Below are 121,896 nucleotides of genomic sequence, written 5' to 3'. Positions count from 1 at the left end.
CGTACTACAGTGAAACGCTTTATACTGCGCGTTGCATTCATAACGGCGAATATCGTCAGAGGAATTCTTATTTTCGTGTGCGTACAATCCTAACCGTTTGATCGGGTACACGGTGAGCATGTAAATAGGTTCGACTAATGTATCGCATCTTTGCGGAGAAACAAACGAGTCGACTCTCTTGTCGGATTTATTTAATTTAATTGTATCCTTAATTTTATTTACTTGTACTGTTATAGGAAGATCAATATCTAAACCTTCAATCATCATTTGAATGGTTAAAAAATAATCCACTTGTGGATCGCTCTTGTAACGAATTACATGAATTTTCATCAATAAAATTTGACCGTCTGCTAGTTAGAGCAAACCAGACAAAAACAAGATCTCCCTTATCCTCTTGGACAGGAGGTGGAGAAGGATCCTCCATTTTTAATTCTTCACATATGGTTATCACTGAAAACCCAAGTATGCAAATGCTTTCTGCCCTGCAAATTGCAAGAGTTGTCATCGTCGCACGTTGATACACAAAGTTTCTCCTTTTTTTCCATTCCCGCTCGCAAACTTTCACGTTTCCACGTTACGTAGGCACGGACACGAATCTTGGAGTTATCGAGCCGCCATTCAAAACTCGATCCTCCTTCGTGCTCGACGAGCGATAAGTTGGTAACAGTTACGCGATATTCATCGATAAATGGGCTCTGTGCATCCAGTATCGGAGGACGTGTACGCGCGATCCCTCGAGCGGTATCGATGAAACATAAAATAGTAATGAAGTTAACCATATAATCGTCGAGATTAAGTTGATGGGCGGCATGACGAGCACCCGAACAGAACAGGGGTTAGGGGGGATAACCGAAGGAAAGATGATCGAACGAATTCGCTCATCTCGCGAGGCAGCTACCAAGCTATAGCGCTCGTAGATGAACGTGTCCGAGGAATTCTTCTCGCAATTCAACGTCGTACAACAGAGTAATCACTCTCGATGTTTTTCTCGTCGACTTGAGTTACCGCAACTTTTTGCTCCTCGCGAGGTTTTCAATCAACCGCGAATTTGCAAAACGAGTCCTGCGCAATCTCCCTCCCACTTTGGCTCGTCCTTCTCCTGGCTCGCTCTGGCACTTAGGCGGGGTGTGTTCTCTCTCTATTCGACCGTAAGACCCGTAATAACGACGTTCGGTAATCAAGCTTTGATAGACCAGAGAGAGGAGAAACAAAAGGAGGATCCGAGATTCGTAAAGGCTAACGTGGGCGTTCTTCACGTTCGGAGCAGATCTCGAATTATGTAAATGGCCAGCGCGGAAATTATAGTAAACTGTACGGCCGATTATGTGCCAAGCTTCGTTCTGTGATCTCGGTTACGCGGGTTTCGATCATTTTCTTGGAGTTTCCATCGGCTCGTGATGATGACTGTTGTTCATAACTCCAAAACAAATTGAACTTGACAGTTTTCACCTGTAAAAGAAATGATGAAAAAAGTCAAGACAAAAGCAAAAAAAGTATCCGAAAGAAGGCCTTTCTAAAAAAATTCAATAACATTTCGCGCGCAATCGTGGAAAATGCAACAAGTAACATCCGATGGAACAAAACAAAAGTGCGCGCGGCGCGCCGCGCGTTCCACTACCCCCATTTTCGCCGACGTCCACCGAACGTAACTTTAAATTTAAACCGTAAACCGCTTTACCAGGCGACACGGGGTATCTTCCCAAAAAAGAAACGCGGCTCGATCGTTCCCCGGGCGTCGTAAATCTCGCTGTGGTGTTTGCGAATCGCGATTTTAATTCTCCTCTTTGCCCCCGACGCTTCGAAACAACCGAGGCCATCCGATCCGCGCGACTCCTGGACCGAGCATCTTTCGTGGGTGGACTTCGGCTCGGTTCGGTGGTTCTCGGTTCGGTTCGGGTACGCGACGAGCCTGCGTCGACCTCGGTCGACCCATGGCGGTCGGAGCACACAACTGGTTGTGGCTTTCGCGAGGCAGGTATGTCGTGCGCTCCTTCGTGCGTGCATTCTTGCCACTTCGCGTCATCTGTTTTCCGTGCGAAATTTTCGTTCTACGTTTAACGAGCGTTGCCACAACCACGCGTAACGCGTTATCAATCGTCTTATCAGTCACCCGCGAGTGCCCTTAGTCGATTAAACGCGATTTTCATGCGACGGGAACTGTCAAAAGTTCCGATCGGTTGGAAGAGGCTGAAACGGAGAGCAGTACCAACGCAGTTTATTTTCAACCGTGCGTAAATTCCGTACCGGAATAACGCGCTGTCACGTGTGCCTACGCCCGTGAAATCCGTCGGAAATTTACCATAACGCGCGGATCATGAATCGAGTTAGAAGACTTTAATGTTGCTCCAAAGCGTGTAACGTAACGCGGTGTTTACGTGTGCGACGTAACGTACGAGACCGGTTAAGCACGTGGTGGACACGATGCTCCTAAAATTGGCAGTGCTGCTGTCCGTCCTCGTGAGGCCAGGTGCAAGTTATTTCAACCTCTTCCTCAGCCAGGCAGAAGTGCGGAAACTAATGGGTAAGCGAAAGTCCACGATTCTTTCACGGACCGCTATTACGCTCGCGCTTTGGAGCGCCTGTTGGATGTCATGCATGGAATCATGAATTGAATAATATACGACACGAATTAGGTTTTTATTGTCTCTGTGCATTGTAAGTAATACAAGTATGTATATACACTGTCGAGAGATTATACATACTAATAAGGAACGCATATTTGAAGGCAATTCATTCATTTTAATAAATACTAGTATGAAATTATAGGATCTGAAAGAAAAAATTTAGGGACTTTGTCGAGGGGTGATTAAAGAGGGTAGTCACGTAGAGTCCTGATATTTCACAAGTAAAATTTCCAATCATACTGAAATTTTTCCACTAGCGACTACAAAGTCCGAGATGCTGCTCTCTTTACTCTTCAATTTCGCCTCTAATGATCCAACCATAAAGAACCGTATCAAAAGTATCTCCTTTTACAAAATACCTGGAACAAGTTGCGATCCAGGAACATAACGAATACTCCGCGCCGTCGTCGCCCAATCAAAACACGACCGAACAGCGTCGGTCTAGAGCGCGGTTCAGCGACCCATTAAAACCCACGAAGGGTTTCTATCGCCGTTGATTTCAGACAACCCGACGGATACGCCTGGATCGAGTGTTCCATTCTCACGTTCCCGATTTCCTTTTTCACCCCCGTCGTGCGCCTATACACGAGTGGGGTGCCCGGGGATTTGATTCGTAGCCGCACGCTAGCCCAGAAAACGTCGTCGAAGCTGCCGCGGGGGACTCGGTGTACCGGAAACGGGTAAAAGCCACTCGACGCCGCGAACTTTCCAATATTTCCGCCATAACTTCCACGGCGATGGATAATTCGCTCTCGGCTCGTTGATCCGCGAAAAGCGTTCGGCTCGTTGCCTTGCATCCCCGTGTGATGCAAAGGGGATGGGAGAGGGTGAGAGCAAGAGGTAGAGGGACGCGTCCCAACGACACCTGAACACCACGACCGATCGTCGATTCCGCCCTTGCCGAGGAACGCGCTCGCCCGTGGGATTGCGCGTTTTCAGGCGCACACTTTGCGCCTTGTTCCACGCTCGACGACGCGTACGTGTGTATTTCGTATGCATCCGTGCAAAACGCCTACGACTAACACCCCATTGGCTAACTTGAGCGTGGCCGCGTCAAGAGGTTCGCGCGAGATCGAATTGTGTTTAGCGTTGAGCAGACCGAATGAATGGAATCGGATTGCACGCTTCGCTATTTAGAGAACCGGCGTCATTAATTGCGATGAAAGTCGGGGGAATTCGTTGAATTAACGGTCGATAAACGGAAACGCTGGCGCGCCGAAAGTATCGGGAGGCTTTTTCGTATCGATCCGAGATACAGAATATTGAATTAAATCAACCCTTTGTAGCTTGAATTTTCTACAATTTTTTTGTACGTTTTTTTTGTTGAAGAGTTATTAATCAAGCGTTTCGTAATATTAATCTATATGAAATATTACAAATATCGCTACCCATTCTGCGTACCCCTGCAAATTGAGTTGCCCTTATCAAACCTCGAATATTTGACACACCTAACGAATGTTCACCCAACCCAAAGAGAAGAATCCAGACACCGACAAAATTCACTCAACCAGATACACCCAATTCGCAGCACATATTTGTATAAATCGTAAACGTTGACTCTGGAAAAAGGTATAAAAGTCCTCGCGGCGAAACGATACGAGAGGGTTCGTCGCATAAACGACACGAAAGTGTTCTCCATGCAAATGTATCGCCGCGAGTGAGAAGTGTCTCTTAGTTGGCGCCACACGCTGATTGTTTTCTGACCTGTCCTTATCCATACGACTGTGTTTCGTCGCCGTTTCGCGATAAAGCCAACCCTCGACGACCGTGGAGGCGAGGAACGTTATTCGTGGGATAACACGACGGGTAGTAACATACGCCAGGATACGATAAAATATTATAACGAGGTCCTTGTTAGGCGGACGCCATGGTAGGCGGTGATTGGGGGCTCCCTGGACCAGGTTCTAGTTTGTTTAGACAACGAATAATCGATAGTCTTGGTTTTATTTTCCTCGCATGGGATGGGCCCGTCTTCGTTGCTCTTTTTCGTCACTTTCTCATTTTAGTCCGATGGCCCCACGCTACCGCTACAGGCCTCCTTAGATAGAGCCCACGATACCGATTTCGGAGGGTACGGGTCCCTCGGGTCGCTCTCCATATGGACCCCACGGCTTTTTCGAGCCGCGATCACGCTTCCTCGAACAACGTGGTCTCCAATTTCGTTATTTACTATAGGGTTTCCCGTCTTCCCTTACCAACCATTCCGTATTAAATCGCCCAAGATCCGATACCGCGCTTGTTCATCTTCTTCGAACACGAAATATGAATTTAATAACTTCTCGATGAAACCAGGATACCTTGTTCGTTACCAAAAATATCGTTATATTTTTAACAAGGTACTACGATTTTCGAGCTTCCATATATCGTCAGAATTTTACTCGCACCGCATTCGAGTAATTGTAACACGCTTCGATTGAGTAGATGTTCAAATATCTATTACTCGAGCGTAACTGTGATCGATGATACGAGTATCGTAGAGAAACTACCGCTTAGAAAGTGGAAAGCCTTCGACGAAGTTTTCTTCTTCGCACAAATAAAGCCTTAAAGCCGCGACACGAATCGAATTTTGGGCTTATCTCGAGGTACACGCCACGATACCCTACGAGTTTGCTACTACATCGACATTGTGTAGCGTTCGCTTCGGATAAGATAACTCGGAATTCCATCGATTCCATGGCGCATTCCTATTTCTCGCTTTGCGAATGGGCAAGTGATTTATAGGGGTCGATATTTATCACGTTCGACGAATAACGAATTCGTTACGAGATTTAGAGTTCAAGGGAAGTTTACTAATTAAATGTTTCAAAGAACCAACAGTTACAAATACGCGTTCACCCGCGTGTAAACGCGATAAGCGCTACGCCGTGTTTCGTGTCAATTAAAAATAATTTTATCCGTAGCGTGATTAATAATTTATTGCGCGCTGGCCGTTGAAACGCTATCTTTACGCCGGGGTAACATACCCTTTATTGAGCGTCGTTAATATTTACGTCGAATAACAGTTTTTAACAACGTTAAGACGACGATAAGCGCCGCAGCGATGCAAACCGCATCGTATCTCAGCAGTTTCACGATTATTTTATTATCCCTCGTAATTAATTACTGTAATCCAACAGCTGCGTGTCTAGTTACTCCCGGCATTCGTTGTTTCTTCCGCCATATTATATTTTTATAGTCATTTCTGTTATACATAGGGGCGTAAAAAAATAGAAATCTATAAAAACAAATATTATTAAATATCATTTCATTTTAAAGAATGAAATTCTTCATTCTTCTTCTTACGTAATATTACATAAACATCCTCAATAACACTATAACCGACTAACCACTAAAACGTCGGCCACTTAGACACCTGATGCATTGATTTAATTACGGCTGGTACAACCTCGCAACATCTGCTTTATACCAACGGTATTGAAATTCCTCGTTTCAATAATTTGCTCGCTGAACAAATTCGTAAACGAGACGCGAACAGGCTCGTTGCAGAATTAATACGTCCAATCAGGAAAACGTCAAGCCGCGCCGATCCACGCTCGCCAACATCCGTCAGAAGTCCGCGTCAAAACACGAAAGTAATGCGCGCTCGGACAATCTTCGGCCGGAGGCGATGGGTTGCTCGTGTGAGTCCGTGGCTCTGGTCCGACCTTAGCTAGTTAGGGCCTGACAGGCCCATCTTGATGTTACCAGAGGAGTGGGGCGGCCTCAAAGGTCCCGCCGGGACTCCGTGAAAACGTTTATGCACGCACAGTGGCGTAGCGAACGGCGGCTCCCTTCGTACGACCAAACATTAGCCCTTCGCGCTCTTCCATTTATCGCGAAACCTACGAATCCGCGAACGTCGTAGCGAATAAACCCAGAAGACGGCAAATCGCTCTGTAATTTACCTTAGCCGTACGTTAAATTCCCCGGAAATTCGACGATAACCACCGAGTTCCTGGTCGCAGGATACTGGGGAAAATTGCACGGGATACTTCATTTTAAGCCCGGTATAGAAATCTCTTCCGAGTATAGAGTGTTGGTAAAAGAATTTGAATTAAAGTATTGGAATATCTAATATCTTTTGTGTCGATATATACAAAAATTGAGACTTCTATGATTTCTTTTCTAGTTGGTATTCAGATATTTGATAGCTATTCGAACATTCCAAATAAAGAGTATCTGAGTACTCGAATATCGTCGTTTGAATATTCGAGTAGTTACGTGTTCGAGAAGAGTCGAAAGTCTAACATATTTTGCGCAATAAATATCATGTGTTATATCCAGAATGTGCTCTAAATTGATCGATCCAATCAAAAAATGGCGAGATGGTGTCGTGTCGACGGAGGGAGTGACAGAGAGGGATGCGTTACGAGGAAAAGGCCACGAAGAGATTCTCGTGTACGATTTCAGGATGGACCGGACCGGCGGATGCTGCACCGTTGTCCGCATCAATCTTCGACTCCTCGTTAAGATCCGCGCCTTAAGTTCTCGGTGGTGTGCGTTGGCTCGTTTCGTTCGGCTTACGTGCCAGGGACACTCGATGGTGTGCGTTGGTCAGACATTTACATAAAGAGCCGTCGGAAGAGACGCCAGGACCCCCGTGGATTTTCTTCCAGCCGTGAGCGAGTAGACGAGGTCCTTTCCTCGCGTCTTTTATTTATACCGAGGCGAAGGATGAAAATCCTTTAACGAAACTCCGCGAACTTTCGATCCACGACGCGAATTTATCATACTTTTCTCTTTTCTCTTTTGAGAAGCGTTCGAACGACCCCTTGAGCTGTCTTGCTTCGATATACTTCGTAGAATGGAAATGAAGTTGAGTCATCCTTTCTAGTCGGATGCTCGCTGCTTTTCAATTCTCCGGTTGCCACGAAATAATCGTTACGCCTTTTCGAGCATTTTTATCGTTTATGTTTATTGTTTTCTGCAATTTAATTAAATGCTTGTTTGAAGTATGCTGGAACTCGAGAGTCGAACACTAGAGTAGCAGAATTTCGAAGTATTCGAAATACAACATTGACTCTTACTCGAGCCACGTATTCCCTCTGAGACTCGAAGATGTGTATACCACGAGGGGTGGATACGTTGTATCCTACTTTTCTCTAAAATCATTAGGGATGTGCGTGTTCTTCCTCCTTTAAGAGCCATCATGAATAAAGAAATACTTCTCGAGAATTTCGAAAAAATTCCTTGTAGGCGTACCTTCGCCTTGAAACTATTGCGAACTACATATATTCAAGAAGATAGACGTAATCTAACAAGAGATTTTAATTTGGAAAATTGGCATGCTCCTGTCATGATTTTCACTGAAACCAATCAAACAGTTCCCCTCCTTCTGTTTTGCTCTTTTCAAACGATTTTTCCTCGGTCGTTAACGAGAGTATTCATCAATTTCTCGGTGTTATCCGCCCAAACAATCTTTTAATCCTCGTTCCTGCGTCTGTTTTGGCTTCCACGTAGTGAGTCCTGAGTGACAGGATCTTAACGAGCATCTGCTTCTCGAAGATGAGTCGTCGTTCCTTCTAGATCCTCTGTGAAAAACATCGCGCGCACTTGGAGTACTTATGGGCCCATCCCTTGATTCAATATGAGATCGTGATCGGACCCTCCGAGAGAATACGCCTTCTTTCATTTTTCATCTATACAGGGTGGACTAAAGGAAGCGTCACGGAACAGGAGAAAAAGAAATGTCATAAAAAATAAACACCTTGTTCTCTATGCACCCTTAGCAAGAGTTCTAGAAATATTTGTCGGACATTCTCCTCTGTCCGACTTGATTTAAAATGAATTTTATCTTTAGAGATAATTGGAGTAATGTTCCATTTGGCCCACCCTGTATACGTAAGCATATATTCGTAAACACCGTTAGCTCCAATACCAACTATGCTCTCTCGATGGAAGAAAAGATTTTTCTGACGGTGCGCTCTTGGAAGCGTCGGCCCTTACACAGGGTGACTCGACAGAACTAGAACTCGAACTCTTTCGAGGGACCGTAAACATTTTTCTGACAAATGGGCCCCCGAAGCGGGTAACCGTCCCCGCGTTTTACGCTGCTACCTAGAACGAACTACCGTGGAAAAGGGAACTCGAAAATACCGGCAGCCCGTGAAAAGCTTCGGATAATTTCCGTGACCGGGATTCGGGAAAACTGGTCAAGCCCAGATAAGGACGATTATCTTGGACAATGTTTGTTTTGGTTCCCTGGAAATTGAGTACTCCGTACTTTGGAAGCAGATTGCGCCGTGTCCAAATTTTTGAAGCTTCCCTGGAACTTCTTCGTAAAATTCCTGAATTATTATTTACTATTTCAGTCATTTTATTGAATATACTTTTGGGTTATTTTTTAAATGCAAATTCTTGGCAATTAAATACTGATGAACAGTGGATCATGCTAAACACTAGAAAAATTTTAATCCGAGTTTTATATTCAATAATGACACAGACTGGCCAGTCGGTCGAGTGTGCTCCTACGATACTAAATAAAGAACTCGGCTAAATCAATTTCAAACCTTCTCCTCGGCTCTCACAAAATCTCAGTCGATGTCTAAACAACTAAACGTTCATGTTTTCACAACGAATTCATGCCAATTCGACTCACCCTGAAAGTCCATAGTCTGCCACGAGATGGTCCTAACGCAACCCCGAACGAGACAAGTGGTAAGCCCCAGCCACGAATGGGTTTGTGCGTTTCGAGTGGCCTGTCGTGTCCTTTGTCATCTTCCTGACAGCAGACGGAATTTCGAACTCGCCTCGGGAATTATCGTTGCATCGGCGCCGTGTAGGGGAACACGTGGTGAGAGACTCGTTTAAAAATATTCGAAGCCTTCGGGATCGTAGATACGCCATCTCATCCGGGGTTCTCGGGAGCCCCTCAGCAGGGGATGCTCAGCCTTTTCGTGTCGGATGTCCTTCGTTCCTCGCGACGCGGCTCGTCCTTGACGAGGGACTCTGCCACATCCTTTGCCGGTCTACGGTGATAAATCGCACGTGACAAACCCGGTGGGACTCCTGGCGGGAGATTGATCTCTCCAGGGACACGTTGAGAGCAGCTCGGGCCGCCTCGGAACACGGGTACTCGTAGGTCAGGTCTTTTCCTGGAATTCAGGACGCGTACGCGCGACAGTGACTGGGAACAGACGATGGTTTTATTAGTTTGTCGACGGGGATTGGTAGTTGCAGTTTCACGGACCATCTTCGTCGTGGATTGGTTCCGTTTCGCGGTTTCGCGATGGTTTGATAGGTTTAGCAGCGGACTGGCACGTGCTGATGACTGACAGAATGACTCGGAACGTGGTAAAATAATCGAAACATCAGGGAAATTCTTTTTCCTTGTGTTTATAGTTTATACGTGTACCGAGGTAGAAGTGCGCTGCACTTTCTAGAGTATTTTTAGATGGTATTTCGTTTGAAATGAAAGCATCTACGCGTATCTAATTAAAACATGCAGTTACTTATTCCTTCTCGAATCTAGACTTTCTTCCATCCGATAAGAGACTTGAATTTTTAAATTAGTCCAGCACGTGTTCCAGCAACACTTTGAATCTATTCCTAGAAAACACCTTCCTGTAACAGGCAAGTAGTAGAACGAACGTTGCAACGTCTGCGGTCTGGTAATCATTTCAAAAGCTGGCGAACTCGTTCGGTCACCCGATATTCCAGAGAATATCGCTCGACTCCGCGGTAACGTTAAACGCGTCGGATCAGTCGGCCTTAGTTTCCCCAAAGAAGATGCTCGTGGACTCCTGGCGCAGCGCCTCAAAGGAATTTTTCCCTTACATAATTCGGAGATAAAGGAACTGGTCGCGCGACGTGGCGAGGCTGACAGTTTGAAGGATTAAATCCCAGAGGAAGACTGTTCGCGACGGATCCGAGAGGATCAGGATCGCGGATGGTCGAATAGGGGCGAGAGGGGTTCTTTGGAGTCGACTTCCTAGCGAATCCTTCTTAACGAGGCCTGTCGATCGTGAAGCACGGACTCGCCGCAAAACGAAAGGATCTCGATCCCGACGTCACGATAAATTCAGTCGTCGCGTAATCCTCCTCGCGTTCGAATCCTGATTGCTACCCTGGTGCCATATGTCCCCTTCGTAGTGGCGACAACGTCTCAATCAGCCAACCCATCTGTCAGCCTTTCCTATGGGCAGGCTTACGCTATCGCTATAGAACGATATACGTCGGGCCTGGCCCTGGCACGCAATCGCATTTCGAAGGGTGCACGCCAAGAACAATATTATTTTAGCTCCCGATGCCAGAATCACGTCCCGAACTCTACGCGTGGCAGGTTTGCTTTGCTTCCCGTTTCGACCCTCGGATAAACAAACGGGACGGTTACCTAGAAGGAGAAACCACTGTCGCTACTTTTCCTCGAAGGACGATGAACTTTCTTCGGGGTGGATGCAGTTGTTGTAATCAATGTTCAAGAATTAGTGGATGCTAAATGAATCGAAAAGTTTGGATTGTGTAATCCAATTGTGGTTGAATTACTACGTAGATAAAGTACAATATAATCGAATTACATAATCGAGGAAGATCTGTGAACTATTACGCTCGAAGCTCAGCGACTCTACCCAATTTGAAGAAAATCATGCCCAATCGCTCTCCAAATATTTCACGGTGTCTCCCTCGTCGAGCCAAGGAGTAATGGACGGAGGAAATTGCCGAAAAATTGCCCAGAGGGTAGACCGAAAATTCAAGAATGAGAGTTCGGCAAGCAGAAGCGAGGGACGTCGGGAATTCCACGATACCCAAATGCGTTCCCGACAGGAAAGTTTCCCTTAATCCTTAAACTTTCGTCTGGTCCGTGGGCTTCGGAGCAGACGGTTTCGTGAAGACGTGAAAAAGTATCCCCGAAAAGACGAAATGTTCTTTTTTCTTTCCGCCCGGTTTCTCTCTCGCTTCCTTCTCGCGTACGATCCTCCAGAGTGAATTATAACTGGTGTCGCGTGAAGTTACGCCTTCCTGGATGTGACCTATGGCCCGCGAGGAGGAACAGAGACGGAGAATCACGGGTCTTGCGACCGACGAGGATAAACCGTGAAGGAAAGGAGGAGAAGAGAGAAAGAGAGAGAGAGACAGAGTACAAACGACGTCCAGAACTTGACCAGGACTTATGGGTTATTCAAGAGAGACCCCCGTTGGCGGAGGAAGAGCCCACGTATTCGTTCGATATATGCTAAGCAGTTAGCCTTCTGTATTATACAGGGTGGAGTAGCGGAAAGTATTCGCTTGAATGTCACCCGTTGAGTTCGAGCTCGCAAATAAACCGCGAGAAGGTTGCTTTAGAGGGAGACCTATGCCAAGGCACACTTTTCTCGGGGATAGTTACTCGCGATGGAGTCTTCAAGGTCGTTGGTTTGTATTTTTTAACGGGCCATCGCGGCTTCTCGTTACCTGGGGAATTATGGGCTATTAACTCGTACACGTTAAGAAATTTCTGAGAAACGATCCCGCGCGATCTTGCGGGAAACGAGGATGTTATAATGTCGTTCGGCCTTTAAATCCTTCTCGACTTGAGCGTTGAGATACGTGCCTCTTTATCTTTCCATTTTTTACGAGTAGAATTTAGAAAATCAATAGGAAACACTTGAATAATTTTATTATTGGCGTGTCTAACTAATCAGTTAGGTGACTAATCGCTATTATAACGAATCTATATTAGTGAAAATTATTAGGTGGTAGGTAGAATTTCTCTACCTCATTTCTCTAAAAGATGTGTCAGAATCAATCCCCGTCGTTCCATAACAGTACCGATCCCCATACAAACGATTACTCGAATTTTTAACGTAAGCCCGCCGACAGCCTATCGCCATCCTAAGCAGGAGTCGATAATCGAAGAGAACAGGATCGTAAATCAGCCAGAAGTGCGTGGGTCAACGGAGACCCCCAGAAACGGGTGTCAGGATTAAAAGAAACCGCAACGAACGAGACACACCCCGTAGGTGTATACAGCCCTGAGCTCACACGTGGGTGAGACTGTGGCAATATATAGCTGGTTGTATACGTGGACCGGGTATATACGCACGCCCACGTCGTTTGTACGCGCCGGGGCGAGTAAGTGAAAAATATCCCATGCAGAGGCAGCACGCGCTTACATGCACACATTCCGTATACACGTGCCCACATATAAATGCGAACTCGTTAGTACCGGCGTACGTGGATACGTTATTAGATCTCCCGAGGCTGCGTGTCGAGGTATCGGCGAGAACCAGCTGCCTGATCTGGTCGTTAACCTCATCTCGGATCATTTTTGGATCGGTCTGGCCAGTTCGAGTTTACGTGGAAAACGCTCCTCGTAGATCCGCGAGAGACGAACTTCGCTCGCGTCCGGTTACGTTGACGCTGAGAAACTGGTACTCGAGAGTTTCGCGCGTACATCTTCGAAGTTTGTCTGCAAGCCTGAACGTCTGCTGACATCGTAGACTTAGCAAACAAGGGAACGTGGAATGGAGACCCAATTGGTAATCACAAGGCCAAGATTGCACCCGATACGGTGCACCTACGCCCTGCGTGATGTTTCAGAGTCGTCAGACGGAATCGAAGGAAAATCGGAGCGGGCGCGTATTGTGCGCAGGCGTCGCGACGTTTAAATCTAATATTTCCTGTTCCTCCGACCTGCACTTCACCCTTCTGCCTTTTCCTTTTTCTGTACGGGTCACCTCTCCCCTCCGCCACCCGCTGTCATTTCTTTCTAAAACCCCTCGCCACGGGAAGATCTCGTTATAAGCGTACCGTGGGTTCTGCGTTGGAAAGGTGTTGGGTTTCTGACCCAAAGCCTTCGGGGTACCCCGGAGGACAGGGGGACACAAGACCCCAACGGGGACCCCGTAGCTAGCTCCGCTGCAATTCAACGGGCCCCTTTTTTTTCCAGGCTGGCCTCTTTATACAGCGACTCTTGGAGCTTCGCTCGTCAACTCGCTTCTATACCGTATTTTGACAGCGGGGGACACGGTGGCCTGCGAAATTTTGCCGGCTGTTTCGCGCCTCGCGCAATCAAAGATACTTGCACGCTTTCCGTTTTTGTCCGAGCCCATTGTGCGACCACTTTTTTCCCAGCCTTTTGTCAGGCACACAGTCGAACACCTTACGACGAGTTCACGAGTCTCGGTGTCGTTCGGAAACATAACTTGTTCTTGGACGATTGCTCGTTGATCACCCGCACAAAATGCTGACAAGTGCAATTCGGGTCAAGGATTCGGTTCGGAAATCTTTCGTAGTGGTAGGTTTTGTGCATTTTGATTTGGAAAATGCAGTATTATGAGCGTAGGAACTACAATTTTTTAATTTGTTTTTCGAAAAATAATTACCGAAGCTAGATTTTACGTTTGGAAACGTATATCGAATTTTCGATCGATTTTAAACGAAATGTCATTACTTAATAAAACTCTACTCCCCTCCCTTTGTTCCATACAGTGAACATCTTGCGAGTTCCATAAGAATCCTATTTAACACTCCAATAAAACAACTACGTAGATAGTTTACTATCAGACTTAGGAAGGCTTGGGGAGTGGAAGATTTTATAGACAGAGCAAACCGCATCGAAATAATTCTATCATATTCCAGGGACCCAGACATATCTCTTCTCCCCTCGGAGACTATCCTTTTATTCGTTGGTCCATGGTCGTGAAGCTAGGACGGCACTATATTTTGACAGCGAAAGATGCGCCGCCTCGTGCGTCGAGTGTCCCCGTTCATTTCCCTTGTATGGATGCGTTCGTTTCCTCCGAGCGACGCCAGAAGGACTTTCCCTCGGAAATAATGTGTCTCCGAGCAGTCATAGAGGGAACAGAAGATTGTACCCGCATATTGTGCCATGATATACCGCACCACTTTCAAACGCATGAAATATTCAGTCGGTCGTCTTCGAGCAAATCTCGTCCAACCTCTATTGCATCCAGGAATCTTGCTTCGCACTTTTTCTGCAGAATCATTGTTTTTTGCAGGATTTCTTTGCAGGATCATTGTTCCAGAATCGTTGAAGACTCGTAAATTTTACAGAATACACGCGTACCAACGTGTCCTGAGATTCGAGCGCATGTGTTAGTGGTACGAAGTCGTCAACGATCGAATTATTAGTTAACAAGTTTTCTTTTGCACCGCAGTTTTCAATAATCATCCCACTATTTCCAGGAACTTCGAGTCGAAGAAGTAGACGCGTTTATCATAAACACAAACGTTGTGGTAGTCGGGCCTCCCTCGCGAGGCGACCTGGCTGCGACCTCGTTACCAGCTTACGTGCCCTTAACGCCCTTATCTGGTCTAGTTGGATCATCTTCCACGCATTTATGCGGGAACTCTGCGTGTAGGCGAGCGAGGGGTGGCGTGCACCAAAGATCCTTTGATGTCTGGTGCGCCCGTAGCGGGCCAAAGTGCAAGCAAGAGCAGCAAAGGGAAGAAGAAAAAGATGAAGGAGCTGCAGAAAGAGAGAGAGAGAGCCCTTTCAACGAAGGCGTCGACACTCGACAACGAGTGCCAGACACAATTGTCACGAGGGGGTTTTACGGCACTTCGAACCTTTCCTCTTGGAACATGTACGATCTCTAACTACGGAGACCGACGCGCTTATAGTCGGGTCAAAATCATCCGGACACTCACGATCGCTCGCCCAACCCTCAGCCAGACCAAGAACACCTCGTGCCTTCTGCATGAAATCTTCTAGACTCCTCCAGATCTCCTACCGCGACATTTTACGAAAATTTAGCCGAACCCTGTGCCAGGGATGGAGTCTGGATAACTCCTGACGTGCAGTGGATTTTGTCCCCCCTGTAGTAGAAGAACTCTCGCTGTTACGGAACCCCTACCGCCTGCTGACACCCGGAAAACGTGCGAGATCAAAGATAAGGTACTAAGGAAACTCAGACAGCCAGTCGGCTCGGTGAACCTCGCACAGGGGTATCGATCAACGTCTAAGAGATGACACAAAGGTATGAAAGCCCTCTGGTGAGAATTCTGACGCGCACTTTCCTCTATTCTTCTCGGCTCTTTGATGCGCTACCAAACACGATGCAAAGGGTTGGCTACTTGGCTAGAACAAAACAGGGGGCACGTTCTATTGCTTTGCGTGGTAAGGGCAACGATTCAGAATTCTGGGAAGGTTCAAAGACTCTGTCGAGGACGTACTTGCAGGGACTTGCTGAAGGAGACGGGGTGATAATACGAGTCTGCGGAGCAAAGAAATTTTTGTTTATAATTAATAAGGCACGCGGAGGTGGCTGGATTTTCCATCAAAGTCTTCGATTCTTTGCAGCTTCCTATCACCGACGTTTGCAAGTTTGATTGTTTCGCGAGTTTAATATTTACTATTCAAACGAACGTGTCGATGGCTCATACTAACTAATCCGATGTTCTTTTCAACGCTCGTTCCAAAAATTTGTCAAACATATGGTCCTTGATTAAGAGTAACCCGATAGGTTTCGCTATTGCTGACTACATCGTAAACCCGAACCGATATCGTTCGGAAGAATCATGTTCCTCGAACTCCCGAAACGAAGAATCCCTCCCCTCCCGATGACTTCGAACAAGAGTCAGGATCATCAATACTGGGAACGTCTATAAAAGTGTCCTATTCACGGGGTACGAGGGTCCCGATTTTTACTGGCGATAATGCCAGCGTGGTTCCAACGATCGGGGCGTAATTATTTTCCAAGAGGTTCCTGCGGGGTATTCGGCGTCTTTTTTACGACAGACGCTGTGGTCCCCAGGTGGGAAGGATGAAAAGAGAGAGGGAAAGAGAGAGCTCGGTGGCTGTTGGAGCAGGCAAGCGCTGAGGTCGTGGGTATACGATATCTGATGCAGAAAACCGGTAAAGGCCGAAGGCCGATGGAACCAGAGGGCTGGCGGGATGGCGAAAGAAGGAGGAGGACCAAAAGCAAAGACACGATTGTGGGGCCACGGCACATTGTCTTCGGGTGACTTAAAAATCCAACTCGTGCCTCGTTAACCGTCCTATCTGATACAACGAGCATAGGCCCTCGAAGGGAGTACACGACGCGGGCCTTGCGTCCTTCTCCCTACGGCGCGATCTTTCCCCCTTCGTTCCTCCTTTTTTTTCCGTTTCGTCCTCCACCTTCGTTCAGCTTCGCCCACGTGACCTTGCGGCTTCTGAAAGTGAACTCTGCCACGAAGGGGGATTGCTTGGTAGCGTATCCTCGAATTGCCACGGTCAGCTTGGCGAACCTCGAGCTGTTCAGCGAACGTTTGCTACCCTACGCGGGTCGAACGTTCAACATGCCTCGAAGAGGGGATATTCTTTTTTTTTTTCTGAAACAAAAATAGATTTCTTGTTGATTGAAAAAGATTTCAAAATTGTCAAAGTTATACCTGTTTATATCACGGATTGTCTCGTCGTCTTCGAATCGAAGACGGTACGATCGATGTTCCTCGTTAGCAGAGCTTGCGAAAATTTTCTTGTTAACGAAGAACCGTTTGCTTTTTGTTCCAGGCCTCCAGGCGGAATTGTATTACGTGAGGGAGGGCGTTATAAACGAGTATGCAATTAAATTCGTCGTACCAGTGCCGGCGCAAGTTCACAAGCTGCATTTCACTTGGGAAAATCTCGCTGGCAGGCCGGTAAGTTGTACAAAGAAGCGCGGGTTCTTTTCGATGCAAATCGTCGGAGGGAAAATAGGGGATGGGGGTGGGTGGAGGGTTGAAAAACGCGAGCGACTGTGGAACGGAAGGAAACAGGAAAACGGTAATGGTAAAGAGGCACCGTGGCTCCTCGAAGCGTCGCGTGTAGCAGCCGCGTCTTCCGCGTGCTTTATTCCTCATTTACGTTTCTTTGATTCCTCGCTGTGGACGGATCAAAGTCGCCTGGATTCAAAGAAAGGTGAATTCGCTCGTTAACGAAGAAATCCGCGTCGTCTTCGCGCTATCTCGCAGACCGGGAATCCTTTTGCCGGATGAATCATCGCAGAGCCTTGTTCCCTGGTTCTTTGCGTCCCTTTCGAGACGTATTTACTCGGATTATCGAGGCATGTCCGTCTGCCCGGTCCTTGATCTTTGAAACCTCGTTGGAAAATTTCATTAAAACTAACTTGGGTTTGTGATAAGCCACGCCGATGAAATCAGTGTTCCAGCAGTAGTACTTCGATATGGATATTCTCGAAAAGCACCTTACAAACAATATTTATTTTTGCATATAGAATCACCCCCTCGTCGGTTTCCGTTACGACGCAGACCTGTACATTTGACGGCTTCATCGTCCCTTCGGTTCTCGGCACGAAGCCAACACCGCATTTCCCTCGATATTCGTCACTTCGCCAATATGAATTTAAATTTCCCTACGACGAACTATCCTCGAGAGAATTTTCAATAACGAGTCGCGACTATCTTGCGATTTATTAACCGAGCCGCGGCGCTCGAGATAATACCGTGCTGACAGCGAGTGGGACGGTTGAAATGAACGAGGAGAGCACTTTATGAGAGATGTGATTTAATATGCAATATTGTAGAAACGTCTGCGCGGTGAAATTGCTGCAACCGTTGTGTGTAAAATTAATTTCCCTCGGTACGGACGGAACCGTTTCGTTCGAGTAATTTTTACGGAACACTCGTCATAACAAACGTTGAATAAACTTTCTTTTTTCTACTGTGCTTTCGTGAAAATTCACATCGAATCGTTTCGGTTGAATATTCTACCTCATCGACCCAGTACTCCAACGTACCAATCGACCACTGTATTTTATCGACGCGTTGATGTACATTTTATTCAGTCTCTCAAGTATTTTCAAAATTGCTAGATGTTGAATTAGGGTCGATGTAATTTTTCCTAGTATCAGGCTCGGAACATCAAGTTTTCTCAAAATACGCTAACTAGATGCGACCAAACGGTAACTGAGAAGCAAAGAGGGAACAATTTGCAGCAGTATCCGTTGACGATGACGGTACAGTGACAAAGTGGCGGCGAAATGTGGGCAGAATGCGGCACGGTGTCGGATTGACTCGTCGACGATGTGCAGAAAAAAGGACAGAGCCGAGAGTAGGACAAAGTGGTCCAGCCACTTCTCCGCGGCTGTCTCGTTGGCAGGAGGAGGAAAAGGAGAGACAGAAGGCTGGAGACTGATGGCCAGCGTCGAGACATCCGTCACCTCCGCGACAAAACCGGGTGTCCCGAACGCTACTTAGGCGCACCAGTCTACCTGCCAATCAAACGGGCCACTTTTGAACTGCACGCATTGTTTCCCTCGACAAATTCGTTGCATGCTCTCGAGTTGATGTGCTGGCACAGGGATGGAGCGACAAATCTTTGGAGTTACTGTGCTATTTTAAATCACGCGATACAGTGAATCATTGGACATTTAATTCCCATTACCTTCACTTCTCTAACAGATACTTAATTAGAAATCATTTTTCACGTTATTCCTATTATATTGATTCCTATTCCTACACTCAAACATCCCCTAGCCTCTTCAGTGACAATGCTAGCTGAACCACCTTCCAAAAACTCCGAAAATCAGAATCCATCGCACGCGATACGTCCTGAAATATTCACGGTAGGCATTCTCCTTTCAAAGCGCAAAATCCTAGACCGCCCGGGAGGCAAGAACCATAAAAATTCCTGACAGTTTAAATCGAACGGTTAGCCGGTTTACAGAGGCACTCATTGTCAGCGCGTAGTTGGCCGCTCGCGGTCATAAAAGACCGCAACGGTGAAGAGCGGTGCAGCGTAGAGTAGCGTTGTAGCGACAAGCCCAGGCAGGTTGACGAGGTGCCTTCTCCTCGGCTAGTTGGGGAACCGATCATCATCGCTGGTAATCAGCTGCGAGCTCCTCTTTCTTTGGTCTAGTCTCTCCTCTTCCCAATCCTCTTCGTCTCGTTCTTCCGCGCGCTTTTCTCACTGTCCCTTTCTCTCTTCGTCGATTTGCCATCTCCAAGCTTCCTCCGCGCCATCTTCCTTCCCAGCATCTCTCGCCCGCGGTCCTCTAGATTCACTTTGCCCACCGTTGGGCGCAAATTGTCTTCCGAGAATGGTACGTTTCAGATTATAGAAAGGTTCAACGCTCGCGTGATTGCGAGCGAGCAGTAGCTGCCGCGTCCCTTTACGTCCTTCGATTTTGTTCCATTTGTTTTTCGTCGTTCCCGCCCCGCGTCGGTTTCGTGCTCCGAAAAAAATACCCCCGCACCACGCCACCGTTCACTTGTGTCTCCACCTTTGTTCTCGACACGTTCGTGCGGCCTGTTGTTCCTATGCAGATCGCCAGTTTTCAAGGATCCGAGTATTTGGGCGCGCGTTTCTCGACGGAAGCCTGCTGTCGAAGCACTCCGGGCGGTTTCTGAACTTTCAGGGTGGACGAGATCTGAGGATATGGAAGGTCCAAACGAGGTCCTTCTTGGAGGAAGGCCTCGCCTGTAAAATTCACCCTCATAGCCCTAAGTCCGCGAGTCCTGTAACAACGAAAGACGAAATTGTAAGTCCAACGAGGAATTCTCTGTTTTCAGTTACCCTACGCGATGACGGTGGACATCAGCAATCCGTCAGCGTTGAGCAGTTCCTTGAACATATCTCAGGCCGGGGAGATCCCCGTGGGTGGTCTCCAAACTTGGGCCTTGGCGTTGCATTGCGGACCGTACGACGCGGAAGTCGACCTGAGCCTTCGCATAAACGTCTCCTTGTCGAGACGGAACACGACGAGCCTGGACTTCAGACGGAAGAAAATATGCCTGAAGGATAAGAGCAACGTGGGCACGGAAGAGGTTCTCGTGGCTGCTTCCGGATCCACTTCCGGCGGACAAGTGTTCTACGCTGCCATCGGCTGCGCCTGCGCCTTCATCGCTGCCATTTTCGTTCTGGTTATCGCTTACTACGTTCGCGATAAAAAGGCCAGGAGGCATCGCGACCCTCTTCAGTGAGTGACCTCTTTCTAATTCACTCGATACACGTCGTAAGGGTTTCGAGTGGGTTATTTCGGGTACAAAGACCGGGGTTCTTCATTTGAATTTTATCTCAGATAAATAATTTAACACCAAAACTACCAAGTGGGTCGATTTAATTCGTTGCACTTTAAGCTTCTTTTTTTAAAGTCACTTCGTTATTAACAGTGTTTCTATTTTTTATTTGTATAAAGTATATATTCAGTTTCGACGGAAATGGTGTCATTTTTATTTCTGCAGGGAATCAAGAGGACTCAGTTCCGCGTGCAGCGTGGAAAGAAGCACAGGAGTCGGTCCTGCGCAGACATTTTTGTCTTCCGAAACTCCTCCGCCAGCGTCTGCAACTTCTACCTCCACTTACAGAAGATTGGACGATCGACCTAGCCGAGAACTGCACGAGAGAATCCAGGAAATCACCGTTCAGAGGTGATTAGAATGCTCGATCCTTATTTCTTGTTTTCACTTTTCCCATTTTATGCTGCCACGTTGAATTCGCCATTTTGAATTTCCAAATTTCGAGTTCAGAAGTGGAATCACTAACATAATCGCTAAAACTGAAATCACTAAAATTACTAAGATAATGAATTCAAAAAATAATATTACATGTAAACGATAAAATAATTATAATAGTCTACGATGCAACAGTACGTATACACTAACATAATAAATAATAAGAAATAATATTCGAGTACCATAAAAAGTCTGACAACACTTTAGAAGTGGAGCAAAATTGTGTAGCTGGAAGACGAGTAGAATCTAAAAATACCGTTACAAAAGTGTAGCTCAATTAGCGCGTCGAGGACGCAACGAATGCAGATGTGAAATTGGTTTTAACAAGCACCCTCTGGTATAATAGATGTATATAACTGGCTAGTGAATTCAGCAGCATTAAGTAACTCGAGTGTCACGATTCCGACGATTTTGCATCGCGAAGCTCTGGCACGCTTCAAAGATAGCCTCAGCCTCGTGTTTTCAGGTTAAGTAGATCGCTCTAGAAGCAGAATAAAAGAATCTTGACATCCTACGTGTTTGAGAGCGCCCGAACGGGCTAAAGAAACCGTTCAACGATCGATCGAGCAAAGAATTATCAAACGAACCCCTGGTGCTCTTAAAAGCGTTTGTGGAACGCCTTTCTTGTCCATTTTCATGCAGTTGGATTCAAAAGAAAAATCTGTTCGTTTCCCTTCGATACTTAAATCAATTTACAGACTCTGTATAAACAATTAATCAAATTTATGGAAGGCAAAAATGTTTAGGGAATAAAGAAGAAATAACTTTAGAGGGAAACATAGTGCAAACTAATAAATAATAGTAATGTTACAAGTGCCACATGAATTTTTTCGCTTTCATTTATAATAATAAAACAAATTGCTCATCGACGATCGCACATCTGCGCTCGTTGCGGCCAGGCCCGATCGCGTTTCGTCCGAAATGTTAAGTGCGCGAACTGGTTCCGATGCTCGGGTATGCATCGACGGTTTCCATTCCAGTAATTAGGCTTCCCAGTTTGGGCTTCTCAGCAATTTCGTAAAACAGACTCCCCAAAGTTTGTACAGAATAATTGTCGGTTCGATCGATGCTGGGAGTCACGAATCTCGAGGCGATCTTGTTCCTTCACTTGTTACAGATGCAGGGTACGCCTTCTCAGCATCGAAATGGAAGGCACATTCGGTCGCGTGTACAGAGGCAGTTATCACGAGGAGGGCGCGTCTTCCCCCAGGGATGTCCTAGTGAAAACTGCTGCCGAGCATGCATCCCAGTCGCAAGTAAGTAATTTTTACTCCCCCCTCCCCCCAATTAACCGAGCTTCCGTGATGCTTGTTAATTGCGTTACTCCAAGTACCTCATGAATTGGCTTGCAATTAGCTCCAACATCGTATGATCAAAGATTGGATATAAAGAAGACCCGTTGTAAATGTAAATTTGTTTAAGTGGCTCTTAACAAGACACTTTTCTCTCTCTTTTAATAATCTTTTTAATGACACTGTCATCGACATTCTTTTCATTTCTGAATACTGTAGAGCAGAATAAAAGTATTATTTTCATGTCTCGAAGGGATGTCACGAAAGTCAACATGTAACATTCGTAACAGTTGTTATCATATTGCACGCAACTGTTTCAATTTCCCCCGGAGTACACACTTCCACGTCTCTAAACGTGCTCTTCAATTTATCTGCGGAAGGTCGCCCTGCTCCTGCGCGAGGGTTTAGCGCTGTACGGTTTAAGTCATCCCGCGCTGCTCCCCGTTTTGGGTGTTTCCATCGAGGACAGAAGCGCGCCGTTCCTTTTGTACCCACACACCGGCTACAAGAACATGAAGAGGTTCTTGCTGAGGTGCAAGCTGAGCAGCGAGGGGCCACCGAGGGCTCTCACCACGCAAGAAGTCGTGGAAATGGCCCTTCAGGCTGCCAAAGGGGTCCAGTATCTTCACAGAAAGAGACTGGTGCACAGAGACCTGGCCGCCAGGAATTGCGTGTAAGTAGACGGAAGAATTAATTAACGCGAGCGCACCCGAAAATATTTTTCTTCTCGACTGGGAGAGAGGGTTTGAGAGCTTTTAACGGCGATCGGAGCAAATAGTTTCCACGATCATAATCGTTCGTTCGTTACTAGCTTCTTGTTACTAGCTTATTTTCATTCTTCTTATCATCGTCTTACATGACTCTTGTATCGTTTTAATATTGTTTGGAGTATCTCTTACTCCTCGTGTATTGGGCCCCGCTGGCTCCACGTCTAGCTCGGGTACCTCGGGGTTGCTAAGCTCGTACTGTAGCTACAAACACCGCTACAGCCCCTGAGGGTCCATAGTCATAATCTAGCAATAACAGGGCTACCGAGTCAATCGATTCTTGAACCTTGAACACCCACTGTCCATGACACGTATGCGCGTGACCGTGTCAAGTAACCTATGAGTACCCTCGTCTCCCCACAATGTCCAATTATGACAAGTTTTAGGGTTTCCACGTGGCTTCCTGTATAATCCAATCTTTTAACGAGGTCTTTAAATCTTCGATCCGAGTCTTAATTGCCCTCTTTTAATTCGAGCTCATATTCGATCACAGAAGGCACCTTTCGCAGGATGCTGAATATTTTAGCGAAGCATTAGTCGAAGCGCCCGTGAACCCGAGGTCGTTACGTTTCGTTAAGGAATTAATTGGCCGTGTGGCATTAATTAGCAATAAATAGTCGTGGCTCGAGACTGTTTAATTGCCAGCTCGCTACTGTTTCGGTCTCGCCAGAGTGATTTTAATGCTCCTCGTCCCGGCAGCTTCTTCCTTTTGTCGGATTTTTTTTGCATCGCCACAACCAGTCGACAAATTTAGACCCAGAGCATCGTGGTTATTGCGCGTAGGCTCCCCCCTAACCGTCTGTTTAACGTTTATACGCCAGCCTCGGATCCGTCGAGTGATCTGTTTTCACGAACGATGTTACCGTTTTTTATTAGCGTGGACGATGATCTGAGGGTTCAAATCACGGACAACGCCCTGGCCAGGGACCTATTCCCCCAAGACTATCATTGTCTCGGCGACAACGAGAATCGTCCCATCAAGTGGCTGGCGATAGAGAGCCTGCTTAACAAGACATTCAGCACTGCCTCCGACGTGGTAAGTTGATCGTCTTAATTAAAATCGAAGCCCTTCCACCAGTGGCGTCCTTAGGGATGCTGCCACCTCCATCAACCCCTCGCAATTAGAGGTCGAAGATGAAGTTAAGAGGAAATGAATTTAACATTGTCTACGTTTAAATCTTAACTCTTCATAAGTTAGGTGGGTTAAAAACTACCCCACCTTTTGCTTAGCTTTAAAATTTTACTGTACAGCTTGAATTTTCTTTTCCTTTTATAATCGCGTGCTTGAAATAATTGAACTGCCTCACTGGTTCATCGTCAACGTAGAAAGAGGTTCGATAAAATATCTTTTGGAAATTTTTCAGTGGGCATTCGGTGTGTTATTATGGGAATTGACGACGCTGGCGCAGCAGCCGTACGTGGAGGTGGATGCCTTCGAAATGGCTTCGTATCTCCGAGATGGATACAGATTGGCGCAACCGATCAATTGTCCGGACGAGTTATTCGCGGTGATGGCTTATTGCTGGGCGATGTCCGCCGACGAGAGGCCAACGTTCAGCCAATTGATCGTCTGCCTCCAGGATTTCCACACTCAGTTGACTAGATACGTTTAATTCAGAAACCGCGAAATCCTCCGCAGCCAGGCCCCCCTCCCAAAAACAAAACGAACCCCCTCTCCTTTCCCATCGACTGATAGAATCCTGGCTGCAACTTGTACGAAAAATGCGTGGCTCATTTCAGAGACGTGGGAAAAAGAAAATGGACGCAACGCGCCGGAAGCACGTGTATATAATAGTAGTACTTAAAAGTTAATGGTAAAAGTCGGCGAAGGAAAGTCGAGTAAATATCTGCGGCTGTAGAAACGTAGCTGTATATGTATTCCAATGAGAAATCGTTCTTGTCGGGGAGATTGCATGCAATTCGCGGATACTAGCTTGTCCGACAAGACGTCGAGTAGAAGCGGACGATATGTAACGCGTGTTGTATTTGTAATAGAGGGCAGCAAAGTGTAACGGTAGAAATCGACGTGTATATCGTACGATCTGTTCCCAATTTAAACGTTAAGACTGAATCCAATGTTCACCGAGCGATACCGTGTTCACAGTTTATCTATAAGGTAGCTGAATATTTCCCTTCCCAAAAGAAACTGCCAAATTACGTCAGGAACGAGGGTCGCGACAGTTTCAGCGCACAACGAGCTCGCGAAATAGTGGCTCCACCGGCGCTGGAACTGTCGTGGCCCTCGATCCTGCTCTACGTCATCGTAAACTGCCAATCTCATATTCAGGAAGCCGTGTAATCGGACGAGAATGTCCCCTGATAAAATTCGAACGACGTGATACGCGCGTCGCTTGCCACGTGAGTGTTTCGAGTGTGCCAATATCCCTTTTTGTATTTTTGTACATATTCACCGTGCGTATGTACTGCACGGAGCTGTAAAGAATGCCTCTGAGTGATGCGCGCCAGAAATGTTATCGAAGGGCCCCTTTGTTGCTACGAATCATTGAAATTGTGACTCGTTACACTTGCTTGGTGTCTTCCCTATACACTGTTCAGAGATATGGCATATAGAGCTTTTTTTTTTAGTTATTAGTTCGTTAAGAGTGTCTAAATTATTTAAAAGGCGCCCAAGGTTTAGAGAAGAAACATTTTATTTTTCCACTACAAATATTTATAGTCGAATCGACTATTAATGCTTACTAGCGACTAGTCCCGGACCCGCTAGAGCTTACTTAGTAATTAAATATTCATAAAGAATTTAACGGCCCTTCGTTGCTCCTCTGTTAATTATTTCTAAGCACTGAAGTACACGGTTTTCGTCCAATTTCACACTATCCTTGCCATTAATTTAGCATTACTAGTATCTAAGTCGTGATATCCGAAAATGGTACCAGAATAATTGGACCTACACCATCAATTATCTATTAAGACGATGGACTTGCCAAAACGAAAATTAATCCTGCACGATAACATCTAATTACTCGGAGAGAACAAGACAGAGTTCCCACGGGAATTTCGGAAAGCTTCCAAAGCCTAAATCTAAATTTCATCCAGGGGCGTTCTCTTCAGCTTTCCCGGTACATGCGCGCTAGCTATAAATATAGAGTGCCGCGCCTGGCTCGCCGAGATCTGTGTACATAAGCGAATGAGATGCGACGTGGTCGACGGACTACATAAATGTACAAATCGCGGGCGTTACGAGCACAATAAACTGATTGATACACGATGTTATTGTTCCTTACTCTCATCTGTGTTTATCGATAACACGCGTAAAGCTCTTTTCGTCCCTTTTCATCCGCCAAGGCTAACCGACCCCTACGACCCGCTATTTCTGGAGATTCCTTCGTCATCGAGCCAACCGAAACCCAAGGGGAAGAAGGAAAGGGACGCGAACGACGAAAGAGTTTTTGTTTTCTCGGAAATCGTTCATCAAAGCGTAAGATATCGTCTCGCAAACGACTCCTGTAATTCGTGAGCCGTAGGGGGAACGTCGGGTGACAAAATTAATGGGGCCCGCTGCTGTCTTGTTTAAAATGACGGATGAACCCCCGTGTCTAATTCTCCGTCATCTCCAGTCGGCTCTGTTTCGCGTGTAATAGGATACAAGGGAAGAACTGGTTCTCACGGAATTTTCGAATTATCCCTTTCCACCTTCTTTTACTAATTTTTTTCAAGGGACGCTATGCTTTAATAGTGAAAGCCTGACTTTGGGTATTACAATATCATAAATCTAAAAAAATGTCTACATTAAAATTTCTAGCTGCTAAATAACCAATTACTTTTACTCCAAACAATACTTGAACACCAAAAATAAATCCAAGTAAGTACGGCATACGCATATATTCAATGTTTATGTAAATGTCCATAAAGTGCTTGAATACTCCTAGCTTCAATTTAAAATATCTTACTCTGTGCGACGAAGCACTGAAAACTTTCTTCAGAAAACTCATTATATACAGGATACTTTGTTCATTAACGGATCACTACTACCAGCCACGGCTCTATGATGTTATCCTTGCTAATTTCAATCTAATCTCACTTTACACTTTATACTTTACAAGTTCGCAGCCATTAGCTCGCTATTACTCGAGACGGAAGATTTTTTGAACAATCTTTCGTTGCGAGTAATACCGACTACCAGGTCTCACCACGTGGAGGTTGCTGCGACTGGAGACCCGGAGACAGAAGGAATCAAAGTTCCTTTGATCTCCCTCTATATAGAGTATACATACATAGATGCATACTCTACATAGAGTCAACGAGCTTAATACTAAGTACGAAACCATGGAAATCAAAGAAAACAAAGTCCCTTTGATTTCCAAAGTCTATGTCTGACTCTGCCAAATAATTAATTGAAGTAAATGGAAGCTACATGAAAATCGCGACACGACGCGACCGTGTAACGGACTTACTGAGTCAGTCCCGTTTCTTCTCGATGGATCTGACTCGAGAGGAAGACGACCGACAAATCGCTAACACTTTTATTAATAGACAATTCTTTCTTTTTAGCTATAAGTCGGTACTCGTGTTCATCGAGTGAAGCGACCAACGAATGAAGTGTTTTCGAACACATATTACAAAGTCTTCAAGTGTTTCTTCGTTATTCGCGGTTTTCTTACCAAACCTATTATTTGCTTGTTAAAACACAATATTGTAACGACCTTCTAACGCAATGTTGGGTGATTTACGTAACACGATTTCCTCCAGATGACGGATAATTCATCGCATCACGCAGGTCCTCTTGTAATTACATGGTTACACTTCCAACGATGACTCGAAAGTATAGTCTTCGCGTTACGAGCAGACAGTTAACACCTTGCGTTGACAGATTATCTTTAGGCATAACCGAAGAATTTTAATCAAATCGATTTCTTTATGACTGTTCCCTCATTATCGTACTCTTAATCCTCGAGACGCTTGTGACCCTTGTGTCACCACTGATTCTACACCGCGTGATTAAAAAGAAAGCTTCCATTGTCGAGTCGTGTGTTATTAAATTTGGATTAAATCGGAGCAATGATTAAGCAATCGATTATTGCATAAGGGTGGATGCAACGAGGGTTTTAATGAATTTCAATGAGCTTCCACGACCCTCCGTTTGCATAGAGGCTTAGCGAAACGTTAAGCGTAAACGGGGGGCCATTGAAAATTGCTTCAACCCCTGTCTACTAACTGAGATCGCGTTCGTAACAGGGTGCATTTCATAGTAGTCATTCTTTGTTTCACGCCTCGAAAGAGCAACGTGACATCAACCGCTGGTCTTATGAGATTTTCTCTCAATTCGTTCGCGGGATTCCCTTTTCAGCTGGAGCAATTTCGCGCGTCTTCTTGCTTTCATTTTGTACTGCAAAGAGCCCTCAGTAATTGACACTTAACCCTACTCGACAACGAGGATCACATAGTCCAGTGGCGTTCATTATTTCAATTTTTAGTCGTAATTCTTTTGTCGCGAAGTGTCCTTGAAATTAATTATTAGACGTAGAAAATAATTCTCACAGAAATTCTAACTTTTCTAACCAAAACGAATTCTAATATCCAAATGTTCAATATTTGAAATCGTGTCCTCGTGACTCGAGACACCAAGAGACTTCAGGAAGCAATTAAGACCAGCGATTGGTATCGGTGCCTCCAATCTGGTATTTTCCCATCGAATCCCCTCTTTTTTACATTTTCGTGTCTTTTATCGCAAAGGCCACTGTTATTTAGTTACGCGTGCGCCAGCAATCATTACCATCGCGATACTATAGACATCCTGTTAGGATACTTATCCCTTCCTCGATGGCGTCTTCCGTCCACTCGAGGTTCTTTGGCGAAAAAAGACAATACCAGTTGAACAATGGAGAAACGTGCTGGAAGAATCGTTCTCGTTCTTTGTGTGACACTTGCAACGGGAAATTATGCATCGAGCGCGGAAGTTTCCTCGATGATCGATTTTCGCTCGCAAGAGGATGACCGTGGATCGAACGACTCCGATCCTAAGCCCGTCGTCGGTCTAAACGAAGTCAACGAAGAGGATAATGATTTTCGTAAACCTGACGAGTCGAGGAAACCGAAGTACGATTTTATACGAGTGAGTAATTTTCTTCCGACTGAAAAATATCCTCGTGGATATAGTAAATAAATTGGAATGAATTATCTGTGATTTTATGCAAAAAAGCAAATCGTTTGGTGTATGTTATTATGTAATATTTGTAACTTCATTTATAACTTCATTACGTTATATTATTCTCATTTTAATATACTTATTACGCTTTACTGCATTTAATATTGTAACGAATACAATTTTTTTTAGGACGACTCAACGAAACGACCAGACGTTCTCGATAACATTCAAATCGTCGTCAATGGAAAAGCAGTGGGATCGAACGTCGATGAGTGCCGAAGTGGCGTTTGCAAGGTGTCCGTGTCGTCCAACCGAGATAAAGATGGGAACATCGTAACGGACGTGCATCTCAGGATAATAACGAAAGTCGAGCCCGATCCTAAGATCAACGACATTCCAGTAATCGATGGGATCCATGGCGTGCATTCTCCACATTTTCATTCTGGTTTTCGCCCTTCGAACTCTTTTCATTCGCCAACCCATGGATACGACAATGTTCCACAGGTAAACATTACTATTTCTAATTAAATATCTTTTAATTATTATCCATCTGATATTAAACTCTATTCTTTATTAAATCATTTGCAAAATTTAAACTGTATTTAAGTCACTTGAAAGCGGTGTCGCCTGCAATTCGTGTCGACGCTCGTAACCAAGAAAGTGGACTTGATGAGTCACTCTACTTGACGATTCACTCTAGCGCCGGTATTAGTAATTTACTTGAAACATCGTTTAAATTGACCAAAACGCATTGCAGATTCAAACTCGTTATCATGGCGGTGAACCTTGGTATCAGGGTCCAAGGAATTTCCAAAGGCCTCAAATTGTCTGGCGCTCTCATCATCCGGGGGAATCCGCGAGCAGACGATTCCCAAGCTATGGCGGACGGTCGTTCGGTAAACCGGTCGTGGACGATAAAATCGAACCGCCGCTTAGCAAGACCCAAGGCAGCGACGAATGAAAGGCATCGATTCGCGTTTTATCCATTTTGTTTCAATTATTTGTTATAGAGTTCAATAAATATACAAGCATTATCGAACAATCGTATATTTCATTTTCGTTTCACAAGAAGGATATTTCAAAGGAAAACGCGAAGAATTGCATGATCCCGATATTAAATTAGCCAGATAAATCGATAGAATTTACGATTCAAATTTGAGATAATCTAACGGTCACTTAACCGATGGCGATTAGTTCTTTCAGTTATCGAGGTACGCAACGATTCTTCTTACGTAGATGGCGAGCTGAATCGTTCTTATTAAATACATCGAGTATTTCTATGGCATTTGGGTAAGTATATTTCATAAGTAAAGGATTAAGAATATTGTCTGTAAACCTGAGTTACAGATGATCTTGGTGTAAAAAGGAAAAAGAAAATAAGGAGAAGAAACGCGACGCTTGGTCGCAGCCGTTGTTGTAGGTATAGCTCCCATCGATGGTGAAACCTTTTAGCTCGTGATGGTGCGGAACTTGACTTTTCCGTTGTCGTCGACACCGGTCGTCGATGTCCTGTGGGAAATTGTTTTGCCGTCAGGGCCAGTCATGCTATTGGAACTGGAGCTGGAGAACACTGCGACTCTGCCTCCAGACGGGGCTGGAATCTCCTCGGCGAATCTCGACTCTAGACCGGGAGCTGCCTGCAAAGTTATGAATAAAACATGGCAAAAATATAATCGTTAGAGGATAAGTGGTATAAAAATGTAATACATTCACGGTGTTTGATGTTAAACAATCAAGGGGACAAGATACCTTAAGAATCAAAATAATTTTTATTTAGATTTTCTAAACAACTTAGCGAGTGTCTCTTATCTCAAAGTTTGACATAACATTCTTGAAATATGTATCCTTCGATAAATGCAAAATATAACTTCACTCTTTGATTTTGAAGTTAGGTACACTGTGCACCATAGATCAGAACTTACCGGATCGACGGCCCCATACTGGAAGCCACCACGTGGTCCTAAATTGATCCCAGAAACTGCACTGTTTGCGTTCGGAGCGCTGTTGATCCGATTAGCTGTCTCTTGGAACATCCTATATATACTATCATAATTTACATCAAAGAAATCATTATTTGTTCTGCGCAATATTTATTCAAAATACTTATGCAGGACAATTTATGCATTAACTATGTATCGATGAAAAATTGATTTCACGTAACTGGGGACTATCTTTAAGCGAGGTATGGTCAAGTTGCTTGCAGCACTTTTTCAGTTAAAAGCAATAACGGTATTCTATTAAAAGAAAAAAAGAATTAAAAATACATCTATCTAAGGTTTTGTACGTACGCTTGGTTCTGTGCTTGAATTTGAGCCTGTTGTTTGCGGAAAAATTCCTGTTGTTGTTGGAATTGATCTTGGAGTTGTTTGAAATGGTCCTGCATTTGATTTTCAAAATTACCGGGGAACGCGAAGTTGGAAAATGGCAGGCCTGTAAATAGTAGAAAACGAAATATTGTCACGAATATTTCGAAAATCTGCGAGCGTGTAGGCACACAAATCATCGTGAAAAATTGTGTGCATCTGCTTTCCTAGACCTACGCGTGTGAAGTGTGCGAAAGGTAATTAAAAAATCACAAGAAAATTTTCCGTATCTTTAAGAAATAATAAAAACCAATTTTCATATACTCTAGTAAATTCGTTTTTCATGTTTGAAATTTTCTGTTTGGCGAAACTACCAGCGATGACTCAAAGCAGACCAACAAGCACAACCTATAGACGTATCCATGTCCCCAGAAACCTTTCTGCGATTTCTAGAAACACACGTACGTTCCCGAGTTCTGATTCGAAACAAAATCACAACTACTCGGAGCGAAATCTCGATAAATCTTATTCCCACGAAAAGGAAGATCTACATCTTCCTCCTCTCGACGCCAATACACCCCTAAAACGCAGCTCGGTACAGCGCATGCATGCATAGTTCGTCCCATAATCTCCAGGACGCGACCGTCGAGTTCAAGTTCGCCAGCTCGATGGATATTACCTCCGCTGCTTGCCCAGTCAGAGTTGGAGTTTGGATAACCGGACGCTTGGACTCCGTCGTCGACGAACGATCCACGGCTCCCAAACGACGGTTGCCCGTAGCCGAAGGAGCCAGCCGACGCTCCTGCGAACGACGACGACGCGCCGCCTCCGTTGCTGGTCGACGTCCACGCGAGGTTGTTGTTGTTAGCACCTGGTATAGAGTTGAAAGTAGGATCACCGTAGGGGGTGTAAGGCGCAGAGTAGTCTGGGATAAAGCTCGGCATGAAGAACGCGGGGTTTGGGAAGGGTGAGTACGAGGGAAATGCGGGATTTCCCCCAGCCTGGCTTGGTGTCGCGGCAGCCGCTGGGTTGGGTTTCGTTTCGGGCTGCTGAGGCTGTTCCTCGGACGGATCGATGCGAGAGCCGATGGCTGGCGACGGTTTGGTTGATTTTTCAGGATTCGTTGGCTTCTTCGTGGTCGTGACCTTCTCCGGGGTAGTGGAAGCAGGCTTGGCAGTCGTAGATGGCGGCTCCGTCGTCGTGGGATCAGGTGTCGGACTCGGTTTGATTGTCGTCGAACGCGATCCAGGCGTGGGAGCGGTCTCGGTTGGTGGATCTGGTTTGTTCGTGGTGGTAGGACTTGTGCCGCGTGTAGTGGAGGGATCTGCGGTGGACGTGGGTGTAGCGGTGTTTTCGGTAGTGCTCGAATCGACGGACTCCCGTTTCGCTCTCGGCATTCCGACGAATTCCATGCCGCGTGGTTTATCGCTTTCTTGCAATCCATCTTCGCCGATGAAAAGAAACAAAATACCAACGTTCGTGGCGTTAACTGTTCCCAGCGGAAACGTGGCGCTAGCTACTTGCGGTCCATGCGTGCTAGAGACGGTTTGTTACTGGGTGGAGCATGCTTTTCTAGCTGGTTTGCGAGCGCCTCCGGCTGAGGCAGTTCCCTCACCCCAGTCTCATGCGTGGTGTAAGATAGTAATTTCGACGTACACAGGTGTTAACATGCATTCGTGTTTTCCTTTCCGTTGGATAGGTTCGATCCGGTGGGTTGCCCGAACCGTGTAGCAATTTGTTACTTTGTCTGCAGCCGACAGGATGTACACGGCTGACGAGCACAACACAAACATGCAGGAAATGCTTCGGGTGATAATTTTACAGATCCGACCGAGAACTTCCGAATTGTTCGTTCGGGGAACCCAACGATGTATACCTCGATTACTACACGCGGGACTCGTGATATTTACGAATAAAGAATTTTTAATTGGCTTTCTTCTGGTTTCATTATAATCAAATAATTGGAACGCACTATTGTAACGTTGCAGGAATATTGCCAATATTACAAGAATATTCCAGCAACGTTGCAACATTGTATCTTCCGTTTGAAGAAAAATATAACGAGTCAAAAACATCATTAAATTCAACCTCGATCCATCGGAACAACAAATCAGACAAGTATAACAACGCCAGAGAAATATCTCTTATAAAATCATGACGAGTGGATACTAAAAGGTGTCTCTAAATGGTTCATGCTTATCTCAGAGACTGAAACCTGAAATACAGAAATATGTGAAGTCACCCGAAGGTCGACGAGTCTATAGCTGAATTTTTTCTTCCGTCAACTGCGACAGCATACTAAGCAAAGACCATCCCATTTAGGTTCTACAGAGTGAAATTATTTTGTTTAAAACGAATGAAATTAGATAGTTTCGAATTTTAATTATGACTATCTTTAAAATACTTCATAAATTAAATGCAAACGCGCGTTGAATATTTTTTGAACAAATTAATCTCTCTCAAATACCGTGACCCGTAACCGTTACCTCGTCTGAGTAATTCAATTTTTAAATTAGTTTATATTCCAATCAGTGTATACCGCTTGGAAGACTATAGAATTATCAAGAGAATTAAAGTTCTTCCTTTTTGTCGCGGAGCATGAAGCGCGAGATAAAAGCCAACCAAGTGGAAAGAAAGTATCTTGTTAGAGGTTAAGGTAGAAACGAAATAAGGTCAAGGTTCGGAAGCGGCGCGACGAATTATCATCGCTACATGCGTGACCACATGCATAAAGTTTACATACACAGAAGTGAGTGCACTGTAGGAGTGACGGTTAACGTTAAACGCGCGATATCATCGATTATTGATTTGCCGCTCGTACATCGCGCACCCATAGGCGTGTTAACGTACAAATACCGTTTCCGAAACGCACACGTTCCTGGAAATGGCTGATTTTATGAAGCCACAACGGCACAATCGGTCGAAAATTTCTTAACACTTCTCTATCAACGTTTCGCAATTATCCTGAAATTTCTGAATCCCGTTGCGAGTCCGGTTTAAATCTACGACGCGAAACGTTGCGCAACTTATTGTCGGATCCGATTTTTATTTTCCTCGACTTACGCAATGGGAGACGATTCTTTTTCAGATATTCGACGACACCTTCGAAACCGTTGAGCGATTCTACGAACTGTATGCGTATACAGAGAGCACGGCGAAACGTGTTAAACGAGGGAGTGCAATTGCAAACAATAGCCCGGAAACTTACAAAGTGTGGCGTCAGGATTATATTTAAAACGATTCGGGATCGAGGAGTAAATCGAATAGTATTCAAACAGCCAAGTAGACCTTCGAATAGTATTCGAGTAATAAAATGTACACTCGACTGGTATTCAAACAGTGAAGTATACTTTCGAATGATATTCAAATAGTAAACTTTATCGTCAAGTCTTTAGACAGTCAGATACGTATTCAAGTTGTACTCGAGTAGTGATTAAGTAGTAGGCATAGAATATCCGGTCAGTCAAGTAAACATTCAAATAGTATTCTAGTAATCAACTTCATCATCGAGTAGTATTCAAATAATCAAGTACACATTCGAATATTATTCCAGTCATCAATTCCATATTTGAGTAATGTCCAAACAGTCAAGTACACGTTCGAATAATCAACTCCACACTCAAGTAGCATCCGACCAATCAAGTACATGTTCGAATAGTGTTCGAATTACCCACGTTCACCGAATCGAATCACGGAAGCGTGCGAATAATCGAATAAAAAAAATCGGCGAGTGCTAAATCCCCCACACAAAAACAGAGTGCATCGTTCAAGTGCAACAAATTCGTGCATATTCGCGTGCTAATAGAGACTCCGTGCGAATAATCGAATGAAAAAAATCGGCGAGTGCTAAATCCACCACACAAAAACAGAGTGCATCGTTCAAGTGCAACAAATTCGTGCATATTCGCGTGCTAATAGAGACTCCGGCGTATCCGTGATAATTATAACGCTACTACGCAGCCGTGTGTTCGGTGTGTTTACTCAACCGAGTACTCACTTCTGCGCATCCTGTGAAGTGGTTCCGCCAAAGATCCTACGATGCCTAATAGCACCAGCAGTGTCACGATCTTTATATCCATGTGAACTTGATTAATGGTTGACAGTTAATAGTCGATAATTAATAATCAAGAGTGGACGTGTACGATGTTGATTATCACTACCGAACTCACGAATGATCTTGTCGTTGGTGGAGTTTGCACGAGAATGACTGACTCAATCGCCGTCTCCGTCATCTTATATAGTCTTGGCTCGTCGCTGCTTCCTCACCTCTGTTCTCTTCCGTACTTTCCACGTGCGAAAACTTGCACGCCGACGCGAAATCGAAAAGCCTACTTTGCAATTTGTTTCGCGATCTGTGGACGATCTTCTTTCTTATTATTATTCGTAATACTTTGGGCCCTATGCATTTCAAGTACGCCTCCAGGGCATGGTCTGGTTCAGGTGATTGCTCGTGCCACTTAGAGGTCTTTGGACAGCTGCTCTTGGGTCGGATCGTAATTTTTGTTTTCTGTTTTGAATGAGTAAGATCGAATTTTAATGTACCTTCTTCGTGTGTAAGGTACGAGTCTCTCGGAAGTAAAATTGTTTAATTTCAATAATATTCAGGAAATGTTAACTCGGTGTTTGTATCGTTTCTTTCTAAAATTTATTTAACGAAACGTTCTACGTCTATACAATTTTCTGTGTGAGGGAATAATTATTTCCACGGAACTTTTTAAACGTAAACGTAATAACAAAAGTGAAAATTGATCGTTTAAAAAAATTGAGGTTAATAGGTCCCCATTAGGTTATACAAAAATTCTGAGAACCAGTTCGAAGAACAAACTGTCAAAGAAGCTAATTTTCTTGAACTAATTTTTAAACGGAACACTGATGTCGTATTAATTATCTATTCGATCGGTTGTCTTCGTTCTCGCAGTCATATTATAATACCAGCCTACAGGTAGCTTCGGTTATCCAATCAGCAAGTTCGATGGATGTTAATGAGACACTTGTCGATTATAATTGCTATTTCCTCTGTATGTTCTTGTAATTTAATTTTGGTGTAGCTTGTTCGTGATTTGCTACAATTGTTTCCATCGAAAGATCGATCGGACACTTCGCGCAGTCATGCGATTGGATCGTATTGATCTGATCTACTTGACTCTTTACACTCGCTGAATCAGTCCAAACAAAAACACTGATTTAAATTAACCTTGTACGACAAACTGCTGATTGAAGTGCGGATTTTATGTATTCGTGGAACTTATTTTCCGTGTGTGAGTATGTAAGATGTATGTTAGATGCGTGCAGGACATTGTTTGCCAATTAATACAACATATTTATATTCATGAATTTTTATAAAGGTTAATTTAATATTAATATTTATAGATTGTTAACGAGTAGTCGTGCGACTGAATAGCGCAGAAGTACAAATTAAACCAAGTATTTCTCACTTCCTCTTGCCCATTGGAAAACCAAAAGGAAAAAACCGTTACGCGCAGTGAACACATGCTCGCTAGAAAATTATCCGAATGAAAGAGTTGTTAAATTCCCATTGAAGACGTGTTTACCGTGCATACTTGCGTTTTTTTCGTTTGCGTTTCCAATACACGAGAGAAACAAGGAAATCGAGCTCACTGTTGAATAAACAATTGTGTAAATGTTTTTTTTTTGTGCACAACTAGTGTACATACTTTGAATTCCGTTTATACGTTTCTTAATTTCATGACTATTTTTGAACAATTTATGAAGGTGAGATTTTTCAGGTAATTCTTCAATCTATATTAATATGTTACTATTTAATATTTTTTCTTAAAATACTTGTTCACTCAGTTTTTTATCTATTTCTACAAAGGACTGCTAAGAATTAATACCAACTTTACATGCAACCTAAATAAATTGGTTCGATTTAAAATTGATAAATTTTGAATCGTTTCTAACGAATTTGGTGCAAGATCAGCGATTCGCATTGACTTTGTACAATGATCTAATAACCTTGCTATCGTTACGTCTTATGAGCTAGAAGTTCTCATTCTTATCGTTGTATTTAGTGCAATTCTCGCATCGTAGTCACGATAACCCCGTGATATTAAGGAGAAAAGATATAAACAAATAGTAGGGGAAAATTTATCATTATTCAATTGTTTTGTTATCAATTATGTTTAAAAATCTTTCAGTTTCTGTTTGTTCCAAATTACGTAAATACACGTCCCTTAATTATAGCGAGGTAGTATTATTTACCTTTCTGTCTTCGGGTTTTAAATTCTATCTACAGTAAAACCTTGATTATTGCAGGAATCGGGGGTGAAAAATCCTCCATTAATCGAGGTCTTCGCAATTACCAAACAAATTATAAATCTTTTTATAATTCAATATGGCTGGTTGCGTAACAATACGTTTCATAAATATTATTCAAAAAGTTAGATTCGCGAAATGACAGACGCATAAAAATGTCAGTCAATCAAGAGTCCCGTTTAGTCCTCTTGGGAATATAAATCATTGCTTGCGTCACCGTATTCGACGCCATTAAGGCATCATTCGGTCCAACCAGAAGTTCAGTCGTCTCTTTTCCTGGTTCCTTTTATTTGGTGGCATGCTAATGACAAAACCATTCAAAATCTCTCCCAGATGAACACGGTTGGAGGCCGAATACAAAATAAAACGTAAACAAATTCATTTCCATGTCTTTTTCCTCTTTCGTGGGACAAGATGTAATAGCCGAAACGTTTTAAATAAATCAACGGTTGATTTTTGGACCGGAAACTTCTAGTTTCTATTTTCAATTATATAAAATAAGAGAAACGTCGTTTACGCTTTCACACTTTTCGTAAATCTCTTTCTGGATACGCAGAATAAATTATTCAAATGTTACGAAGTATGAATTAATTTTGTATTCGTTGTTACCGGCGTGGAGCCGCGCTTCTGGGATAAATAATAATCGGTGCTTCGAAACGTAATTGTTCCCACATCCTGCTTCGAGTGGCTATCGATCAAGGATAGATTGTGTCTGTTCGTCTTCCTTTTTCTTCGTCGAAAAACCAAGACGAGCAGGAATCACTCGAACGATTTGATCGATGAAACGATTAATTATTGGGTAGCAAGTAACAAATTGATACCTTTTGCATTCACGTTCGCGGAATCGTTAATGGAGCGAAATATTGTTGCACAATTTCCGTGAAAATAAACATCCATTGAAATCGAAGGAATGTATATCGGGAAACGTACATATACACAGAAATTTACTCGAATCAAATCCAACTGTTTCATTTTATTACACTTTGGGATATTGTACAGAAATATTTTTGAACTGATATTGGAACGACTTTATCTCTGATAAACTTTCTCATTTTTTTTTAAATGCCATAAATGTGTTCGACATTGGTAAACATTTTCCTCTGGGAAAATTGAAATGGTTGCAGTTCCATTAGTTTCGAGTAAGCAGTTCGATTCGCAGCAGCTCGAATCAAAACGTACGGTTTACGTAAATCCTTGGTCGAGCTGGTGCTAGATAGATTTGTTGCCTCCAAACGGCCGAATGACGCTGCTGGGGAATACCCAATCGCGAAAGTTGATTACCTTCTGCGTATTAATTCCCGGTGGCGTTGGACGGCCGCTCGTTCCGTTCCTCGGAGGCGTCCATTGTATACGAGGTACATCTGCCTCTCGGGTTCAATGTCAAGTAGGGTAACCTACCTGTGGCCTAGGTACGTGAATCGCGACGCCACGTCTACGTGTGCTCTTTCTTTAACGCCGCCTACAACGATGCGCTCACCTTCGTGGTGGGATCGGCAGACTTTTTATCGCTGGAGCATCGTTAGATGAACTCCGATCGAAATTGGATCTGGGGCTGTTCGAGTACAGTTTAAATGTGCGTTGCTACTTGAATATTAAATTCGCATAATAAATTCGAATACTGCTACTCTGATACTCTTACTCGAAATGTACTAATCTAATATTCCCACTCGAATGTCGCTATCCAAATATTTTCCTTCAAGTGTCGTTATTCAAACATTCTCGTACAAAATATTTTATATGATTAGCATCGATAGTGAGTCACGCGATACGATCGCGCAATATTTCTCTGTTGATTGATACCGAAAAACTGTTCAACGTCATCTATATAATCTACTATGACATAAATGTTGTTGCAAGTGTAACGGTGCACTCGAAGCGCAAGTGCGCACGAAACTGAAACATTGAATGCATTCAACAAAATTCACGACACGAAGAAATTTCCGTTTGAAGGATGAGCTGCGTTTGCAGGTCTGGTGAAAGCTGCCATGTATGCCAGGGCATAATTATGACCTTATCTTTAATGGACTTTAACATGCAAGCGTTGAAAGCTAGGACGTACCATGATATACAAATTTAATTACACAAATTTTACGGATAATTAACCTTGAACAAAAAAAAAAAAAAAAAACAGTATTTTAGGATGACGTTGCAGTTGTCTGGGCCTGACAATCGATAAACTTCAGATTTAATCGAAGTCTAGGGTTTTTCCCATCTCTGACCGATACTGCGTTTCAGGCCAGTTAGCCTAAGTAAGTTAGGTATACGGGAATAAGTTCCTACGGTCGTCTGGAGACTTTTACGACACCGCGGAACCACGAGGGAAAACAATGCCCACCAGGTATGTTCTCGAATAGATAACGGCCAGTCAGAAATCCTCGTTATCTGGGCTCCTAATGGGTTCGACGTTATTGGAACCATGGTGTTGCAAAGGTATATAAATTGGCCATTTAGAGGGTAGAAGCTTCAGTAAGGGTTTGGTTGTTGTGCGACGAGGAACGGAAAGACTTCGAATTCATCATGCCGAGAGTGACAGTTCCTCTATTGGTTTTTATCGCGCTACAGGGCTATGTCGAAGGTAATTTTCTTAATATTAAACCCGTCTTCTATTTATTCTTAGTAGATTCAATTGTAATATCGATTTCGGGGTGCATATTGTACGTAAAATTTCTTTTAATTTATATTTTTATACGATACAAGTATCGCGACGTGCCAAGAACATTAAAATACACCTAATTATAACCGTCGGATAGTTTGACACCGTAATATTCAACGATGCAACCGATAACAATGAGTAACGCGTGTTTTTCAAGAACGGCACCCATGAATCATTCGCGTGGCTGGCTAAAAACCAAGAAACACGTTTACATCACCTAATAAGTAAATGTAAAATCGATTATGTTATGATCGATCGTATATTCCAATGATTAAGTGCCGCGATATGTTTGCTCGACCGACAGTTCGTGGATATTTAATGACGCACGTGTAACTTTGACAGGCCTCGGGTCACATCTGTCGCCAGTGGCGTATTGCATTGTTTTTTTTTTTAATTGATTTTTGGCGAATTGTTGCTCAGTGATTAGTTATAAATGTCGATTTCTTCACGATGGTTAATATATAATAGCAATCCAATCCAATTTGTCAAAAATAGTTTTCAGATTATTGTTTTGGAGTAGAAGAGTTCCTCTTTCCTTATGTAATTTCTTTGTAATTTTTTTTTTTGTTTCAATTAAAAGAGATTGCATCTCATAATGTTCTTCGTTCGTGTTCTGTTTAAACTCCATTTTGGTTTGGTTCCTATGGAATTATAGTCCGTCACTGATTTCAACCAACGATCACGTACAATTCGACGAGCGGAATTTTGGATTTAATTGGAGTCACCGCTACGTTAAGATCGGTCATTAGCGCGTCGTTGGCGTTAAGAGGTCGGGACAAAAAATATTTTAAGGAAGTTCGTATCCGTGAATGACTCAACGCTAATTGCCAGCCACGAATCATAGGGTACAGCGTTGAAAGTACAATCCTATTCGAAACTGTGACCATCCATGTCATACCACTTAAGGGGCCACGGCATTAAAATTTCTTTACAAATCAAAAAATAAACAAAGTTTCTAGTTAAAGGATTTATGAAAATATATCTTGTTCGTCCGATTAAATTCCTTATTGGTGCACAGCTGTGCCTGTTTCAGGTAACCCACTCTGGAAGGATGATAACTCGGTCGATATTCAAACTCGTCGAGGTCCAAGGACATTGGAGTCACATCCGAAGGATTGGTCACAGTTTTATCCGTCCTGGTGGGTGCCATCGTTTTCGTCGTTCTCGAGTTCGTTCAAAGACGAGCACGACTACGACTACGACATGGCCTTCTTGAAGAGGAGAATCGTAGCACTGGAGACGTCCTACAGGGAACTTACTGAATCATTCAAACAACTCATGGAAGGTAACGTCACTGATTGCTATAACGAACGGTCTTCTAACAAGAATATTCTAAACAAAAACGATTGTTCCAACAGAAACTAAGAAGGCATCCTGCAACGCTGCGTTGGCCCAAGAAGTCAGCAACGAGAAGACTGAAGAAAGGCCTCAAAATGTTGAGACAGGAAAGGAGAAGCCATTAGACAGCAACACAGGAAATGCTCCCTTGGTGCCAGCGATCGACGATGAGGTGATACCAAAAAAGCCTCAAAATGCAGAAACCGAAATGAAGAAACCACTGGATGGCAGTACAAACGAAATTTCCTTGAATCCAGTAATCAACGATGAGGTGACCCCAACAAGGCCTCAAAATGCAGAAAACGAAATGAAGAAACCACTGGATGGGAGTATAAAAGAAATTCCCTTGATTTCTTTAGTCAGCGACGAGGAGATCCAGAAAAGGCCCGAAAATCCAAAGGATGGGGAGAAACCGTCAGGCAGTAACGTAGGGGAGGTTGAAAAGGGGAACATAACTGAAAATACGAAGAAAGAACAATCTGAAAGCGTTCCCGAGGGAACGAATGGCGACAGTGAAGGCGTGGTTGCAACGAACGTTGATAAAGGGACCACGCTACCGTCGAAAGTAAACGAAATGGTGCCACCGACGCGAAACGACGATACAGAGACGGTCGCGTTGGTGAATGGGGACGAGGTGGATAAAACGATGCTGGAGGACGGTGAAAAGGCTGGATCGACGATGAAGCCTGGACGAGTGGAAGCCTCGGTTGGAATGGAAGAGCCGGCGGAACCGCGGGTCGATTATGTGATGGAGCTGAACGCAGAGCTGGAAGGTCCCGGAATCGTGGCTGACGTGGGGAGTGATATCGTTTTCGATCAACCCGAGGAAGCGATTGATACCATTGGTGGGGCTGCTTCCGTCGTCGATTTCGCAGGAAGTGTGGATGATGGCGTTAGTGTCGTGGACTATTGAGAATTGTGCGAACACTATAATTCGGGGACTGTTTGTTGGATTTTTCTAGACTTGAATGCTTGAAACACTTGGATGGATGGATGATACTCGAATACTATTCGAGAACTGACTGTTCGAATACTACAATATCGCGGTAGTATTTGAATACTTGACTATTTAGATAATTGTTCGATAAAATGACTATTGTAACTATCGTAATGTTATTTAAAAATTTCCGATTCTTACAAAAACTATTTGTATTTTTCTGCAAGTATCCTTTTTACCCATAGATTTCCATTATTATTATTACTATTATTTACGAATCCAAAACTGCATGAAATCGAATCGACTCTGTTCACCGAAAAACACATTTCTTTTCTTTTTCTGCGAGCAAGAGTCATCGAGTGATTGTAACTCCGTTCGTCGAAGAGTATTACGTGGATGGACACGGGTTGAATACCAATAAGGACTTTAAGGTCATTCGTACTTATTAAAAAAGGGCGGAGAGTTGGCACGCAGGAGTCAGAACGCTGTTAGACATGGCCAGGAGCAGCCTTTGCATTATACCATTGTGTTTCGCGTCGTTAGTCGCGTGGGCAGGTAAAAATTATCACTTTAATAATCTAAAAATACGTGTTGCAACCTCGTTCGCTAAATTTCCGCCTCGTTATTCGCGTGACTTCGTAAGACGCTACGTTCTGTAATGGAAAGTGCACAGTGATTGTCTCAAGGGAAATTTGGCTTCGAACCAGTTAATAAAAATTCCAAATTAAATGTTCCGTGTTGGAAAATGAAAAGTCTGTAAGCCTGGAATTCATAGACAATAAATTTTTGAAATGTTTGTTAACAAAAATAGTGTATCGTCATATTTAATTTCGATGGCGTTCCCTTTAAAGGGAGAACTAACCGTAATATGCGAGGAAGACTCTGCTCTAGATGTGTCACGGGGAAACTTGTCTCATTCCGTAGATGGTCGCGCTCTTCTCGCTGAAGAAGATGAACGACGATGGAACACGCCGCCGGAGCTCATTCCAGAGCAGGTCGTCAAGAAATCCGACATGAAGAACGCACGATTATTGTCTATTCCGATCACAGCGAACATCAACGTGAACGCGGGAAGCAATGCACACTCTTTGGGATTTCAAGTGGGCCCTGAAGGCTTCGGATACTCCGAGAGCAGCAGCTTTAACCAACAGTACGTTTTTATCATCAGAGCCTAGAATAGGACTATTCCGATAATCTAATATTCGTAGAATATTATAATTTTATTATTCAAGTTTTTGAATAGCCAAGTACTCCAATAGAATTGAAATAGTCGAGCATTTGAATAGTATTCGAATAGTCAGCTACTCCAATAGTAATCGAATTCTCTAGTCGAAATTACGCGACATAGAAATAGACATCAGTTGGTTCGAAAGAACAGAGTTTCACGAACAACGAGCCACACTGAAAGTGATTTCCTGTGATACGTCAAGGCCACGGACATCGTTTCGAGTAAGAATGCCATACCGTTAACACCATGACATTATACCTGACAAGAATTCAGACATCCGCGGTGTATCGGATGACCTTAAACGTTAAAGCCATAACAGCGATACAATTGCAATGATCACAATTTAATGACAGATATTAACAATCTCCTCAAAACAGCTGTAAAGTTAACAATTTCCGAATTTTGAAAATCCTTTAAGCATCATTCGGAACGTTATCGCAAAAACATGAAATAACTGATTTGTAAATTAAAATGTTAGACTGTTCCTTCTAAAGTGATTGTAACTAACAAAATTATTATTTTTTCAGGGCCGATTCGCAAAGTCAATCGCTGTCGTTCGTCGCTGGATCGTCAGGTGTTGCTGGCGCTGCGAGCCAGGCAATGGGCCAACATCGTCCTGTTCTTGGCAATCAAGGACACGTAAACGGTCAATCGTTCGGTTTCGGTAGCGCAGCTGCCTCTTCGTCTGGAACCGTCCAAAATGGTCACGCAGCATCTGTTGCCTCTTCTTCCGTTGGTTCCGTGCACTCTTCCGCCTCGTCGGGCGCAGGAACCATTGCAGTCTCCGAAGGAATGCATATCCGGTTTCCAGAGGGCCAAAGGCAACCCATTTGGACCAACATTCGTCCAAATTATAATAACAACGGTAGAATCCACGAACTTCGTATTTTTCATTGTACTGCGTAATCATCTTCACTAGACGCCATGTTGAAAACCAAAATATCCGTGGCCTGATGTTTATATATGACAAACTTTTGAAACGTTTATTTTAATTCATTCGGAATTTAATTCTCTTCAATGATCTCACTGAATCGAACTTTTTAGCGATTCTTTTTTAATAAAAATTCATAAAATTTTGTAGGTCCGCAAGGTACGCGTGCTCCAAAGTTGAACATCAACGTAGAACCGCAACGAGAGCAGAACTTCGAGCCAATTCTTCAAATTTCGACGCAGCAAACACGGTGGGGAAACGATAGGAGGCCAACAATTCGTATACAAAAATGGCACCCTACTTATAGGTCGTACTATGACGATGTACATTTCTGAAACAATATTGGACAGTAAAAATAATTGAAAAAGTTCTATATGATTTTGCAACAGGTTAATTCCTATTGTTTTAATTTTATTTTTAATTGAGCTTCTGTTAGCTTTTATTTGTAATTCGTTGGACCAGTCTAATGTTTATATTGGAGTACGAATTAAACCTGCTACGACATCTCCAGAGGAATTGTGGAGCTTTTACATGAACCGGACAGTAGAATCCTGCTTTATCGACGACCGATGACTTTATCTACGTATGGTACCTGCTATTCCATCGTGGTTCATTTTCCATTGGAACTTGAATACCATCAGTTCGGTTCAGTCGTTTATCGAAGTGATCAGCTTTTTACAATCGACAAAGCTACTTCGCTACCACTTTCTCTATTTGTTTACATTTCCATATTTCTTCATTCGACATGCGTCTTACATGACTCCTGCATTGTTTTAATACTGTTCGCAGTATCTCTTACTTCTCATCTATTGGGTACCCTCTAGCTCGGGTACCTCGGGGTTGCTAAGCCAGTACCGTAGCTTCAAAAAACACCGCTACAGCTCCCGAGGACTTGAATACCATCCTGATGTATGACGTGTAAAACGATTGTGTTTCTCATTATTTCCGCTACGCTAGGCACATTCTCACAAGTATAATTATTGTTTGCAAGTATGCAACGTAGTCTCAAAGATAAACTTATCGCAGAAAAAGAGCCACTTTTGTTTTCTCCAATATTAGATTTACAAGAAACTAAATTAATTTGAAGTTTTTTTTCTTTTTCACTTACCATGACTAATTGTCCTATGAACAACCTTTGCAAAAGTCATTAAATTATTACCCTACCATCCACAACCACGTGTATGTTATCGACGGACTCCAAATGGTCAAATTAATTAATTTATTTACTTATGGCCGCCTATATTCTAAGACTTTTAAAAATCCCAGTCGATTGGTAGGGAAACCGTTCGCGTGAGATTGCGATGCTCGTATAACACGGAAACCTGAGAATCGGGAGGTGTACGTTCACCAGTCGGATTCAAGGACGTGACAGTGACACACGGATTATTCTTTGCCGGCGAAACTCGCAAAAAAAGTATACCTGGGGCCAATTGACACCTATCAGCAGCGGAAACCGTTGAGCTGAAATTGAACGATGCAGAAAAAAAAAATGTTTAATGAACTCTTCAATAGGGATTTCCGTCATTTAATTTATAACAAACGTGTAGCTAGAAAACGAGTTCGTACGTAGATCTCAACTTCAGAATAAAATATTGATATGATGTGAAGACTTGCAACATTGGATTTTCTTTTTTAAGAACGAATGTATCTTGGGAATAGATTTTGGCTGGATTAATTATCTCGAAAGAAACAATGGAAATGAATCATGTTGGTCATTGGCTTGTAAGGTATATTTCACCTACCGGAAATGAGAAGTTGGAAATTCTGAGTAATCCGTGTAAGCGCGGACTAGCTGCATTCTGACACGTAAATAATCTGATCAAATTGCAGATACGGAAAACCCCAAAGTTCGAGATCTCCTCAATTATCTCGCGCAGGTATTATTTTGCTGGATAACTTGGAAATTAACAACTAGTCAGAGCAAGATCCCACCATTAAAATGATCAGAAATTATTCTATTCATTTTACATTCTACATTCTTTCTTTGCAGTTGAATTTTAATCAAACACAAGATTTTTAAAGATTTATTCGATATTACATAATCATAATTAGAATACCTAGGATATCTAAGATATTTGATATAACTGTAATTAGGATCACAATTAAACAATCACGAAACATGTGATCACTTTTTAATTTAAATAAACGTCCTATATTTTTAAGGAATCTTGTGATCAATACGTCGTTACATGTATTCTTTCGTAGTGTACACTCATAGTAGTTGATAATTTATAGGATGTGTGGAAAAATACAAACGTCATTACCATCAGAAAAACAAATTATATTCCATAATTTTCGCAATCGATGTAAATCAATGAAGCGTGATTCGTTCAATTATCCTCAAACAAAAGAAGATGAACGATGTTTCGGGAAACATTTTAAATATTCATAATGATAACAACTCGTATTTAGAAGATTATCTTTAATTTTGTCCTAAATCTAATCTTTAAAAATAAAGATATATTTATGTTAGGAAACTTTTGTTTGATCACGTTGAATTTGAATAAATTTTTTACGTGTTGTCAACTGGTAGATTATCAAATTCCTCGCTAGTCATAGATAGGATTTGCCTCGATAGGCCAAGGTCGTGATAGATTAAAATTCTGAAACAGCCAACAGGAAAAGAAGACTGTAGTGACTGGTCGGATAGCTGGGAGACTTATACGCATCGCGCGAAGCAATGATCTCACCTTTTTGCTTAAGATCGCCCATGAATTATCAGCCTAGATCGAATTGAGTCATAGAGACGAGACTCAGGTACGTGAAACAATTATCCTGGCGTCTCTCGTTACGACTATTTCTGCATCGTCGTGTAAACAAGAATACTGTCACCGATGTTGGTAAACTGATCATTCATCGTGGACAAGAAACAGCTTAGTATCGTTTCGGTTTGGTTTATTTAATAATTCTGCAACGTATGTAGAATCTGAATAGTACAAGTTTCGTCCAAAGAAACATTCCTCGATCGAGGTGGTTGTAAATTTAACAATGATATTTATTAGTTACATAAAATCCATTCATTCGAACAACTGCATACGCGGGACAAATCGATAATTACACTTGTTATGCCTAATGACTTTATTTTCCAGCATCGTCTCGTTTGCTGATATAATACATGATCTCAAGATAATTAACTTGATAAATTGAATGAAATATACCGCGATCTCTATAGTTCTAAATTATAAAACAAACAAAAAAAAACGCGAGTTCAGTGGCTTCAACTATTCTCAAATGAATCACGGTGGTTAATTAACGTTGCCTTATATAAAATTAGTACAAACTTCTTCTGATCTTGAAAAACGAGACACTTTCACTGAACAGATGTTTCCCTGTTTTCCTTATTAAGAACACGCGACAAAAACTACTTGCTCCACTCGTTTAACTCGTTGACATCTTTAATCGACTTTTTTCAATTATTATCAGCATATTTGTGCACGATATGCAACAACAAGTTACCCATCGCGAGCAAATAGGAGATAAACATTGCTGCGGTTTGCAGATACATGAAAATCGATCTGACGATGAATCGGTTGGCGAGACACTTTCGAGATCGTTGAATTTGAGATTTCGTTAATTTTCTTTTTTCTTTTTTACACAAATACCGAAAATGCGAAGACGAGACGACGGTAAACATCCGTCGCGACGGTAAATAGCAGAGTGATGGATTTGCGTTACTCTCAATGTTGCATAATGGCATTAGAATCGAAGGTGTGCAAAGATCGATGGCTATAAAAGCGACGACACAATGGATCGAAGCACAGTGCAATCGAAGTGTCACCAAGCTCATCACAATGGCTAGCAAAACGTTGTCGAACCTGAAGGTTCTGTCCAGTCTTCTACTTGTCGTCGCCATTTCGGCTCTACCGACTCCAGGTGGAACAATATTTGCATATTATTCTATATTTAATGGATAATTCTTTACTATTGACCTTTCATTTCATTCTTTTTTTGTCCTATTAACTCGTTCAGTATATTCCACATTATTGTCTTTCTTTTTATAAATTCATAAATTTATTTTGTACTACGGAAAATTCATGAAAACGATCCTCTTTGTTGAATTCATATACAACAACTCCGGGTAGGTATTAAAATTGAATTAAAATTGAATTCGAGGAAATAGTTTCCTGATTCTACCATTCATTTGTTCCATTAACTAATTAACTACCAAATGACTTCTTTTTATATAACCTCGTGTCTATTAGCGGTCTACGTACAAATATAAAATAATTTATCCATATATAATGCAATTTTCAGATTCAAGTGAAGATCCAGCAGTTGATCCCATAATTGACGATGACGTTACCTTGGCGACTGACCTGCAGCCTCCCCCAAAACCTAACGATAGCGAGTTAGTGTTCTACGTGGTAAATGTCTATGGTTCGAAGAATTCCAGTGACGAGTCTTCGGAAGGCAATCTCGATACCGATCTGATCGAGAAAGTACCAAGATTGACAGGTGACTAAACATGAATTATGCAGTTGGCGTCGTTAGCCTTCGGTTGCCATTGCCAGTTGTAGTAAGCCCAGAGAAAAAAAGAGAATCGAGAGTTATGCAACATTAATTATTAAGAAAGAATTGATACGAACAGAGAATTGTATATGTATAATAAACTTTGGATATACTGTCTGATAGATATTTAATATGGAATTGATTCCCTGCATGAATTTCATTTCATTTTATTTTAAAGAGGAAGTTGTTTTCTTGTTATTATAAAATGAACCTCGAACAGGCTCAAAGGCCACCACGTTCGTGGTCATCGAGCTCGACGACAGCGACGAGGAAACCGACGACCCGGTGGATCTCGACGACTTGGCGTTCGGTCTAGAAATCATAGAGGGTTTCAACGTGGATAAAATCGAAAAGAATGGCGAAACGAGACTACTCAAAGTGACCGCTTATGACAGTGGCGATAACGACGTAGAATCCACCAAGTCCAAGCTGGAAAAGATTGCGAAGGATCGTAACAAGAGATCACCCTCTTCCGTGTGTAAACTGAGTTTTAAAATGCTATAGTTCGTTCGTTCGCTATAGTTATCGTGAAAAAAAAGTGAAAACAAAAAATGGGTTTAAAATCCCTTCTTCCTTGGTGAAAAATAAATTACCATAGAATCTTTAATCAAAACTTTTAGAAAGACTCCGACATATATGTATAAGAGTGTTATAAATATATGCATAATGTTTCAAACAATGTATTATTTAATTACATACTTTTAGCATTCCACTCCCCTCCACAAAAAAAAAAACAGTATCTTGGTTTACATGTTAAATTTGAAAATAAATGTAATCAAATCTTCATTGAATCGCCATAATCACGCTTTTCTAGCGATGATCTAATCAATGAGAGTTTCATGAAGTTCAGTGACTTCAAGTATCGTCGACTGACTCACGACGGCATAATTAACATTTCCATATACAAATTTAATACAAACGAGAAGAATACTTTCACCCAACAGATGTTTGTAATTTTTCCTTCTTCAGAACACGCGAGATCTACTTATAGTAACCGTTCAGCTCACCGACGTCCTTAATCGACTTTTTGCAATCAGAGTCGTTATACATGCGAGCGATGTACAACAGCAAATTGACAATTGCAAACAAACAGGAGATAAACATTGTGCCGATTCGCGTCTACATAGAAATGAATCTGACGACGAATCAAATAGGCGAATCAAGCGAAACACTTACAGAATCGTTCCTCGTAAACTTTCGATTTTCTGTCATGAATCGTGGCAAACGGTATCGAGTGGTTTGGTAATTATTGCTATCCACTTCCATCGCCGGGGAATGCAACGATACTCGCTTCAGCCTTGGGCAACAAAATGAAGTGCAACGGATTCACACGGACGGAACAACGCAATTGTCAATGATTAAGGAAAAGATGCTACGAAGTGTTATTATACTTACGTAGCTCCGCATAATAAACTTGTAATCGTATACGGTAATTCGTATTTTCTTCTCAAGAGATATTAACGATCATCGACAACGTTCCGCAATTATTTTACGTGTTCCCTTCCATGAATGATATTTTTCATCGCTCTTTGTTACAAGGAACGCGTCATATTTCCTTGGAAACGGTTACGAATTATGTAAATCGTAAAGAATTACAAGTCCGTTTCTTGATTTTTGGTTATTTTACAACGTTACGCGCGAAGTTGGACGCGGCAGAATGTAAACATTATTTCCAAATTCATTGTCACTAAATAAAACAGCTCCATCTACCTAGCACTACTCTTCTTCACATCGGATTTCCCAAGAAATCCCAAAAATGACGACCGAAACCATTCGAGAGCGTCGTAATTGAAACCACGCTGTCAACAATTATTAATTATCATCCTTCTACCGAAGTTGACTTTCTTCTCCGAGAGATCGTGTTATCTATCGCCACCGCAAAGTGCAAACTCCACTCAGAATATGCGTATTAACCGCAGAAATCGGTTAATTTATTCGAGGAATTGACAGATATTTTCCTAAACGATACGTTATCGATATAGTTCACGCGACGTCTCCATAAGTCATACGTACAGTGCTTCCAAGTTAAGTTGCCGAGTGTCAACAAGCCGAAGGGGGCCGGGACAAGGGGACTAGGCAGCTCGCTTCACAGTATATAGTAATAAGATATCACAAAATCACTTACTTAGCCCTTGAATTTGGAAAATCAGGCTTCTAAGGTTGAAGCAACTTAAAGAGAAAATTTTTCGATAATTATTCTCTTTGTCATTTGCTTTCGTTACTATTACGTTTCTTTCCGACGACTTTTCGATAGCCATTCGTTGCTAACCGCGTGGCCAATAACAAAAATACTCGACAAATCTGACTCGACGACGACTTAACTCGGTAGCATGGTGTACGTCCACTGTACGAACACGATATCGGAATGTTTCAGTTGTCGACGGTGATCCTCCAACTGTCGATTTCGTCGTCTGCTCGGCCACTGATTGTACTCTCTTGCGTTTCGTCGAAACGGGCGTAATTAACGACGGGCGAACCGTGCTGAACGTTTATTGCGAATTCACGTCACTCTAATAACAGCAACGTAACAGATCTCACGTATCGACGGAACAGGAATCCCCGCGGAAAAACCGAAAAAAGTGCAAGAGATGCAGCCGGCCGGTAAACAGCCGACCGCGACGGAAATCGGCGGAGTGGTGGGTTCGCGTTACTCGCGATGTTACATAATTAGAATAGAATCGTGCGTGTGTAAAGATCGATGGATATAAAAGCGGCGAGATGAAAGGATCGGAGCACAGTGCGACTGGAGAGTCCTAGAGCTCTTCGGAATGATCAGTGAAACGTCGTGGAGCCTGAGGGCTCTGGCCCTGCTACTAGTTGTCGCGGCCATTTCGGCCCTACCAACTTCAGGTAGGAACATACTCGAACAACGACTTCGTTTTTTGTGATTTCGACTCGTTTTCTTCTTCCATTAATCAGTTAAGTGCCGAATTATTGCTTTTTTTTTCTAGTGAATTCGTTTTTATTTTCTACACTTTGTGCCGGAAACAATTCGTGAAAATAATATTTCTTGTCTCTCTGTTTCATTTAATGTATGTAGAATATACGCTCTGAGAATAAGTATAAAACTCATGGCTGTATTTATTAATCATATACGATTTTTGAATTCAGTGCGAATTTTCTTCGATAAAGCTGTCTGGGAGAGATCTATTTTTTTAGTGAAAAATTGTATTATCATAAAATAGCACTAACCGATACTTAGATCGATATTTATCAATTGATATATGGAAATATTGCAGCCTAGAAAACTAAAGTACGTTATTATCGAACGCGATAACTTTTTTATTCGTGACGCGTTAGAAATAAAATTTAGGGAAATGTTCCAGTGCAGTTTATTCCCAACCTACCGTGTTCCCAATGTCATATTTCTTACAGATCTCATTTTATTCATCCGAATCTTTAAATAGCATGATGACGCGTGATGTGCTAACCGCGATCATTTTAAAAAGTTCGAGACTTCGTACAGATAAACTTACATTCACTGCTTCTATACGTGCATTCTATAAATACCATATTATTTATTTATCATGTTCACAGATCTAAGCACATACATCTGTAATATATAGTCATATGTACATACGAATATATATGTTTATTTGTAAATTTGAAATGGATTGGATCTGTACGTACATAATGAAAGAAGCATACAGTACATGAAATATGAATATATAAGAAATAAATAATGATGAATAAATAAATTTCGATATGTTTATAACTGATCCATGATCATATGATTTCTAGATCCTAGTGCGGATGTAGTAATTGATCCGATAATTGTCGACGACACTACCTTGTCGACTGAGCTGAAGCCTCCACCGATACCTGAGAAGGAACATCAGTACGTGCTCTTCGTTATAAATCTCTTCGCAGTGAAGAACTCCAGTGGCGAGTCTGCCGAAGAAATATTCGAAAACGAAGTAGTTGAGAAAGTACCAAGCCTGCTAGGTAACTAAACATGATTTATGCAGTTGGTATCATTAGCATTCGTTTGACATTGCCAGTCGTAGGACATGCAGAGAGAATAAACGAAAAAAAAAGAAATTCATGCAGCATTAATTATTCAAAAATTGATATAGTATAAATAACAAACTGCAAATGACACGCTTAGGATATACTGTATCATAAATATTTCAGAACGAATGCAATCGACCTCCTTCCCTTGCACGAAATTTATTTTATTTTTTAAAGACAACTATAACAGACAACTATATTAGACAACTATAATAACATTGAAAATCAAATTCGATAGGTTGAATCTCCTTGAAGTATCATTCATGCTAGCTTGATAAATATAGAACTGAGTAAGACGCATTTAACGATCTCCTAACAGGAATTAATCGCAACAGTCAATAGTTTATCGTACACGTGACACAAAGGCACACTATAATTCCAAAGTTATCGCAGCAACTGTAAACACCAACATCGGTCAGTTCTAAGTAAATAATTTATAATACTTGTGCTAGCTCCAGCGTACGCAAATGGCTCTTTCCGAAACCTTGATTTTAAAAATCACAGATGTGAATATGGCGTTCCCATACATTTGAATTCCCTTCCGGGGACCCTTAGCACAATAAAAATTCCACTTTCCCGTATAAAACAATTGCATCGGAATAATAAAGATGCGTTTCGAACAGGACCGTTGGCCACCGTGTTCCTGCTCGTCGAGGTCGACGGCAACGACACGGAAACCAACGAGCCGGTGAATCTCGATGAAGTGGCGACAGACCTCGAAGACGTCGAGGGTTTCAAAGTGGAGAAGATCAAGGAGAATGGCGAGACGAAATTGCTCAAAGTGAATCTGGATCAGAATGACATCGACGGCATGATGCCGTCGAAATCGAAGCTGGAGAAGATGACGAAAGTCCGTAACAAGAGGTCACCCTGTCTGAAGTGCAAACTGAAAGGTTTCCATGGCGGCGGAGGTGGATACGGCGGCGGAGGCGGAGGTGGATACGGAGGCGGAGGCGGAGGTGGGTTCGGTGGCGGACTTGGCGGTGGAAGCGGCCTGAGCGGAGGAGGATATAACAAGGGCGGTTGCGGTGGAGGAGGCTGTGGGGGTGGTGGATACCCTGGGGGAGGCGGAGGTTATCCAGGAGGTGGTGGCTATTATCCTGGCGGTGGAGGAGGATGCGGTGGAGGAGGTTGCGGAGGTGGCTATCCTAGTGGTGGCGGTGGCTATCCAGGAGGTGGTGGCGGTGGCTACCCAGGAGGTGGTGGCGGTGGCTACCCAGGAGGTGGTGGAGGTGGGTATCCTAGCGGTGAAGGTGGGTATCCTAGCGGTGGAGGTTGTGGTGAAGGAGGTTGCACAGGTGGCTATGGTCACCCCAGCGGTGGTAGTCATCACCATGGTGGCTATCAACAAAAAGGATATTAATCTGGTGGAGGTAATTTAGAACCGAATGTATTCTAAGTTTGCATTAGAGTTAACACGTTGACCGTCACGTCACTCACAGATGGTGGTTTAATAACTTTACTTTTATCATTTAATAATAGTCGGTTAATAACAAGTATTGCACGCTTTGGCTATGACGCACACACTAAAACAATTTGCTGCAGTAAATACCGATAACATTATGCAACAAATGCCAAATTAACAGTATTACTTATCAGAAGTAGATACTAACACCTTTCATACTCCTAAATAGAAATAACTGTGGCAGAAGTAGTACTGCATTAATTTAAAACAAATTGCTAACAAGGAGTAATGAATTAATAATAATCTCAACGCTTGAGTAGATATACTAACATCCTCAATTTTAAAGCATGCAGTAGAGAGATAATAATAACTTCCGGAAAGAAAATTTTTGATGCAATCGCCAAAAGATAATTTCAATTACGTGGCAATCTAACGATGTGTTATCAATGAAAGCGACGACAGTGTCTCGCGTGTCATGTGGCTCAAACAGCTTGCAAACTGTTATGAAAAGAAGCAGCACGCCACCATGAAGAACTGCAGCAACGCTTCCGCTTCTGACGCTCAATGTTTTTTTATAGGAAGCAAAACAATTGGTGTTATACCCGTAGTTGTTGTACCTGTTGCAGTTGGTTACCCATCTTATCACCAGCCGTCTGGGGGAGGTTGCAATACATGGTACGTTCTTCCAATTTTATACTATTTATTTTCATTCATCATATTACTTATTTTATACTATTTATTTCATCCTGTATAATTGTGTCATCATAATTAATTTTGTGTTGAAATTTTGATCGACTGGATCTAATATATTTTCGTTTCCATGGTACTTTAGTGGCGGCGGCGGTGGCGGAGGTTCGTACGCCCAAGCTTCCGCATCAGCAGGAAGTTGGTACGTACAAAGTTTCATTCATCTATCAAACGAAGCCAACCCCAAGTTATCCCTTCGTCAAATTTTCTGACGTTCTTTTCTTCTTTCTAGGGGTAAATAAACCACTGGGAAACATCAAGAGTGGAAAAGTTGCCAGTCGTCATGCTGCCGATAGTCAAATAACCGCAACGATCTATCGAACCGAAACACGTTAACACCCCGATCATGTTAATTTCACTACAATGTAACCGTCCGTCATCGCGATCGTCCATTTGTACAGTCACTCTGCCAAGAATCAAATAAACGAAGAAAAAAAACGAAAACTGAGAGAAAAAAAAAATTAACACCCTGGACAGGTTTGATTTTAATAAAATGCGAGGATTTATCGCGTTATTCGGCCTCCGAAGCGATTTCCAGGAAACGATCGCGGGTTCCATCCCGTGATTAATGTTCGTCGTTAACAGGGGAAGACGGGACGGGTTAACTAGCATCGTTTCGCATGCTGTGTGCTTTACGGCGTAGATTTTAATAGTTTATTCGATTTTACGATTCACGATGTACTTGAGTTTACGATCGCGGGACAATCGATCACTCGGACGAGGTTCGATTCAAACTCGCCTCGAACTTGGTAGCCTTACAGATACTCGGAAGAGAATGTAATGGGGTACAAATTGCTTTTTCATCGCTTCATTATCGATCCTGACGATTTACGCGGATGCAAGTGCGAATGGATCATAAGTATGTAGAAAATTGAAATTTACGTCTTAATCTCAAGTAGCTATTCGAAGAGTTCTCAATTTTATCGAGAAAAATTGATTAAGTTACAACTAGATGGAAACTGAATATGTCCTTTGCCTTGTCTATAATAACAAAATTCAAAAAAAAATTTTTTTTAATGTTAAAACAAAAAAAAAATTCTCGAATTTAAGCTACTGACAACTGTGTGCCCTTAAGAAGATAAATGTCTTCCAGCGAGTCAATCGTTTCCAGACTTGAATTTGCGAAAGTTATTTCCCGGGTACGTGTTTCTTTCGTTGCTTCTTTGTCGAAACACGATGTAGCTGGGACTTCTAACAGCAAGCATGAGCCTTGATAAAGTGGAAGACCGGTTGAGTTACTATTCCGACGTCCACGGCTCCTTATTGAATCTCCTGTCGGTAATCGGGTAACTCGGCGGAGGTACATTTACGTCCCAGACACACTCGTTCCTTTTTGCACGGAACGTGTAACGAGTTAGAGTATTTCCATGTAAAAAAAAAAGGAGAAAGAAGTTGCGTTGAGAAGGAAGACGAGCCACGATAGCTATCGATATGGAGAGTGAAAGCTAAGAGCAACCTTCCTTCTGATTGCTTGAAAATTTTGGCAATTGAGTTATGATCTCTATCTCTGGTAAATTAGTTGCTTTGATCAATATCGATAAGAGCGGTGATGATCATTATAAACTATTATTCGAATGCGATAGCGACAAGTAGAAGCTTAGAAGAGGACGATCATACTTCTGATTGCAGTTCGAATTGTTTATGGTTAGCTCTCTACTTTTGTCGAACTGGTTGCTTTAAGTTTATTGATATTGACAAGAGTGCAATCATTATTGCAAACGATTATTCGAATGTGACAGCGACAAGTGGTTCAATGAAACGGGCAGTGCGTTTCAAGCCTGCAGCGAAGACGATAAACATGTAAACGAAGGCCGACACGGCTACTTTATTACTAAACGTTTACATCACGTCACGTAGGATAACGCACGACGTAAATTAAAGATCGTACGTGGGTAATGATCATTAAGCATCGACGGAGATCGCGACTGTACTTTATGATAATTACCACAAGGACAAAACAAGGATCGGCGAAAGTGCGTTCGAAAAATAGTTAATTAAGATTTATAGAGATTCGATCGAATTTATAATATTAAGTTGGGTTCAGAGACTTCGTCAGTAAGATCGAGAAACGGTGGCCATCTGTGGTCAAAGTAGAAAATTAATAACGGAGTACAAAACTTATCGACTAATTTCAGCGATATTGTTGCTTAGTATAAATTTAGCCCCTTGCCGAGCTGCAGCTTCCGCGACACGGTTTAAGCGGTACTGTATCGTTGTGCGTATACATCTGGCAAGTAGCAAGTCCGTGGTGTAATTATGGCGCGAGTTGGGTGAACATAACGGTGAAGTTTTGATTCTTTTCTCTATTTTTCCGAGTCCGCGCGCGCGTGCGGAACAAATTCCGCACCTAAAGCGAAGTCCGAGTTTCCGAGTTCGCGCAGAAGATTATATTCGAACTCGTCGCGAATATAAATTACTATCATCTTCGTAAATTTTATTTTAACACATCATTTAATAATAATTTATTTTATATAATGTCGCGGTTTGTTACATTGGCAATATTATTTCGTTAGAAAGTCCTGCGATTAAAGAGACAAAAACTGCCATAACCATGGAAGTATGATTGCCATTAACAATTCACGATAGTATTTAAATATCGTAGGTTTTAAGCACGGATAATGCTCAACCGTGAATCATTGCGGAGGCAGAGATTAACAGGGTACTCGTTGGAAACAGAGTGAAAATGTGGGTCTGCAGGTCGTCGAATGACTTGCGTCCGAGACTCGATCACGGATAGTAGTTTTCCAATCCTCTTCTTCGTCATCTTCTTCGTCACAATTCGCGAGTATTTCCCGGTCGTTGACCGTCGCCGTCGGCGAAAGACCCTCGAGGTCTTCGGGACCAAGCGGACGCAATGAGGAAAAACTGGGCGAACCAGGGGCGAATCACAAAAACTCACTCCGACGGGTGAAGTAATCGGACCTTGGTTTCTCCTTCGATCTATTCGAGCAGGCTACGCGAGTCGAAATTTTGCACGGTCGTGTCAGAAAAATCAAAATCACGTGTATACTTTTATTCCTTGCTTGAAACAGTCTCGCTTCCCGGTGAACAAAACTTAGGAATGAGAAATTAAAGTGTATCACTCTTCCTTAACCATTCACCGCAAAACACCCGTGAATCCAATAAAACAAGACTCGATCATTTCAATAATTTCATTTTTTTTGTAAATAATTTCCTCGCATCTAAGAACGATCGTATATAATTTTTCCTTCGGGTGTTTCATCTCAGACAAAATGATTAATCGTTTTTCGTGAAATTGTACACCTGGTACTTCCACTGTCACGTATCAGCAACATGATCGCGTGACTAATTCATCCAGAATAACGTGCTCTGCCCTGGCACGCGTACACGAGATCCATTCCAGGTCTTATTCGTTACGGATTACAGTATCGAGTCGATAAATTCGATCGTTCGAGAGAGATTAATCGGTTTTCGTTGGGTCAATGTCTCGTACAGTATGTATACGTGGACGTGGACACTGCTGACCCAGTTTGCAACCCGTTATTCCGAATAGGTTATTTTTTTATGGTCGCTAATAAAGTGGCGATGCTAATGACTGTAGTTAACGCCAGCTCGATTCGATCATATCACGCACACAGTGAACGACGAAAGTATTCGTACAGGAAAAGGTTTATGTCCAGAAAAAGATTGAAATTCCGTTGGGAATTGAAAAAAGAGTATTTCAAGTAACTGATAGCAAATAGACTATAAATAAACGTAAAATTCACCGATATGCAAACAAATCGCATGGAAAGATTTTGTCAATTCTTTCAGCTACTAAAAAAAGCTACCAACTTTTATCCGAAACCAGTATTCTAACACAACCAGAAAAGTGAAAGCTTCGTCTCTGATAACGCGCCTGCGATAAGACGCAAGTTGAAGTAACGAAGAATCGTCGAACAAAACGGCGTTTGACTTCTTTAAAGTGGCACTTCTCTTTTTGCTTGCGATTCATACGAGGTGGCTTAAGTTTCACGGTGATTACAGAACGGCAAGGCTTTAATTTAATCCGCGATGTTAGGGATCGTAAACGAAACCGGTTGCATCCAGCTCGAATCGACGATTCTAAGCGCCCGACACCGATGTCTGCGTTCCCATGCAGATTTTCCAACGCCCCGCGAAAAACGGTTGCCAACCGCGGAAAGGTTCGAACGACCGGAACAACGTTGGCCCAATTCGCCAACGGGACACATAACAAACGGTCTTCAACGACAATTTCCCGCGACCCGCGATGCAACAAGAACATCCTGTTTGGCAATTGCTACCGATCTAGCCGCTGCCACGTTCCACGATGCGCGCCCGCGCATGAAAATCGACCGAAAACCTGATCCGAAAACGCGCCGGGAATCGATTACGGTGCCTATTTTCTAGGAGTTATTCTTAGCCGAATCTTACTTTCCATTCGTGGTGTCGATGGCGCGAGAACAATGGGAGGAATAAAAAGTGGAGCAGATAACGATGGGTAACGCTTTTAAATTTTTTACTACGATATCTTCGTTATTTGTGAATATTCTGCAAAATGTTTTAGGTAAATATTCGATGGAATTAAATTTCCCAGAAGAAAGTTCAATAAACTTTTTCTGCATCTAGAATAATAAGGAAGAAATTGAACGAAGTCTTCGTTTGGTCTTTGGTTACAGAGTCCGTCTTATTTTATGTCAATGTATTTAGTTCCAGTAAATGAACTTCCGTAATGCAGCAATACTTTGGTAATAGAAATCTAATATGAAATTTCCAGTAACCTGGTGTCAACCGCGACTGCCTTTCAGATTAACACTGCGCATCAAAAGCGAATCATATTCAACGCGGAGATATGCGGAACGAATTAACCTAAGTAGGGAACTCACTCCGAACATAAGTAGTGCAAGCAATGCACGTACTTCCACTTTCGAATAAAGATAGCAACATAACGACCAATTTAGCGTAAATTTCTCACCAATTTGCAATAAATTTCTTGCTAGCGGAGTGATACAGCAGAAAACGAATAGCGATTAGTTAGACGATAAGTGTTTGCATCGAACCGGTTTCCACCTGGATCTGTTCCTTATTGCCAGGTGAAAACGTGGCGATTTCCAGTCGGTGATGCCTTTCGATTCGATTTCCTGACCGGAGCATCTTTCTCCCCGAAAATAATATTGAAAGTACACGCGGATCGACCTGCTTAACCTGAAGTGTAACTGTGTCAACGGGCGAGAGATTATGCACGCGCATCCGGCAATACAGTATCTACTATGTGGTCACTTACATCCTTCTTTAACACGCGTGAGCGGAAAGGGGGACGTCGATCGATGATGCGCTGCTAATCAGCCAGCGGAGCCCTGACTCGTGTCGAGCAATGTAAAACAGAAAGTGACGTAATTTTTAATTACCTGTAATTCCAGTTCTGGATAATACGTATGAATGATAGTATCCGTTTCGATTAATTTATTTGAAATGAAGTGTTTGGACGAAATCCAAAAGAAATGAAATGAACGAGGCAAGTAAACGAGGCAAATGAAAGAGATAAAATTCCAGAAATTAGAAACAATAAACAGTACCGAGTCTAGTCCACTTCGAACACTACGAACAATTTCAAATAAATCAAAACAAAAAACCTACAATATTTGACCCTGTCCAAAGAAGATCCACCACAGAAAATAAACAAAATTGGTAACCAATTACAGAGACTGTGCATATCCAAGTTACATTCCAACCGAAAAGAAGAAGAGTACGCGTAATTTATGCAAACCGCCCCACAAAATGCCGCCGGGGAAAAAGGTCTTAATGTATGTATGTATCAATTGATAAACGCGACACGTAAAACGGAAAGTGATGCAATTTTAAATCCCGTCGGAGATGGTGTCACGCGTGCATCGAGCTGTTCCCAAACCTGTTGAGCGTTGCAACGAGAATGAGTAGAACGTTTGAGGAGACTACACGAATCGTCGAGTACGTGCTGTGATCCTGACCTTTCGTTCAGGATACATCATCGCCCCCGAGGCTAGAACGTCGCACAATAAGACAGCATTAAAATTGAACGGTGGGTCACATCACGGTGTGCAAATCACCAGGTGCATCAAGGTTAGACTGCTTAGGTTGTTCAACGAATTTTGGGTATTTTAATTTTTTTATTTGCTTAGCTTGTTTCATTTGCTGTATTTACTTCATTTCCTTTATCTGTTTCATTCGCTTCGTTTCTTTTAATTACTGCGTTACCTCCATGTCTTCCACTTGCTTCATCCGTTTCATTTACTTCACATATTTCGTTTCCTTCGTTTGCTACATCTGCTACACTTTCTTTATTTGCTTCACTTGCCTCGTGCATTCAGTTGCTTCAGTTATTTCATAAACGAAGTCACAGAAATTCATAAATCACGTTAGATCTCGAATGCATCGAAAATGGATTCTGGATATTATTCGCGGTTATAAATGACTGCCATTCAACGGTTTACAGGAGACTTCATTGCGACGCATAGGAACTCCGAGAGATATCTAGACAGGATCGAAACGCGACGTACGGAGCCGCCATTACGATTTATCAATCTTTATCGTTCGTGGATCAATCTGGCCTTCGATTCGCAAGACTTACGCGCCGGCGTTCCACGAAACGGACTCACTCGAACGATCAGGAAGAAGAAGAGGACTCAAGGTCGAAGATCCTTCGCTGCCAAGGTATGATTATTATCTGCGAGACGCGAAGGACCCTGTTCTTAACCCAGATAGTCCTCGAGCATCTGAAGGAGTTTCGAGATTTCGTTTTTGAACAAAGTATTTTTGTATCGAGAAGGAATACAAAAGATGGTTGGATCCTATCAAATCTCTTAGCTCAAATTTACTACTAACAATTATTACAAAATTAGCCCGTCGAAGGATACTTTTATTCGAAGCTCCCAACCAAAATACGTCTCTCATAAATCATCTATCGAAATTGTTATCAAACCAGTCGTCGAACGAGCCATTTTGACCCCGAACCACTCGAAATTTCAAATCCCTTCCCCGAGTCTCGCCAATGTTTATTTATTTCGATTACCGGTGACCCAGCGCGCATACGAACGGTCGAGTATGTGCCTTCCCTTCCTCGAAGCGAAGGAGCCGCCGAAGAGGAATCCTGGTAACAGGACGAAAAAGCAGGCTGAAACGCGGCACGTTCCGCGATCGATCGGTTTCCTAGAAACGGCTGACGGGAGGCGTCCTAATAAACAACGGGCCCCGATTGCCGAAAGTAAAGGAAGATTGAACTTTTTGCTCGAGTATTAACGGAATGGTTAACCCCGAGGGAACAGTCCCTGGCATAGTCTGCGAGCAGAATGGGGGTAGGAGGGGACGGTACATATAAAGGAGCGAGCCCCGTGCCACGGGGGCTCAGTACCGTTCAAAGATGCAGGCTGCCGAGATGCTGCGTGGTACCAGGGCATACGTCTACCATCTTGTGCTTCTAATGTCTCTCTCCGTTGACTATGCCCGTGAGTAAAAAATATTCGAAAATCCCGCGTGGAACGTGCCGAAATACGAATCCCACGAGGTGCTCGATCGAGCCGTGGGACGATCGAGTGGCGATGCCGGAGCGACGATTTCTCGCGTTCGAATACCGCTTCGTGTGAACGACGGGGATATCTGTGATCGATTATGGATCGAGTGGTCGAAACGGAACCGCCTACGCTACCGGAATGTGCACGTACGAGCGGAGCAGTCGATCGGGTGAAGTGTGCATTCTGCATTCGAATGGTCGCCGAGGTTTCGTGATCGAGCGCGAGAAACGACACGTCTGGGGCGAATCGAAGTGAATCGAAGCCGGGGATCGTTATGTTAACGCTTGCGAACGGGAGTGTACATAAAATTATACGCGTGGAACGTGGTCGGCGGTTTGTTGGATCGATGCGTGAGCGATGAGCGACCTGCTGGGTGAGGATCGATCAAGTTTCGTGGATCATCGAGTGACTGCAACAACAGAGGCTAACATTTACGAGTATAACTTTGATTTTAAGAAGAAGTTTGAAGTATACGGATGATATTGATCGGCTTGGTAGTTTCGATGTTAAACGAAAATCTTCGTTACTTGAATTTTCTAAGACAGGGAATTTACAGTTTGGTTTATAAGTTAACGACTATTCGAGTAGGTATTCGAATAGAGTGAACCTTACATACGAGAAGAAACGCAGAGAGGACGTACCGTGGTGTATCTACGGCTGAATAATAATAATGTGTAAATAGCGAATAGTATGAATAATGAATATCAGGAAATACTTCGCTTCTAGCGAACCAAAGAACCAAGATCCACACAAGAAATACGTACACGCCTATGTCCTGGACGAAAGATTAACAGATATTAAATTAATAAAATAGATTTGTTAAACGTTATATTCAATTTTTACTGAAAAACAGAGGTTGCTCATCGCTGTGTTAGATCATGGGATATTTAAATCGGTGATCCCGTATCCTCATCGTCGCGCATCCCGCATAAATACCCCCGGTGAAGCTTCGATCAGAAATCGATTCGTAATCATTGAAGATGTTTCATTGCTACAGGACTCGTATCTTGCACGATGAACGTCTATTTGTGGACTATCACTTAGTACATACATAAGTACATGTAATCGCGAATTATCATGTCTCAAAGGCCGCCGCTTCTTTAACGTATCTTTAATTCGATCTTAATTTCTTATAGATCCATTCCCGCTCCAACTATTACCTAGCATCCCGGGTTATATCCCCGTTTATATAAGGCACGGGGATCAACCATTGGAGGAAATAAATCCCGCATTAGCAGAGGCGTTTCACGAAGGATCGAGCTTACCTAAGGTGACCCGAGACAATTTAACACGTACCATTTCATCCTCTCGCTAAAAGTTAGCACTTATTTTGCCTTCAACGAAAAATAAAGGAAAAAGAAAGAAAGTGTCTTTTAGATTCCCCGGTCAAATTATTCGACGACTAACGATATCTTTGAACGTCGCGTTGCAGAAGAACTTAGCTAACGTCGAAGGTCCGGCCGCTATCAGCCTCGAGGAGGACGAGGAAAGCAAAATCCACGTGGAAGCTGTGCACGTCAGACAGGTGGATAACGATGTACCAACCAAAGACGAGAAGATGAAACCAGCGGATGAGGAACCGACGGAAACGTCCAAGAAAAAAGCAGTCTCTCAGCCAGTAGTCAAAGTATGCATTGGATTCGAATTTATATTACTACATCAACTATCCTAATTGTTCTATTACCCACATTACTTAAATTAATCGAAATTCCAACGTTTTTATCGCGTCTCGAGTCACTTATCATCGACTATCTCGGTACGTGGTTATTATTTCACGGTAATTGCATGCGCCTGACGACAATCGATGCGACATTTCCGAGAAATATCATTAGCAGTATTTTAAACTGTGTACATAGCTTCTACACACGTACTTCTACATTTTTATTTTTAATTGACGTTCGCGCACAATGGCTAATCTAAGGAAGAAATCGATGACTCATTAAATCGCTTGTCGTCTCAACTTATACCCTGTTCATAGGAGTAAATTAACACCGTCAGCGAACATTATTCATACATTTAAGATAAATATCTGCGTGGCTTGACAGAGACAATCGATTCTTTCACCGTGAACGATGAATATAGTACGTTCAGAGATTTTACTAAAACTATCGAATATATTAATTTACGACTGATCAATGTCGATCTACTAAATATCATAATGATATTCAAAACAAAATGAATCATTCTGAATTACTAAATAAATCATTCAATCGTTTGATTTTCAAGGTCCTACCGTTGACCGAAGAAGAAGAGAAAGCCCTGAAGGACCTCCGAGTCGAAATTGAGGAGGAAACGGAGAATTCGTACGGTGTGCCCCATTCGAGCCCGAATCCGATCGAATTATCGTCGGACAAACCTCAACGCAGGAAGAACGTACGAACTTTTAGACCAGTTGTGAAAGTCGATCAAATCATTATCGACGAATCAGTCAAACCGGATCTTCGCCTAAGCGAGGACGCACGGCATTCTTCCATGGACGAGGACGCCTCCGCGTCCATACTTACTGACGAAATACTACCTGTCAAGGAACAACGTCTTCCCAACGTCCTCTCCAACGTTCGGAAGCTAGCCCTCACGCCAAAAATGGCGCTTCAATTGGAGAAGGAACGGATAGAGAATCAATCGTTAGAAGAGAAATCAAAATGACACCCCTCGTAGTGATACTTATTTATAGCAATACGGATAATCGACAATTTTGTGATAAATACTTGTTTAAATAGATCTTACGGGTTTTTCTTTATCGTCCACTGTTACGAATCGAATAACATTACGGTTTAAACTCGATTAAAGTGTGTGCGAAATTTTTAGTATATCTTTTCTCGATCGTAGGGCCAAAGTGATCGAAACATCGTATTATAATCAACTTTAAATTTCGTAAAATCGATAAAACTGATTTATTTCGTAACAAACATTACAAAGGCGTAGAAATGACGTTTCGCGTATACGTGTAGTTCACTCGACAGAAGATAGAGAATTCGAAGTTATCATCGGGTGTTCGAACCGTCCACGGAACACGACTACTCGTTTGTTACTTTCTTATCAATTTCTTCCTCTGATCGACATTCCGTTGCCAGTTTCACGCGTCTCTATCCTGTAATCGTTGTTGGCGCCATTCAAAACCAGCAGAGCAGGTATCACGTTCGCCTCGTTGCTCCTGGAAATCTTCGGCGCGAATTTGATATTTTCCAGGGTGTTTTCATTCACGCTTATACTCAAATATCGCCGTCGATCTTGAAGGAATCTCGCGCTGGACAGAACGAACGTATTATTTCCAAACGTGCACGCGAAGGCTGGCAGGTATTGCTTGACTTCCGGTATGTAGACGTCGCGAATCGCTCCGCAATGGACGTTGGGTGGATCCATTCGTTCCTTTGAAAGATGTCGAGGTTTCTCTTCTTCGTATCTTCCGCTGCTTTTCGATGACGCGTCGAACATTTTCGCCATCAGACTTCGATCCGACGATCTCTGATCGGGAACAGCGATTTGAACGTTGGCGATTTTGGACAGAGAAAATATTAAGCACATGTCTTTGTTTCCGTAAGGACACGAGTTGTCGCTCCTCTTCTTAGGTTTCTTCGCGCTGGATTCTTCACGATGATGGCTGCTTACAGCTTCCCTCTTCAAGGGTGGATCCTCGATTATTTCGCCGTCCATACTTTCGTCCACCGATCGATCTAGATCTCCTAGGCTCTTCAGGGTACTGCTATCGAACTTGGGAGCCCCGTTTTGTATGGTTCTACCCTCGATAGAGAGAATAACGTTTGTGAACAGCACAAAGAGGATCGATCGTCCTCGAAGCATTTTGACGTCGTTTTTCAGCGCGACCATATAGCCCATGTGACAGCGCGGTGGACACTGACTCTGTGTCGGAAGAAAGAAATGTTCCTGTGAGCGAGCAGGCAAGCAAGGTGCACGGGAGACAGAAGATTGGCCCGTTGCGTTCACACCAGTGGTTCTTAACCTTTTTTATACTCCCGGTATAGGATTCCTAAAGCTTGTGGCAGTGGTTCGAAGAAGATTCTTAAGGGACAGCTTAAAAGAAGGCTTTTTATTTGTTCACCTAACTGTGCAGCTCGTAGGAAGATCCTTGATTTGTTTACCTTACTGTACAGTTTAAAAGTAGGTTTTTGATCTTTTTCCTCGCTATACACCTTATAGGAATATTCTTAATTTTTGTTTAGCTTACTTGTAAAACTTAAAAGAAAATTCTTGATCTTTTTGCTTCGCTATACAGGTCAAAGGTACATTTTTTTTTTATTTTTTCCCCTCACTGTATAGCTTCTTAGAACATCCTTAATTTATTTAGCTATGTACAGTTTAAAAAAAAGACATAAAATTAATAAAAAGAAAAAAGAAAGAAAAGAATCATTGGATCTGTCGACAAACATTTACAGGGCAGTGTGGATGACTTCCTGGGACAGTGGTATGCTACGACATAGTGGTTAAGAATCACTGGTCTACACTCTCGTTCATTTCGTGTGCGCTGACCTTATCTCCTGTGTAGACATCGCACAAACACCGTCAAATTCTGACCTATCTTTCAAAGAATTTCACTTCGACTTTGATCCTTTGTTTCGAGGGATGTTTTGTTGCTGCTAAGTATGTATCAACGAGTTTTCATTCTGACCACGCACGGGAAAAATATAAAACTGCGCGAAATGTGCGATTTTATATTTATTTATACGAACTTTAAATAAAAAAAAAAAGAAATGTAAGTTTTAATCCAGTCAGTATTTTTGATAATAACTGAGCTCTTCGAATGAAAAAGAAATCAACTTTCATTCATGATTTCTTCGAGCATTAATTTTGGTGGAGCCCCCTTCATAAGCACACCTACTATAATATTGCTTATGACACTTATTCTAAAATAATAAAAACATAATCCAGGACTGAATACGGGCACGGAAGGTACGATGTATTATTTTATTATTAAAATACACCTGTTTGTACGTCATACGGTTGTTGTTTAGTAAACAAATATGCATTGTAAACTAGGTACGACGAGATCATCCTTGATCCTGAAGATTGAAAGCTACTGCCCTCATGTTGCGACACTACAAACTACAAGGATCCATATTTAGAGAATTCTGCAACGTATAAAAAATCCGAGATTCGAATAAAATCGTTACTTATGTAGAAAAGTAAATCAGAGGCGGATAGTTGTTAAATTTGTTTTAAATTTTGTTACGTTGTACAATTGAAATAGAAGTCGGTAAGATAAATCGCTGACAGTGCAAGCGCGGTACACGTGCGCAATGTGATGTCAACAATTTATAACGTAATATGTGAGACGTCCGATTTTCGGAGCACGTACAGAGAGGAACAATGTATATCTTATTGTTATTTAAGTATTGATGGCACGATGGTGTAATTTTATATGTAACGCTGCATAGGGAACAGAGTTGTATAGCTGTAGAAATTATTGATTTCGAAACTATCGCGTGTGTCAAACATAATTTTTATTTTGAGCAATATTTTCATAATTATTTTTTGCTCTGTCTATCAGGAAGTGAAAGTAGATTCAATATTGTCGCGAAATTGTCATCAGATGGTGCGAAAAGGTTAAAATGCAGCGTTAAAATGGTACTTAACCTCAAAGTTCGCTGATCCTGATGATCGATTCTTCCTATATCATCGTATATTAATGAATGTGAGATAGCGATAAAACTAAAATAATATGGCGGGTCAGCAACATCCATTCCCATCTGGGTTTCCCAATGTACAACAATCTGCAATGCGTACCCAATTTGGTGGAGGACAAATGGTATCTGGTTTGATGGGCCCACAACAGGGTGGTAAGTACATTCACGATAAGGAAAATAATTGTAAAGTACAGATGGACAAGCGGATGATATCTCTCCAGGTATGGTAAGTCCTCAACAATTTGGAGTAGGTGTGGGTGTCGGAGTTGGGGTAGGTGGTGTAGGGACAAATGCTATGGGTATGCCTAGTGCTCAACAAGTACTAGCTCAGCAGCAACAACAACAGCAGTCTGTTGCAATGCAACAACAAATGCAGCAGATGCAACAACAGCAGTTACAATTACAACAGCAACAACAAGCTGCCATGGTGCAGCAAAATAGCCAAACGAGTAATCAAGCTACCACACCCCAAACACCTGTACAACCCACTCAACCACCACCTCAACAGCAACAACAAAATAAAGAATTTAACACTGCCAGTTTATGCAGATTTGGCCAAGAAACTGTGCAAGACATTGTCAGTCGTACTTTAGAAGTTTTTCAAACATTAAAACTCTTACAACCTCCGAATGGTATTTAGGATATAAATAATTAGAATTCTTTTCAGCATATGTTCAATTACATCGTTAGATGGATTATACAATTTTTAGGCATGGCTCAAGGGTCGAGTTTAGCTAATGAAAAGAAGAATAAAGTACAAGAACAACTAAGAACATTGAAATTATTATTCAAACGGTTAAGACTGATTTATGAAAAATGCAACGAAAACTGTCAACTTCAAGGTATGGAATATACACACATAGAAAGTTTAATTCCTTTGAAAGAAGAGTGGGATATGAAATCTGATGAGAAAAAGACATCTGAGGCTTACAGACTGGCTTGTGAAGAAAGCAAAGAAATTATGGAGGTTAGTCCAGATTATAATTTACTCAATAAAAAATGAAATACTAAGTTTTACAAATTATAAAATTAAGTTAAACTTTTTGCAGCAAGTTGTATTAAAAAATAGGCATCTCAAGGAAATAATTGATCACTTAAGGCGTATCATCTCAGAAATAAATACAATGTTAAACATGCGTCGATCTTAAACTATGTATTGTACATAAATATTTGTATAAGTTATTAAGAATATGTTAATAAATAAAGATACTATTTCCTACTGAAAAATAAAAATACCAGTGTCACTCACTAATACATGAAGACTTTATTGTGCAGTGTTAATGTTATCCACGTCGAAATGAATGATATCGGTGGCTCTCAACACTGCTTCTGGAATCTTTCCCAACGGTGTGTGCAAATTACGCACATACACCTCTAAACAATCCACATCACAGCCTCTAAACTCAGCAGAAACGTTCGTCTTCTCATATAAATGAAATTCTGCTTGCTTACCTGTAACAAATAAAGTGCATTTGACATTAGACACAGCTATTCAAATTTCTAAGCAAATGTTCGTTGTACAATTGCTGTCACGATGTAGGAATAAACGCGTACTATTTCCGTCGATGAAAATCAAATTTAACGAAATTTATAATCGAATGTTCGCGCATTAAGACAATTACAGCGTCGGTATTGGCGCCATATTTAAGCAATCGTGCGTGCAATTAAATTGATTTAAATTGTAAACGTGACGATTAATAAGTATCAGCGAGTCTACGCGGAAATTGGATAAATATTTTCCTAGCATTCGATTCGAAATAAAGGGGGTCAGACTGAAAAAAGCAAAACGTCGTACCAACAATTCCGGTAATCACTCGCAGAAATCGCTCGCGCAGAAATGCACGAGCTTCTTGTTTTTCAGGAGTCGCAAAGTCTAAGCCGGTGCTGTTTTCATTCAATTTTACAGTGTCTTCGATTGTAGTGGTCATCTTTTCCAAAAAAATTTCCGGCAGCGAAGAGCGAAGATTCCCTCCGAATGGCGGACATCAAGAGCACTACTGCGCAGCGTCGCTGTCATGCGCGCCAAATTTTAAAATCGAAAATATCAAGACTGGACCTTTTAACTAATAACAAGTACAGAAGATTGCAAGTTAAGATTCTAATCAACAAAACATGTTTAAGATACATTAAATTATTGTAAAAGTATGCTGAAACGTAGCATCTGTAAAGGATTCAAAGAATAGGACACAATCAAAAGAAAGAAACGAAGACCTATTAATTGAAGTACTTCCGGAAAATGAAAAAGTTTCTAATAGAAACCCACATATCCTAACGAGGAAGTGGAGATTGCCGTACATTATCATATTTTTAACGATATCTAAGAAACACACTTTCACGAAGTAGAACATGAGGGTGACCCGCAGGTTTTCAGTTTTGTTAGGCAGCTCCACTGGTTTTTCTTCACTCTCGTTCCAAGCATCGTGCAGTCACAATGAACATTTTCACCTTTTTGATTCTAAGTGCCAGCATTTGCTCTCCCGGTAAGTATTCATGGTCAACAATTCAAACTTATGGAAGTGGTGAATTATTTTTTTTCTTCTCTGAGAAGGATGTTTTACTAAGATTATTTATTACTTCAGGTCTGTTCTGCAATGCCACCGCAACGACTGAAAACGCAAAAATGATTCGCAAACCGATAGTGACATCAACTCTGAAGAATGATGACAGTGTAACGCAAGCGACACAGGTCTGGAAGAATTCATTACGCCTACTACAGAATCCATTGAAAATTGAAGACTTGAAAAAGATCGCGAACACGAAGGTAGACTTATCGAACAGGAAGAATAGATTTTTAGGACCTTTGGCTTTCCTAGCTGGTTTAAGTGTAGGCGGTATACCGGGTGTACCACCAAACGTGAACACCTATGCCAAAGCTTCACCAGCGAACTTAAATTTCGGTGCTTCCCAACTTCCGTTCCCTTATCAGTACTTGCCGCATCCCTACGTCTTGGCCACCTCCTTGGGGCTTTATCCTTTACTGAATCCTTCGGTGATGCAGGCGATCAACGGTGGTCAAAACGATTTTCAAACGTTGGCTCAGTATCAGCAAGTGTCGAATTTATTAGAGAATAAAAAACCGAACGACTTGTTGAACAACAACGACGAATATTCAAAGGAGTCCACGAAGGTTGAGAATCTCGGAACTCCGAACGACGTCGAAGAGAAGGCTGCCGAGAGTGCAGAATTGCCAGTCGAAGACATTCGGAACGCGGAAGAGAAGGTACGAATTTGGTAGGGCGAACAAATAGAAATTAGTCCAGGAAAATCACGTGACTTCCTGTCTATTTTCGATATACACTAAAACTATATAATATGTATATATGTAGACTCTAGTGCTGGGTATAATGTTAATAGAATATATAAATGTAGGAGTCAAAACATACTTCAATTAACATGTCTGTTCTACACCTGAGTACATAAAAATATTAATTCGCATAAGTACCCGCAGTATTGTACAGTAATAGTAACTTCTGTTTCCACTCATACGATAAGAAACTCCTCAGGGACACATTTATCTCAAACCTTCCAAAAATCTAAAAACTGCTTCTCATACCTATACCTCTGATCAATTTCCATATTAATTATCCATTTTGTTATTTTTTGTGACGATCCACAGGAGTCGAGCACCGTTATCGTATGCGACCTGCGAAAGGAATCGAAGAAGAAGGACGATAACTCCGTAAAGCTTGCCCCTGGAGACCTCGAAAAAGACAATTCGCCTGATTTTCGAGCAGGACCAAACACTAAGCCAGAAAATGTCATGCAAATGAAAAATACGACGATTAACAACGCGACCAGTCTGCCTTTCAACGGCTACTACGGTGGATATCCTCAAGACGTGCACCACGTCGACTTCACCACGGAAACGAACGAGTACCACGACTACGAGCACATTAATTACAATCTACCCACTTACGACAAACCCGTCAACTTTTACTCGGACGGCAGATATCATTATTACTCCAATCCCTCCGTCGATTCCTCACCCACGAACGACTTCCATCAGGAGCAGATACCCGAGTACGTATCCAACGATTTCAACGTTTACCCGTCCTACAATACGCCGCCATTTGCCAACGGTGGTTTCAGGCCTGTTACGCAGTGATATGATACACAGTAACGTGCTTTTTGAATATGTAGAACACGTTCGCGATAAGAACGATTCGTTAAACTTTCTACTGATTTAGGTTTAGGTAACAGTAAGTACGCGAAGTTCGATTAAATAAATGGAAATATGATTTTTCTTACTATATTTCTTGACTTGTTACACATCCTTGGTTCGATTTCTGCGTGTCGTGTGTGTGTGTTTTGTATACGGTTGATTGTAAATAATTGCGATTGTCTCGCGTGGTGGCAACAGCGTTATTGACTTTGGACTACCCTTGCGGATAATTGCTGCCTCGTCAGATTGTTGACGGAGTTCTGATAAGCAGGACCGTTTCGGCAAGTGTTGAAGACTGTTTAGAAAATGTACTGTGACGGGACGATAGTTTATTTATTATTTATTTGTTTAATGAACACACTGGATTCCCACGTTTCGGCGAGTAAGTATACCGAAGAATTATTTCATACTTGTCTAGTTAAATATAGACTCAGTTTTACGTTACTGAATATTTTTATTCCTTAACATGACGTACGACGCTCGTTAAAATTGAATAGTCACGTTTACTATAATAAATCCGAGATATATCTCACCAGCAACGGAGCTGCCAGTAATTTATTATTGCATTCGGCGAAACAGTTGCTCCATACTACTCGGTGGTTACTTTTCTAGAAATACATTCAATGATTCTCACCGATGACGTCAATGATTTTTCACGGGGTACAACGGCTGTTTCGCCATTTTCTGACACACCTATACCAACAAACATTCCTGCGACGTCGAATAAACAGGAGCCAGACCATCAGCACGAGAAATCATCATTTCGTAAAGAATACGAAACATCAGCTTCTAACGGTTCGAAATGAAACTTTAAGAAATATGCAGAAATATTCATTTTCACTGAAATTTTTGCTTGATTTGGCAGGAAAAAAGGAAAAGCGAAATGTTGATAAGGATGATAGCGTCGGTGTGCCGAGGGGAAAGCAAAAGAAAGCGAAAGAGTTGGGGCGTTTGTTGCTGAATAACGACTCGACCAGAAAATACGAGGACATTCACGACGATTATTTCGACGACGATGACGACGATTACTTCAAAGGCGCGAATGTTAAGAAGATGAACTGGGAGGACTATCAAAACGAGGATGGACCGAGTGTCATGGAGCTGATTGCTTTGGACGCGAGACACAAGAAACACAGGTAGCTTATCATAGTAAGAACCAGGTGTTCTTCACGTTTCAAAATAATATAAGTGGAAATAGGTCAATCTTTTTTCAATTAATTGGTTATTCGGGGACACTCGGTAGCTGGCTTCGCACATATAAATAAGAAATCAAAATAAATAATAAAATATCACAGAAAAAATTTCCAACCGATCCGCGCAAGGCAAACGAAACTTAATTTCATTGCTTTACAGATAAAGGTGACTTGTAACCGTTTTGTGCCTTTCATCTTCATCTTCCTTTCAGCGTCCATTGTCTGCGCACTGTCAAACATTGCCAATAAAGTGTCACCGCGTGGTGAAACATCGAGGAGCATATCGATAGCGACTGCACAGAACGCACGTGCCCTTGGTGATGCAATTCATAAATTAAAGAAACGCGCGGTCTCCGTGAAATACAGTTTGTTTGGACAATTGCAGCGAGCGGATTGCACAGTTGCACGCGGTTGTTTTTCCCGTCGAAATGAGGAAAAAAGGAATCGTTTCGTTGTCAACTCGTGTCCCACGGTCATTGTAAAAAAAAAAAAGAAACCGACGATAAAACGCGAAGCTTCGGTTCCTGTTTAATCGTCGATTAATCAGTGAACTCCGTTGTCAGATGCGACCAATTGGACTGCGCGGCTCGCAGGGAAGAAACCTGTTTTATTTTCGGACGAGTTTGGAGGGCTGGGCTTCTCGTCTATTTCGAGAAGGCCGCTACTGCTGGTATTGTGTCTCTAAAGACGCGGATACTTTGCAGCTTTCACGTAGAATTTTTCAAAGAGAACGTTTCTCCGTCGTTATGCTTGTTCAGTCGTGCCATGGACGCCGACGTTCGTAAACACTGCTTTTCGTAAATAATTTTATGCTGATGAGGTTTCAGATAATGGACTTCTTTATTATGTCAAAGTTTTAGTTACTGGTGTCTTTGTTTCGTTTTAAATACATTAGATTCGTCGATAAACACCAGAAGAATTATTGACAACGTTTTCAGTTTGATGAAAATTATTAGAATAGGGAATTAGGTATGTAATAGGTGTAACTCGACTTGGTTAACTAGCAGCTTAATATGTGTGCGGAGTTAGAGTCGATACTGAAACGGGGTTGCGTGCGTGATTATGCAATAAGCAAATAGGAAATGATCGACTTCCTTCGCGGAAGCGTTAAATTTTTCTTTGGGACGTTGATAGTATCGAAACGGTGCGCTAATGTTTATTGTCTGGCCACAAGTGCCACAGGTTATTTGTCGTATGAATAATGAAAAAGGGTAACGCCACTCGCAGATAATTAATTTATAATTATCACGTTGGCGACGATCGTTTACTTCGCTTCTTCGGGAGCAGAAGAATTTATTTTATTTATTTATTTGGGTTGATCTAAACGAGACAAATTTGCATGTTAATTAAAGTAGATTAGTTTGACTTATGCTGCGCGTACCACCGAATTTCTGGAAAATGCAAATTCGCGACGTATCAGATTTCATTGCGCAGCCCCCTCCGATCGGTCGTCGCGAAAGTATCTATGCGATCGGATTAGAGCGTGTCTCTTTATGTCTAAATATATAGCGGGTGTCAGGGTTGAATGGCCTAGGATTTCCGGTCTTCATCGTACGGAGCTTTGGTTTTCCGTTTTTTTTTCCCTCTACTTTCAGCACAAGCACTCGCGTCTCTTCGTCCCTCGGCGATGTCCGCCCCTTTCTCCAACTTTTTCCACGCCGCTCACGCTTTTTTCCACACGAAACCCAATAGCCTTGCATCCTCTAGGACACTTCAGGACTATTTCCTGCGTGTCGGACAAGCCGGATGAGAAACCGCAAATGTAAAACCCCGTATTCCAGTGATACGACAAACAAGCGATACGTGTTCGTATAAAATTTACAGGTAATACAAAACAGAGAAAAATAGCGGAGGGGAAGTACAAAGCGTTCGTTGAAATTATAAAAAGCGTTTGAAGAATTTTATTTTTTAATTGAAACCCAGAAGTTGTGAAAGCTGTTGCGCGTATTTGAAATTGTATTAAAGGGACACCCTGTTCTTAAGCAACAAGGGTGCTGATTCACCCTTTCGAGGCGTGCAACTTGACGTTCCTTAAGGGCGCACCTCATTGAGTATGCAACTTCGCAGCGACGAGCCCTAGATATATCTATAAATTATGCGAGGAGGGGCCAGACGCGGGCAAATTCTTATTAAGTGGACAATAATGAATAATATTTTAAAAAAATCTAAATTTGAATAAAATGCTTCAAAAAATTAAAAAAAAAAAAAAAAAAAATGTTTTGAAAGTTTCAGACAAGAATACCCCCTCAAATAATGGCCACCTTCGATGGACGCACGCGTTTCGAACCTGGTGCACGTGCACACGGTGAACGGCTCTCGTTCTGTGTGGTAAACTCACCACGCTCGGGTAAGAACCCCGGGCTTCACGTATGAGGGACGACAGAGGAGAGAGACAGCTGTGGGGCAGCTGGCAGCGCGTGCCACGAACCTATGGGGTCTCCTTCAAACGCGGACGACGACGATATCCTATACTTTGTGACACACAACTAACGGCATGTTTCGAACAATGCGATGAACAGAGGTTGCTGATCGCCAAACGTCGTGGAAGAGAGGCTACGCCGAGTTACACTTACCGTAATTACAGGCTCGCTCGAGAGTACCATTTTCCCTTCGTCATTTATCGCCGAAGATGCCCTGTACAAAGATTCGATGCTTCCGAAATAGCCATTCGATGCAAATGCGACTCGTTTAACTCGTGGACGAAACCGCCTCTACAAACTGGGAAATGAAAGGCAGAAATGGCATACTAAACGCGAGCATAGTGCCAATTAAAATGGAGGACTTGCTAACACTGAAAGTAAAGATACTCGACCGGTGCCTATGGCGCGTATTATTATATCTTTGAAAATAAAATGTAGAGGGACAGGTCGATCTTAATTTCCTATTTCAATCATTTTTATTTCAAAATCGAACAAGCAACGTAATACCCATTGAAAAAAACTGAAGGGTACGAATCCAATAATGACCAGTACAGCTTAGACGGATCTTTATTTATTAAATCGCCAAGCTTGATCCCGATACTTTTTAAAATATCAACGTTTAACTCCTTTGTTCTCCTTGTTTTCAATTCATTCATCCCATTTGCGGAAAGTGCGCATAAGATATCGGGGCATTGTGCGAGATTGGAACGGGACGTTGGGCTTCCTTGAAAGTTTTTCACCCGCTCTAAAAAAAAAAAAGAGATCAGCGGGTTCAAAACCTTCGGGGGAGCGTTTCAAGCCAGTGAACATCTGCCGTCGTCTGCAACGATAATAATTCGAACAGCTGATACTCCTCGACGGACCACCGTCTTGCCTCGTGGATCCCGTAGGAACGTTTCGGTTCAGGCGCTTCTTGAAGCCTGCTCAAAATTCTGGCAACGGCGTACTCCTCTTTTCCCTGGCAAGTCAACCGTCGTCGTGTCTTTGTCCCGAAGGTCCCGGAACCCTCTCAAGACCGTGTTAACCGGCAGCATTTTAATCCAAAATACTGGCCACTCGATAACATGTTTACACTTCAAACGTTTTATAAGAAAACATCACGAGGAGGTTGCAAAACGAAAAGCATTGAACATTAAATTTGCAGTTTTCATTTGGAGCAACTATACAGTATATACGATTTTATGTAAATATATTAATTCATAATTATATTCCATACATACAGAACGCAATTATAGAAACAGATCGAAAATAAACTTTGCATTTTTCATTAGAATAGATATATAGGTGTTCTTAAAAATAAAAATAAATTTTGTATTCACGCATTTCTACACTTCTATTTATTTGAACACGCAGGTTGCATCTTGCTCCAAAACGAACTCACCCCAACAGAATTTAAAAACCAACACGCAAAACACCCGAGTATTATCAGAATCACCGTCTAAGCGTACAAAGCTACCAATTCACGCGATCAATTCACGCTTTCGCTCGATCAGTCCAAGATAATAACAAAAAGCGGAGCAGCACCGGTGGCCAGCACGAATCGGAGCATTCCGCCACATCTAAACCACGCGAAGGTGCATCCGTTACTATAATTGCATAATTTCCATAACGCGCAAATTTGTTAATCCATTAAGCATTTAAAACTTCGAAATCCTTTTCGGAGCGTCGTTTAAAACGGCGGAAGATTCCCTCGTTCTGGCGTCGCTACGCTACTGGCGCCGCGCAGGGGTAGGGATCGACGCGGACCAATGGGAGGAGAGCCCGAAGAACCCGGCGAACTGGTGCGCAGCACGGCAACTTAAAGGTAGCTCGTCATTCGCACGTGGGCCTTCGTTCGTGACGGATGTGTGCGCGCGCCAAGGAGAACCGCCAATTGCAAAGACACACCGTCGGTTAACCACGGGTGGTACGTGTCGGCAACAGTGTAAACCCGCGGGCGAGAAAATTTCCATTTAGACGTGCGAATTTTCGTGTAGTCGCATCTCGACGGTGATAGCGACTTCGAGCAACGCGGTTCCGCTCCAAAAGCGAGAGCAGTTGTTATCCGTGGTGCATTGTTTGATATACGCGACATCGATTTTTTGATCGTCGGATCGCTCATTGTCGATCCCGCTAAAGGAGTTCCACTGGTGCTTTTCATTGGGATTAATCGCGATATCTACACAGTGCGACTAACATCGGTGGAACGAGAGAGGTGCGTATCAACAGTGTTTAATTAAATAAAAATATTTCGTTGGAGCACGGGTTGCCCAATTGCTCTCGAACGCGTTCGATACTCCGGGCGCTTTGGCAAGATATCATTAGGACGGTCATTAGGAACGCGTTGGATTACACAATGAAAAATGAACGCCCGTGGAATTAATTGCCCCGCTTCGCGGACCGGTGGCGAAAATCACTGTTAAGGAACTAAGTGTTTCGGTAGCGTTTTATAATAGAAGGTGGATTTGTTTGCAAGGTGCGGAGAATTAAAAATTTAAAAGGATCATTATTGGAGCTATACATAGGCGTGCGTAGACGCGCCACCGAGCGAGTGATGGGTAGAATTTTATTCGAATGAAAAGTTTGAGCGAGTAATCGAATGGTGATTCACGTGGTCAAATGAGATTGGTAATTAAATTTACGTGATTTAATTATTTAAATTTGATGTATGTTTTACGGTGGATGTGTATACGCGTAAATTTTCTTCAGTTTTCTAATGTTTGATCGCTTTTATTTATTCGATAGCATTTTCATTCGACGAAGGTTGAACCGTCCCGATGACACGTGATGCTTACGCAGCGCAGAATTTTATTTGAATAATAGACGATGAATACAGAAATTGAATACAGACATTGAAAGGTGTTTATAAAGGTTGCTCCAAAGTGGTTTCGGAGTTTTGTTGTTTCTCTATATACTTTTCACATAAATACATTAATATTTTGTTTGGCTTTTCATGTTAAGAAAATCAGAAATCATTATTATTAATTATACGTGTTAATGTGTGGAAACGACATTCCAAAAACATCACCTGTGGAAAACCCTTTGTTTTATTCGTGGTTGAAGATTTGGTCTAGATAAGAATTTTGCCAATTTTTGTAATCGGGCCACGAGGACGCTTTGGAGGGGATTGCAAGGCGAATCGGAAAATGTTGTTTACTCGATGGCCAAATGTTTCGGCGAGGCTGTCTCGCACGTTCGTAAAACGATCTGCTTATTCTCTCGGTCGCTCCTCTTTCACCCCTTTGCTGCAGCGGTCTCGTCGCGACAAAGGGGTACACGTCGACGGGCACGTGTACCACGACGTTTATTAATAAACCTCGACGTCGGCTCGACGATTTCTCTTTAGCAGAAGGCCTGGAAACGTGTGCAGGTGATTACAGTCGTCTGGCGCGAAGAAACCGGGAAACATAATTTTTCTTCGTTATTTCCTTTTCGTTGTACTCCGGGGGACCATTGTCTCAACTGGCCAAGAATAAATTAGCAATTGTGAATTTTCATCCCTGACCGATTAATGTTGATTTAAGCGTGGCTAGAATTGGAGGGCAGTAGATTCGTAAATTTAATTGATGTTTAGTTTGAAATAGGATGATGGGGTTTAATTTAAATTGATTTAATTTGTTTTTTTTTTTTTTTTTTTTTGTAAATGTCGTAGGAGAAGAGAATATATTTTATGGATTGTTTTATCGGCCCAATTAATTAGTAAACAAATTTTACTTGATTTATGATCACGATCTGTACAGGTTTGACTACTTATTTAGCTTGAATATTAATTAAATCATGAATATACATATAACCCAATTCCTTTGCATAATGTTGAAAAACTTGAATCAAATTCATCTAATTTATGGTTAATTAATACAGTGAAGTCATCTGATTTAAAATCACTACAAAGATTAAAAATCTCAAATTGAATAAATTCTTAAATAAAAATATTCTATTCCAAAGTCGAAATATGTAAATATACGGTAACATATATTACAATGTTTATTTCTATATTCGATGACAAAATACTTAAATAAAAAATCTCCCCTCAAACTCTCTGAAATAAAATGTCCGCCATTTTTATTTCGCCGGTGTTGCTAATCGCGAACGTTATTGGAACGGTGTTAAGCTCTGATAATAAATAACCGAGTACATGAAGACGCCTGAATCAAGTTTGGAACGTTAAGGCAAACTTTGTTTTCATGTTTGAGGAACACCATTGCGATAAAGTTTGCGCAATGTCCAGTATTAGCTTCCAGAACAACAGGTTGGGTGGAGGATGTTGGACTCGAAACATCCAACCGGTGTCGCTTTGTTCGCTACCCGATAATGTTCTTTGTACAGGATTTTTGTCGTCGATTGGCAAACAAAGCCAGACCGATTCTCTGATGTTTTCTGGAACTCTGGCCTTTGCGACTTTGGCCGAGAAGATATTTTAGTTAGTTTCGTCGAGCGCGTGGCAATCGGCCAATGTCGTACGCGAGGCTGCTCTGTGATCGATGCGTGATGTCGCGGTCTTTTGTGATACTATCGGAAATTAGTTCGACGTAAATGCTTCAACACTCGTTAGACGAAATCTTCGTTGACAGATCTTATCTCTTGCACTTGCGTTTATTCGAAGAAAAAATGATTGCTGCCGATTTCGCTTGGGCTCCATTTGAAACTCTCTGAATAGCAGCAGCTGGCTGAGTAACAGTTATTTTGCTATTGAATTTTGCATATAAAAATAAGTATTTTGTCATCGAATATAAAAATAAACATCATAATTCGTGTCACTAGCCATTCAGCATTTATTCAGTTCCGAAACGTTTTCAACGAAGAAGAAGCAGAATATTTTCTATTTTTTTATAGAATACAGAATTTCATTTATCGTTGCTCCAAAGCGCAAATAATTTCGTAGAATTGAACGGTTGGACTTGTTCGTGCTTGACGCGTCACCGCTGTTGATTTACGAGACATTGTTGACACCCTCCGTGGCCGTTACACACGTCTTATTACCTGAAGGGTTGGAACAGCTTTTCCCAACATCTCGTTCCCTTACGAAATCCCTACCCATTGAAAGGAAGGCTGACGAAATGTATGTCTATGTTAATTCTAATATCCACATGTAGATATCGAATAATAGCAGTTGTCCGGGCTCTTTCTTTCCCTGTATTATAAATATTAATCGACCTATGGGAATCGTGGATCGTTACTGTGTATATTACTCTTGAAAGGATCGTTTTGTTCAACGCGGTGCGAAGATTCTTGTGCAGTGAACCAAATGCACAAACGTTCCCGTTTCAAATAACTTTCTAATTTTGAATGTTGCTTGGATCTCCTGCGCACGTCTTCGCCATTAAGGCCTGCAGTTAACCGGGTAAACAATTAGATAATAACAACATGCATAAATCCTTGCTCTAAAAGTGGTAGCTATTGTTTATAATTTTTGTAGCGAACTAGGAACACACGATCGGGGGTTAATTCTCGTATGAGGAATTAATTAGTGCAACGACTCCAGTGAATACAAACATACAATTAAAATAATAAGAAAGCATGCATACAAGGAAGAGCAATTTCTGTAATTAATCTAATGTTCGCACCTTCTAAATTGCTCTCTTTTACTCTCAATAATAATAATTCTCCAATTGGTACTACTCCGAAAGAAGCTGCAATATCGCTGTTACGTCACTTCATCCCTCGAATCGTTTATAAATATTCTGGCTAGCTCCTAGTCTAAAAAGAAACGGCAGCTTCCAGTGAATTTTCAAGTATATCTCATTCGGCACGAGCTGCCCGATGCTTTTGCGTAGTTCTAGCGGTACACCCATCGCGGAGACGATTATCAGCGCGTCGATCACCTTCGCCGGGCGAGCATTACACGCCGGTGCGGTTTAACCGCGGGCAAATTAATCGCGGAATACACCCCGTATTGCGAGCGCGAACCCGCTGTTTAGCACTTATCAGCCGCGGCACGGTCGTTGCTTCCACGGTAGCCGTATTAAAAAGCAGAAAGAGGAAAAAGAGAGAGAGAGAGAGAGAGAGAGAGAGAGAGAGAGAGAGAGAGAGAAAAGAAGGAAAGAATAGAAATAAAAAACGGAGAAAAAGCCGTCTTTATGCTCGACCGAACGTCCCGGTCGTAGTTGCGCCTAGGATGAGGGAAAAAAGGGAGAAAGAGCAACGGTGGTGGTGGAGGAGGAGTCCGATGGCAGCACAACAATATGATTATACGGCGTGCTGCACCGGTTTTCTGCAGCAGCTGCCCGTCGTTTTAGGGGATCGGACAGAAACGGACGACGAAGGGCCGTTCTGGTGAAGTGGCGCACTGTCACGGATGGTGCTGGTGGTAGTGAGGCAGGTGGGGTGGGGGGTTACAGGAGGGGGTCGGAAGAGGCCCACTTCGCAGGGTCTGTGCGCGCCGAATGGGCACAATGCTGGCACGAGACGGAGACAGAGCCGAGAGGAAAAAGCGAGAGAGCCGGAGGGACCCCTTCTTCCGTGGGCCCCGTCCGTCTACCTCTACTCCGGCTCAGCCAGCATTGCAGAAATTCGAAAGCCGAGCCGAGACGAAAAGTACCCTGCTACCTAGGGCCCCGGAGCTGTTTCTGCTTGATCGCGAGGAGAGGCGAAAACTGGCTCCCTTTTCAGGCCGTTACCGGGCCTTGAATGGAGGTCAGGGTCCCTTCTCCTCCGCTCGCCCTTTTCTTCGGCTCGAGGTACCTCTTCCGAGCGTCCTTTCGACCACGCTGCTCGCGGCCTGTTCTTCCTCTTTTTGCCCGGGCCCTGGTTTTCCCCCGGGGAGTCCGCGCAAGCGCGCAACGGGCCCTCGCTTCCTATCCGAGGGGATTCCGATCTGCTCCGCGCTCTCTTTCGTACGGATGGAGTCATCGATTTCGAAGGGAATCAGGAGACGCAGAGTTAGGAACTCCGCGAAACGGTACCTCGTCGGTCGATCGAAAGGGATGAGCGGTTTATTTTTGGCCTTCTTTCGATGACATACGACGCGGGACGGACGTCAGGTTCCCGGGAATGCGCGCGCTTGTTGCGCACTGGCGCGGGGTCACGTGAGCCGATGCGATTCGAATAACGGATGAATTAATGTATTTCTTCCTTGGTATATTGCAGCGGAACACAGGAATTGCTGTTTTCCTCGACGCTATGCGTATTATTATTAGACCGTGGATGTTTATGCATATCTGACGAATAGAGATACAGAGAAATTTCTAAGAATTTAGTCTTAGGTTTCATTTTATCCGCGAGGAAGTTCACTAAAATTTCCCTTCTCTTTTCGTATTTCCCAGGTCTCAAAGTCTCCGATCGCCTAAATGCTGCTGAGCCTGTGACGTTGATTAACGTTCGTGCCAAGTACCAAAGAAGGTGTCAAAATTGAGCAAGTAGTCCTTTCATCCGGCGGTGATCTCGCCAAAATTTGGAGGATGTTGATGCCTGGTGCCACGGGTCTCAGCACCGTCGGCACTGTCGGTGCCGTGGGGGCGCCAGGGCCGGACGAGTTGGTCTCGAGCCTGGGCGCTTTGACTGGCACCACACCCCAACAGAAGGACACCACCTGGACGAAACTTTTCGTCGGTGGTTTGCCCTACCACTCCACCGACAAAAGTCTCAGGGAACACTTCAACGTCTACGGAGACATCGAGGAAGCTGTCGTAATCACGGACAGGCAGACTGGAAAAAGTAGAGGCTATGGTTTCGTAAGTGTCGCAAAGACAGAGAATTTCGTTTGACGTTGCTGATTAATAGCTGTTGTGCGTTGATTTGAGTTTGATTTGAGCTAATTGTTTAGAGCAAAGAGGGGGGGGGTGCTGAGCTCTTAAAAATCTGAATTATGTTATATCATTGTCGGGCGACAGGAAGATAGGGTTTGTACATATGGTTAGTAATTCAGGTTCCTAGGAGCTTAGCTTGGACACATCTAGCTTAGAGTGAGTAATTTCTAGTTTGTAAGTATAGGTGTGGGTCAGAGTTGGTGCCCTATTTTTTCTTTTTTTTTTTGTTTTCTTAACGAACACCGTAATTCCGTGAAAAGAATTTGCAGTACTTCACAAAAAGTATAAAAATTCCACGATGCTCGTTTATCGTTCTACTCGCTGAAACAAATGAGTCAAGCGAGTACGTAAAGATAGTAGCATAATTTATCACGATAATGAAACCAGTTTGTACACTCGTATCGGGGGTACACGTTTCGTAGGCTTTCCGTTAACGATAATTTCCTTTCTTGTGCAAACGTGTACGCGGCTTGACTACTTTATTATTCGTTTCCCTTTTTGTTTCACATACATGCGTCCAAAAAAAAAAAAACAAAAAAAACTAAGCATTCGTTCATCTTCGATGTTTCAAATTTTAGATTTGAGTCACTTTTGGTATCCATGTAAGATTCGAAGCGTTTGAAATAAACGAATGCTGATCGATTTTAGGCCGCAATGTTCTGCTCTTTGTTTTTTACACTCTCGAGCTTTTTATTTGGTATTAATTATTATTGGTAAGTCGACGGATGGTTGAACCGACGGAAAACCTGGAAATATCCGGATTTTACGTGCAAGGTACACGCACAGGAGTTCGTATCGCTTATAAAAGGGGTAGGAAGTGCAAGATCCAGGTGGAGCAGTGGGATTAGTCGAATAATCGATCGGATCTGCACGCAGGTGATCATGGGAGACAGACCGGCAGCGGAGAGGGCGTGCAAAGACCCCAACCCCATAATCGACGGTCGCAAAGCAAACGTCAACCTGGCCATTCTTGGAGCTAAGCCCAGGGGTAATCTACAAGCGAGTAAGTTTGTTTAGCAATGTACGGTCATTGAGTGTGTGCGGATTGCGCGAGGCATTAGATGCGAATTCGACCAGTTAGGTAGCGATGTTTGAACTGTGTTACTGCTTGAGTGACTCTCTGCTTTGACTTACACGATTGGGGATTCGCACAACGATTTCTGCACCATTCTCCATTCTTTCTTCTTCTGCAGTTAATTTAGAGTTTTATAATTCATATATATTATTTCAATTCTCCACAATAGGTTTTGGAGAATTTTATATAATTTCGTTCAGTCACTTTTTATTTTCATTCGAATTAAAATTGGCCCATGCCTCGATAGGAGAAACAGTGCTATAGTTGAGGAAGTTAAGGAATTGTCGCGTAAAATTACGAAGAAATTGTGTTTACTATTTCTAATCTGTCGCTACTGTCACGGGTTTTACCCCGTTGAAACGCAGCCAAATTTCAATTCGAATCGTCGCAGTAACGGGCGATATACTTCTTGGACGACGAGGGCGGGCAATTATTTTTCCTGATATATCGAGGGCACGTGTCCAACGCCGATGAGATATTACTCTAAAAGAGTTCCGTTAATGGGAAGTTAACTTCGACGTCAATTAGGAAAGAACGACACGCGCGTTCCTGACGAGCAAATCCCGTCTAATTCTGCTCTTGGGTCTGATCGGAATCAAACACGCTGACAGCTAGAGGTCTCTTGTGCAATTCGATCCCACGTGGCTCGCACCAGAGATGGGCAAAATTCTTTTCTAGATAAAAATGTAGGTTAGGCTCCTTTGGCTGTACTTTATTTGCATTTTTGCTTTGTCTCTTCTTTTCTAGTATGTTCCTAACCTGGTTCTCCTTCCTGTCGTGTTTATTTTGGTAACAAGTTGCGCAATGATGCGAGATAAATAATTAAACGAGAAACTTTGAGCGATGATCTAATGGCAGATAACTGTTTATCCAGTATTCGTTAGGTGAAATCTGTTTGCTAAAATTTCAACTGATTTAAAAATCGTTATTTTGCTTTAATTCGTTCGCATTTTCTCGTCGCTCCGAATTTCATTTCACGCGTGGGACAAATGGAGTAACAAGAGATTGGGAGGTTCGTGGTTGGAATAAAATTTAGTTTATCTACGATTGAAATTCGAATGGTCGAAAGTGGACCGAAAGGGCGAAGGACAGTTTCACGAGTCGACTGTGCCGATCGAGAACCGTACCCTGAGTCACTCTCCTCAAATTCTTGCGGTGGCTTCAGGCCAACATAGCTTGGCGCTTCGGCACCTAAGTCTAAAATTGCCTTAACCCGAGTACCGAGTTCGCCTTTGTTTCTTTTCCTTCGCGTGCAAAAATCGTTTCTGGTTTGGAATCGGACGGCGACGTTTAATATTAGACGCGTCCGCAACCAGTCGAATATTCGTTATCTCGTATCGAGGATTTCATCCTAGACACGATTCTCGTACGTCAGCCAACTTTTATTTTAATTTGCACACAAATAGGCTATCGAAAAATATTCTAGATATTTTTTTATTCTTCAATTCAAATTAATTTCGATATCGGGAACCCGGTATAAATAATAACGAGAAGATCGATATCTTGATAAATGATCCATTAAAAAATTGTATGGTTACTAACCTTACTAGCAATAGACGATCACGTTTTTCCTCGCATGCACAACATGAAAACATTGTCGGTGTAACGAAACATATTCAAACCACTTGCGTGTTCCTAATTGAAGCGATTCTGCTGATTTCTATTATTTGTTTCGTCTTGCATTCATGGATTGCTTTGTTATTCTAAAACCTATTACGCTTCAATACACCTAATGCGGAGACATCTCCTCGCGAACTTAAAGACGCCATTTCTAAAAGTTTCGCAACAGCTTTTTCATTTCGCTTTTTGCTCAAGTTTAATATTCATCATTCTTGATTCTTATCTCGCGGTACTTGTTTCTGTAGTTCCAGTTAGAGTAAATAGTTGCGATAATTCCAGTATCCTGACATGTTGAGAATAATTTCCAATTAGTTCAACCGGTGTTCATCGATTAAAAATTATTATCCAAATTGTAGACTGAAATAATTCACGATGATCAATTATATTCAGGTAAACGTGGCAACATGATGCATATTTTATCACGATGTCGAGATTTATATACTTACCTTTGCAAGTATTTCTTTTTCTTAATTATTGCTCTAGCTCGTGTCACTTGTAATTTTGTATTTGTACAATTTACAATTTCACTTACGGTCGTATTTAAGCCTCCATTTTGCTCGTTCCCGTTACCAAGGAATCTTTGTTATTCCTTGTATCCTGATTCCTCGATTAGTGCATGTTTCGCTTCACTTTCGATGTGCTCTTCACCACTTCCATTACCTTCGTTACATAAGCATGCGATGGATGTTTCGAATTTATTGTTCATCGCAACGCGCTCGCTGATAGAACACGTGACGCGTGTGGCATCAGTCAGTGTATATGCAAAAGTGTAAAGTACAATGTGCATGTCATTATTCTTAGGTTTCCACGTGTTAGGTGATCAGAGTTTACTAGTACGAGATGATTATTAAAGTCACTTAACGAGGAGAAGTTTGGCAATTGGTATCAAAAGATTTTTAATTTCTTCCGTATTTTTGGTATTGTCTTAAGTTCAAAGGAGAATGTAACTCAAGCAGCGTGTTCACGTTAGAAGAAGAGTCCAAAAAGGAGGAACCTTGTATACTTGATGCATATTACACAAATTATTAATGAAAATGTGAGACATTTTTCAATCGGAGACTTCGTTATCGAGATATAAGCAGTTACAGTTTGCACGTGTGTAATCATAGCTCCATGACTGCGCGGATGGGTCATGGCGCGATCAGCTGACGGAGAAAAATGACGTGCACCGGGATCCCACTAGTAAATTTTGAATTGCTTGTATGAACCCACGGATTGCAACATGGTAAAGGACTTTTCGGTTTCTTTTAACACCAAGAATCTCAAAACAAGTATGACTGGAAACCCTGATCCCTAATTTCGCATACATATTTAGCTTTTTCCTATAAATTTCTGGTGTTCTGCATCGCGCATCTTGAGTTCACAGTAGGTAGACGTCTTAAAATTGTTTTACGATTTCCATCGAAGAAATCTGCCTCTTGTCGTGGTCTAAACGATGGAATCGAAAGAACAGGATGTTCGATTTACACGAACAAGGCCGTGCACACGCGGACACGAGCGCCAGAGTTCAGGGCTGGCCATTAGAAACGTAAATAGGATTGACTCGGAACTGTTTATGATTTCAGCATTCCCGTTCGCTGCTGGCATCCGAGCTGGATACCCCACGGTTCTTCCTGGCCAATATGGGTGAGTCCACGTTGATGTGATTTTGTCAAACTATAGTAAGAGCGTAAATGTCGTTAACGTAGTTGTCGAGATACTAGCTGTAAGTCTGGAGAAGTCCTCGCGATCATTCGAGTTACAAATATTTTTTTTGGTTGCATCGCTGTAATCGATCATTTTTTTAATGAAAAAGCAACGCACCCCTCGGCTATCATATTTTTGATAGCACTTTCACGGTATTTTTTCAACTCGCGGATTATTTGGTCAGCAATATCAAATTTCGAGTCAGTTTTCTATACGAGATCGAGGTATATAGGGTGTCTCACTGGAAACTAGAAGACAGGAAACGTGTTTCGAGAGAAATTTGTAAAAATATGTTATTTTATAGAGGTGGACTATAAATCTCATTTCAAGAAGTGATTAAAATACATCCAGTGAAGTGAGAGACAATAAAGAGACGTGCAACGAGGTGTTAATATTACCTGTTAATAATCTTATTGATTTGTCGACTTAGAATGTTAAATTTATGAAATTTTTACTTAACAAAAGATGTCTTCAAAGATAATCTAATCTTGCAATTAAATGTTTAAAAATTCGATTAATTCAAAGGAAATGATTATCAGTTACGTTTCTGGATGGGACACCCTGTAGACGAATTTTTCTATGATTTTTCTCGGTCCACGATTCGCATTCAAAACGAGAAACAATTTTAAGTAACCAACGAATGTCGCATGGATAATAAAATAAAAACGAAAAGAAAATACTAAAAGAATTCGGGAAGAGAGGTACTCGCGTGAATAATGATTGTTAACACATTGTTAAAGACAGACTGTATATAACGTTTCAGCATCCTGACGCGTGCGCGTAAGGGGGCAGGCTGAGAGTCCTCTTTGCGAGATCCTTGAGAGCGCCAAGGGCTGTTCTAAGGAGCGCGAATTTCAAAAAACAAAAAAAAAAAAAACAAAGCGAAACAAAACACGAAAAAAAATACCAAAAGAGACCACGAACAGAAAGAAAGACGGTTACGAAACTCTAGAGAAAGTGCGAAAAAAGGCAAAAAAAAAACAATAAACAAAAAGATACTTTGAAATTGGTGACAGAAAAAGAGAAAGAGAGTGAGAGGGAGAGAGGGAGGGCGAGAGAAAGAAAGCGGCACACGCACACACGTATCGGAAGCCATGAGTACCCACGAATTTATTTCTACGAATTGAAAATAATCTTCCGAGGATAAATCGGTCTCTTCTTTCTTCTACTGTACTTCTATTTAATTTTTATTTATTTTTTTTTTCTCATACATTTATTTTGGTTGTGTTTTTTGTTTCTACTTTCTTGATGAGATTGACGTGAAGTGATATAATTGACGATTGCGGTTGCTGAGAGATTTGTTTGTTTACTGGTTTTGACTTTTTTGGTCTTTACTCTTTTACACTCTTTTTCTTAATCAGCATAATCACAATAATCGTAATAATAATAATAATAATAATAATAATATTAAATAATAATATTAATAACGATATAGCGATTAGCGACGATAATGGTAGCATTAATTCTGTAACAAGAACGGTGGCACGGTAACGACGATCTCGGATATAGGCGATTATGGCGATCAGGCGACGTGTAACTACCGGGGTTCTTATCATGGAGGCTGAGACTTGCTATTAAATGTCCTTTCCCGAGGACATTTATCAGCAGGCGTCACGATGTTCATAGATTTTCTTGTCGCACCTCTGAAACGGTCTATTCTATTCACCTGGATTTTATTTTTTACCTTTGACGTCGAGAGTGTGTTTCGTCAAGTAATATGTTCCTTTTCTAAGTTTACGTGTGCACTGTTTTCAGTTTTTGTTTTCTTACATTGTTTTCTATTTTAATATATATATATTTTTTTTTTTTTTTACTTTTAATCGTTTTGGTTTGCCTTTGGTGGCGGGTCTTCGGCGATTTTCCGAAATCGCGGAACACGGGGCGAACGTTTATCGATATGGCGTCTTTAGGACTGTCGAGGATCGGAAATGGGATCGAGATCCGCGAGGATATGGACGAATGCATAAATATGTAGAGTATAAAAAATAAAATATACGTCACAACATTTGGAACGTGCTAGAATTTGAATTTGCATAAACATCTGCAGTCTATTTACATTTCTGTCTTATCACCATGGCCTCAATTCGATATACTTTTAATTGCTTTCGATTCTGACATTTCATTTTTAATTTCAATCTTAATTTTCATTTGATCAATAATAGGTCAGAAAACTACTCAAATCCGACAGTTGTAACGTTCTTAAATGCATCGCGGACCAAAGTATTTTGCCTTTGTTCTTCTTGTTTCTAAAAATGTGTTCGGAAAGTGCTCGTGCGGTGCTCGATCCCATCGCTACCGAAGTCTCCATCTACGATATTTGGCGGAGGATCGTTCGCACGGAAACGGTACAGCGAACGATTCTAAATATTTATTCGTCCAGAACCGAGAGCGTAGAATGCCGTTTCTGTTTCGCGGGGATTCGTCTTTTCCGGCTCGATAGAAACCGGATCGCGAGACCGAGAGCTCGATTTTTGGGGGAAAAATCGACTTGGCCGAATTAGGGGAAGGAGGGGAAACGCGGGAAAGATGGAACGCGAGCGGTTGAATTTCGTTGAATTATAAACGACACGGCCGATTCTCCGATTCTTTCGTGTTTTTCGCCAGAAATCGACCCACCGCCGCGTAACACGACAACGTTCGTTAATTTTTCATAGCTGCGATCGATTTTATCGCGGTTTACCTCGTTTGGCCCGGCCAGATTCATCGAGGCGCTGAAACTTGCCGAGATGAAAGTAGACAGGAACAAAGAAAATATACCGCCATTGGGAATACTCGGAGCGACAACCATCGATCTTCGAGGAAATAATGTTTTTTTTTATAAAGAAATAATGTTTTTTTTTTTATATTCTTGTTGCGTTTCTAATTTCTCTATTATTAAAAATGTCAAAACTCAAATGCAGTTCTTTCGAAGATCAAAGGGTGCTCCAAATTTCCGATTGGTAGATCGTATCGAGATGTACCAGAAAATATATAATACATATATTTTCTACTAGTTTCTCAACGAATTTTCAACGATTTTACGTTAGGATGAAAGCACTCATATTGGATGTACAATCTAATCGAATTTCTTCGAGACAAGATGGGATTATTCGTCGAGTGTACAGGCTCCGCTAACCATTATAATATTAATAACCTTGTGTGTGTGATGAAGGCTTACACTACACTTGGTGTCGCTATTGGTGTTGTATTTTTTGGTGTTGTACTTGGTGGTTTTTTGGAATTTAATATAACACGGCGTTACCGTCTGTCGTTGGGAAACGAAAGACGGGGAAAACTTATCGGTAATCGGTTGTGTACGTACGCGTATGCATACTATTACGATAAAGAAACGTGTGAACATTACGTATGCACGCGAACAACGTCCAGTTGAATTTTACGAAATGGTAAACATTCATATAAGGTCGAGTCAAATTTCCGAAAGAATAATTATAAAAAAAAAAAAAAAAAATACATTCTCGTCTGTTCAATTTAGAACTTATTGCAAATATTTTGACGTGAAAGTGTCTGTTAGAATTTTGAACAAATATTCATAATAAGATTTCTCATTTTATTAGAATTTGAACGAAATAAAAATCTGATATAACGTTCATTGTCACATTATCATTATTTTCCAATGGAATCGATTAGAAAATTCACCAAATAACGACCAAGAAACTAGCTGGATTTCAAACGATTACATTTATCCATTTCCTAGATATTATACTCCAATATCACGAGGTTGCCAGGCACCTTCCTGTAATCAAACTGCGCGCAAAAATGACGCAAAAAGGCATTTCTACGTGGATGAACGCGTCAGTTCGATGCACGAAGATTCCCGCGTGTCTAGTCATACCGACAGGCGTGTCGTTTATGTCGCGCTCACGTATCCGCGTTTCGGAGCACATGTCCTCGAATTAGTCGAACGTAGGTGGAAGAAGTGAAATCCAACACCGAGCGAGTGTTCTCCGCGTTAAAGAGGGTTTTTCTCGGTGCTGGTAAATCCGTGGTGTCGTAAGCTATCATAACCGACCGCCAACGAAAACGACAACGACGTCGACGAAGCCTCGCGTCGGTGTTCGGCCATTTTGCTGGCTCTGGCGTTGGTCCAGTCTTTATTTAGATCCACCTGTCCCCCGTGTCAGCCTCTATGCTCGAGACATTCCCTCGAGGGCTCCTACGAGAGGATTTTAAGCACGAATTAAAGCCGTTTCCTTCGTGGGTAATGTTACAAAGAGCGCGGGGCCTCTTAACAAGAACGTCTATTTCCGCCAGGATCACTTTCCTCGGCCATCTTTCTTCGTCGCGGCAGATTCGGGATTCCCCTTTGAGCAGACTCTTTGAACAGCCGCGGTTATTATACCTTTACTTCGCGGACGACGAATCCGAGGAACTGCGAATTCACTTCCAGAGAAAGGAAAATATTTGTTCGTAGGGTGGACTTAGGGATAACTCCACTTCGAGTCGTTGGCTGGCGAATACAGAGCACTCTGCTCGAAGAAAAGGGTTAGGGATAATGAAATCGAGAATAGAAACAAGAATATTGACCTGAATTTTATTCGAAGACAAAAATTCAGGAGATTTATGATGAAACAGGTACTGATGTTACACCAAAGAGAACCCGAACGTTACGTACATGTATTTAATAAATACAAGTGTACTCGTGCTCGTAACTGACCGGTACGATTCTTTTTAATTGGCATGGACATCCCACGATCTCTCAATTTTCAAATACAGAGAAACGTCCTGAGCATTTCGAGCGGTCAGCGCGCGCCATCTCTCCGATCCGGCCTCGGTGGGGCACCGGTCTGTTTCTATTTTCATTGTCGATGCTTCTATCCACCTGTCACTGTCACTCACCCGACGAGAGTCGTACCATTTTACTCGAGACGAATCCGTCTAGCGTCTAAATTCGTATCCGCGGAATTAGGTATTCGAAGTCGTCGCGGGACGTCGTCGATCCAACCGAGCCGACGGGTTTCGGGTTGGGTTTCACGGAACTGTAATTTCTCACGCGCTCGAAACGCGGTTTACCGCCTCGATATCTCGAGAAGGGGTCATAAATAATCGGTTTTCCAACGTCGCCGGGCGATTCGTCTTCCGTAAGATAAACTTTTATTTCCGTCGTCGGTGGAGTTGTTAGTTTTCCTTTTACGTAAGCGATTGCCGTCGTCAACACGAGCAAAAGAAAAAAAAAATTATAACAAACGAGGAAATTTGTTACTGAAAATATTTATAGCGGCTCTCGTTTGTCTGGACGCAAGCTTTCCAAACAGCTTTCGCGCGGTAAAAATAAATTTCTATTTTGAATTAGACAGGAATATTTAGAGTGGATGATGTATGGGACATTGATCCTTGGATTTTGTACGAGAAAACTTTCTCGGACTAAATTCTTAAATTGTTCTGAATAAGATACAAAGTACTAGGAGTTGAAATTGCCTTTCCATAAACAGTGATAATATTTAATTATCTACCAAGGTATTTGTCAAAGCACTTGGAACTCTCAAACCTTGTCTATCGACTAGCTACCGCGATGGCCGCCGAGGGCGCGTCTCGATAGAACGTTGCACTCTCCACCTAACGTATTAGCACGTCTTCCACAGTGCTCACGTTTCAGCTGTGGCGAGTTGTTTCAGAGATTTCCATAGAAATGTATTTTAACACGATAACCCAGTGCGGTCTCTACAGTACTCGCGTGATTTATCTTTGTATACGACTGGCGTAAGCTTGGAGAAGTCCTGGGTGTCGGCAGAAGTCATTCCGGGATTAGGCGATTGCGTGGAATGCTCTAGGATTTTCCATTTCTATTCGTATCTTTATATAAATAAAACGAAATACATGTAAAACGAAGAGTAGATGGGATGCTGGAGACTCCTACCCCAGTCAGAAGATCCAATCCGGATCTAACTTCAATCTTGTGAATTTAATTGGACTATTCTACGCTCGATGCTTCGTTAAGAATGCTAGGTGGATATCGATGTGGCGAAAGTGGAGAAGAATTACCTAGGTCGAGGAACCACCCTCGCAGTCACCATTGGTCTGTTCTGCTTTTCAAGCATTGGCAGATGATCCCATTGGATTATCCACGGCGCCGGCGCTCGTGCAATCCGTGTACTGCGCATCTACGAGTATATAGAGGAACGGATACGCACACTTTTACGAACGAGTCTCCTCCGACGCGACGTACAGGTGTTTCGAGTATATCTATACGCGCAGGAAAGTGCGGTACTCATCGACACGCAACGCGGATACACCATAAAGGGAAATTATAACGCGACCACCTGGCGCACGTGCCGCAACATTTTCACACGTGTGGGATCGCGAGTAGTCGAATAGTTCCGCGGATATTTTGAGTACATAGTTGGGTAATCTAATGCCGAAGAATGAAATCCGAATAACTGGAGAATTCGAGTACTACTATTCGAATATCTGAGTATTCGAATACCTGAGTAGGTATTCCAGCATTACTATTCTCGTACCAATTATTACTATTCATATCGCATTATTTGAACTATTAATAAGGTGACTTAAATTTCATCAATTCGATAATAAAAAAATTGTTTTCTTGGAAAGTCAATTTCGGCACATGTATAGCTTGCAAATCACGTAAAGCACGGATTGCGTGGGTCTTCGATTACAGGGTTCTCGTTCTTACAATCGGTTAGGGGTTGAACGAGGTAATTCGATGGTTTTCGGCTGCACTTCCGACTCCCCCGTTTTTACCACGTAACGGACGTTGTGCTTGCGCCAGTCTTGCACGCAAGCACGATTACAAATTAGAAGGGACGATTAAGTAACTTTGTCCACACGTCGGACCCCCGTGTTGTCAGGGCTGTGCTGGGAGATCCTAATCGCGGTGCGCGGCCACTTTGCGTCGGAAATCGAGGGTGGTCGCTCAGATCCGTCACGAAAGGACAATACAGACCTCTTCGTGACTGTAAAACGACTTTCTTCTGTCCCTCTCTCTACTTCAGGCACCCCCATAGATTTTCCTTATTCTTCACTTGCTCACCTGTTTCTCGTAACTGCACTTCGAAGACGCTTCTGCAGCCGTTCGGTTATTTTTAAAACTCGGAAACGAGATCGAAACGTAGATGAAAGTTAGTGGTTGAATTTTGTTATCAGTGATTTATTAGTTCGAAGATTGGAGCTTTGCAGGTTCAGACACGAGCGGTACTTTATTTCAAATGTTTCTGATTTCATTTTCATCAACTTTCCAAAGTTCGCGTGGCGCCGCTAGTTCCCATCTAGTCTTTTTCCAAATACTTCCATTCCATCTTGAACACCATCATACATCGAATTTAAAATTCCCGAGGAATTCCATTTCTAACTCTCATCTGTTCTCCTGGAGTAAAAGCGAAACGAAAGCGATGACGTTTATTTCTAATCGTTGGTACGTGACGAGCTCGCTTAATCCCGCTGGAAATTGTAGAACGTATGTTTTTTTTGCACACCACCGTATCCGTGGGTAACATCGATCGTATGAAAGCTTCTACGTAAGTATGGTCGGTGATGCGTTGTCGGCAATTTTACATCGTGAAAATTACGCTGACCATTAAAACGGCCACCTTGTTTCCGCGCGACGGTCACAAGGACGAAGCTAACCGAGCGGTCGACACTATTACCTGGATATTATTTCTCAATATATAGTTTCACACTGGACTCGTTTGCGACTATTAATCGTTTCGCTCGCTTATGGCTGTTCCATCGAGTCGATGAAACGATCGGAATCCTCGATTAGACTCTAATCCGACAATTGGAGACGCGAGAAGTTGGTCAGTAGGCTTCGACCTTTGGCTCTGGTCTTCTTTGGAATAGAAAATTCTAACTTGCAAACTAACAAGTCTAGACATTTTGAGTTTTTGGTAACAATTTTTAAATTGCCTGCTAAGTGGTAATTGAATTCGTTCCGATATAAAGAACTTTCGCGACCTTGAACTGCGACGTGTGTTCCACCACCATCATAATAACATCAACAATTTTTTGATATTAATAAAGTAGGATTTCGAGCGTTCGTTGGATTGGTTGGGGTACGATCAATATGGTTCTCTTCGACCAGATTTCCTCGCTTCCGGTTGTCAGTCACAGGGCCGAGTGTGAATGTAATTGAAGAGCGTGGACAAACACGGACGTCTCCGCTCGTGTGTGCATAAATATGTAGAAAAGTGACGAGGCGGCGGGGGAAGGAAAATAAAAACACTGCGAGTGGAAAAAGTGGGGCTGAGGACACGCGAGTCATACATAATGCACGGACCACGGCAAAGATGCGTCGGAAAGATAAATTCGGTAGAAAATGGAGGAACAAAAAAAAGGAAGATCATTGCAGACGTAAACGTGGCTAGTTCGTTAATTTATTTAGCCGTTCAAGGTTTGGGTTATGCCGGTTTCAGTATGGATGAACTTAATTTCAATATTTCAATACAGGATATTTTTACTTGGGATTGTTAATTATATTTAATTGCACGTTTGTTGGGTTAATTCGAAAATTATTAGTGTTTGTAGAATTTAGATGTGTCGACAAGATGGCGGCTGTTGGTAGCAAGGAAGGAGAACCACCTAGTGACCCAAAACTATAATTTTTCTTTTTATTATTGACAATAGTTATGATATTTCACTGGGAAAATACTATCAAAGTGCAATATTCATTTAGTCGATACTGTTTTATAAAAATACAGTAATACTTTATTAATACGCGTTTTGAACCGTGGAAGTAACATGCTTCGATAATTTCTGTGTCGCTCGTAAACGTTTCAGCCATACGCGTGAATAGTAAAGTTGAAAGGATCGTTTCCATGGCTTGCCAGCGAATGGCGCAACTGTCACGACTATACCTGTTACAGTCGATGGCAGTTTTAATGATAATAAGTGTTTCCTCAGAAATACTATGAACGCGTTCACATTGTGCACGTAATAGCTTAACCTCTTCAGCGACACTGGCGCACACTCTTTCATCCATTAGTCGCTGGACGATTAGTAAATGACGAATTAATCGTCGTCGTAAAATAGGATAAATTTATGAAACAAAATTAATCACATGAGAGTCCAAACTATTTTTTCTTCTAAGAATTATTCCCAATAGAAACGATATGTTCGTATAACTTTCCTGTAATCAACTCAGCTTGTAAAGTGTCGAGTAATATTTCTGTCAGAGCGCAGCTCCTTTGTAATGCAAGATCATCGGTGAACGATCGAGTCGTTGCATCATTATGGATCGCGGGGTTAAATCGGTGCCTCTTCTTAACAAATCGGAATACATCTGCCCGTCCGTCGGGGTCGGACGAAAATATTCATGCATCGAAAGAAACGCTACGCCGAACGCCTTATTAATTTCCGTAAACTTGGCGCGGAGTTCTCGCCGGGGGAAATTGTCAGAACCAAGAAATTGGCTGCAAGTGCCCGAGAAAGCATCTGGCAGCCATCTGGTAACGAGCCAAGCGTAATATTTTTACGGCGAACGCCGGTAAACTAATCTTCGAGGCGATCAGTCCAACAAACCGGAAGACAGAAAGTATATATATATATATTATATTACGCACATAGATGTATAATATATAGCAGGTGATGTCCTCACACCCACTCTAAGTGAAGGTGATGAAGTGTCGTAAATATGAGATTGGTCTAAAACAAAGCTGGAGATATTTTAGATCACTTCAATACTTTAGCGATTTAAATATTCGTGAAATATGATTTGATTTACAGTGAAATGGTGTTCGAGTATTTAAGTATTTGCCTACTCGAATATTCGACTATTTAACGATTTGATTACGTTTCTAATATTGTTCGTACACACGCACTTCGTTATTAAATTGCTACAAGAAGTCTTCGCTTCTTCTTTAGCTTTTTTTTATACTCGCTACATTTTCTGATGTAAAATAGACTCTTTCAACGGAAGAAGTAGCAGGAATATTTACAAAGCGTTTCGCTATTTTCGCCACGGAAGGATGCGTATCCTCATTCAATTTCCATTCCGAGGTTAGGTTAATTCAAGGTTGGGTTAATAACTGCATAAACTGCTCGCAGTTCTGCTCTTCTTATCACTTACAATTTTATTCTTTCATTCAATTAATAAGTAATTTTTATTTATCCGAGGACTCTTCAAATTATTTTCTCGTTATCATAGTTTATTTTATCCAGATTTGCATATTATGCAGTTGTTTACGTCATAACTCGAATCAGCGACTCAATTTCTGGGGGGTGGAGGATTTAACCATCGAAAATGACGCGAAGGGGGGAAATAATTCGGAACGTTTCGCTGACGCATATACGTGTTATAACCTATGTCCAGAGGGGCACCAATCCGACGAACGGACCATCATTTGAAGCCGCAGGACAACATATTGATTTCCTTCGCGGACTGGACACTGGCTATATCGATCCGTTAAAAAGTTCAGGGCTGTCTGCCATGTTTACATGTCCTTTGGAAACACGATTTTCAATTGAATCGTTCCGAGTTATCGGTGCCATCCGACGAAATTAATTTTCGCCCATTGGCGTCGGCAGCTCGCTCGAGTCTTTCGTTCCTCGTGCATTCATCCATTATGTTAATTAAGTGACTCGTGAGTCGTTTCACGAGCAATTAATCCATTGCATATAATGGATCGCTTACGTTGAAAATAAATTGCTATAATTTAATATCCCATTTGCGAATCTAGATCGAGGACGGAGAAATAAAATTAATTTCTATATTTATGAAGATTCTTCGTCTTTCGAGTGGGCATATTTTTGGAGAGGGAGGGGAGTGGTGTAAGTAATAAACAGAAAAAACTTAATTAATTTTTCTCAACCATTATTTATCTTAAACGTTTCCGTCGCGTGGACGCGTTCGAGTCGAGACAAATTTCTTTCCATCGCGATACCGGTTCGAAAAGGGGCACATCATGAAAGAGGGGGGTTCCCTCTCGGCGTCGTGCAAAATTTTTCGGTCGTTCGCGTCGCATTGTATCGACGCGTTTGCACGCGATCGCAAGAAAAAGAGAGGAAAAAGAGATAGAGACAAAGACAGACGCCGTGATACGTATCACTTTTCTCTTTCTTTCTTAGGCCTGTGAATTTTTAGGTACTAACGTTGTTGTTGTTAGGTAATCGTGTGCCGTGTGCCGTGTGTCGAGAAGTATCTTTATTATTCGTGGAGTTACCTACATACACGTTTGTCGTTGGTTTGCTGTTGTTTTGCCGACACGTTGAGGATTTCTTTTTTCTTGGATTTGTTGCGCATTTTTTTGTCACGCCTTAGTGATACCACACCACCCTCTAGCGAGGGGCTGAGAATCGTAGCGGTGTAAGACGAAGAGAAATGAACGAGCACAAGGTGGAGCTTGCGATGATTTCATACTGCTTTCTTTTCGGGAGGTGTGAAATCATGGTGTAGGTCAGGGTTGGTCACCAGGATCGTTTCAGTGCTCGCCGTGCGCTGGAACTGTCGCGGTGCTCAGCTCTGGTGCAATTCAAGTTTTTTTGTATTTTCTTTTACTTGCACAACTATGGTCTCTCAGTCCTTCAAATACCGCCATTGCTTTCCATCCACCAGCCTGATTATCCTCCTCCTTCATTCGTGCGCCGTACACGAACCAAAGATGAACATTTCGTAATTGACAGGAAATATGGCCATTTTCTTTTCTTTTTTTTTTTTTGTAGTGTATATATTTTCCAGTCAATATTATTATTATATTGTATTATTATTCTTTCAAGATAGTCACACTTTTTGATTATTTCGAAATTTGGAATATTCATGGTACACAGGCACATGTACACGGTGATACGAAGAAACGTTCTAGCGCCATTCCTTTTCCTGTTTCCTCGGTTTCCTTAACTGTACAAAGAGAAATGTACGGTTGAAGCTTCCGGTTTTCGCCAAGTTTCGTTGATTGTGAAATTCAGCCCGACTCGGTCGAGAAATTGTTTACAATCAAGGAGCTTCGTGGACTGTAGGTTGCTTCAAGAAGCAAGTGTGATTATGTAGCAAACTTGGTGGACTGCTTGAAAAATGGGAGTAAGAAGCTTCGAAAGTTTATCTTTAAATAGCACTTCCACGATGTGGAAGCCAGGAACTTTTAAACTCGACACAAAATGTCGATGTTATTGGTCATGGTTTATGGAAGCTTATGGCTGTTCATGGTCTGGTACCTCCAAGAGATGATCAATCCGAAAAATTTGACAATCAGCTTTATCCCGTAAATATAACAAAAGATATGTATGTGTATTTCAGCATAAAAATCAGCGCGAAGTGTAGATTATCTTGTGTAATGGTTCTTTTAGTTTTCAATCTGGAAGAATTTGTGAGTATAATTGAAATTTTTGCACCAAAATTATACTGGAAAGTATATACGTTCGCTTTCCTGACCTCGTTGTCGACCATGATACTATTTTCTAAAACCTTTAATAAATTTCTTTCTTACCATTTGATCGTTACTCGCGTTTCTGTATTAATTTTAGCGAGTTATTTTGCACTCCGTGTACTTTCTCTTATTAAATGCAACGACCTGATTAATTATATCTGTTTCACCACCTTTGAAGTTCGTCTGCCATTGTGTCGTTGAATAACAACGCTATTTTGAATTCATTGAAGGTATTAATAATGAATCGACAAAGCAAACAATGCCTATATTATCCACTTTATTCGATCCGTTCATTCGTTATCACAGTTTCATGACGTTACACGTTTAGGATTAATGAATCTGATAATAAAATAACATAATGAATTAATTGTATAGGTTTTTAATTTTACTTTCAATAGTATCATTGAATACATTCGTTTGTCGCTTTAAGTAGAAAATAAAAACAAATGATCGATAAAGAGGACGAGGTCAGTACATTTACATGAGATTTTTATGTCGTACAATTTATTCTTGCGAACGAAACAGTCGAAGAACTGAACTGAAAACTGAACAGTTACTGAATTTTTCCATGCATTTCAACAGTCTTTCGTGTATCGACTGTATGACACACTTTGCGGTTTTCCTAGTTATTAAACGGTATGTTATCTTTAAGTATGGGTAGCTGTCTGTCAAAATTTAAATATAACCGTGATAAAAAGTTTTTCAGTTGCACCGTTATGTTTAGCTACTTCGGAGACAGCTTGGTTATTTCTTACAACGTTTTAATCAACAATCTGTGTTATTCTATTTGGGAGAAATATAGCAGTTACCAAATATTTATATATTGCCGAATAACTATTGAGAATGTATTGTTATCGATTCTTAAATGCTTTCGTTCAATGTTCCATTGTTCTTTTAAAACCGAACAATTCTGCTTTTCTACATATTACACGCCTTTCATAATTTCATTACAAAATAAAATAATTACCAAAATTTAAAGAGTTCCACGCTACCTCGAATCTCTAAACACACAAGAATAAAATAACTATTCCCACGATCGGTAAACCATTCTAGAAAGGACGTCAGAAATAGTTAGCAATAATAAACACTGAAGTTATCAAACATAACCAAAAGATTAAAGACTTCTCGCCTCATTACCTTGATTTCCCAGATGCATACAACTAAAATAACCTCCCCTACTTAGATATCTCTACAATATCAATAAAAATTCTTTCTCAAACACTGCCAGGAGTTACCAGACCACCGAGCCACGTCAATAACATGCAGAAAGTAATTATCAATAATAATTATCGAGTCCACCAAGGATCAGTCGACGAATATTCTCTGTATTAGATGTCTGAGTGCCGCTGCGTTCCGATTGGTCGCGGCGATCCCTTCTAACCGACGATCGTTTTCGTTTCAGGGTGCCACCGGGTTACGTGTATCAGTCGCCGTACCTGGCGACCGCGGCGCCAGGTGGTTTGGTACCGCTTCCGGCAACACAGTTGACCCACGCCGCGGCAATGGCGGCGGCGTCCCAATTTTACGAGTATCAGAACGCCGCTGCAGCGGCCGCCAGTTATCCGGGGACATCGTACAATTTCGCCGAGGCTTATCCGTATACCAGCGCCGCCGCGGCCGGTATGTGTTTGAAAAGTGTCCAGAGCAAGGACAGCAACGGGCTGATACACCACCATCAGCAGCACACCGGCGGCAGCCCCGCGGTGCTGGCCCACCAACGATTGGAGAAAGCTCTCCTGCCGCCCTTTCTGCCGTCCTTGCTACGTAGCAACGGTAGACGATCCATTCCGTGAAAAAAAAAAGAAAGATAGAAAACGAACGAAAGGGTTCGCGAGAGAGTTGAACGGGTGCGAGAGTGAGAGCCAAAGAGGGGATATATCGCGTGACGTCTTCCTTTCTTTCTTTTTTTTTTTTTTTTAAACCGTAGTGGAGTAGTCCGATCTGCAAGATTCCCACGCATTCGGGAGTAGGGACGTTTAGATGCTTTGCAAACCCCTTTGCGCTCGTAGTTAATTCCTTGGAGTTCTTCCTTAGATTTGTTAAGTTGGAAGTTGTTGTTAAGAAGTCATGTGCATAAATAGTTAATATAGTTTGGCGGGGAAATTTAATTGATTATTTACGGTAGTAGGATGCGTTCGAGTATCTACAGGTGATCATAGGGGTAGAATGCTTTCAAGTGCCTGCACTGCACAGCTGGCTTTAGGAGCGCAAGGGGTTGGTGACTTAGGCCCAATGTAAACGGACCATGTTTTCTTGCATGATTCATTGCAGGCTGCCATCTCCTTTGTCGAGAGGTCCTTCTACTCGCCGGTAGAGGACAACCAACCCTTTCCTTTCCAGCGAGTACTTCGTCAAATCGTTTTACTTCGTATTTCGAAATTTTCGTCTAAATACGTTTCTGCTGGGAATCTTGCTGCGGGAATCCTTTCTGCTCGTCTCACCTGTCGCTTCTTCAAACTTGAGTTAGTGAATGTTCTGTAATGTTGATGTGTTTACATTGAAATGCGTTGTTTCCCGAGAAATCGCTTACACGGATCCGAATAACAAGCCACGCATATCGCAGGAGAACTTTCTGCAATCTCTTTCACGAATTCGAACAAGAGAAGAGCGCTCACGATGAAGTTTGTCCGATTTACGAGAAAAATGGAAACGCATCGTTGCATGCTTGCGTTGGCTTAGCACTCGTACACGACGAACGTGCAAATTTGGTTAATGCTCTGATGTGCTGTCTATGGTGGTGGTGGGAACGTTGTCACGGTAGATGACAGTAGTCTGTAAGCTTTCGCCTCTGCGATGCTACATAGTCTCGTTTCGAAGAAACAGAGTTTGTCTTCTTGAAAGAAAAGATGTACAGATGTTACTTTTGCAGTGTTAATATTTAAGGAACTGGCGCGAGCAGCTGGGGAGGCTCATGGTATTTCGTTCAACAATTACTGAAGAATAGCTTGAATACTTCTTTTTTTTTTTTAAATAGAGCTCCCTATCATGGAGTAACAACTTCTTACGATCACTCGGTCCATCTTTGATGCTCCAAAAACACTCGCGCTTAACTCGGTGTCCAAAGGGAAACCCCCATCTGTGCTCCTCGAGCCGCCTCGCGCCAGTAGAATAAACCACGTAAGAATGCAAGGAGGAGCAACTGATTTTTTCCTTTCTTTTTCAGCAAACGCGGCAGCGGCTAGTTACGTGACACCCTATACGTACGCGGCGCTACCAGGTGCAGCAGGGTTGCCTGCAGCCGCGGCCGCAGCTGCAACGGCGGCGGGTGCCGCGTTCCCAGGTCTCCCGTACCAAACAACGCCCCAAGAAGCGAGATTGCAGTAGAACTCGGGGCCCAACCATCGCTGGGAATCCCAGTGTCGCCACCGTCGCGACTCAAAACTCGATCCTCGCCGCAACGAACTTGAAATCCTCGCCAGACGCCTTTCATCGAAGACACCGTGCGGCGCCCCCCCCCCCCCCCCCAGCCATTAGTTTCTCAGCTGTTCCGGAGTTTCGTTCCGCGTTTTCACGAGTTCATATCTTCTTCTCTTTTCCGGAAACGGCGCACCGTCGGAGAAAACACGAGAACGAGGACGACGCCCACGCCGTGGCTGCTCAGGATCGACGACTCGCGGTTTCTTACTTAATCTTTAAATCTTCCCCACCTTAATCTTCCTTTGCCACGTTCTCCTTTGTAGGGCCAACATTGGCGCGCTCAGCCAATTAGTACTCGAAGATACGAGACGTTTACGATTATTTATAATTAAGGAAGCACGAATAGAGGCTTTTCTTCGATAGATGCGCGCGCGCGCGGACTTCCCGTCACGAATTGTAGTTTGCGATTACTGATCACTCGGGCGATTGTCAATGATACTAAACGAAATGTTTCGGTAATCAATGGCTCAGTCAATGGAAGACCGATCCGTATTCAGAATTGATAGATACTACTCTCGACCTGTAATCTCGAGGCGTTGGCAGGATTCGAAGGCACGTTTCTTCCAGTATTCGACGAGGAACCGTTTCGGCGTTCTTCGTGGTCCGTTATCGCGATTTTGCTGCGATCTTCCAGAGAGGGAGATTTCTGACGGTGTCGTTTCGGCGCTTTCGTCGGATGTCTTTTCTGAATATCGGTCGAAGCGTGCGGAAATGCTATCGAATCGAACGGTTGTACACGATGAACGAAACCACGTGACGACGACGGAAATTATTGAGCTGACTCATCAATAACTTCCATTTTTTAATTCACAATTTACTTACAAATATATTTTTACCAGACTGCGAATGTTTATGCACAGTTTCACAGATACTGAAAATGAAATTAATCTTAAATTATTGCGTATCTTATCTTCTCATAGATTTTCCATTACTTCCCTTCGACGTACATGCATAAACGTCTGCAGTCTAATTATCGCATAATAAATCTTAATCAATTTTACGATCACAACAGAAGTTATTTATGAATCAATCCCATATATTGGTCCACTATGTCCCCAGGAGTGTATCGTAGATACAACACACAGTGGGTTGATCAATTTTAAACATACGTCCCTTTGTGTTGCTTTATTTGATATTTTTATACATTCTCTCTTACGTCGACACTTTCGCTGCAGAATATTAATTATTGTACTTAAATAGCAACTTACGTAACTTCTATTCGATCTGTACTTACTACTTGGAGCATGGAGTCCCGTCGCAAGTCACGTGGTTTTATTTATTCGTGTTCGCTATCTTTTTTGGACATATCGTAGCTCAGTAGCTGTGTAGCTCAGTAGGTACGTTGGGATTTTTTTTTCTACTTTCTGCGTAGGAAACTCTGTGCACCCGACGACCTAAACGCGAATAAAATGGCCACGAAGCTTCCGCGTAGTTCAAGACTCACGAGGGTACTCAGAAATCGAGTACTCGAAGTATGTACCAAACACAAAGTGTTCCTCAATCGCCTTAACATTTTTGCGTCCAAGTAGCAATGTTTCTAAGTATTTTTGAAACTATTTGTGGCTGAACAGAGGCGACTTTTAGAGACAACCGTTTCTCACAGTCAATTTCCAGACGTTTAAATTAGAACACTTTGTGCGATCCCTGATTACTCGAAAATGTCGACAAATGTTAAACAGGGAGAGAAGGGGTCCATTTCGGCATGGCATTGCCAGCTTCGTGGATATAATTGCTCGTTTAGGAGTATATCTCGTTCGCGATCGATTAGGAAGGATTTTTCTAAGCGATTCGATGAATGTTTGTAGACGCTTTTAGGTAAAGCAACGACTTGCAAGTGACGGCGGTCGCAGGTTGTAATTACGTCGATGTTGTCTTGAGATCGCTCAGAAGCGAAATCACCCAAGTGTCTTAATGACGATGCCTTTCTAGCGTGTCTTAACGAGAGTTATTCAAACGAATCATCGTTTCACGGTACGAATTCAACGAGGACCAACGGACGAACGAATTGCGGCCTCATTGGTTATCCGAATGACGATAATCAACCCTCGCGAGGAGTTGTCGTCAAATTACATAAAAAGATCCGTGTCTAGAACTGTTTCAGCAGTGTTTATTAATTGTGGGGCTTGGTTCTTCGGAATAAAAATTGAAGTGATTTGTGATCTTCCAAGGATGAAGTTTATTAGACTGTATTTCTAAAAATGAGAAATATCAGAAAATTTTAGAAATCTTCTGGAGAATATTCTACTATATTTTGCACAGAATTTCTAATAGAATATTTTTTTAGAACCGAGGAAAGCCAAGCATGTAAGATTAAAAAGTCCTAAAAAACCTCACGCTTAGAAGATCACGAGTTAAGTTTGTGACTAGAAATACTTTCACATAAAAAATAAACAATATAAGAAGTCATCTATATAGAATACATCACGAACGTTTACACGAATATTTTCTAATATTTTTATAGAACTTTGCCCCACCACAAATTGGCTGAAATATTGACAAAAACCCATATGCTATCGCTCAAAATTAACATTTCCGTCTGTCTCACGATTCAAATACTATTCTACCCCCGATAAAGTTCGTTCGTCCAATCTTACAAGTGATCTGGTGCCTTAATTAGCACAACCGAGTAGTCTTAACGGTTAGAAACTAGTCAGTGATTTCGTTAGCGCGAAACTAATCGCCTAACTCGTGTACAGGGGCTGAAAAACTGAACGAAAAGAAGGTTTTTTTTTTTTTTTTTTGGAAACCGACAGAAGAAACTGAACGGGATGGTGAACTAGCTCTAGCGTGAACGGAAGAGAGAGGGAGGATCGGGCTATGAAGAATGAGACTGTCTAGTCCTAAACTCTTCGAGACCTTAGACGAGGTTAACTCGATTCGTTAGAATTTTAAGTAGTACGTTAATATACGCATGATGTAACGGAGAAAAGAAACCAAAAGTCTTGTAAAAAGTTTAGAGAAAGAGGCGTTTGTTAGGATGGATTATAACGTTAAGTATTAATTATTACATAATCGATCGATTAAGGTAATAGGAAAATAAATTAATACTATTGATATTATATTATTATTAATATTATTATTATTATTATTATTATTACTTATTAATTATTATTATTATTATTACTATTATTATTATCGTCATTATTGATTATTCATTATTGTTCATGTACTTAACGACGAAGCGAGGAGAATACGCGACTTGATTGAGATGCGAGATGAATCTTCCGTCGCGATGGAAGTACGAATGTTCGAGGACGTGAAAGACACGCGTAATCTGATCCACGGGTACCATGATCCTTTCGAAAGATATCCTATTCTCTTAGGATTAACGGTTGTAATATATCATCTGTTATACTTCAGTAATATTAACTATTATACGCTCTATCGATAGGTTAAACGTGAATGAAACGGATAAGAAAGAAATGAAAAATGGAAGAAAACGAATTATTGTTCTCCGAGAGAAAGAAAATAGGCGAACGCGTCTTGGTCTCACGATAGGTCGCGACTCTTGTTGTCTGTTGCTTTCGCACGTCACCTGAACTCTTCGCGAGACGACGAAACACCGAACTTTGATTACTGAAAAATTGAACAACAACGTGAAAAAAAAAAATAAAAAAAAAAAAAAGAAACGAAATAAAATCTGAATTTTCACAAAAACAGAAGCCGTCGACACCTTGTCTTCAATCTCCACTGCGATGAACCCATGCTATGGATTCGAGGGGGCCGAATCATCGTTTTCTTTGTTACTCTATACCGGGGTTGTTCGGAATGTAATATCGTATTTTTATCGCGAGATAAGTAGAAATCGGAAACCGAAAAGAAAATTTTGCTAAAATGACCGACTATAACGTCTGCCCCAATCGGTCGCCGGAAAAGATCTTTCTTCCCCCATGTATCGTGTACAGAAAACTGATTCATGTACGTCTTTGTTGCCGTTGAACCCGGTTGGAACGACGAATTTCCTTTTCCCTTTCTTCCTTTTGCGACAGTGGCGAGTCATTCCGTCGTCTCGACGGGGCTCCATTTCGTCGTTTTTCGCCGGCTAAAGATAATCGTAATGGCCTCGCAGCATTGGACGTCGAGCGTCGCGGCGTTCTGCGAAAACGACCAACCGAGAAACCTCCCCCGACGTCTCGAAAGTCTAAGTCAGGCCTGCAACGACGAAATAAAAATAACTCGACGGTTTTCATGGGTTTGTCACTCCTCGAGACCGTCATTGCTGGATGATCGGCGACGGAGTCTGCTCCATCCAATACATAGTAGTAAGATGTCACAGAATCACGGTCACGGGGAAGATTGAGTAAATAGTTGTTCGATCGTTGTAATATTTCACTGTTACGCCAATGCATTGTCAATATTCATTCGCTCTCGTCACTCTTACGTTTCTCTTCGACTTTCTTTGTCGCGCGATAAACGTTTGATGCGAAGAAGACTACCCGGAGAGTACCATCTAAAAATTCAACATAGTTTCATCGTTTTTACTCAGCGAATCACATCGGCGTCGGATACCTTAGCGCAGACTGCAACAGATTCTGATACCTTTCGAGTCGGCGTCCCTCGATAATCGCGAGCGTCGCTGACGAGATGTCAGCACCAGTTCTCCATTGATAACGCGTCCTCTGAATGACGCCCCCGCTTATCATTCGATTTGATAGAGAAATAGTAGGGGAGCATTGCCATTGACACAAGAGCGAGGCTCAGTTATCCCGCGTTTATTCGCGTAAACTAGAGCGCCCGTAGCGCTTAGTGCGTTTTTTTTTTTGGTGTAACTCGACGGACGGAGGTCACGAACAGGGAAAGACTCGAGGATCGCGATCCAGACAGGACTCGCGACCTGGAAGTCCTTCCTAAGTCCATGCGGAAGCACGTGGCCTAAGGTCAAGGTGAGACTAATAGAATTCTCGCGTGTTTTTGCTTCCTACTTCCACCTAACTCGTGTTTCATTCGACATCATTCGCGTTCAATCGTAATCCTTCTCGTACATCGATCGCGAACGCTGTAACCAGGTGAAATTATTATAGAAAATATCTCATTCCGTTACATAAACACACTGCGGATCCACTTTCTGGTATTAACAAATCGCAGTGAATTTCTTTGTCATTCAATTCACACGTGATCGGTGATGGACGAAAGTCTCGTGTAGATAAAGCACTTCAAAGAGCGAACAAAAGGTAAACAAATTCCATTGAAATGACAGGCTGATTTGTATAGAGGTCGTTCTTTTTTTTTTTCGAAACGATGACTTTTTGACGCAGCGAGTCGGCCCTCGAAACGGAGTACATTTTAGGAGAGTTGTTTGTTAGACCGAGAAATAATCCATTCCCCCAGTTGGAATCTGAATCATACAATTGAACTGTGTTTCACGTCGAGCGAATCAACAGCTCATCCAAATAACCGTTTGATCGAATAAACGTTGCGAATAAATCGTCAAGCGCGGAGTCCCCATTCATCTATTATTCGAAGAATATCTGCGTTGGAACACACCGTAGAATTTTTCGGAGCATAAGAATCTCTCCGCGATTAATGTTACTTTATCTCGTGTTCGTTGCTCAGAAGTTTTAGTCCGGCAGCAAACGTGGTAAAAAGTCGTCCAAGTCTGAATACCAATTACGAAGCTTCGACTTTGTCATCTTCTAATCTGGTTAAAATCGTTTCCAAGCTGACACGCTCGTGAATTATCCTGAAATTAACAATGGCACTGTACGAATCAGCATTAAACAGCTGCGGCTGACCGTTACGTCACTACGGAAGACGATTTTTCTTGACATTTATCATTATCGATAACTGTCTACCAATAACTTGGTTTGTTACTGTTTCAACGTCCCTTGTTTTGTAATAGAGAATATTCTTGGTCCGGATTAATCTCCGATAGGGATTTGCGAAGCGAATTGTTCGAGAAGGTTTGCCGACATCATTTTTAGTGAATTGCTCGTGACGATTGTTGAGGTTTTTGTAGAATTTGCTTTTAAGTGAAAAAATTGATGCGCCTTAACGAGGTACGTAACGCGAAGTTTGAAATCGATATTCGAAACGATTTTTATTTTATAAGATTTTCCAAGTGCTCTAGTTTTCTTCCTCGTTGTCGCTCTGGATCTTGCTACTCGAGAAAGCCTGTCGCGAAGTTGGGTATGTGATTCTTAGCATGCTTCTTGTGGCACGACGCGGCGGAAGTAACAATCGACTGGAACTCCGTATTAATGCAGTCTCCGAGCGTCACAACGAAATCTATACTGAGTTAAATTGCAATTGCGTAATCATCTCAGGTGCCCGTGGTGCACGCGACAATTACGTAGGAAACCGTTGGTAAATAAATCCGTTACAGTGGCTCGCTTTTCGACGTTCGCGCGAATACCAATCAAACGAGTTTGTTTTCGCGTTGGAATAGTGGTTTACGATATCCTGGAGAACGTTCGGTTGAAACAAAATTTCTGTTAAAAAAAAAAGGGTTCATTATGTTTATTATAATTTAAATAAAATTAGATTCCTTTTATCGACTTTAATTAATCCAAAATTAAATTCTTGTTATCGTTAGAAGCACTATAATTTACTATTAATTGGCGAGCTAGGAGTATGAGCATAGTTAACTTCTTCATTGGTTAAACGTTTCGATCTACTGTTCGGATCCTCTCTATTAACAATTGATGTTTAACCTACATATTTGTCCACAAAATATTTATATGTGCATTTATGACTGCGCGAGATACACGCCACACAATCGAACTTTAATATTTAAAAGAAATGTACGCTTTTAAAATTTTAATTTTTAAACCTCGAAAATTAATTTCTTATGTTTCTCCCCCAGAGGACCAACAAATCAACGGATCGAAACGTTAATGAGAATAGCTTGTTTAAGCCTGGCAAATAGTTCGTATTATCGACAGGTATACTCTTCGGTGGGATAATAATTGTTTATGCTAATTCGTTTGCACCTTGAGACTCCATTTACGAAATACGCTTCCCTCGTTTGCCTTTACATTAATCCTTCTGGCATTTTTTTCCAAATTTTATTTTACCACTTACAATGACAATTGATCCATTCTCGATATCCAAGCTAATCAGATAAGCGATGGATAACAGGATCTATCGTGCAAGTTTATCTAAAGTATTTTTATTATGAATTCGCATCGAATTCCTGGGCACAAACGACAATCGCCATTACTTGCACTTGTGTTCTATGTGTGTAGGTATATCGTCGCTCAAAAGTCGAAGATCAAAGCAGTTAAACGAAAACAATCAATTCATGGAATCGATAAGAATCTACTCGAACACATATTTTAATCTTGTTTGAAAGTTCTCAAGGTGATTTCAAGAATAAATAAAATCATGGATTTAACAAGTACAGATTTTTTAAATCCCTGATACGATTATTTATTTTAAACAGAAGAAAACACATCAATCAGAAGATTGGCAGAGGTACTGTAATCAAAATAACGTGTTCAGTGCTGACGATTACTCGTCAATTATTCATATTATCGACAAACATACTCTTCCTAGTTAAATTATATTTAGTTCAAATGGAATTTTTTGTCCTCCGAAACTTAGTTTTTGTTAATAAAGTGCATACATTAACGAATTATTTTAATTTTGCAGCGCTGTCGGAGGGATGAGCAAAGGTTGTGGAATTTGCGGGATTTATCCCCGGTGGTTGCGACATCGTGCCACCCCGAAAAATTTCATCGCTGTGTATGGCCTCCTCGGCACCGTGCAGGCGATGGCTTTCATTTACATCGTTGTCACCCTCACGACTCTGGAGAAAAGATTCAAGATACCTAGTCGGACAACTGGTACGTGTACTTCGACGTCATTTGTTACTGTTCGAGCAATTAGTGTTCGTCCAATTGATAGGTAATATTTAAAAAGAAAGAATTTGATTACATCTGCATCTAAATATTTTTTATATATAAATTCATTCAATTTCAAGATTTAAAAAATCTCTTACAAGATGATTCTAAACCAAAGAATCCAAACACAAATAAATAATAGCTCCATCGAACCAGAAGATAATAAACGATCAACGCGTGGTAGTCAACGTTTCAACGAAAGTTTCCACCCTAATCGTCGATGCACAAACGCGCTCGAAACGCGTGGAATTACAGAACTTTGAATATTTTGGCTTCCTTATCTCGCGATTACTCTTGCCATCGTAGGCGAGTAGTCGAATGTATTTCGCGTTGAAATACTCGCGCTTGCAGTCGCACGCGTGCACATGATCGGCCCCCGAACAAAGATAAAATCCATCCCGTCGGTGTGGGTTCGTCTAGTAGGTAAGTGAGTAGTGTGTCGCAATCATAGAAGTGAGAAATCTGTCGTTAGAGCAACGAGCGCTGGACACGCAATGCGAAGACACACGGATGTGCATTATACGAGTTTATTGTTGGTCGTAATACACTCCAAGGGTACATACACGAAACGCCATCAGAGACTTGAAAGCTTCTCAATCGTGAATTCTCAAATGATCTTGTATTCTTATGATAGGTGTGTTATTTTCGATACTCGATAACGAATAAATTCTAAGAAATATTAGATCTGTGAAAATTTAACAATCGAGTCGATGGTTCGCCGTTTCGCTAGCGTTAATGTCGCTTCCAAGTGTCTCTAGCCGTTACCGCGTAATTCGAGTATTCTCTATTTCGAGCTAACAGGTTTTCCATTAGAACTAATAGCATTAGCGTGGTTTTAATTCCGTGCATGAATAGCGAATGGTTCAGTTTGTGTCGGCACATTAGCTCAACTGCCAAAACTCTTGGCAACTAATCTTTGTCAAACAGGCAGAAGCTCCATGTTAAACAGAGGTGGTCTATAATTAATTCTGTTTAATCTCCTTTAACAATTTTCTGTATCATAAACAAAAGGACAGTATGTACATACATATATTGTATAAATATTTGATGATCTCGAACAAATTCTAATAATAAGAATTAGAATTTCTGATTTGCCTTCTACATGATTTGTAATGTTTTAGAGTCATCAATGTTTTTGTTTCAACTCGCACGTGAATATTACGTTAATTATGCGTTATGGTTGTTGCGTGAGAAATCGATACATTCCTTCCACAAACGTACGTATTACGCTCCTCCAATGAGTTGGTGGTTTTACGAGGCCGTTGTTATTGCAATGATTTGATAGATCGATGTTTTCGAAGGTTTATTGGAATTCGATATCGAGATAAAGCGATACACCTTTCCAGCTATCGCTTTGCGACCTTGCTAACCGTATCAATCTCATAATTTCAAATCAAGATTCCCATTGTTTGTGCATTTTCTTAAAGCATGCAGATTTGAAAGTGTTTTAAATTTTACTGTCAAATTTTACGAATTCGTCATTTCTATTACTCCCGTGAAAAGAAATTCTCGTTGGGGATTCTAGGCCCGGAATATTGGGATTCTTCCCATTTTCCCATGGGACCGCCCGGGGCCGAAGCGAGTATTTCTCCTTGAAAATTAGCAAACTTTGAAGCGTTATAGGTCGAAAACTAATAAAAATCGGGTAAATACATTAAAGCTTAATGAATTCGTCTTGAAAAGTACTATCGCACGGTATAAAAAAAAATATATAGTTCCATTTGAAAAACGAAACTTGACCATCATATCTCGTTAAATAACAAAGTTAACAAAAATTCCTTCTCGCTGAAACATGAGCCCCATTTTACCATGCAACTTCCATATTTGAAACGTTGCATTCGGCCGATAGTTTTGGAGTTAGAGCTCTTTTTCACTTAGGCTGGGACACTCTGAATGGCTCTCAGATACCCACCCCTCCGCTGCCGGCCCATTCATATTTCTTCTGCCCGTAGTTTCGTCCGAGTAACCCCGACCACCGGTGTAATATGATCCGAACCGATTGATACGCTTCTGTCGAGTATTTTCTTTTTCTTGGACCTCTTTATCCTTTCACTATTTATCCTTTTCTACGTTGGACGCTCGACTCGAGTCAAGTGTAAACACATAAAAACACTCGAGTGTCAATATTTTGGGTCTCCGATTTTGCATGCCTCCTTCGTATCTTCTAATGTTTTGCCAACAAACTTCGAGCGTAGAGAAGGACAGCGAATGAAGAAGAGGACGGAGCGACATGCGAAAATGGCGACCAACACCGAGACTATTTCGACGAGACGTGTAGTAAATATGATGCGAATTACGTCGTGTTTGGTATCATTTTAATCAGAAAAATGTCAGGAATACGATGGTAACAGTTTCACAACAAAAACGGTAATAATAAAAAAAGGTTCGATCGTTGCATTAGCATTGTCTCATCGAGATATCCGATCCCGGATCATGTTACTGTCCATTTATCGTAGAGAAACTTGTGCATTTAAGGAGACTGTTGAATTATATACAGGATGTACCAGTCTAAGTGATACAGAGCTCTAAAATGCTTCGAACGAAGTTTCTCCCAAGGATTGTTATACAGTGCAGTGTTTTTTTTTCCAGGATTGATCCTTTCGGGAAACGAGATCTCTCAGATTCTATCTCTGATATTAACCTACTACGGAGGCTCGGGGCACCGTCCAAGATGGATCGCGATCGGTGTGGGACTGAGTGCGTCCTCGTGCCTCGTCCTCGCGCTTCCCCACTTCCTCTTCGGGCCAGGAAGGGACGCGCTGGCCTTGACGAAGGAGTACCTCGATCAGACCCTGCTGAACGCTACCACGATCCCCGATGACTTGGCAATCTGCCCACGCGTGGTCAAACCGGAACGCTGCGACGAGGAGACTCTGCTAGACGTCAGCGTCCTGCCTCGACTTTTGGTGTTCCTCTCCCAGTTCATCCTTGGAATCGGCACCACGCTCTACTATGGCCTGGGCCAGCCGTACCTGGACGACAATACCAAGAAGAAAAACACCCCCATGCTTTTGGGTAACTATTATCGTTGATCTATTTATCGGGGACACCGAGGAAGGGGCAGAATTTTTTAGGGTTATTGGAAAGCGATAAATGTTTATATGATATATCGTTATAATACATGGAAATAATTATTGTAATATAATGTAATATTTATATCACATAAGTGAAATTATAATTGTATATAGTTTGAGAATTTGTTTACGAAAGACGATGACAATTGAAAATTACATTGATGAGCAACACATGAAAGTGTTCGATAACTATGTCAGAATGAGTTAATAATAGACGCAAGGGGAACGTCGTTTTTAATCAGTATTTATCGAGCGTCTTCTTCCCATTCATCAGCCTCGACCGAGAATACATCTTTTATTCCTTTGCAAAATGCTCCCGCGGGATTGTTACGTAGACCTTACAGATGCGTGTCTATTAATAATTCGGTATCATAAATTCAAAATAAATTCGAAATTTAAATTCAATTATTTACAAAAATATAACATAATAAAGTAAACGTGACTAATCTTGTCGATCAGGTTTCACATTTGCTTTGAGAACAGTGGGCCCAGCGATAGGATTTCTGTTGGGTTATGGTTGCCTCAGTCTATACATAGATCCCTCTTTACATCCCGTGATCACCAAAAACGATCCACGATGGTTGGGCGCGTGGTGGCTCGGCTGGATCATCCTAGGCGTCACGATGGGCATGTTTTCTATCTTGATAGCCATGTTCCCGAGAGATCTGCCCACGAAGAACTCTGCTGCAAATGACACTGCCAGTAAGGTAAAAAGTTGAACAATTCTAAATTTACTGCTGGATTAAATAGTTAGGGTAATCGTTATTCAAGTACATTTTCACGTATCCTGATCATTTTCAAGGACGGTAGTACACCATTGAAGCTGCACCTAACCGCGCAAGAGAGATACATGACACCGATGGAGCCGAGGAAGTCGATCGACACGGAATACATCCCGACGATTCGCGAATTCCCAACGGCGATGAAGAGGTTGCTGACCAACTGGCTGCTGACCTTCAACAATCTGAGCGGGGTGTTCTACGTTCTGGGTGCATCGGCTTATATAACGTTTCTGGCGAAATATCTGGAGGTTCAGTATAGCACATCAGCTGCTGGCGGCACAGTAATTGCAGGTAGATTGATTGGAAAGATAGATGAACTGCATTTATTAAATCTTGGTTTTGTTAAATAAACGATTTTTTTAAGCATTTTATCTTAGCTTTATTAAATGGAGGGTTTATTATCTAATTTGTTTTTTCTATTTCAAGGTCCGATATCCCTGGTGGGTATGGTGTTAGGATTTCTATTCTCCGGACTGACCATCAGCAAATTCAAACCGGGACCTAGGCCCTTGCTAGCGTGGAACGTGTTCGTTGGCGTCTGTTTCGTCGCGGGTCAAATACTCTTCATATTCCTTGGTTGCTCGGATGTCGGCATCAAGGGACTCGATTTAGATACTATGCAGTGAGTACGTTTTTTTTTTTCTTCGCCGAGGATTTGTTCTAGACTTAACACATTGCAGCAGTAGCAAATCTGAAACAGACGAAAGAGGTTGACAATGACTTTCGAATACTACTTAGAGTAGTCTCGATGATACCAATTTCGAATAGAATACAGTCCCGGTACGATTGTATCTTCCAGAATGAATCTGACGTTCAGTTGCAACCAGAACTGCAATTGCGACGGGGTGAAATACTCCCCAGTTTGCCACGAGCCGTCGAAGACCACATTTTTCTCGGCCTGTCACGCGGGTTGCCGTTCGATAATAGACGACAAGGACTTCGGGGATTGCAGCTGCCTTCCCATCACCGATTCCTTGGGCATCGACGATCATTTCGGCTACAGCGACGACAGCATATCGCTGTCGACTCAATCCATCTACCTGAGCGATCCACGGATCCTCAACTTCGACAGGGTCAGGGCTGGCCCGTGCCCCAGCGACTGCAGCCGTCCCTACCTCCTCTTCATGGTCCTTACCTGCATCATACAAACGTTGGCGTGTTCTGGAAAAATTGGTAACGTCCTGGTGAATTATCGGAGCGTCGAGAAGAGGGACAAGAGTTTCGCTCAAGGGATAACCTTGATGACGATTTCCTTGTTCGCGCTGATACCGGGTCCAATTATTTACGGAGCCATCATCGACTCCACCTGCTTGATCTGGGAAGAGTCCTGCGGCACCAGAGGCAACTGCTGGTTTCATCACGGACGCAACTTCCGGTACTTGGTCAACGTCACGTCGGCGGGTGAGATTGAATACAGATCAAAGAGATTAAACCTTTCGATTCGAAATTCGTGAGCTTGATTTCATTTATTTTAATTACTCGGAGACTTCTATTGAATTTTGATTCGTCTATTGGATTAATTTTTGGTAAGTATCTGGAAGGGAAACTTAATGAAAAAATTGTCTACTTGTTAGAAGTGTTCGTTCTAGGAATACATTTTTATTGTTATGTATTACCAAAAACGATAGCATTTAATGTAATATTAATATAATATATTTTGCTTCACGATTTAACATATATATATTTTAATCTAATATTCCGCTAAAGGAAGAATCGACAGATAAGTATACAATTTATATAGTCTAAATTGTAGAAAAATATATTAGTTACAGTAATAATTAATTTTCCAGAGTTCTGTTAAGTTCACGCTGACTCTAGATATTTGTTCAGGTTTCTCGATGATTGGAGTGCTGTTCGATGCAGCGGTTTGTTACCTGGGTAAGGATCTGGATCTTTACGGCGCCCAGGATGCGGACAAGCGTCGCGAATTTGTGAAAGAGAACACCGAGGCCAGGATCGCCATTGGCGAGAAGAAGAAGAAGGAAATAAATGGGAATCTAAATTAGCCAGCCGGTTGTGCTGATAATAAAAAAAAGTGAAATTAATAATAGTTAAATTTAGGAGGTTCGAGATACTCGTGTCGCAAAGTTGAGATTAGAAGAGAACAGTTTTGGGTACCTGAACGTTAGAACCTTTCACGATCGATGTCGAAGGTGACAATATTATAGAAGAAACCATATAAAACATGCAAAACATTTTTAACGCTAGATTTACGGAGATTTAAAATGTCTTTGTTGCACTTTTTTTTTGTTTTGCCGTTTACTTTTTAAGTAACCGAGAAATTTAAACAGTCCCTGTAAATTTCTTCCCGAAATTCAGAATGCATGAAAACGGTCGTGCTCCGTAAATCTAGTGTTAAAGTATTCCATATACTTTATTCAATGTTTAGATATAGTCGAAAAGCTGGATGTTATGGGGCATAAAAATTATTCTAACGACGTCGATTATATTTTCAATTTACATTCCAGACTTCTCGGACATTTGTACGGCTGTACACCGTTATTCCTATTTGTTTGTAAATAAAAGACGAATTTTTATTAAAGTTCCCGACAACGTCTGCGTCGTGCTTCCGAGCTGGCAACTTTCGCGCTACTCCGGTTAAAGTCTACGATAAACAAAGCGTAATACTCAACGAGACACCGGCGTCCGAGCTGGCTTCGTGAAAATAAAAAACGAAACAGATTTTCCAGTCAGTGTTCTTCCTTTAGTCAACTTAAACTTCTTCGGATTTTCATCCATAGTAGAATGAGATTAGTGAAACATGCGAGGCCAGACGCCTTTCTTTGCAGCATACAAATATCTCAATCTAATCTCTCATGTTTTAAACTCAAACAACCATGTCGATAACGTAACCTGTTCGTATAACAGAGGCAATGTAATCCAGTGGCGACGGGCTCGATAACCCCATCAGCGCGAGACGCAACACCGATCGATGGAAAGGAACCTAAGATTTTCGTCGCACGATAAAAGGAAGATCTCTCTCCCCCCTTGAGAGGCCGCCTACGCAGCTTCAGATCGGTTCCCTTAAATCCTCCTTCCCAGCAAATAGGGCGCAATGTCCACAGGGTGGAATGGGGTTGGGCGTATAAGGAAAAACGAAAGGAAAAAACGGGTGAAAGGGTAGTGAAATCGGACGATCGATGATCGCGGTTGATACCCAGCGAGCGAAACTGTAGAAACAGAGCCGGCAGGAAATGGGGTAAGGTCTTAAGGGTTGTTTTCAGGCCTGCGTCACGAATCCTGAGCATGGGGAGAGGGTTGACCCCGCGGTGCAAGGGACTACCCGGTAGTCAGGGGATTACAAACCCGCGAGGCCGAAAGTAAAAAGGGAGTTTTTGTTTGAGAGCCTTTTAATTTTTAAGCCCGGCCAGACCGAGCCTGGAGGAGGTCCTGGTCGGGTAATGAATTCCACGACGTCCTTATGACGTCAGGACGTCTCTATCGATCGCGTCCTCAGACACGGTCTTTGGAGGATGCGCTTTGGCATTACCAGGAGGATTAAGTGCCCTGCCTTATTCCACCGTAAATAAAGAAAAATCACGGCCAGGATCATTGCGCATCCTGCTCCCCATCCCCACCCACCCCAGGACTCGAGGTATAGGCTGGGACAACCCACGGACTGGGGTGTTTCTTGCTTAGGGATTTTCTTGCTTCTCGTGGACCGTGACGATCGCCTAGGCGTCGTTGTTCGCGTCCGTGGCGAAGCTGGAATTCAGAGGAGCACGTCTTTAATTACTACACGTGACAATTCTTTGGAAATTATGCGCGGCTGCACACCTTGCAGGTGTTCTTAACACGATGGGTACTCATTGTCTGCTCCGCTAGGAGGTAAGACCTGGAACTGGCCGAATGACTTTGTATTCGAGCGAAGGACTATTAGGTCACGAGTTAAGTTATGTGCATATTATTTTTTGGATACTAATTAGGCGGAGCTTCAGTGGCGTCGCCTATAACGATGACGATTTTATCGAAACTGTGTGAGTTACGATCCAAATATTTTTCATTCATCCACTCGGTAATGTAGAGCAGCCTGTCGGTAATGCAGTGCTATCTGTCGATAAGATTCGGTAATGTAGAACCTTAACTGATCACTGAATTTATCGACAGGGTAGTCTGCGTTACCAACATTGGAAAAGAAGAGATCTGTAACTACTATCGATGACCTAATTCAAACAGTCACCTCTTCAAGAATAATATCAGCCAACATAAAATATTGGAAAAGAAATAAAAATAGCTGTCGATATAAGCAAATTTTTAAATTGTAAGCTTGAATCTAGAAATAGTTCGAGATAGATAATATCCAGGTGCCAAATATCGCCGCTATCGAGGATCGAATTCGACCTCGCCGCCATTCCGCAATTTTTAAGCGCCAATAGAGTGACCGCAACGCGAACGCGTTGTCGCGATCGCGCGGGTCAGCCAGGCGATGTGAAGTTTTGCCGTTGTGTGTACGCAGTGCATTGTACATGACCCTGACCCATCTTTCATATAGACCTCATCAACGTCTTCTAAGTTGAGGTACAGTCTGATCTAGACTGTCGTCGACAATGCGGATCGGACGAAGATAGACGTACAACCGAAGATAGCCAACCGGAAGTGACCGGTTTCAAAGGTCTTCCTCGTCGTTTCGCAGTGAAATGCTTTAACGAATATCAATCAACAACGTTTGTTTAACGACAATTATAACTTACCGACTTATCCACAGACTACACCATCGAATGTTGCAGCAATATTGCAGAAATATCGTAGTAATATTCTCTTAACATTGCAATATTTGTCTATCCGAAAATCAAAATCGAAGTAAATTAATGCAAAATTATCAGTCAGTGGCTGCTGGTTGATAGCATTATTTTATTCGAGTACTACTAACCACTATACTGTCTTCTTTTCTATTTCGATAGCAAAAGAATTATCAGTAATTAAATAATTTTTAAAAGTAATTTCAAGTATAAATAAATTAAACCATCCATTAGATTCTCATCTAATAGGCTGTCTCTATAAATCGACTATTTTTGTGGTTAGCTTAGGACCGAATAATGCCACGCACTCCTACATCGACGTGGTTTCTGACAAGTGAAGTAATTTACGTTAGCCTCTTATCCTATTAGACCTCCATCTTCTTTATCCCTCCACTTCACGAATTTTATTTTACCCTTCGAATAAGAAATTATATCGATACTACCTAAATACGAAATTCAATTCCAACCTAAATTTCTCTCGAGATTTTCTATAGTACGCGTAATCGTTTAATAAATAGTCCCAGGTTGTTATTATTTAATATTTTGAAGAATAAAGGAGACACCGTAAAACAATGCCAAGATGAAGGAATTGCGCGTTGCACGTGGACGATAAAAGGCCATTCGCCCCGGAGAAAAACGGCGATTGGCATTAGCTGTGAGTAATAATAATGATTCTAATGTAACTCGTCCGGCCTTGATACTTTTATACTACGAATGCTGCGTAATTCAGCAAAGCGCGTGGGTTGTGGCGTTCAGCGCCGTCTAACGAGAGGACAACGTTCGAAAATGGCCATTTTCGATATTTGTTCGAGGAAATAGGATCTGAACTTCACACTTACACGTCCAAACGAATCAGGAACGATAGTTGTTGAACGTGATGAGAAACTTATAATGGACGTGGTTAATTGTAAAAATTCTGTTCGTTAATATTTATAATTAAAATATCAAGCTTTTAAATAATCGGAAATGTTCACACGCGTACACACCCGAAGAAAACTAACGTTGAACGCGATAAACAAATTGCGCCAATGCTCGTGGAAGTGCATTATGTACATACAGCGCTGCAGAAGCAGTTCCAATTGCGATCAAACATGGGGATTCCCAGTTGTGTAAACAATTCAACATCGATATTTACGTCTTTACGCGACACTTTTGTGAAACTGGTAGAGTTCAGTTGATCCGAGGATGAATTAGTCAATTTGTTTCTTTAATTTATGTCGA

The 121,896-nt window shown here is 42.1% G+C and overlaps 13 protein-coding genes and 1 long non-coding RNA gene across 20 annotated transcripts; 11 read left to right on the top strand and 3 right to left on the bottom strand.

The window, feature by feature from the left end:
* The first annotated feature begins 1,061 nt into the window (after positions 1-1,061).
* LOC128876845 (tyrosine-protein kinase Dnt) lies at positions 1,062-26,266 on the top strand. The gene is made up of 8 exons (XM_054123568.1): positions 1,062-2,521; positions 17,041-17,168; positions 20,040-20,446; positions 20,712-20,897; positions 22,099-22,237; positions 22,654-22,946; positions 23,917-24,076; positions 24,405-26,266. The coding sequence occupies exons 1-8, from the start codon at positions 2,422-2,424 to the stop codon at positions 24,651-24,653; spliced, it is 1,662 nt and encodes a 553-aa protein (XP_053979543.1). The 5' UTR covers positions 1,062-2,421; the 3' UTR covers positions 24,654-26,266.
* A 2,579-nt stretch (positions 26,267-28,845) lies between these two features.
* Positions 28,846-30,523, top strand: LOC128876591 (uncharacterized). The gene is made up of 3 exons (XM_054123067.1): positions 28,846-29,110; positions 29,333-29,647; positions 29,901-30,523. Exons 1-3 carry the CDS (start codon positions 28,877-28,879, stop codon positions 30,102-30,104), a joined length of 753 nt encoding a protein of 250 aa, XP_053979042.1. The 5' UTR covers positions 28,846-28,876; the 3' UTR covers positions 30,105-30,523.
* LOC128876580 (uncharacterized) lies at positions 30,175-35,667 on the bottom strand. Of its 2 annotated transcripts, none has more exons than XM_054123052.1 (5): positions 35,444-35,667; positions 32,126-32,890; positions 31,432-31,573; positions 31,066-31,186; positions 30,175-30,780 (listed from the first exon to the last, which is right to left on the bottom strand). In XM_054123052.1, exons 1-5 carry the CDS (start codon positions 35,523-35,525, stop codon positions 30,592-30,594), a joined length of 1,299 nt encoding a protein of 432 aa, XP_053979027.1. In that variant the 5' UTR covers positions 35,526-35,667; the 3' UTR covers positions 30,175-30,591. The 2 variants fall into 2 exon arrangements, with proteins under 2 accessions (XP_053979027.1, XP_053979028.1); XM_054123053.1 differs by having other exon boundaries at positions 31,066-31,177; positions 35,444-35,665.
* A 2,950-nt stretch (positions 35,668-38,617) lies between these two features.
* LOC128876583 (uncharacterized) lies at positions 38,618-42,921 on the top strand. The gene is made up of 4 exons (XM_054123055.1): positions 38,618-40,060; positions 40,174-40,297; positions 41,394-41,660; positions 41,734-42,921. The coding sequence occupies exons 2-4, from the start codon at positions 40,240-40,242 to the stop codon at positions 42,624-42,626; spliced, it is 1,218 nt and encodes a 405-aa protein (XP_053979030.1). The 5' UTR covers positions 38,618-40,060; positions 40,174-40,239; the 3' UTR covers positions 42,627-42,921.
* Positions 42,922-43,076: 155 nt separating this feature from the next.
* Positions 43,077-45,284, top strand: LOC128876587 (uncharacterized). The gene is made up of 4 exons (XM_054123061.1): positions 43,077-43,205; positions 43,575-43,800; positions 44,406-44,743; positions 44,960-45,284. The coding sequence occupies exons 1-4, from the start codon at positions 43,145-43,147 to the stop codon at positions 45,142-45,144; spliced, it is 810 nt and encodes a 269-aa protein (XP_053979036.1). The 5' UTR covers positions 43,077-43,144; the 3' UTR covers positions 45,145-45,284.
* A 1,990-nt stretch (positions 45,285-47,274) lies between these two features.
* LOC128876593 (uncharacterized) lies at positions 47,275-51,855 on the bottom strand. The gene is made up of 3 exons (XR_008457076.1): positions 50,495-51,855; positions 47,500-47,717; positions 47,275-47,412 (listed from the first exon to the last, which is right to left on the bottom strand). It is a non-coding gene; the product is annotated as an uncharacterized LOC128876593 (long non-coding RNA).
* Positions 48,522-49,997, top strand: LOC128876592 (uncharacterized). The gene is made up of 3 exons (XM_054123069.1): positions 48,522-48,682; positions 49,064-49,264; positions 49,539-49,997. Exons 1-3 carry the CDS (start codon positions 48,532-48,534, stop codon positions 49,820-49,822), a joined length of 636 nt encoding a protein of 211 aa, XP_053979044.1. The 5' UTR covers positions 48,522-48,531; the 3' UTR covers positions 49,823-49,997.
* Positions 51,856-52,006: 151 nt separating the features above from the next.
* On the top strand, positions 52,007-55,925 carry LOC128876590 (keratin, type II cytoskeletal 1-like). 2 transcript variants are annotated; one of them, XM_054123066.1, is made up of 6 exons: positions 52,007-52,168; positions 53,060-53,263; positions 53,953-54,288; positions 55,361-55,409; positions 55,567-55,623; positions 55,714-55,925. In XM_054123066.1, exons 1-6 carry the CDS (start codon positions 52,087-52,089, stop codon positions 55,721-55,723), a joined length of 738 nt encoding a protein of 245 aa, XP_053979041.1. In that variant the 5' UTR covers positions 52,007-52,086; the 3' UTR covers positions 55,724-55,925. The 2 variants fall into 2 exon arrangements, with proteins under 2 accessions (XP_053979041.1, XP_053979040.1); XM_054123065.1 differs by having other exon boundaries at positions 55,313-55,409.
* Positions 55,926-62,761: 6,836 nt separating this feature from the next.
* Positions 62,762-65,710, top strand: LOC128876586 (uncharacterized). The gene is made up of 4 exons (XM_054123060.1): positions 62,762-62,923; positions 64,126-64,259; positions 64,422-64,616; positions 65,216-65,710. Exons 1-4 carry the CDS (start codon positions 62,839-62,841, stop codon positions 65,633-65,635), a joined length of 834 nt encoding a protein of 277 aa, XP_053979035.1. The 5' UTR covers positions 62,762-62,838; the 3' UTR covers positions 65,636-65,710.
* A 139-nt stretch (positions 65,711-65,849) lies between these two features.
* LOC128876588 (uncharacterized) lies at positions 65,850-70,562 on the bottom strand. 3 transcript variants are annotated; one of them, XM_054123063.1, is made up of 3 exons: positions 70,427-70,562; positions 69,881-70,005; positions 65,850-66,850 (listed from the first exon to the last, which is right to left on the bottom strand). In XM_054123063.1, exon 3 carries the CDS (start codon positions 66,824-66,826, stop codon positions 66,029-66,031), a length of 798 nt encoding a protein of 265 aa, XP_053979038.1. In that variant the 5' UTR covers positions 66,827-66,850; positions 69,881-70,005; positions 70,427-70,562; the 3' UTR covers positions 65,850-66,028. The 3 variants fall into 3 exon arrangements, with proteins under 3 accessions (XP_053979038.1, XP_053979039.1, XP_053979037.1); XM_054123064.1 differs by lacking the exons at positions 69,881-70,005; positions 70,427-70,562 and adding exons at positions 67,478-68,076; positions 68,582-68,718; XM_054123062.1 differs by lacking the exons at positions 69,881-70,005; positions 70,427-70,562 and adding an exon at positions 68,582-68,718 and having other exon boundaries at positions 65,850-68,050.
* On the top strand, positions 68,645-69,864 carry LOC128876585 (mediator of RNA polymerase II transcription subunit 30-like). Its single transcript, XM_054123059.1, has 4 exons — positions 68,645-68,784; positions 68,853-69,263; positions 69,342-69,598; positions 69,681-69,864. Exons 1-4 carry the CDS (start codon positions 68,667-68,669, stop codon positions 69,777-69,779), a joined length of 885 nt encoding a protein of 294 aa, XP_053979034.1. The 5' UTR covers positions 68,645-68,666; the 3' UTR covers positions 69,780-69,864.
* Positions 70,563-70,700: 138 nt separating the features above from the next.
* Positions 70,701-73,589, top strand: LOC128876582 (uncharacterized). 2 transcript variants are annotated; one of them, XR_008457075.1, is made up of 3 exons: positions 70,701-71,851; positions 72,248-73,175; positions 73,406-73,589. XR_008457075.1 is itself a non-coding variant. In XM_054123054.1 (3 exons), the coding sequence occupies exons 1-3, from the start codon at positions 71,063-71,065 to the stop codon at positions 72,734-72,736; spliced, it is 1,179 nt and encodes a 392-aa protein (XP_053979029.1). In that variant the 5' UTR covers positions 70,701-71,062; the 3' UTR covers positions 72,737-72,883. The 2 variants fall into 2 exon arrangements, 1 of the variants encoding a protein (XP_053979029.1); XM_054123054.1 differs by lacking the exon at positions 73,406-73,589 and having other exon boundaries at positions 70,701-71,111; positions 71,211-71,851; positions 72,248-72,883.
* Positions 73,590-78,193: 4,604 nt separating this feature from the next.
* LOC128876584 (RNA-binding protein 24-like) lies at positions 78,194-107,380 on the top strand. 2 transcript variants are annotated; one of them, XM_054123057.1, is made up of 6 exons: positions 78,194-78,600; positions 83,648-84,055; positions 85,007-85,133; positions 88,391-88,451; positions 102,225-102,595; positions 103,986-107,380. In XM_054123057.1, exons 2-6 carry the CDS (start codon positions 83,783-83,785, stop codon positions 104,144-104,146), a joined length of 993 nt encoding a protein of 330 aa, XP_053979032.1. In that variant the 5' UTR covers positions 78,194-78,600; positions 83,648-83,782; the 3' UTR covers positions 104,147-107,380. The 2 variants fall into 2 exon arrangements, with proteins under 2 accessions (XP_053979032.1, XP_053979033.1); XM_054123058.1 differs by having other exon boundaries at positions 78,198-78,600; positions 102,225-102,442.
* A 1,532-nt stretch (positions 107,381-108,912) lies between these two features.
* Positions 108,913-118,478, top strand: LOC128876579 (solute carrier organic anion transporter family member 74D). The gene is made up of 8 exons (XM_054123051.1): positions 108,913-109,122; positions 111,830-112,023; positions 114,670-115,095; positions 115,614-115,861; positions 115,957-116,227; positions 116,363-116,558; positions 116,736-117,337; positions 117,767-118,478. The coding sequence occupies exons 2-8, from the start codon at positions 111,843-111,845 to the stop codon at positions 117,940-117,942; spliced, it is 2,100 nt and encodes a 699-aa protein (XP_053979026.1). The 5' UTR covers positions 108,913-109,122; positions 111,830-111,842; the 3' UTR covers positions 117,943-118,478.
* The last annotated feature ends 3,418 nt before the right edge of the window (positions 118,479-121,896 follow it).

The sequence above is a fragment of the Hylaeus volcanicus genome, chromosome 5, assembly GCF_026283585.1.
Source record: "Hylaeus volcanicus isolate JK05 chromosome 5, UHH_iyHylVolc1.0_haploid, whole genome shotgun sequence".
In the NCBI taxonomy this organism is placed as follows: Eukaryota; Metazoa; Arthropoda; class Insecta; order Hymenoptera; family Colletidae; genus Hylaeus; species Hylaeus volcanicus.
This window is presented reverse-complemented; position numbering and strand designations above follow the sequence as displayed.

Bases quoted from the DNA above. Each gene is read 5' to 3' on its own strand.
- LOC128876587 (XM_054123061.1), top strand. From the start codon at position 43,145: ATGGCCAGGAGCAGCCTTTGCATTATACCATTGTGTTTCGCGTCGTTA. The intron at 43,206-43,574 runs GTAAAAATTATC...CTCATTCCGTAG, and splicing joins GTCGTTAGTCGCGTGGGCAG to ATGGTCGCGCTCTTCTCGCT. The intron at 43,801-44,405 runs GTACGTTTTTAT...TTATTTTTTCAG, and splicing joins AGCAGCAGCTTTAACCAACA to GGCCGATTCGCAAAGTCAAT.
- LOC128876582 (XM_054123054.1), top strand. From the start codon at position 71,063: ATGAACATTTTCACCTTTTTGATTCTAAGTGCCAGCATTTGCTCTCCC. The intron at 71,112-71,210 runs GTAAGTATTCAT...TTATTACTTCAG, and splicing joins TGCCAGCATTTGCTCTCCCG to GTCTGTTCTGCAATGCCACC. The intron at 71,852-72,247 runs GTACGAATTTGG...GACGATCCACAG, and splicing joins TTCGGAACGCGGAAGAGAAG to GAGTCGAGCACCGTTATCGT.
- LOC128876586 (XM_054123060.1), top strand. From the start codon at position 62,839: ATGCAGGCTGCCGAGATGCTGCGTGGTACCAGGGCATACGTCTACCAT. The intron at 62,924-64,125 runs GTGAGTAAAAAA...AATTTCTTATAG, and splicing joins TCTCTCCGTTGACTATGCCC to ATCCATTCCCGCTCCAACTA. The intron at 64,617-65,215 runs GTATGCATTGGA...TTGATTTTCAAG, and splicing joins TCTCTCAGCCAGTAGTCAAA to GTCCTACCGTTGACCGAAGA.
- LOC128876591 (XM_054123067.1), top strand. From the start codon at position 28,877: ATGGAGAAACGTGCTGGAAGAATCGTTCTCGTTCTTTGTGTGACACTT. The intron at 29,111-29,332 runs GTGAGTAATTTT...AATTTTTTTTAG, and splicing joins CGAAGTACGATTTTATACGA to GACGACTCAACGAAACGACC. The intron at 29,648-29,900 runs GTAAACATTACT...AACGCATTGCAG, and splicing joins GATACGACAATGTTCCACAG to ATTCAAACTCGTTATCATGG.
- LOC128876584 (XM_054123057.1), top strand. From the start codon at position 83,783: ATGTTGATGCCTGGTGCCACGGGTCTCAGCACCGTCGGCACTGTCGGT. The intron at 84,056-85,006 runs GTAAGTGTCGCA...ATCTGCACGCAG, and splicing joins AAAGTAGAGGCTATGGTTTC to GTGATCATGGGAGACAGACC. The intron at 85,134-88,390 runs GTAAGTTTGTTT...TTATGATTTCAG, and splicing joins CAGGGGTAATCTACAAGCGA to CATTCCCGTTCGCTGCTGGC.
- LOC128876585 (XM_054123059.1), top strand. From the start codon at position 68,667: ATGGCGGGTCAGCAACATCCATTCCCATCTGGGTTTCCCAATGTACAA. The intron at 68,785-68,852 runs GTAAGTACATTC...ATATCTCTCCAG, and splicing joins GATGGGCCCACAACAGGGTG to GTATGGTAAGTCCTCAACAA. The intron at 69,264-69,341 runs GTATTTAGGATA...TACAATTTTTAG, and splicing joins ACTCTTACAACCTCCGAATG to GCATGGCTCAAGGGTCGAGT.
- LOC128876580 (XM_054123052.1), bottom strand. From the start codon at position 35,525: ATGGATATAAAGATCGTGACACTGCTGGTGCTATTAGGCATCGTAGGA. The intron at 32,891-35,443 runs GTGAGTACTCGG...TCATCGGCGAAG, and splicing joins ACTTCACAGGATGCGCAGAA to ATGGATTGCAAGAAAGCGAT. The intron at 30,781-31,065 runs GTAAGTTCTGAT...ATAACTTTGCAG, and splicing joins AGTATGGGGCCGTCGATCCG to GCAGCTCCCGGTCTAGAGTC.
- LOC128876845 (XM_054123568.1), top strand. From the start codon at position 2,422: ATGCTCCTAAAATTGGCAGTGCTGCTGTCCGTCCTCGTGAGGCCAGGT. The intron at 2,522-17,040 runs GTAAGCGAAAGT...TTTTTGTTCCAG, and splicing joins AGAAGTGCGGAAACTAATGG to GCCTCCAGGCGGAATTGTAT. The intron at 20,898-22,098 runs GTGATTAGAATG...CACTTGTTACAG, and splicing joins CAGGAAATCACCGTTCAGAG to ATGCAGGGTACGCCTTCTCA.
- LOC128876592 (XM_054123069.1), top strand. From the start codon at position 48,532: ATGGCTATAAAAGCGACGACACAATGGATCGAAGCACAGTGCAATCGA. The intron at 48,683-49,063 runs GTGGAACAATAT...TGCAATTTTCAG, and splicing joins TTCGGCTCTACCGACTCCAG to ATTCAAGTGAAGATCCAGCA. The intron at 49,265-49,538 runs GTGACTAAACAT...AACCTCGAACAG, and splicing joins GAAAGTACCAAGATTGACAG to GCTCAAAGGCCACCACGTTC.
- LOC128876588 (XM_054123063.1), bottom strand. From the start codon at position 66,826: ATGGGCTATATGGTCGCGCTGAAAAACGACGTCAAAATGCTTCGAGGA.
- LOC128876590 (XM_054123065.1), top strand. From the start codon at position 52,087: ATGATCAGTGAAACGTCGTGGAGCCTGAGGGCTCTGGCCCTGCTACTA. The intron at 52,169-53,059 runs GTAGGAACATAC...TATGATTTCTAG, and splicing joins TTCGGCCCTACCAACTTCAG to ATCCTAGTGCGGATGTAGTA. The intron at 53,264-53,952 runs GTAACTAAACAT...CGTTTCGAACAG, and splicing joins GAAAGTACCAAGCCTGCTAG to GACCGTTGGCCACCGTGTTC.
- LOC128876579 (XM_054123051.1), top strand. From the start codon at position 111,843: ATGAGCAAAGGTTGTGGAATTTGCGGGATTTATCCCCGGTGGTTGCGA. The intron at 112,024-114,669 runs GTACGTGTACTT...TTTTTTTTCCAG, and splicing joins GATACCTAGTCGGACAACTG to GATTGATCCTTTCGGGAAAC. The intron at 115,862-115,956 runs GTAAAAAGTTGA...ATCATTTTCAAG, and splicing joins CAAATGACACTGCCAGTAAG to GACGGTAGTACACCATTGAA.
- LOC128876583 (XM_054123055.1), top strand. From the start codon at position 40,240: ATGCCGAGAGTGACAGTTCCTCTATTGGTTTTTATCGCGCTACAGGGC. The intron at 40,298-41,393 runs GTAATTTTCTTA...ATTGGTGCACAG, and splicing joins GCTACAGGGCTATGTCGAAG to CTGTGCCTGTTTCAGGTAAC. The intron at 41,661-41,733 runs GTAACGTCACTG...TTGTTCCAACAG, and splicing joins ATTCAAACAACTCATGGAAG to AAACTAAGAAGGCATCCTGC.